Source organism: Nyctibius grandis, chromosome 20 (assembly GCF_013368605.1).
Source record: "Nyctibius grandis isolate bNycGra1 chromosome 20, bNycGra1.pri, whole genome shotgun sequence".
Classification (NCBI taxonomy): Eukaryota; Metazoa; Chordata; class Aves; order Nyctibiiformes; family Nyctibiidae; genus Nyctibius; species Nyctibius grandis.
The window spans coordinates 302,158-424,053 of record NC_090677.1 but is presented as its reverse complement, the minus strand read 5'-3'; the positions used below and the strand labels follow the sequence as shown (position 1 = coordinate 424,053).

Below are 121,896 nucleotides of genomic sequence, written 5' to 3'. Positions count from 1 at the left end.
GGCTTTGAGCATTTACAGCCCCATCTTTCCTTGTGATGAGGAAGACAATAACATTGTTGTCTGAGACCTGAAATGCTTTAATTCAACTTTGGGCGTTAGCTGTGTCTTGTGACACATAGGAGATCAGACACAGCCACCACCCTTGTCTGGAAACAAGGAGATATGAGTTGTAATTGATGGATCTGCCAGTTGGTTAATCGAAAATTACGTTCATCCAGAGAAAAGCCCGGGAAATCAACCAGACAAGTCCCTTCTGTTGCCATCCTTTTAGATACAGTGGCCCCTTTGAAATATCACCACTCGTTACCCGCCTTGTGTGGGAAAGTTAATGTCGTCGTCTCCCCGCTCACATCTAGAAAATGAGGTATCGCCCCAGAGACCCTTAAGTGCCCATTGTCTGGAGTGCATCCAGAGGAACAAATCCGTGAACTTTTCTACTCCACCTTAAAAAAAACAAGTAGTTTTTTCTTAGTCTTAATCTGGGAGAAAGCTACAGGAAAGAGGCGTTCTGATAGACTGTCATGATATGGGGAAGGATGGGAGCAATTTGAGACTCACTGTGATTCGTGTCAGAAAACCTCTGAACTGAAAATCTCATTATTCGAAAAAATCTCTGAATGTCTGATTTGATTATTATCCGGTATTTTGAGGTCTCAAAATGACCAAAACCATAAGATTGCTGAAAGGATGGGGTCAGAGACATCTCCACTTATCTGTCACTTGTGGTATTGAAGTCTGCTGCTGATATAAGTCCCCTGTGAGAGCATCGTGACTCTTTGGAGAATGCCCGTTTGTGAGGCAGCGAGAGGAGCAACACAGCGTTAAGTCAAAGATGCCTCATTTTCGGTTTTCTGCATGTCACAGGCTTTCGGGATTGATCTTTATTTGGGTTTTCGGTGGTTTGGCTTGCTTCCATTCAAAACTGAAGGAAGGGGAAGGAAGTGCAAATTTTAGCGTGTTCTAATGCAAAATCCATCTTTGAAGAAAGGAGCAGAAAACAAAGAGTGAAGATGAGGAAAAAAGCACAAGCAAAGAGTCTGGAAAGATACCCTGAAGTTACAGCCTGCTCCTTCACCCCTGCAGGAAAAGGACCCACATCCTTCCCTGTGCACTGAGGCAGAGCTTGGATGAAGGGCAGGCTGGTGGGATGTGTCCCCAGAAATCATCACCACGGGTCCAGCAATGGCTGAACCGCCTGCCACGGTGACATCTTCCAGGGGAACCAATAACCCAGCAGAAAACCCTCTTGTACAGTTCAGCACGTTACTCCCTTGGGGACTGACTCCCCGTCCCCGTTTCTGCACAACACGCAGTGATCAAAACTTGAGGCTTTGGAGATGGTTGGGTCAGACACAGTAACAACACCTAGTTTTTCAGACACAGTAACAACACCTAGTTTTAAACTCCAGGACTTCATGGAAAGAAGAAAAAAAAAATCAATAAAACCACATGGTATCATGAAATATCCTTCAAAGATATTTTTAAAATTAACTTAAGCTTTGAAGTTCTTAGTGTCACTTAAACTACTGCATTAGAAATGGTCAAACACAGCAGTAAATTACAGTGTTCAATTGCTGTGAACACAGGACATCGGATCTTTGTGAAACGAAGGGGTATAATAAGCTGAATTGTACTTCTCTAATGGTTAAAATTCTGTCTGCTGAAAACACCGTTTTGTTATTTTTAGTGCTGTAGTAGAGAGAGGTACTAAACTCGTGACACGTGATCTAAGAGGAAGGGCAAGCTAAAATCAAATTCAGAATAAATAAATGATTTCTTGGCTAATTTCTGAGTAAGTTCAAAATTGACTTCACAGAAACAGTTTAGTAGCTTAGAAATACTGGGACAGGTAGTCTTTTCAACACAATTATACTTGCTGTTTATTTTTTTAGTATTCCAAATCAAATTCCTTGTTCATTCATTCACACGTGTATTTATATCCTTCCCTGGACCTGCCCCTCTATTTCTACACCTGTTCTGCCAAAATAAAGTATAGAGCTGTCTAGAACTCACCTCAGTTTCAGACCAGTTCCTTCCTTTAAATGAGTTTTTATGGTGGTGGTGATGTAACCCTAAACCTGAAATGTCAGCACAGTTTTCTTAACACACTGCCATGGACCACGCTTGGACAAATTCTTTTCCCTCCTTCCTCTTGGCTTTTGCCAGGCAAAGCAAGTAAACCACCTTCCGTATTGGCTACTCCTACCCTGATTCCTCCACAACCTGGAAGGAGGAAAGGGCTGCTCCTTGTTCAGGGGACCCTGGACCAGCCACGACGCACCGGTGATACTGAACCATTTTAAGCGCATCCACTTTTCCTGGACAGTCTGCTTTACTGTGTTAAATTCACGTTACAGCCCAGATGTCCATGTCTATCCTCAAGATGACTTTGGGATAGTAGCCCTATTGCTATGAGAGCTCTAGAAACACGCCCACCTTCTCGTTTACCTTCTCTCCATTCTTTCTTTCATGAGCACAGCTGGGTTGATGCTGCTTAGACTGCACCCAGGTCAGGCACTATGGTTCAGTGGCACATCATTGCCAGTAACATCAACAAGCTCTTAAATGAGCTCTTCCATCAATCTGCAACCAGGGCTCCAGAAAACTGTGGGCAAAGAAAGCTGGCTGGCAGACAACCACTATCCCTCACTTAGAAGTTGTCCATGCCTGGAGACATGGCTAGACCTTGAGTTGATATGGTTAGACCTTGCACAAGTGGTCCAACTTGAGAAGCACAGCAAGCCATCCTGATTCCCTGATCGTTCCATCGCTGGTTCCCCATGACCAATACAATAACCATGACCAGGGCGGATCTGCACCAGAACAAATGACCACATGTACGTATGAAAGCTCTGGGATCAATTGTCCATGTTCCTTCTGTCACTTCCAGGGCTCCGAATGCTCAGAGAAGGAGTAAACTCTGCAGCTCCATGGGTTTTTGTGCTGCTTCAAGTCAGGCTCCTCTCCTCGATATAATTTTCATGGGCTGTAGAAGTATCAGGAGACCTGGCAAGACTGCTGGAGCTCAGTGCCTCCAACTAGAGCCAGAGAAAGCTTTACTTCAAGTAAAGTAACCACAAACTGCACAGATCCTGGAAAATTCAATTCCATCCCATCCCAATAATTACTACAGCACACCAATAGATTTTCCTTTATTTTTGCAAGATAGACACTAAACTAGAATTCCATCCATCATAGTAAAATTAATCATGAATCTTGACTAAGTTTAGCAGCTGACTTTGAAATTGCTATGAGACTTCACAGCCTCTGCAAGGCTCATAGCAGAATCTATGCAGCCATCAAAGTTGGAACCAGTAAATCCATCACCGCCACAAATCAGGAGAGGTTGAGTATGAAGAATCATTTGTCCCAGACAATCGGGCACAGCTTTTGTAACCTGAAAAAGAAAAGCATACAGGAAGATGGAAAAGAAAGTATTTTATTTACCTGAATTTCATGCCAGAAAGGACCATATTCCTGAGAAACATGCCTTCATACAAAGCAGCCCTTCCAGATCATAGGTCCAAGCACTAACCATCAAAGTACTATAGTAAAATATATATCTTCAGGAGTTAAATAATTAGAATAAAGCTTTCCTGTATGTGGAAATTTATAAACTTTACAGCCCCGTCGTGTCTTATTCTCAGTCTGTCTTAGCAGAAATGAATTGCCTGACCCTGGATAGATGAGGCATGGAGATCTCTAAGCCAAAAGGTATGAAGATACATGATCAGCAAAGGTGGGCTTGCAAAAACCCCCAGATATGTAACTGTTCAAAAAAAGGAAAGCGAGCCTGCCGTTTCCACGAGAGCCTGCAACACGATTGGGTTGACCAGGTGACCTTCCTGGATGGGAAGTGGGGTGGACTTCAGAGAAACAACTGTCATGATGACCTGCCCATGCTTCACACTGCTGTGCATACAGCCTTGGGACAACCCACCCTGTCTCCAGCTCTGCTACGCTGGTCTCCTTTTTCATCTGAGTAGCACAACAATTTTTGAACACTGCTAGAGATACGATCAACGCTTTCTCTGTAAGTAGCATGGGACAAGTTCTGAATAAGGTTGCTTTGATAAATATTTAACGTCATTCTCAATGTATGCATTGTATCAATTTTAAATATAATTTTCCTGGCACTGTACCCTCAATTAAACTTGTATCTGTGGAGTGGCAGCCCTTCAGCAGTTCTGTGTAACGCTTCTAAAAGTGAATGGACTTTGCTTTGGCCAGTACCTATTAACCTGAAGCCACCTGGAACTCATGGGGAGCACAAGACCTCTTTTCAGTATGGCACTTTATGACACACACCAATGCATGTCAAACGGCAGAGTAAAAGAACACAGCATTTGTGGTTTTACCACGCTTGTCTGTGTCACGTGTTGTTGTAGCCTGTTTCAAACCTACGTACAAAGGCTGAGTGTCCATGTTGTACTAAATCAGCACATCCCAGAGCAGCACCGGTGAATCTCAGAATGGAGATAAGGCAGCACCAGCAGCTGCTGTCATCTCACATTAAAGGTAAATGTGAGGGCAAGGCAGGCTCAGGCAGAAGGGATACAAAAGATAAGAAGATGCAGGACAGCTTGATGATGAAGTGATCAGAGGAAGAAGGTGGGAAGAAATAGTCCAAGAAAAGGAATGACAAAACACGACCCATAAGGATGAAATGTTGGAAAAGAGGAAAAAATATCTAGAAAGCCAGAGAGAAAGAGGGAATAAAAGAGCAGAAGCACAGCAGTAGACCAGCAACAGAGACCAAACCATAGAGATCATAAAGCATGATACAAAGAGTACAATTTTCTTTTGATCATTTCTTGACTTTCTGCCTTTGGTCCAAAGACATGTTTTGGATTCCTGTGCAGTAAACCATTACTCTATCCCATTGTGCAACAATCAGCTTCAGTGAACAAGACCTAAAGTCCGATGCATCTTGTTCAGTCCAGGCGATTTTTCCACTGATTCACATGTACATTCAGCTAGCCACTGCTGTGCCGTTATCTGCCGTTTCCAAGTACAGATCAGCTGCAAAACACCCACATTTATGTTACTGGCTGCATTTTGTGTTACCAGCATGTTAGTGTCTCTTTAAAGGAGGTAATTATCTGAAATTAATTTGTAGCCAGTTGCAACCCATTCTCCATTATTCAACTCAACAGAAGAGTCTAGCCACATATGGTAAATCCAGCCAGAGATCGTCTTTCTCAGACTAATTTTAGGTCAGTACTTAATTTATTTCTAAATTTCTCTTACAGATCAAGGTCACTGAGCATAAGCAATTAGGAAAGGTTCAGCAGAAAAAGGCTTTTTGAGTGTCCCTCCTTCTTGACTACCCAGTGCTTATTTGATGCTGGCTGTACCAAACAGCTTCTGGTTTGTCATACTGGTCACAGGATCAATATTTTGACATCTCAGCCTCCATATTTTGGCCCGTGTGGCAAGATTGTGGGCTCAATGTAGTAAAGGCCCTCACTCTAGACATAGTGACTGGGGAAAGGAATGATCCTGCTCCTTCTTCAAGTTCTTCTGAAGGTGTTGTCTGGCATAAATTGCAAATTGCCCTTGGCTATATGGCACAGCCTGTTGGATCTCCATCCTCGAAGACTTCAAGACTCAGCTAGACAAAGCCATGGACAAGGTTGCCTAGTGCTGGCAATAGTTCTGCTTTGAGCAACAGGTTGGACTAGAGACCCGAAGAGGTCCCTTCTGAGGTCCCCTCTAAAAAGGTCCAGTTTCTATGATTCTTTGTTCTCCCAGTATCCCTTATACACATAAAGTGACTCTGTCAAAGGGGCATGATGGGTTGGGAAGCTGTTGGCTCTGAATGCTAATAGTGTCTTATCGTAATTAAAGCAGGGGATCCAGAATTGCAGCTGTGCTGCTAAGTAGTGTCAGTAGAAGTTTGGAAGTCCTAATCCCTCATCCGCCATGGATAATTGTAATGTCTGCATTTTAATCCCAGGATTGTGTTTGGCCATGTGAAGGACGTTACAGCTGGATTTAATCCCGTCTAAAAGAGTCAGGGAAAAGACGCACCCATTTTATCAGTTCCCATTGCTTCTGTGGCAGCAGCTTATTATAACTGACAGTAAAGATAGCTTTAAGAGAAAGAGGGAGCTCTGTCCCAGATATTTAATTTAGGTAGTGATTATTTTATAGGGTGGCAATAGAGATCTCTTTATTGAGATAACAGATCTGACCTACACTGACTTATTTGCAGTCTAAGACATATTGACATTCATCCACCGAATTAAAGACTGGTGATAATTTCTTCTGTGACACAGCCATAAAGCACAAGCCGCTGCTGAAGTCGGTGGTTTTCGTTAGTAGCGATACCAGGCAACAGAAGAAAGCGGGAAGATCTGTACATTGTACAGCGGTTTGAGAAAATAATAGAGCATCATCCAGCAGTATGATGTCTGAATGTAATTTTTAAATAGGGGAAACAGGACGCACACCTAGTGATTTAGGAAGACAACAGTTTTGAAGCAATTGTGGAAAATAAGAGTTTGTTCCTACAGTCACTGTTCCAGCTGCCTCTAAAAGATGAAGCAATAGGTACAAGGTTATAATAAACCCTGTGTCGCCATAATTTTGGCAGGATTCAAAAAGCAGAGCTGTTTGGTAGAATGCAATTGAGACTTTTTTTTTTTAATTTGGTACTAAGAAATTAACTGCCATTCTTGTCTTTTCCTTTATCCATATTTTCATCATGAAATAAATCAGAATTGGCCCAGGGGAGGTTTAGGTTGGAGATCAGGAAAAATTTCTTCACCAAAAGGGTTGTCAAGCATTGGAACAGGCTGCCCAGGGCACTGGTGGAGTCCCCATCCCTGGAGGGATTTAAAAGCTGTGTAGATGTGGTGCTGAGGGACATGGATTAGTGGTGGCCTTGGCAGTGCTGGGTTAATGGTTAGACTTGATGATCTTAAAGGTCCTTTCCAACCACAACGATTCTATGATTTTATATATGATGCACATGGTTATATGTCACCTTTGACAATGTGCTAGAAGTGTGAGTAATGCAAGGAAAGGGCTTAATATGCCTAAAGGTAACAGAAAATGCAGAACAAAAGACCAGAAGTCACAACCAGAAAAGGATCCCTAACAGTGACAACTGTATAGAGATACTAACAAAAAAAACCCTGAACTGATAAAGGGGAACATATAAAACATACCATGATTTTTGTATGAGCCATCTGAAACATGAAAACCTATGTTAAGGTCACTTTTATACGACAACCAAGAACAAATACTATGCACTGGGAAGCGATTTGCAAGCTACCAATACCTTACTCGCAGAAAAATAAACTTTGTGCTAATGAGACCAGGTTCCTAAATTGGATGCAGATCAACGGGTATGAGCAGACTTCACAACAGTCACCTACAGTAACTTTTCCAGACTTCATAAAAGGAAAAAATTTTATGGGACTGCTTTAAGTAAATATTTTGCATCAGCTTCCACATTCAATTTCACCAATGTAATTTAACTTAAGAGGCTTTGGGTAAACATGCAGATACACTCCAATACTTTAGGAAATTGCCAACAATTTCCTTGGATTTTTAAAGGAAGTCCGTAAAATATATACACATTTTGCTATTATTACCCTTAGGTAATTTACTTTAAAATATTTTTTGCATAACATACTGTTAAATCAAACTGGGCCAAATCAAATAATAACAATTAGTATGTCTGAACACAAGGACTTCTGCTACTCTGTGGTAGGGTGGGAATTTTGCTAATAATATCACATACTTTCGGATACAGGAGAGACAGACTGAGTCATACTTTTAAATACCAGTGAAAATCCCACTGAAGTATGTGGGATTTACTTCCTTCCTGTGCACTGCTCCTGTCCCTGCTCACCAGGAGTGCTGCATAACTTAGCGCTGAGCCAGGTCCGCTATGTAAAAAGATGTCTAGAAATGATCTGGCTGCCGTTGGCCAGCCCTGGATGCTGCTCATGGCTATGTGGAGGAATGTATTACGGATATCAAGCAAGTATCCCCTTTCCTCTTGCTCCCCGAGGATGAAAACCACCGGGTTGTACGATGTCCTGTTCCTTGTGATACACCGCCAGTCTGTGCTACAGCATTGCCCCAGCAGCATCCTCCCAGCTGACTGATGCCAACACAGGGTACCTGAGAGTATCTCCACTTCTGACACTTGATGCTGTCTGGTTTAGGTAGGGATGGCATGATCCTCTCCAGGTGACTGAGAATTAACTGCTGCACCTCTTCGGGGTCTGAATCCAGGTGCTTGCTTCCAAACATCACAGTTGTGTGAACTACAACTGAGGGCCCAATTTCAGGAGACTCTGAAATAAAGGAGAGAGATGCTTTTGAAAGATTCCTCATGCCTTCCCTGCATGCTGACAATTGTGCCTCTAGCCTAGGAGTCAATAAGAACGAAAATATCTGTGGCACCATCCTGTTCTTCGAGCTGGAAAAAACATAAGGAGTAACAACACAAGTTGTTCACAAGAAGCACAGTGAAGAAATCCAAGCTTTTTGCAAAATTTGTGATGGTTTTCCCATTGCAATAACCCTAGCCCCACATATCTCTCCTAGAGCAACCTCAAGGCATTCTCACACCCTGTAAGCAGCAGCTGGAAGGAGCAGGGAATATACTGGAAGCAAACTCTTCCCCTTTTTCCTCCCAGACATTTCAACAGGCTCTACAAGGAGGGCAACCACTTGGCGACTGTGGCAAACTGGCAAAAGAGAACAACCAGAAGAAACATGTAAAACTGCTTTGTGGGAATTTTTTCCAGCCAGGTCTACAAATTGTCACCACAGCCAATTTGCTTGCCCACCTATATCAGGCTAATTTATATTTTTCCTCCTGCATTTGAAGTACAGGTCCCTTTAAGAGGACAATCCCTGCAACACAGAAATATGAAAGCCTTGAACATGAAAACATCACGAGATAAAAATTATCTTTAAGGCAAAGGACAAAAAAAGAAGAGTGAGCGTTGCATTGCTGTGAAAAACATCTGCTCCCTCTATAATTGGTTGCATATTGGCCATGCAACAGTATTTATAGAATCACAGAATCGTTTGGGTTGGAAAGGACCTTTAAGATCATCGAGTCCAACCGTTAACCCAGCACTGCCAAGGCCACCACTAACCCATGTCCCTCAGCACCACATCTACACAGTTTTAAATCCCGTCAGGGATGGTGACTCCACCACTGCCCTGGGCAGCCTGTTCCAGTGCTTGACAACCCTTTAGGGGAAGAGCTATTTCCACAGTTGAAAGGCTAGAATAAAACCAATAGTTAACAATTACGGAGGAGAAGAGGGGGAACAGAATCCAGGGCAGGTTAGCTTGAGAAATCAGCACTTCCTTTTGGCCTGCGCAAGTGAACTCAAATTTTGCTCCTTTAGCACCTTCCAGGAAATGGATGTGCGGTTGTCTGCATGCACGTTTTGGGGAGTGTGAGCCTTCAATTCAACTTCTGTCCTTGGGCAAATATGTGCAAGTGAGCAAAACTCAAAAAAAAAATAGTTTATCCTTTAAAAATCACCCAGGCTGCAGTGCCAGGGGAGGAACTGAAGGCAGCTCAAGTGCTGATGTTCATCCCAGCAGACACAGAAATGGATAAGCTTCGTTATAGCTGGGGCTGGTTGTGTGTTCTCTACAGCAAAGGACCCCTGTCCCTGCCAGCATGTTGGCTTGTCACCTTACAGACTTGGTCTGGACAGCCAACAACCAGCAGCCAGAGAATTTGCCTAGAATAAGGGATTTTCAGGCTCAGTGACTTCCCTGTGCCAAGGCACGATGAGGACCCAGCAGATCCTTGTGTGAGTCATTCTTGCTGGGGCTGTTCTGCTTCGAATGAGCACGACGAATTTGCCGGAGCAAGGACATGACCTGGGTTCTGCTATATTTCAGCTGAGAGCTCAAAATCACCAAGCTGGTCGCTAAATTAAGCAATTCCCTCTCGCTCCATCAATGAGAAATTCCCTCTTTTGGGAAGCAGAAAGCCTTTTCTGGCTAAACCTTTGAATTAGCACATTCCTATAAAAATATTTTAGTTTCAGAAAATGAGCATTTTATGTCCAAGGAATCCACAATGAAAGAGGCAATTGAACACTTTCTGACCAGTTCTGGCTGTTGATCAAGCTTGATAGAAATCAGGCTTGATAGAAATCTTTATCTCTACTGTGTTGGTGAAGAGATCTCCATCTCCTCCAGCTGGAGATCCCCTTTGAGAAGGTGACAAATTTCAGGTTTCCAAAGGCAACCAAAATGTCCTTCTCTGATAAGCTTTCTGTCCTGGGCTGATAACTTCAGAATACACTACTGAGGTGCAGCAGTACCAAGTCCTAGCACCCACAGCAAGCATGAAATCAATGGCTTTAACTTCAGTTAGAAGGATCCCTTCACTGAGTCTCTTTCTTGGGTGGGCCAGCTTAGTCAACCCTTGCTCTCGCAAACTAGAAAATGTGGCAAAAAGGGTGGGAAGATGTTTCCTGGTTGTGATCAGGAACGCACCCTGACAGGCCACGCCTGAAGGCACCGAGCCGTGGTGCTGCCTTTTCTTAAAGTTCTCCTTTTCCAAGTAAGGCACTCCTAAGAGCAGAAGATCCCTGGGTTGGGATCGCAAGATCTGTTTTCAGCCAGTCCTAGAGGTCTTTCCTGGGTGATTTCCTGAAGGGTCCAAAAACTTTGTTTCCTTTTCTAATCTGAGGTGCTGATTTTGCACTCTTGTGTCTTGGGCTTGAAAGTAAGCCTTAACCATTGGGGATGGATAGGTCCAAGATATCCACCTGACATGGATTCGGGATAAGGGCAAGGCAGATCTGGGGACTAAGACTGTAGAGTGAAACAAAGACCAGCCACTCTTGTCTAGAAGCAGAGGCTCAGTCAAAGGGGCCATCTTCTTCCCTGAGCTCTGATGAGCAGATTGCCTAACGTCCAGCCTCAGACTCATCTTCCTGAGATCCCTCCAAGCCGGGTTTCACAGGCTAGTACAGGACATATCTCTGTTCACATCAGCTTTTCCAACTGTCTGGAAAAATGTCAGAAATGCTACTCAGTCTCTCCTTCCCATTTTGGGGGAGAAAACAGATATTTTGACGTCTCTACATAGAGACTGTCAGGGACAGAAGACCAAGTGGGGAAACCTATAAGGCATCTTGGGATTTATTATACTGTACATGGTATTTTGGCAAATTCTTCCACGTAAACTCGGCAAAAAGGCTCATTAAAAAGACATCTAAGCATTTCAATAAAATAAATATTCATTGCTTGCTGTGACTTGTTATAGCAAATGATTCTTGGACAGGGCCGCCTTCCTTCAAATCTCTCATCTCTTCCATAGCATGTACAAAACAAGTTTCAGGAGAACAGGCAGTTCGTTGAGCTTTTAATTCCTCCTTTGAGCTACTGATAGCTTGGAGAGCTTCCAGAGGCCACTGAGTCACAGCCTTCCAGTGCTGAAATATGCAGCCTGCAAGGATCAAGTTTAGCCTCAAGCCCTTTTCTTTCTTCTGCAGAAATACTGGCTAAGAGAGGAGTTTAAAATAGATTTTTCCCTGAAAGTAATGGGGGTATCTCAGCCTTGATGCACCCTGTATGAATGACTGACCACAGACGTGGTTTGTGCCAGAAGTTCAGAATCTCCTCTTCCCCATGGCATGGGGAAGATGCAATACTATAACTACAGGTTTCCTTCGCTTCTGTGTTGTCTTCCTCATTTTACTGTTAATTTCTTTTCTGTGCTGCATTGCACCGACACAGGCAGATAGTAGATGCAAAGCAATGAATGTGAGGATAAACATATTCCTTTTCATTTTGCTTCCATGTAAACAGAAAAGAACTGTGCGACCTTTGGCGTATCGCCCCATCCAGCCCAGCATCCCATCTGTGACAGGGAAGGTGTCACAGGAGCTGCTACATTCCCGCCTGGCCCAGCAGCAGCGGCTGGGGCTGTGCGGACCCTGCAGACTGTGGAGCTGTGGGAATGGGAAGAGGGGCAGAGCCAGGCTCTGATGTGGGACCCAGATTTAACAGGGCCACCCTCCTTGGGATGTCTTGGCCACCACCATATCTTGGCCACCATCACTATCTACATGCAGTCATTCTGAGCAGCCTGCAGGGCTGAGCAGAGTAGTAGGGATGAACAAATCCCATTTTTTTTGTCTCAAAGTCAAAGTATGAAGTTCCACCGGTCCCTCACAAACAACTCTAGTCCACAAAGACCTTATGGGAGACACTGAAGCAACTCAGACCAAAGTCCGGCTGCACTGTCAGTCTGATCAGCAGTGTCCCCTCTTAGCGAGTCCAAAACCACATACAAGTAAAATGAATTAACTGAAAAGACAGGAGATTAAATAAACGTGGAATTAAGTAAGTGGGGAATTGAAAAGTAAGGATCTAACTGTATCTTCCACATCCTAAAGGGAAGGAGACAGAGATGACAGAGCCAGACTTTTCTTAGAAGTTCAAAGCAACAGGACAAGAGCCAATGGGCACAACTGCAACAAGAGAAAATCCCAATTGGACATGAGGATACAGCCCCTTCCCGTGTGAGCAGGGCATCCCCAGGACAAGGCCCTGAGTGGTTGGGAGTCTCCATCCTTGGGGACTGCCCTGACTCACCTGGACACGTCCCTGAGTGGTGGGGGGTCTCCATCCTTGGGGATTGCCCCAACTCACCTGGACACCTCCTGTAGCTCTCATGTTTGCTCTGCTGGGAGCAGGGTCAGGCCAGAGATCCCCATCCCACTGCCTCCAGCTGGAGCCTGGTAGGTTTGTATGAGCCCATGAAAACAGTTGAGGATGACCTCCAACACTGAGTAGTATGAAGTACAAGCTGTCACAGGTAGAGGACACATCAGCTATTTGGAAGAGGTGTCAAGGACAGAAAGCATGAAAGCAATTAGAGCTCACCATACACTGCACTGCAGCCAGTTATAACCGTGAATTAAGCACTAGCAAAGTCTCCCCATGATGGACTCTCTGGGGAAAGTGGATCTTGACCTACCACCTGGGAACGAGGGGAAAGGTGTTTGGATTGCGAGCAGGAGAAGGCAGCCATCAGCTTCTTAGCGTTTTGGGACTGTCTCCAACACTCGTCGTTAATTCCCAGCTGGAGGAATCACACAGGCTGTGTAAAGAAAGAGAAGGACTGACTGCTGACAGTGAGAATTTATGCAGGATTAAGCCTGTTGGGAGTATTATCTTCCAGAAAAAGGATGGGGCTAATACAAGACGCCCTGGAGAAGAGCACAGAGAACAGAACCCAGGGCCACTTCCCCAGCACAGTGGCTTGCAGCCCAAGAGCATCTGGCGTCACAAAGGTGGCTCCTAGCTTTGAATAACACATCTAGAGCAGAACTGTAAGACAGAAGAGCATGGTGTCCTCGGTGAAGCTGCTCAGCAAAGCTGCTCGGGCTAGAAGTGTAGCTGTCACTATTACAGTGGGATAAAAAGACTTGCAGTCTAATTCCTCCACACGCTCTGTACTGCAGGACAGTGATAATATGAACAGCCCATGGTGGCAAGTCCTCCCATGGGGACCTCCTTCTGCCCTGGGAAGTTCTCAGATGATATTACGGGTGTAAAGTCAGCTCCTGTGGTGGCCATGTCCTCCTTACCACCAGTCTCAGGGAAAGAAGGGGACAGAGAGATCACTAAACCTCAATAAAACAAAACATAACTTCTCAGGGAAAGCCCACAGTGGATTATCTGTCCACCAAAATCTCCTCCCTTGCAAAATGCAAAAGCTACTTTTCTCTCATGAATCTATGCCAGGGTCAAGGTTCAGAGTCCCTAAATTCAAAAGACATTTTAGAGATCAACTGCGATCCCTGAGATCTACAGAGGCCCGAAGTTTCTTTAGCAGGGAGAACACTGTCAGAGCCTGAAAGTCATAGAATTCATTTGGCAAATGGTCAGGATGGTATCTATCATGTTCTGGGAGTGTGACGGGTTGAAAAGTAACTGTGGAAGGGGAGGAACTGGTGGGTAACATGGATTTCAAGGCACCAGGAAGGGGACAGAGCACAGTGCTCTTGGGACGATATTAATGGCACAAGGTACCCTAAGAAGGACCCACACGCCCTTCGACGCTGCCCGTGTGGCTAGCAGTGGAGACTTGGTGAAGACAGGGAGAAGCAGCTATAGCTTCTCCTACCACCCCCGAGAAAGCAGAAGCCAACTAGATTTGTTCTAACAATAATATTCAAGGAGAGAAAATCATGTCTGAGGGCCATTGTGTAGCATGTCTCACAGTTCCTCAGCTGAAAGGCTTTGAAGCAAGAAACCCTATACCACAAGGGACACAGTGTCCACCAAGACACCAAGGACAGGATGTTCAGAGAGGCTGATCAGCCTTAGAAGTGGTTGTGTTGGTCTAGGACTGAAGCACATTTGTGGAGAAGCATGAGGTGGCATGGGCTGCAAACTGCACGCCCTGGAAGCGCCCTGTGGCTCACAGGCTCTGCAAAGCCCTTAAACCCACTGACCCTCAGGAGAATGCGATCTACTTTGATAAAGGCATAAAAGGAAGTAGACAAGACCTGCAGATCAGTTTGCAGGCTCCATAGATACATCTACAAAAGGTCCACAAAGAGGATTGAAAATTTTTACTGGTTCAGCTGAACTGACATTAAAACTTGTCGGACAGTGAATGTGGACAAAGCTTGAAGAATTGCCTGTTTTTGCCACGGGGGCTTGGCTGGACTCACTTCCCAGCTGGTTTATTAGTGTGTTCAGTAAATACTCACCAGAACATTGTCTGGCTCAGAGTCACAGGACTTAGACAGCGAGGGACCTCTGGAGGTCTCTAGTCCAACCTCCTGCTCAAAACAGGGGCCACCTTCAAAGGCAGGTTGTACTCCCACTGTTTGAGTGCTCAGTGGAATGGCTGGGAACACCTCCAGCGTGGGTACGGGCACCGTGTCTCTCCTTCCTAGGGGACCGATCCCAGGGTTACAATCTAGTCTCCAGAAGAGACCCTATACGGGTGAGATAGGCACACATCTTCCACGGGAACGTTTTCTTCCTTTCTAGAGGAACAGTGTCAAGTATTTTCCTTGTGTTCATGACCAAAACCTGGAGTCAGAACAGATACTGATAAAAAAACAAGACGTGGCTGCTTCCTGCCCCTCAGGCCTTTTTAATCTTACTGGGGAGATGTGTTTTGCTATCTAAAACATATTCTGGTCCTGGGTAGCATGAGGGGAAGGGAAAGGGCTTCATCAACCCTCGAAGATAGGCTGTAAAGGAAATGCTGCTGGGTCAGGGTGGAGGGCAGCAGAGAAGCTGGACACCTCCAGACAGGCTGGAACTGCTCCCTGGGAGGGATCAGCAGGCTACTGGAAGAGAAGTCAACGCACAGGCCTTATAAAACTATATCCCAAATGAAAAAAACGGAATAGTGATTAACTTTACCACATCTAGCAAACGAGCAAGAGAGACGGAGGTTCGCTTTCAAAACGGCATGCTGCTATTCAGCAAAAGGGTAAGGGAGCTCCTGAGTTATCCTCAGAAGTTCACGTGGTTCGTAAGGTCCCGTATTCTCCCTGGAATAAAACCTGCTCTCTCTCACAAGGCACATTTTGGAAGAGTCTTTGTAAAGAAATATATTCAGAAATTCAGCATTTCATTAGCCTTACAGACAGTTTCTGATTAGCTTTCTAAAAGGCAGGCAGGGCAGGCAGGGGATTACAAAGCAACTGGCCATGTAATGAGGAGAAAACCTAAATAACTCTAACTCCCATCTTCCTAAAAATTCTTATTTTGGTACAGAGAAGATAAAGGAATCTGTATTTTAAAATTATACAGGATACTCAAGAATTACACTGATCCTGAAAACCTGCAAGATGAATCTTCCCTTTAAATTATATAACCTCCCAATCCTGAAGCAAAAGATGGAAACTGCTTCCATTTGTATGTGTCATCTACCTTTAGCCCTCCAGAATGCAGAGAGATGCAAAGACTGCAGTATTAAAGAAACGAGGCTCGAAATAATTTATACTGAAGAATTCCCACTGTCCCCCCTGACCAGTTATAAATATTGATGGGGTGTTTAAGGCAGCCAATCACACAAATATTTAATATTCACACATACCGCGCAGGGAATTCAACGTACACTTCTTGTAGGCTCTTCCTTATGTAATGTTATGAACAGCAGCTGAGATCCTCAGCTGATGCAAAAAGCCTTCCTTCTCGAGGCTCATCATGCGCCAGGTTACATCGGTAACGGCAGTATCAGAGGAGCAGCTTTATTATTGATTTTTCCACATAAATCGTGAAGAAAAGATGTCATGAATAGTCATCGGGAAGGCAGTAGGCTGTGTCACGATGAAGCCAACTCATGGTAGCACGCTGTGCCGCAGAGAAGAGGTGCCAGGGATGCCCTGGGTGCCGGTGCCTTCCCCAGCAGGCTCAGCCGTGCACGGGTCAGGCTCACCACCTCCTCCCCATCGCAGCGAGGGTTAGTCTATTGCTGAAGACTGTATTCCTCTCTAGCAGTGTAAAGAAAAAGACGAAATTCTCAGAAGTCGTGCTGTTCTGTCTCACCCACCTGGACTGCCAGAAAGACAGCGTGGTCACCCGGTTTGTTCTCCACTACAGAAGTCCAGGGGACACACTGATGTTATGTCGAATGCAAACTGATAGAATCATGGAATCATTTTGGTTGGAAAGGACCTTTAAGATCATCAAGTCCAACTGTTAACCCAGCACTGCCGAGCCCACCACTAAACCGTGTCCCTCAGCACCACATCTACATGGCTTTTAAATCCCTCCAGGGATGGGGACTCCACCACTGCCCTGGGCAGCCTGTTCCAGTGCTTGAAAACCCTTTCGGGGAAGAAATTGTTCCTGATCTCCAATCTAAACCTCCCCTGGCACAACTTGAGGCTGTTTCCTCTCATCCTATCGCTTGTTACCTGGGAGAAGAGACCAACCCCCACCTCGCTACACCCTCCTTTCAGGCAGTTGTAGAGAGCGAGAAGGTCTCCCCTCAGCCTCCTTTTCTCCAGGCTAAAAACCTCCAGGTCCCTCAGCTGCTCCTCATCACACTTGTGCTCCAGACCCTTCACCAGCTTCGTTGCCCTTCTCTGGACTCGCTCCAGCACCTCAAGGTCTTTCTAGCAGTGAGGGGCCCAAAACTGAACACAGGATTCGAGTTGTGGCCTCACCAGTGCCGAGTACAGGGGGATGATCCCTGCCCTAGTCCTGCTGGCCACACTATTGCTGATACAAGCCAGGATGCTGTTGGCCTTCTTGGACACCTGGGCACACTGCTGGCTCATGTTCAGGCACCCATTGACCAACACCCCCAGGTTCTTTTCCACCAGGCAGCTTTCCAGCCACTGAAATGATTTAAAGAATAACATTTATCATTTAAATAACAACATTACGCTATAAACGTCTGAAGAACGAGCAACCCTTGAGCAGCCTGCATAAAGGAATTAAGGAGAAAACAAAAAGAGAGGGGATGCTGCCGTACCTCCTAGCAAGAAGAGACTTTATGAGTTTGCAAGCGCTGTGCAACATGCGGCGACTTGGACCACTGCAGCTCACCACAGCGCGGCAAGGCGCGAGTGGTCCTTGGGGAAGGGGGCGGCTCTGAGAGCAAGCACAGGCTGAGACTTCTGGAGAGTTACAGACTGCAACTCGCTGGCTCTGCTAACAACCCCATCCCATCGTATAATTATAATAACAAGGCTGTTTCAGGTATTTCACTGGTAAAATGTGAAAACTTGCGTAAGAAAGAATTTTACATCTCTGCCTTACGAATGAGCCAAAGCAGGGATTGTGTTGTCTTGTACAAACGAAAAGGACAGTTTGCACTTTCATAGCGAGGGCTAGACTTTGCCTTTTGGCCTTTGAGGGCTGGACTATTTGCTTTTGGGTAGACATTATATAGATGTAGTTATTTTTTTGTATAATGACGTGTTTAACAAAGAGTCCCTTAGCAGAAAGCTAGAGTTATTTCCTTTGGATCTCTATAGTTCAATGCTGTTTACTAAAACACTACCATTTGACATGGTAATGAGGGTGAGATAAACTTCCATTAATTGTGGATACATCAAAGTAGGTGTAGAAGCACCAGAAAAATCAAATTTCTGTTTGTGTCTGATCCATTAGTCATTTTTACTTATGCCTAAAGAACTGCAGCTGTGCTTCTCTATCTGTTCAGGATGTACCCTCTGATACGCATTGCAGCCACATCTGATGGGCTGCAAAGCAATTTTCCCTCTTCAGATTAATGCAATGGAAGGAGGGATGCATGCAGGTGCTTGAGATATAAGACACAACTGAATATACAGGGACAGTGTATATGGTATAGAGGAGGAATGGTGGAAGCGGGACCATTCAGGTATCAGCTGGAGAAGGTGATGGCTTTTTGGGAAGGATGACTGTCCTGAAAGATCTCAGCTGCTTCACCCAGGAGACACAACGTAAATCTTAGCCTGAGCATTTCTGCTCACACACAGAATCACACAGAATCACACAGAATCACACAGACTGGTTGGGGTTGGAAGGGACCATCTGGAGATCATCTAGTCCAACCCCTGCCCAAGCAGGGTCACCCAGAGCACGTTGCACAGCGTCGCGTCCAGGTGGGTTTTGAATATCTCCAGAGAAGGAGACTCCCCACCCTCCCTGGGCAGCCTGTGCCAGGGCTCTGGCACCCTCGTAGTAAAGAAGTTCCTCCTCATATTCAGATGGAACTTCCCATGTTTCAGCTTGTGCCCGTTGCCCCTTGTCCTGTCACTGGGCACCACTGAGAAGAGTCTGGCCCCCTCCCCTTGACACCCACCCTAAGGTATTTATAAGTGTTGGTAATATCCCCTCTCAGTCTTCTCTTCTCCAAGCTGAACAGACCCAGCTATCTCAGCATCTCCTCATAAGAGAGATGCTCCAGTCCTCTGCTCTCTCTCTCAACATTTACTTTTGCATTGTCACCATCGTCTCCTTCAGATGAATCACGATCAATCAAGGTTGAAGAATGGAAGAATGGGAAGAATGATAAGTGAGTGGAGCATGATGTTAAAACATTGGTAACGGCATCCCAAAAAAGACAGTGAACAAGTGACAGCAAGGTGCTGCTGTGCCTCCCATTGTAATGTTCTGGAGGTCAGTCAGAAGCACGGAAAGGAAAACACAAACACAAAATACTTGCATACGTGCTAAAACAAACATAAAGGAACTTTATATTCAAGTGTTTTGGCTGCAGTACTCCATATGCGTAAATACATTTCACATTCAACCTCCCTTGCCCATGTTGTCTTAAAATACGTGCGTGTGTGTTTCTATTATCAGCAGAGCTATGCGTGTGTTTGAAGAAAAGTGAATCACTTTTGATTTTTATACTTCCGTACATCAGCATTGCTGAACACGACACAGGCATGCTTTCCAACCCTCCTGCTCCCAGCCTGAGTGCTCGCAGCCAGAAACACTGCTCCAGCTAACACGTACTGCTCTCTCCCTAGTACTACTTTTCCTGGAACAAAGCGCAAACCCACAAAACTCAAGTTCACCAGGAAAGACAGCGAGTCAAGGCGGCTGGTTGACTGTTTACATGTCACAAGGAGGGCTCTACCAGAGAGAAATCATCTCCAGTTGCTGGCCTCCAGCTTGTTCCAGCCCCATGAAGGTACACAATTTGTTCTTCTTGGAAAAATTTGCTCATATAAACAGATCTCTCCCATGATATGAGAGAAATTTCAGTGAGAAAAGTATGTGTCAACACTGATGTTCTGGTAGTTTCTACGTATTTGTTAACAATATGCCCCAAGTAATATGCTTTCTATTTGGTTAAATTGCATTTGGAGACAGCAAAGACGCTGCACTTAGCTATTTGATAATTCCACTATAACTCCATATTCGTTGTTCTCAGTGCTGGTGCTTTGAGACCACACTTGCAAGCATGTGAGGAAAGGATGGGTGAATTTCTCCCTTGGGCTGTGTCCTCTTCTGCACAGCTAGAATCAGACATCTGAGATTGACAATACCAGTAGGTGCTATTAACTATCAAGTACTTACCGTTAAACACAGTGATGGCCATATTATCTTAGACGCAAGAAAATCTACAGCTGCTTATTGTCAGTAGCAAGGAGACAATGCCAGAGGAAAAAAGATCGCTCTGTCTTTGGCTTTCCTTACACTCCTTCTTCACATATTCACTATTGGCCCCGGCTGGAGGAAGCATATCAGGGTGGATGCATCTTTGTTTTGGCCAGTTCAGTCATTCTTTTGTTTTATTTTCCCTCTTTTCAGACCAACAGGCTAAATTCTTAGGAGAAACAACAAAATTGGGCTTCCACCGTGGTGAGTTGATTCGTCTCTCCAACTCCTTTGCTCCCAGGATAAACCGCTGTTCTGGAGGCACTTCAGGAGCCATTGCCTTGCACCTCTGGCTTTGGTGCAAAGAGGGGCATGTTTGGAAGAGTTAGAATCATAGAATCATGGAATTGTTTTGCTTGGAAAGGACCTTTAAGATCATCGAGTCCAACCGTTAACCCAGCACTGCCAAGCCCACCACTAAACCATGTCCCTCAGCACCACATCTACATGGCTTTTAAATCCCTCCAGGGATGGGGACTCCACCACTGCCCTGGGCAGCCGGTTCCAGCGCTTGACAACCCTTTCAGTGAAGACATTGTTCCTAATATCTAATCTAAACCTCCCCTGGCACAACTTGAGGCCGTTTCCTCTTGTCCTATCGCTTGTTACCTGGGAGAAGAGACCAACCCCCCACCTCACTACACCCTCCTTTCAGGCAGTTGTAGAGAGCGAGAAGGTCTCCCCTCAGCCTCCTTTTCTCCAGGCTAAACACCCCCAGGTCCCTCAGCCGCTCCTTATCACACTTGTGCTCCAGACCCTTCACCAGCTTTGTTGCCCTTCTCTGGACTTGCTCCAGCACCTCAAGGTCTTTCTAGTAGTGAGGGGCCCAACACTGAGCTGACTTGAACTGCACTATCGCCACAAGGAGGAATGCAAGGTCCTGCGCCTGCCACAGGACAACCCCATGCATCAGTTTGGCCGAGCAACAGTCCTTTCTGAAAAGATCCCGCTGGTTATGGTGGAACCACCACTGAATACAAGCCAGCAGTGCAAAGGTGGCAAATCGCATCACGAGGAGCACGGCCAGCAAATCTCAGTTACTTATCAAGCCCTTTGACTTGGTGCCCATGAGGCTACAACTGCAGCGCTGTGTCCAGTTTTACCCCTAGCCCCCAGTTCAAGAGGGATGTAGAGAACCGGAAACGATCACATGAAGAGCTGCCAGGGGCTGGAGCACACAACCTAGAAGGAGAGACGGAGGGAGCTGAGCTTGTTGTACCTGGTCCAGTAGATGCTGAGGGAGCAGGGCATCTAAGAGCAGCTTGTCACTAATGGCAGTTATGAAGATGATGAAGCCAATTGCCATGAAGTTCAACAAGGGGAAATGTGAAGTCCTGCAACCGAGAGGGGACTGCCCCATGCCACACTACACACTGAGGCCAACAGGATGGACAAGGACCTGCCATCCATAAGAACCAGAAATCATCAGTGTGCCTTTGCAGGAGTGATGCAGACTCACTACATCTCCATCCTTGGAGATACTCAAAGCGGAGCAGGACAGAGCCTTGAGCAACGTGATCTAACTTCGCAGCTGGGTCTAACTTCAAACATCGCATGGGGGTAGGACCTCCAGAGGTCCCTTCCAACTTGAATGACTGTGACTCTAATTGGCAGAGGCAGACAATGGAACAGGAGGCAACATCCACAGGCTGAGCCTTGGGAAGTTCAGATTGCCGATAAAGAAACGCTTTTTCTCCCGATGGAGGTACAGCTCTGGGAAAGGTCACCAGTAATGTTGGGGACCTCCATCCTGTTTTTTTTCTTTTAAACCTCAGCTAGACAAGGCACGGCTGCCCTGACCTTGCGTTAGCACAGCCTGCTGTGAGTGGGAGCTGGAGCAGAGGTCTTCAGAGGTCCTGGCCACCAGTGCCACTCATACTGTGACACTCATGATAGCTTATTGCATTAAATCCCATGATTACAGTGTAAGAGAGGGAAGGTATGCCCAACCCTATGGCTGTTTCCTAGCACGGTGGTGGCGTGTAGATATAAGGGCAAGGGTTGCAGCGCCCTGCCCAGCAGGTACTAACATCACTGATGTCTGCAGACTGCGGGCAGGAAACAATCCCAACTGAACAAGGAAGACTGGAAACAGAAGTCTCCCAGGTCTAAACCCGGACATGCTTTAGCACAGTGAATGTGGTAATACTTAATAATTATGTATTAGGCAGCAGCTGATTATGAAAATCCTTCCTTATTCTTATCCTGGGCTGCAGCCCCAGCAGCATGGCCAGCAGGACGAGGGAGGGGATTCTGCCCCTCTACTCTGCTCTTGTGAGAACCCACCTGCAGTGCTGCGTCCAGCTCTGGGGCCCCCAACATCAGAAGGACACGAAGCTGTTGGAACGAGTCCAGAGGAGGGCCTCAAAGATGATCCAAGGGATGGAGCACCTCTGCTATGGAGACAGGCTGAGAGAGTTGGGGCCATTCAGCCTGGAGAAGAGAAGGCTCCAGAGAGACCTTCTAGCACCTTCCAGTACCTGAAGGGGCTACAGGAAAGCTGGAGAGGGACTTTTTACAAGGGCATGGAGTGATAGGATGAGGTGGAACAGTTTTAAACTGAAAGAGGGGAGATTGAGATGAGATATGAGGAAGAAATTCTTAGCTGTGAGGGTGGTGAGACACTGGCCCAGGTTGCCCAGAGAAGCTGTGGCTGCCCCCTCCCTGGCAGTGTTCAAGGCCAGGTTGGATGGGGCTTGGAGCAACCTGGTCTAGTGGAAGGTGTCCCTGCCCATGGCAGGGGGTGTGGAACTAGATGGGCTTTAAGGTCCCTTCCAACCCAAACCATTCTGTGATTCTATGATTCTGTGACTCTGACAGTGAGTCACAGTGCTTTGTAGGTCACCACAAAGGTGGGTAGGTTTTTACCCCCACTTCACAGAAGTGGTTAAACCTGGTCATCGTCACAATGTGAGCAAGTAACAGATCGGGAAGCGTTTTCAGCTCCTAACGAACTTGATGATATTCCAACGCTAGCGGTTATTCTTGAGCTATTGTATGCCAACACACTCTTGGTATAAGAAATACATTTAATAAAGAAAACACATACTGCTTTCCCGAGCAGCTGTACTATGCGCAGCCATTTCAAGGCTTTTCCATGATTATAAAAGCACACTGCCTAACTCTGAGTTAGACTGAACAGCCCCAATTATATAACTCACTACCACTTCCAAGCATGCTTACTAGAAAGAACAGGAGTTGTAGAGTAATGGCTGACGGGAGATAAATTGGCACGTGTATGAATCAATGTTTAAACAAAGGAACTCCAGCTCTTTCTTGGAATAGCAAGATTCTGATGCCCTAAATCCCCTGACACTGGTTTCATAAATGCAGTAACGTAAACCATGTGCTGGGTGGTGATTTTCTGAGGACCTTCCCGCTTTCATTGTGTATTTTATTACAGGCCAAATGTGACATTAAATGCTATCCGCAGTGGCTTGGAGTTAAATACTTGCTCTGTTCAGAATAGCAACACTCAATTAAACAGCATTTTTCATGATCTACACCCTCTATTGTCACTGTGTTTAAGGGAAATAATGGGAGCACTGACCTATATTGCGTTTCTTATTATCGATGGAGATGAAGCGTATGCAGGGATTATCGGTGATGTACTTTGCAGCCCAGGGGACATCAATCCGTGTACCGGCTGCATAAAAAAGTCCCAGAGCGTAGCGGGAGGAGTAGCTTGCAGATTCCAGTTGCTGCTTTTGACTTTCATTAATTACTGTGGAAAAAAAAAAATAAAGAAAAAGAAAAATCAGACAATCCCTCTTCTCTCAGAACATTAAATGTGTGAATGCTGTGGTTAAGCTGATTATTCCTTCCTGAAAATGACCAGACTGCTAAAACTGAGAATTTAATATTAAGCCTAGTGCTTTGTAATATTTTTTCTGGGACACCTCTTCATGAAGTTTTAATGGCGCATTATGGAGAGTACATCCTTCACACGCAACCCTCCCCCATCTGTTGGTAGTTTATCTCCCCATTCTCCACTAATTGCCTCTGACTTGAAACTTCGATGTCCAGTGACTTTTTTTCCAAACCTTTTCTCAAAAGGTGAAAAAATGGGAATCAAGGGTTTGGGTGTGCCTCTAGCACATCAAGTAAATGATTGTATGACTCTGCAAAAACCCAAATGGCTTCACGTATCAACGCAACAAAGACAGGGACTCTTGGATCTCTGGGGAAAACAGCCCTGCAACTCCTGTATTGCAATTCAAATGGATGAAGAAAACTCTGCCCTTCAGCACAGAAAGGGTTTGTAGTGAAGTTCAGCTCCTTCAGCTGAAGGTATCTGATGGCAGTTTAGAAAATTTCAGAGCAAATATGAATCCATTCCTCCCTATGATTAACTCTTCTATCTATCTCCTAATCACAGTAAGATCTGCTTTTTGCCTCAATTCTATAATCTGCATATAAAGCTGCACAAAGCAGCATTAGCCCCACTGTGCACTCAAATACTATTTTATTTCATCCCAAAAAGAAATACAACAGTTTGACTACTCGTGGAGTTAGGTACCACGTTTCTCTTCCTACTATCGAATGGACGGCCAACGCTTCTGCGTGCTGGAGCAGGACGTGGAAGGACAAAATCACAGCAGTCTCCTGCTTGTATGTGAAACTGTATTCTCTGTTGGGCTTGTTTGGAGATGTGATCTTGAGAGGCAAAAGAACGACAACCGAGGTGCTTCATTTTATGCAAAATTCAGCCAACATCATGAACATCTTGTATGAAGAAAGGAGCAGCTGATGGCTACCTCCACCACAGCACTGACTGCAGGCAGCAGGCCAGGTGTTGAGTGGTATCTTCAGAAGGACTTCAGAAGTCCTGATCCAAGAGAGACCAGCCCTGCATGTGGGGCAGGCGGGGATGGGCTGGAGGGGGCAAGTCCAGAGGAGGGCAACAAAGCTGGTGAAGGGTCTAGAGGGTATGTCCTATGAGGAGCAGCTGACGGAGCTGGGGTTGTTTAGCCTGGAGAAAAGGAGGCTCAGGAGGGACCTTATCGCTCTCTAAAACTGCCTGAAGGGAGGTTGTAGCGAGGTGGGGGTCAGCCTCTTCTCACAGGCAACAAGCGATAGGACTAGAGGACACAGCCTCAAGCTGCACAAGGGGAGGTTCAGGTTAGACACTAGTAAAACTTTCTTCACAGAAAGGGTCATTAGGCATTGGAATGGGCTGCCCAAGGAGGTGGTGGAGTCACCACCTCTGGAGGTGTTTAAGAAAAGACTGGATGTGGCACTTAGTGCCATGGTCTAGTTGACGCAGTGGTGTCAGGTCGAAGGTTGGACTCGATGATCCCAGAGGGCTCTTCCAACCTGATTGATTCTGTGATTCTGTGATTCTGTCTCCATGCAAGGCTCCGCAGGCGAGAGGCGTCTGCAGACTTGTGCACACCAAGCTGGCCAGGAGTCACGGCAATGGAGGCCAACCAGCCTGCCATGACAGCATCCAGCAGGTCAAGTATTATTCCCCTCATGTGAGGCCACATCGGGACACTTCGTACAGTTTGTCAAGCCCCCCCAGTACAAAAGAGAAAACAATAAATGGGATAAAGTCCTGTTGCAGGGTCAATAACATGGTCCACTACAGGAGGTCTCCATTCTCAGGGACTGCCCTGACTGACCCAGACATGGCCTCAAACAACTTGCTGCAGCTGCGGTGTTGGACTTGCTGGGAGCAGCATTAGGCTGGAGACCCCCACGCTGGTGCCTCCAGCCGGAGCGGTGGGAACGTGTGATTCTGCATACCTCACCCACGCCACAGCCACCTGCGTGCGACTGCAATTAACTTGCTTCAAGGAAGAACGCTGGCATGATGGACCTTGCTGTCATGACTAATGCTGCTCCTCAGTGCTTGCAACCAGGATGGCTTCGTCCCACACTCACTCCACGTGAGTTCGTGGAGAACGTGTGTTCTCTCCCCGGGAATCACTATCTCCTGCTGTGCCAAGGCGAGACTCCAGGAACCAGGGCTATAAACCAAACCTCCACGCGCAGCGCCGTGATGCAGGGGCTCCCGAGTCACGCAGAGCCGGCCAGGGGCAGGGGTCCAGCAGCGCTGGCAGAGCAGTTTCCAGCAGGAAGCATGTTTGAGAGCACATTCAGTTGTGCTAAGAAGTCCTTGCAACAACTGCCATGAAACCTGTAAAGTCTACATACCACCGGCCTGCATCAAGGTCCATTCCCACCACCGCTACGGGCGTACTCCCTTCTCAAACAGCATCAAGGCTGCCTGTGTTTGCAGTCTATTTACACGCAGAGGACAGCAAGCAGGGGAGAGCACCATTCCTGAGCCATCCTGGTGGACAGGAGGGCCAGTGTCACCCCAGCTCTTACCAACCTGTGGGTGACCATTTCAGCTGTGTAAGTCTACAGGTGCCAAGTCCAAACTCCTTGTTGTGATTGGTCCATTCTGGCAACATTTCCATGTGGTCTCCTAAAATGTGCTGGGACACGATTCATGTCCCTATCCAGTGTCCTCTGTGAGGCTCAAGTAAGCCATGAAGCCTACTATGTCTCACAAGCTTTGGTGAACAACCAGAGAAGGTTCACCAAGGATATCGAGTCCACCCTTCACAGACAGATGCCTTCTATAGGAGGATGCATGGTCTGTGGTCACAACCTCTCACCTAAAAACCCACCAGGCTACTCATAGGTATCTGCCCCATCCCATTGTTTCTCCAGTTGGTATTTTTTCCACGATGTCTCTCCACTCTATTCCTCTGCACATCACGGAGAAGACTGATTTCAGAGACTGCTCTCTGTCCCCTCCCCTGAAATACTGACCTCATGTACAAAGCGCTCTCCTAACTCAGGTTACTGGCTGGTCTCCCCCACCCCACCGCGACCTCCACACCCACACCAGCCTTTATTTAATCACCAGCAAACCAGAGGATCACCCAGAGTCAGATGCCATCTCAAATCCCATCAGAAATAAACCTTGAAATGCCCCCAAGAAAAACCCTCACAAATTTTAACACAAATATTCTGGGGAACAGAGAAATGTGGGGGGCAGAACGAAACATCGATTGACCCATGAAAACTGGGGAGAGGAAAGGAGGAGAAATAAGGCATCTGGCACTGGGGGGGGGTGGTGGAGCTGCCTGACAGAGGAAGACAGAGGACAGGCCTGCCCCAGGAGGGTAGGAGTGGCTGAGCATGATGGGGTTTGAAGAAAGCTTCCTTCCCCTCTCCAGTCCAATGCCCCCTCTGAGAAGGTGTTGAGGGGGCCCAGCTGCCCCTCACCTCATCCCTGAACCTAGATCTTTCCACGGAGGATCCACTCCTCTCCACAGACCTCAGGAACTCCTCTAAGTGTTGGGTCAAAGACCCCTTGACCTCTGCTGTCACCTTCCCCTGGTAAAGCTGCCTCCATGTAAGTTTTGGGCACGGTAGGATTCCTGCTGGTTACACCACTGGTTTGTGATCAAGACCCAGTAACAGTCTGGCGTGGAGAAAGCTGTCGGTATGCTACTGCCTTGAACGGGCTTCTGCAGCACACATACACGCTCTCTACAGACTAACAACACCATACAACATGCTCCAGAGAAAACCAGAGAGCGATGGCTGCAAGAGATGCTCTTCAATGTCATTTCTTCTCGCTTCACCCTGAGCACGTCCCAGCTGAGGAACTAGTGGCTCCCATCTCGCCCCAGGACTCCAGACATGGTGCAGACCCCCTGTCTGTGTGTGCAGCTCAGCCAGCTGGCTCCGAAAGCCACGGTGTGCAAAGGACCCTGCCCAGGCTCGCTCTGCCTTCCTCCGGGCCAGGCTGCTCCTCCGGGGCCCAGGGCTCCCGGGTGCACGGGGCTCCAGCCAAACCTCCAGAGCAGCCTGGCAGGGTGGCCATCCCGGGCTGTGGCGGGGCACAGAATCACAGAATCAACCAGGTTGGAAGAGCCCTCTGGGATCATCGAGTCCAACCATTGCCCTGACACCACCACGTCAACTAGACCATGGCACTAAGTGCCATGTCCAGTCTTAAACACCTCCAGAGATGGTGACTCCACCACCTCCCTGGGCAGCCACTTGCAATGGCTAATAACCCCTTCTGAGAATAAATGCTTCCTAATGTCTAACCTGAACCTCCCCTGGCGAAGCTTGAGGCTGTGTCCTCTTGTCCTATCGCTAGTTGCCCGGGAGAAGAGGCCGACTCCCGCTCTGCTACAACCTCCCTTCAGGTAGTTGTAGACTGCGATAAGGTCACCTCTGAGCCTCCTTTTCTCCAGGCTAAACACCCCCAGCTCCCTCAGCCGTTCCTCGGAGGTCATACCCTCCAGACCCTTCACCAGATTGGTCGCCCTCCTCTGGACACGCTGGCTTTCATCCCAGCTTTTCATGTCGTTCGAAGTTTTTGTGCTGACCTGAGCGCTGGCAGGACTCCCCCAGCTCCGTGAGTCTCCTGCAGGCTTTCATCTCTGTCCTCCTCCATCCTTCCCCTCTTCCACAGCTTCTCTCCAGCTTCTGCAGCCCCCAGGACCGGGAGATTTCGTGGCGTGGAACCGCTGCTTGGCAAAGCCTGCGACGAGAAGGGGATTAAGGAGGGGCGCGGGGCGTGCTGGAGGGCTGCCCCGCAGGGAAGGATGCCAGTGCAACAGGACCTCGCGCATCCCGCCCTGCTGGAAACGTTCCCTGGCCTGCGCTAACTCCCCGCTCGAGCCGTGAGTTTAACAGTGCAGGCACATGGTGCCAGCATCCAGGATCCATCCCAGGGGCTTTTTGCTGCCAAGTGCAAGCAGCACCGTTAGCGATTTCAACAGGGCTCGTCCCAGTTCCTCCCGGCAGACAGAGAACAGAGCTGCTGCTAAACACACGCCACATGGCAGAGGCGACAGATCTTGTCCAGAAATCCCCCTTTCAGGTAACGGCTCCGCACAGCCGCGTTCTGAGACGTCCATCACCACCAGGCCCTCTTCTTACAGCCATGATAAATAATCACAACGTATTACACGTTCTTGCTGTGCTTCGAAAGAGTATAAAAGTCCTATAAACAAGCAAATAACTACAAGGCTGTAATACCCCATCTAAAACACTCCTCTTTGTCCAGGTTACTTTGGCAACTCATTTCCCCTTGGGGAAAAAAAAATAAACAAAACCTCCCCCAGCCTGCGAAGCAAATTCCCCTGGCAAAGCTCAGCATGCAGAAACCTCTGTGCTGTGGGAATGCAGCTGAGATCGAGACGAACAGCCTGGTCCCCGAGCTGCCCAAGCCTGTACCTTGCCTCTGCTCTGCAGCACGCGTGGGCTGCTGCAGGGGAAGGGACCAGTGGGTTTAAATTTGCTCGGGCAAACGGTTTAGTACACGTAGGTACGACTTTTACAGTGCTAAGTGTTGCCAAAGCCAAGCCGGCCAGTTGGATCTGAAGCACCTCTTTTAAGACTTAACGTCGCTTTATGGACCTGTCTGCACAAGCTATAAAGGTTCAGAAGGTGTTAAGGGTCGTTGGGGACAGCTGCTGAACAGCAGTGCGGTTATCAAAGATAAGATACGATTTTATCAGCTTTAAGTATGCATGTACACATGGAGCTTGGCCGGGGGATGCTGGGGAAAGAGGGTGAAGGAAGGCAACGAGCCCAGCTCAGGCATGGGTAGAAGAGGGAGGGCAGGCAGCTGCGAGGGTGTGGGCACCCGCCAGCAGTGACAGAGCTGTGACTTAACAGATCAAAGGGCTGTGAACAGCCAGGGCGGCTCGTTCACAGCAGCGAGGGAAGGAACGGCTTCAGGAAGAAGTCAGTTTTCAAAGCCTTGGGGAGATGGAACAACGCACAGGCTAAGGACACCCCGTTATCCTGCCCAGCTTCTGCGGGTGTTTTGGGGCGGTGGCAGGCTGCTCACCAGCAAGAAGTGAACCCCTGAAATGCTGAGGAGTTTCTCCAGACTCAGTCCTGCTCTGTCCTGGGGTAAAGCAGAGCTGGAAGGGAACCTGCGGGGTGGCAGCAGAGGGGCAGCACTGCGACACCAGCCACCACGCAGACGGCCAGGCTCGGGCTTGAGGCAGCTGCAGCAGGTCGCTGGAGGCCATATCTGGGCGAGTCGGGGCATGCCTGGGGATGGGGATCCCCCATCGCTCTGGGCCCCGTCCCAGGGACGCCCCGCTCGCACGGGGACAGGCTGTTTCCTTGGGGCTGGCTGGGGTTTCCCGTGGTGCAGCTTGTGCCGGTGCCTCTGGGGCTCTTTCTGACCAGAAATGACTGACGCCCATCGTCCCAAACAGTCAGGTTTATATCTCAAAATTTCAAAGTGTATTAATTCAATTACTGATGTACTTTTGCTTAATTATTGCTTAGTTTTTTTAAAAACAACGTCTGCAGTTCACTGGATTTTAAACTGCTGCAAATTCGCAAAAACGGGGAAGTCTTTATAGCTCGAGAAGACAGGCAATAAAGTGACGTCAGGTTTGAAACCCAGCAACAAAAAAAGCTGAACTGTACGCGAAAACAATGCCACGGGTTGTAAGACTGAGGTTTTTCCCCTGCTTCATCCATTATGCGTTTTAGCAAGGCCAACAAGTTGATCTAAGGACATGAAGAGAGCCTTCATTTTGAATTTCCATACTTTTATTGGTTTAAATGAAAACCAGACTGTTGTTTTAATGTTGTGCATGAAACCACAAAATAACTATTAATTTTTCCCCTTCCAACAAAAACGGTTAAGATGATTTTAGTAACATTTTGGAAGAAAAAAAAAAAACAGCTTTCAGACTATGGATTTGTCCAAGCGTACAAGAATCAGCCATAGCGGTATTTTTAAAGCAATGCATAAAGACATGAAAATCTTATATTTTCCACTGAGAAACTCAGCTACAGCTGCAGTGCGAATGCCACTGAAGTAACTGTCCTCTGGAGATTTCATCACATCAAAGCAAGGGGCATGTATACTTTATTTGCTGTTTCTCTAGACACTGACAGCAGAGTGGATTACTTATCTGTAACACTCAATAAATATAATAAGGGCCTTTTATCTGCTGTTCCAGTACTTTAATGTCACCTCGCTGCCTCACTCATGTTGTGGGAAGGAGAGGACCCAGAGATCCCATTAGGGCCAGCAAGAGAGAGGACAGCCAAGGCTTCAGCTGGCAGGCTGGAAGAACAGGCACCACGCCATTCAGGAGTCCAGGACCGAGCCCAGCCTTACCATCACATAGGCCAGGGAAGCAAAAATAAACCCAACTGCTCCTGTGGCCAAGAACAGACTACAGTGATCAAGGTTTAATCCTGGATGTTTAGTCTGCCAGCAACTAAGGGAGGGGATTGCAATATTCACCTTTATCTGCAAAAGGGCACTGCAGGAGCTACGTAGCACCTGGATCGTTCACCACCAGCTCGCGGCAGTTGTCAGAGGCTCCAGCAAGGACTGGACTTGCAACCACAACTTTAAGCAACCAGAGATGGGGAAGAGACATGAAGGGTTGGTAAAGGATTGGGGTCAGGCTGGTAACTTCACACCAAGTCCCATGTTTTGGGCCCCTCACTACAAGAAAGACCTTGAGGTGCTGGAGCGAGTCCAGAGAAGGGCAACAGGGCTGGTGAAGGGTCTGGAGCACAAGTATGATGAGGAGCGGCTGAGGGACCTGGGGGGGTTTAGCCTGGATAACAGGAAGCTGAGGGGAGACCTTCTCGCTCTCTACAACTACCTGAAAGGAGGGTGTAGCGAGGGGGAGTCGGTCTCTTCTCCCAGGTAATGAGTAATAGGATGAGAGGAAACGGCCTCAAGTTGCATCAGGGGAGGATTAGATTGGAGATCAGGGACAATTTCTCCACTGACAGGGTTGTCAAGCACTGGAACAGGCTGCCCAGGGCAGTGGTGGAGTCCCCATCCCTGGAGGGATTTAAAAGCCATGTAGATGTGGTGCTGAGGGACATGGTTTAGTGGTGGGCTTGGCAGTGCTGGGTTAACGGTTGGACTTGATGCTCTTAAAGGTCCTTTCCAACCAAAACGATTCCATGATTCTATGTACCTGTCGCCGCAGGTCACAGCTGCTGGGGACAGGGAGAAACCACGTTCAGAACTGCAAGGAAAAGCAGATGCTGCAATATGAGATGCATTTCAAATAGTACTTGTTTTGGAAAGTTTTGCTGTTCCTAGTTCAGTCCTTCTAAAAGCTTGTGGATACTTATCTCCCTATCAAGTCACCACATGATTTCAGAGCTCAGCTGGGACGCTTGTATCCAGCTCTTACAGGCACACAAGGATGTTTGGGCAAACTTGGGTAAACAAATTGAGATCCTGGTTTGAAAGACTTCCAGGGACGAGGGGGAAAACACTCTTTATTTTGTTTCAACGCCCAGTCTTGCTGGGTGGCACAGAGGCCGGTGGATCCTGACAACTACCAGCTCCAAAGAAGAGAACAAAGAGCCAGACACAGCTTGCGTTATCGCACGCAGCTATCACCGGGTACGTTCAAAATCGCTTACTAGGTATGGCCAAGGAAACTGTAAATCTAGAGACATCTAGACATTACCAGCCACCAATGCACTAATTAAAAAACCTACAGCAGTGCTTTTAAGGAATGACAGTACTATTAAAGTGGCAAAATAGGAGGATGCTGCACTTTTAGTTTCTTCTTTTAGGAAAAGATCACTCTTCTTAGTCTTAACTTCTTTTACTGGAAACTCATTCTTCTAATAATCCGACAGCTTTAGCTTTTGTGGGAATAGTATTAGAGCCTGGCTTGAGCTTTGTGACTTTTCCAGAGTATCCTCCCAATTCGGTGGCACTCCTGCTCTGCGTGGGCCTGCTGTCAGCACTTTCTTAAGCCATTCCTAGCAAGCAGGTCTGACACAGGGCTGTCTGATGGGACAAGCAGTTTCTGCTCAGCACAACAGTCCTGCTGAGGCTGTAAGAAATCAGGAAAATTATTTTCCTGATCAGAATTATTTCCTCCAATCAGAAAATCAGAGAATGGATTGAGAGCAGCCCTGAGGAGAAGGACTTGGGGGTGACGGCTGACGAGAAGCTCACCATGAGCCAGCAATATGCGCTTGCAGCCCAGAAGGCCAACCGTGTCCTGGGCTGCATCCCCAGCAGCGTGGCCAGCAGGGCGAGGGAGGGGATTCTGCCCCTCTGCTCTGCTCTCGTGAGACCCCCCTGCAGTGCTGCATCTGGCTCTGGGGCCCCCAATATAAGAAGGACACGGAGCTGTTGGAGAGAGTCCAGAGGAGGCCACGAAGATGCTCAGAGGGCTGGAGCACCTCTGCACTGGAGACAGGATGAGAGAGCTGGGGCTGTTCAGCCTGGAGAAGAGAAGGCTCTGGGGAGAACTTCTAGCACCTTCCAGTACCTGAAGGGGCTACAGGAAAGCTGGAGAAGGACTTTTTACAAGGGCATGGAGTGATAGGATGAGGGGGAACAGTTTTAAACTGAAGGAGGGGAGATGTAGATGAGATATGAGGAAGAAATTCTTAGCTGTGAGGGTGGTGAGACACTGGCCCAGGTTGCCCAGAGAAGCTGTGGCTGCCCCCTCCCTGGCAGTGTTCAAGGCCAGGTTGGATGGGGCTTGGAGCAACCTGGTCTGGTAGACGGTGTCCCTGCCTGTGGCAGGGGGGTTGGAACTAGATGATCTTTAAGGTCCCTTCCAACCCAAACCATTCTATGATTCTATGAAAAATGAAAATACTCTAAAGTGTATTGTTATTTGTATCAAGGGATGAAACAGCCCCCTGTATGTATCCACAAGGACTACAGGAGGGTAAAGGTGCTTCTACAGTTACGCTCTATTCCTCCCTGCTTGAGTTTTAGCAAGCAAAAACTTTAGCTGAAGCTTTTGCCAGTGACCGTGGCTTACGCAGCACCTCAGTACCAGCTTCTGCTTTGATGTATTTGGAAAGAAAATATCCTCTTTATCTCTCAAAAGGCTCAGCATCAAGGTTGGGCAGCGAGATGCCCCTGCATCCCAGGAGGAAACCAGCTATCTTTTGTCACTGCCCAGGCAGTTTTCAGGACCTTAGCTTCCTCTTCTGGAAACAAACCCAGTCCTGCCCAACTCCCAGTCCCCACCTGCCACGGGATGGCACAAAGAGAAATAAAACGTCCTGAACCCTCTTTCCTCTTCTCTCTGCCACCTTCCAGAAAATTTTGTCAGACATATGGATTTAAGAAAACTTGATGAATTTATGAAGGATCGCGGTAGCTGCTTATTTTCCAGCAGATGGATAAGCTGGTGCACAAGCCCCCTGTAAATCCCTAGTACTCAACTCGGCCTTTGACTAGGAAGGTTTCTCTCCACCTTCTTCATTTTTTCCATACTTTAGTTCTGTGACCATACGCTTCTCTCACAGCTATGCCCTCAATAACCCTGCCACTGATGCCGTCCCCCAAAAGGCTTCGTTATTTCTTTAGACTGCTTTGCTTAAGATTATACTTGCAGCATCTGACTTACTGATAGGCTGAGGGCAAACCTAAATGCGTCATCAATCAGATGTTGTTGGTGACACGGTATTTGTAAGTGGCTAGTGATCACTATTTTAAAAGTTAAAAAGGAAACTCTGTGGTTAAACGGCAACAACGATATTTTTAGCCTAGGTATCAGGTTAAGAGATTTTAATAAGACGCTCGTCCAGAAGAACAGGCAGCTAGCTAAGTACCTGGAGATAGAGTTTATTGTCACAGCTGACAGAGTGCCACCATAGCTCCCATAATTCAGGAGGTGAATTATTCACAATGGCACATTATCATAACCTTCACACAACAAAGCCTCCTTGGATGGCTTCTTCCTCGTCAGGCTTGCGGAGACCCTTCCTACTGCTCTCTGGAGCAAGAAGCCACTGCCCCAAGCTCTCTAGCTGCGTGGTGACTAAGGACAGGCTTTTCAGGCGATCCCCCGCTGCACGGCCATCAACGCTGACACTGTGCCGTGACACTGGCCCTCTGCCACGGCGCTGACCGTTTCAAGATGCAGGCTGTTCCTGCTTCTGCCCTTGCGTAGGAGGGAGCAGAGGTTATGAGAAAGGCTTCGGTTTTAAGTTCAGCTTCCTTACCAAACAGCTCAAGATTTTTAAAAGAAGGCGGCATAACAGCTAAACGCAACCATGCCTACATGGCATGGAAATACTCACTAAACAGTTACGTGTTGCGATACATTTTTCATTTTCTTATTATGCACAGCTTTTGTTGGAATAATAGCCTCAAGCTTAGCCTCAAGCTTCGCCAGGGGAGGGTCAGGTTGGACATTAGGAAGCATTTCTTCTCAGCAAGGGTCATTAGACATTGGAAGGGGCTGCCCAGGGAGGTGGTGGAGTCACCATCTCTGGAGGGGTTTAAGAAAAGACTGGACATGGCACTTAGTGCCATGGTCTAGTTACCATGGTGGTGTCAGGGCAATGGTTGGACTCGATGATCCCAGAGGTCTCTTCCAACCTGGTTGATTCTGTGATTCTGTAATCCCGTTTGGATCCAAGGCAATGCTCACTCCTGTGTGCATGCAACGTCCGTAACAACTTCAATAATTATTTCAAATCACTGCGGTCCTGGCTGACTTGGCAGAAAGGTTCTTTATCTAAAGTTTGTGGCATGTGAAGGAGAGGCATATTTAGAAATGTAGATGATTAAGTGGAAAAGAAAGATGCTGCAGGAAAAAAAAAACAGTACAAGTTTTTATAAAGCTTCTAATGATTTTGAGAACCAAGCTTGAATACCTGTCCACCCGCTGCTCTTGACAAGATGATTAGCAACTCACTCACTATTAAACTAAAACCTCCATCAATTTTCACAAGAAACATTTACATTAATCTCCTACAGCACCACACGCTGCGTTCGAGTCACCTTTTGCTATCAACAGAGAAATGAAACTGCACCGTTTCTGGGGACAAAGCTGGCACGAGGGCAGCTCCAGTTCCTGTCTCCTGGAGGAAGGGCAGGCGAGAAAAGAGGAGGGATGAGGAGCCAGGCGAGATGCTCCATGGGACCTCTGCCCAGCCCCAGACCATGCTGCAGCTCCTGTGCTAACATTCATTCAGCAGGATGGAAAAAGCTGTCCTGCTCTGAGAGCTGATGCGTTCAGGTGCGCGCACCCTGGCACCGCCCCGAAGGCCAAGATATTGCGCTTTTTTTGTAGGAGGCTGGTACAGGAGCATGCTGCAAAACTATCTTTGCCTTCTCTCCCTTTAAATTGATCCCTGTTATACCTACTTATACACTCAGGTCATATTTTTTACCAAAAAAATCCCTGACCCTAAGCAATCATCTTTTTTGTTAGTTTTAATGTATAATTTGATTTTTGAATTTAACAACCTCTATCCTCCTTCCCCAATTCTGTAGCTTATTCTCAACCCATATGCTGTATTGCACACAGCTGAGAAGCTCCATGCTGTTCTCTTCAGCTCAGTGTCCAGTCTGCAGGCGGATTTAATGCATATGTTGACATTAGAATCACCATTTTTTGATTGGTATTAATGGGGAAAAAAACCTTTTCAGACTCATTATTTGGATGACTGGGTTGTGAATGTAGAAGCCGACTCTTAACCAAAAATCTAGTCATTTCCTCAGTGATGCCATCAGAAGCAACGCAGCCCCTGAAGATGTGTACAACAATGGCACACGGCATTTTAGTCTCATGAACCCGCAGCATATGCGATGCCCACGCACGACACACCACGGAAATACCGCTCACTGCAGTTCATTATATCTATGGTTTTGATTCAAAATTAATAACAGCTTAGTTTAAAATACGAACCTCTGCTAAGCTTACACCCTGGGAAGAACAGGATATGACATTTATAAGCAATCCAAACTAAAGGAGAAGACAAAAACTGATTTTTCACAATCCAAACTCTTCTTACGGTTACATCACCACCTGCCCGGGGAGAGAAAACCAGTCTTGTAACGGTACAAAATGCCAATATTTTAGCTGGGAAATTTCTTCCAGTTTTGCCTGGGAAGGAGCAGAAATAAATGCCTCTGTGGAGCCATCAGGACAGACTGACTCCTTCCAGCAAGGAACAAAGATACCCAGGATCTTCCAGGAGATTTTAGACATGTTTGGAAATTAGAGTCACTTACAAAGAATACCAAGAAATTAGTCAAAAAAGTCCAAATAAAAAAAATATAATATACATGTACACTCCAGTTCTGCTTTGTAATCATTTATAGGTAATGACATAGAATACATATATATGGCATGCCATCATATAACTCTCATTAGCACGACTGCAAAGACAGTTTCCACACTATAGGCAGAACATTTATTACGTGTTGTTCTCACAAAGCCTGCTAGTATCTGTGACTGGCATTGAAGCTGACAGAAGCAGAAGACACCTTTGAGAGAATCTGATTTTATTCTGAGACTTCTTTATTGATTTAAGATCTTACTTTTGAGCCAATAGACTTGGAAAAGTTTAGCTAAAGAATAAATAAAGCTCATTGTCACATCTCCTCTGGATTAATTTGCAAATTAATCCAGATTCATCTTGCTGTTGTGCCATGTCATTACAGAAGACTTAGAAGAGCTTCCTTCCTACACCAAGTTACAAAGTACTACACGCAGTTCTGTTACTCTCTGGTGCCAAAATGTAAAAGCTCATTACTTACATAATCTTCATCATAAAACATTTAGCAAATAACTTACGCACCTACTGCACACAGTATTGGGCTGAATAATAAAGTTGAGAGGATTTATTTTCTTAAAGTATGACACTAGTTGCCAAAATAGCATTAAGAGCTTTTCAAGGCAACAAAGAAAGATGTTGGCTTACTGCTCTGTGTTTTGACTTGGACAGAATAAACACATAAATAAATTGAATTAGATCTATCTGATGTTTCTGGCTTCTGGGCTGCAGCTCCCCACTGACTCTGGTGGAAGACCCTAATGGCATGGCAAAGCTGAAGCGCGGCAATTGGGAGGCTCATCCGCAAGGTCTCAGTACAGACCGACTCCTTGCAACGCTTCCCTGTTACTAAACTCAAGTCGATACCTGTAATGCAATACCAGACAGTGGTAATGCACACTCAGAGAATCAAAATGCAGCTTTACAATAACAGGCAATAAAGTTGTTTCAATTTAAGTAAGTACTAGAGAAAATGCTTTCAGACATTAATTATTGAGGAAGGATTCAGCTGGCCCTGGAAATGTCCACTTTAAACAAAAAAATCAACATATTTTCCTCTCGTTTTAAAGCAGATGCACATGTCCAGTTCATTACTAGGAGGACAAAGAAGTAAAGAATACAGGGTAGAGCTGTGGACATCAAAACCACACAAGAATTATACTCAACTTTTACAAGAATCCCCTTGTGATTTTTAGGAGATTTTTTCCCCCATTCAGGCCAGACTTGTTAGTAAGTATCAGTATTACCTCTATGTGGACCTCTCCTATTTTCATTTTCTGAATCAGTCCAAACAGCTTTATTGGGCTTTCCAGTTCTTGTGCTGGAAGAGAGGTTTATACTTCCTGAGACCGCTAATACAATGCAGCTGCCTCTTCCAGGCTGAAGAATCCCAGGCTATTTAGTCACCCCTTGCTGAGAAGCCACTCCATGCCTCTGGCCATCCATCCCTGTGGGCATCTCTGAAGCTTTCTGAATGATGAAAACACAACTGCACGCAATACTGAAGTTGCAGGCACACCACGGATGTATCTAGCAGCATCATGATATCCCCCTCTTCTGTTCTCTATTTATTTGATTAATTTTTAACACTGAGTTTTCTTTCACAGTTGTAAGGAGGGATGAGCTTATATTTTCATCAGACCTCAAGCTCTCACTGAAGTTGGACAGATCAGGTCTCTACGTCTGATATATGAAGTTAGGATTGTTTTTTTCAATGACTTTACATATTTACACTTCTGATCACAAAATGAAAGGGAGACAGACGAACCTTTTGCGAAGAGAAATGGAACACATTACAAGGACTGGCGTCTGTATTCACTTAGAACAGTATCTGAAAGAATCTGGTGGATCATGGTGAGAGGCAGCAGTGTTGGAAACATCGTGCTGACACGAATTTTGGAAATGAATGGCAGAATACACAGAGGAGACGCTCCAATCAACTTGCATCTTACTTGAGTAGGCCAACTACACAACCACACAATCATGAGGATAATACTAGAGAAAGAGAAGCTTCTCCCTCCCCATCCCCTCTGCTAACGCTTACCTGGCTTTCCGTCACAAGGAAGGCCCAATGTCAGCTCTGAGCGCGTCCCAGCCCACTTCAGCACTTGTGCCAGCTATTACTTTGGTACTGCAAGTTTAGTAATACCTTGTATTTCCACGTGTTTTCCAGGTATGGAGCTTGGCCTAATGAAATCTGAACAGAAGGCTGAGCGGTCAGTTCTGGTCTACCTCCTCGCCTTTGTCACTGACCTGCAACATGGCCTTGGGCAAGTCATGTAACTCTCCTATACACAGGTTTTCTGTGCTAAAACAAAAGTAATTATAATGATTTTTCTCATAATGTTGTGGGAATTAATCAATCAAATTCCTTCCTAAACAGTAGATGCAGCAGAACTGAAGTAGAAGACGCAGCCAAGAAGTGGTTTGCTGCCATCCTCTCCTCCTGTTATAGTACAGCTATAGTTTCCATATGTTTTTTACGGGTAAGGAAGGATTGTGTTAAATACTGGAGGATCTGTCTGCTGCTTTAACTATTTAAGAAAAATGGTTACTGGGGAACTAAATGACCTTACACATCTGTAGGGAATTTCTGGACATCTATCCTACCATTAATTCTCAATATTAAGTTTTGTTTTCTCAATTCATCATAAACAGTTTCCCTTCTTTAACATTATTAATTACCATGAATTTCTACCTGCCACATAATCTATCTTAAATGTTTCCAAGCTGCTTCTCTTCAGTTCATTAGTTTGGCCTGAAGTTGCCTATACATTTTATCATCCTTAGATGTGTCATCTAACAGCTCTGCTAATTTCTACTCCCTTCTACTGCAGCAAACCCAGACCTGTTGATGAAGACCTCACTGAATACTGATACATCTCTTGGAAAGGAGAGGGTTGGACATAACGAGAATGATGTTCTCCCAAAATTACTCTCCTGATGCACGGCTAGGCACATCCCCAATCACACTGACCTTGTGTGGTCACCTCACTGAAGAAATGTGAACTGCAATACCTTGAAGTAAGTTGGATACCTGACTTCTCTAAGAGACGTAACCCATGATAGTACAGTCAAACACATACATGGATATGAATATTATTTAGCATTTTTTTTTAATCTGCAAAGAATGATTCCCTTACAGAGGGGAAAAGAATCGGCTGCCTAATCTATTCTGCTTCCACTATAGCAAAGCTGGGACCAGTATTAAAGCAAAGAAGCAAACAAAAAGCAGCGCAGAACAAATCCCGAGTGAAAAGGGATTCTGTGTATGATGAGTCCTGAAACCACTCAGGAGAGGTAGAGTTGCTGCAAGGAGATGGTTTTCCCCATTTGATAAAGTTCTGTCCTCTCCCTTGGATTGGTAAGCTGAAAACCCAAGAAACATCGAATCCTACTGTCCATGTCACCACATGCTGCTGAAGTGTCTACTAACTAAAAGGCAAAAGGATCATGTTCAGAAAGCTACCAGTGAGAAGTGGAAGAATGGCACTGACACAGAGACATGCCAGTATTGAGGTGCTAGAAAATTGATGCCAAATCACACACAAATATTTGCAGAAAAGGAGGACTAAATTGTGTTTGGAGGAAGTCTCTGATTTTCTACTGTTGGAAGAAATCTTCTCATCATGAGCTTAAACACTGAATACATTTAAATGTAATTTAAACTCCCAGTGAGGCTTTTAAGTCGATGTTTTCAAAGGCATACTAATTATTTCAGAGGACGGGCTCGTATTTCAGTAAGACTGAGAGAACTGTGCTTGGTTTGTCAATACACTTACCTATAAGACAAGCAGTAGGAAGATGCAATAGGTTTCAAGGGAAGAGAGAAACACAGAAGGTAGAAAGTGTGAGACATTCAGAGAGATGACACAAGGCAAAGACACTTGTTTCTCACCTCATTAACAGGCAAAACAAATACTTGCTAAATGCAATCCACCTGCCTGCCTTATTGATATTTTAGGGGGTTGTGGGGAAGGAAATAAAACCATAAACTTTTTTCTTTCAAGCAGAAAATACAACCTTTCTGAAGAGCAAATTTATTATAAAACATAATATCTAACATGAAAGTTTATTTTTAGAAGCTGTCTGCACTGTAATAATTAGTTCAGCAGAATTTGGGACAAGCAGTTTCAGGAATCCATAAAGCTACATAATACTGGAGCATCACAAGGCTTATGATCTTTATAATCATGTCATGAACATCCACAGATCCAAATTTGGATAGAATTTAAAGCTTAATATTCACAAGATTGTGTACAAAGTGTTAGAAAAATCCATTTATTTTCATTTGAGAACTATCTAAGCAGTCTTGGAAAGATAAAGCAAATCCACTTGCTGGGGAAGAAGAGTCTATTGGACAATGGGAAATGCCAAGACTTCACAACCACCTGCCTGGACAGACATTTCCTGAACGAAGAAATTCTCATCCAGCACATCTTTCAGAATTTACATAACTCATATTCTTCTCTAGAAATGCTCCAGATAAACTGTTTTCTTTTAATCTCACACCAAGTTACGTTAGCTTTAATATCAACCACCAGAACTGTGAAATACACAATAATCCCTCTCACATAAGCAAAAAGGCCCAGGATATAAAATGCCACTTAGAACTACACATGCCATACTGACACTGTCCATGCGTAGAGCACACATGAGATTTGCTTTTTTTTTTTTTAATCAAATAGGTTGTGGTTATATTTCTTTCTAGTTTTTTATTTTGCTTTTATTTTTTTCCCTGCAGCTGAACTAGTTATAGACTTTATGGGGCTTTCCTCCCAGAAGTTCTAACAAAGCGAAGACTGAAAAGCTGAAGCAAATAGTTTTATCCTTTTACTATTTTTAGAAGCGCATTTGAATTCTTATGTGCATATTTCAGTAACTAAAAGGGCAGGGGAGTGGGGAAAACATCATTTCCGATGTATTCCAGCACTGCAAACGGAAGAATCTGATGCAGTGGATAGAAGGGGACAGGAAGGAGAGAAAAGGGAAGAAACCAGGACAGAATAAAGAAATGTAAGGAGATAAGCAGAAGGGCAGATGAGAACCAAGGTACCAGGCAGTACGTACAGAGGAAAGACAACATGAAATCCAAGGCAGCAGGGCAGGAGGAAAAGACAATGGAAAACACCCTAGAGGTAACAGATTTACAAACAAAAAAAAGGTAAGGAAAATCACTTTTCAAAAAGAAAGTGAAGGATGAATCAAGAGAAATGTGAACGAGGAAAGCATAGAACTGAAGGTGAGAGAGAGGCAGACCAGAATGAAGGCTCCCAACGGAGATTAACAAACACTTTTGTGCATTTCCATGGCAGATGTTCTGTCTCCCTAAATTTAGAAGAGACAATGGGATGAATCCTTTTACTGAATTGGCAGGGCACTTTATTTTCGATCATGTGGTTTAAGAACTAAAGTTGCCTTGGCTGGTGCTAAATGTCTGAAAGCCTCAACCATATTCTGGTACCTTCATTATGGGTAATGGGGGTTTTGGAGATATTGCTTATGCTGAAGTAATTTTTCCATTTTCTCCTTCAACCGTCCAGTGTTTTGCAGCACATGCCAGTTTGAGGGTCTGTCCACTTTCTTCAGGTCCAGATGTTAGCCACAGAAATAGGCAGGCTCTTTAGTTACTGGTGTTGTCACACTAAAATTTAAACAAATATTTAATGTTGAAATAAGAGACACAAAAGATGTGCTGGTGGAATATATCCAGTTTATTGGACACTGCTGAGATTGTTACCAACAGGAGTCCATCCAAATGGAGACATCTAAGTGAGGTTCACAGATGTCACCTGTTCCTTAAGAAAAAAGATGACTGGAATTTATTTTGCTTCGGCAGTTAACTTAGTCTAAAAACTAAATCTTTGCTTTTGAAGTGTCTCACATAACTCAGACAAGTTCAGCTGACCACAGTGGACTCAACATTTAAAGCAGGGTTGCCTGCAACTGCAGAAAACTATAGGCATCATGCTCTCAGGGGATCACAGCAGCCCATGCTGCTACTGCTGACACCACCGTGTCCGTCGAGGACTGCGTCCCCAGGTATGTTCTACAGACAGCTTTTGCGTGTGCTGCTCCACATTTTAGAGCTCAAATGGGAAATAAGTTTATAGGGCTTTATACTGGACATCTCCTAGCAACCAGAGGTTAGAGGAGCAGCTGTCGTTGTCATCTTTACAGTGCAGGGTTAAAAGTGGTGACTGCCTTAACAAATTACATGTCTCTGCTTACTGATGTAAACTTCATAGGAAACCTGCAGTCTGCAGTTACCAACACTTTACTGAAGCTAAGACAGTCACCAGTTCAAGTTTGTTTAAAAGATTTAAAATTTTGTAAAGATTACTCTCTGTAACTTAGCATTTGGTTACCAAATAGAAATTAAAATTTTCACCCACCCACCCCCCAACAGGGAATACCTCAGGCTCTAAGAGACATTGTCAGAACTTAAAAAACTCTTTTAAGATTTCCATTGTAACTGCTGAAAGGAATAATCTAGGAAGCTGCTTTTCTTCTCCCAAATATCCTATGTGACTTACTCTTCTGAACTGCAGAACCATGCCAGAACAGATATCTCCATCAAAAGTACCTTCAAAAAATTATTATATTCTATAATTGAATATATAGCACCACTACCAGTCCCAAAAAAGTCTTGAGTTCATTCTACATTTTCCGAAAACAGACCGAAAGGCTAAGACAATAAACAAAAAACCTGAATAATGATTCAGGCCAGCCAGTAGATGTAATGGTAAAATACACTAAAAATACAATGAATGCAGAGATGTTCATTTGTATTATTGTCCAACTGTAGAACAAAAGGAAGAGGACTTGTATCACATAAGGATGGATGAGAAAGCATCTTCAAATACAGCAATACAGTACTGAGAAAGCTGTTACTATTTATAAAGACTTGGCTAGCAACAAATAATAATTAGTTTCCACTCAAAAGTACTAAAACAGCTGGCTGATCTCCCTGTGGCCCCTTTGATGTAGATTTCTAACATATCCTGGAATTCTAGGGAAATCACAGCGATGTGGAAGGGTTGAATATTGTGCCAAAAGGACAAACAGAAGTGACTCAGGTAGGGGAAAAAAGCTGACATCAGTCCCCAAGCACAGCGAGTGAAATCTGATGGAGAGCTCACTTAATAAAAATGACAGAATTAATGGCAACATGACCCCAAAATAGGTCTTCCTGAACAAATCTCATCTTTCGTCAGAGGGACTGCCCATTTGGTTGATTAAAGTACATACATGCAATACATGAATCTTTGTAAGGTATACAATTTAGCCCTGTATGGCATAATGCTCAGAAGAGAACATCATACTATAATGATAAAGCACATGTTAAACGGGTTAGGAACTGGTGGCCTGAGAGTTCTCGAGGAGCAGCTGTCAGTGGGTATTTCTAGTGGGTCTCTGCAGAGACTGGTAAGAAGCTTAAAAGTATACCAACAATTTAATTGCTGAAAAATTAATGGCAATGAAATTTGCTAATGGCACAAAGTCTGAGTGGGCAGTCATGCATGATCTGTATCACCATGCAGGAAGCTGGAACAGCAAGTAAAAGGAGAGCTTGAATTTGTGTACAACACTTATCAGATGCATACTGAAATGCTGTGTCCAATTTTGATCTTAAAAAGGATCTGGGAGAAAAAGATGTCTCAGAGGTGGGATAATTAAAGAAGCTCAGCACTTCTCTAGACAAAGAACTCCCGCCACTAGCCGGCCTCAGAAAAACACTTCAAGAGCCAACAACTAGAAAGAAAAGTTTTCAAAAGCACAGTTGGTTAACTAACAGGTGCTTCATCTTTGATGGTTTCTGCAAACCCAGAATGAATTTCTCTACTGAAGTGCCAGAGGGAAACCTAAGTGTGCTTTATTGTCATCTAGGTTACTGGGTTTAATACAGAAGGTAGCTGGATGAAAGGTGATGGCCTGTGAGATACCACTGAATAGACACTCATCGAATGATCTGCTTGATCCTTTCAAACTTTAAGCATTTGTGAGACCTGTGCAAACCCTACCCCCTGACATCAACCCACAGATTTCAATGAGTTTGAAACAATTTCATGATTACTCACCTAGGCATAACCTGCTCCTCATCAAAGCAGGGAATGAATGATGGGAAGGCAAGCATTCAGTTTGGCGTTCCTTCCAAAGGCTTGGTTGATTTATGCACTGGGAGCATATAGATGGTGCTCTCGTAAGGAAAGGGAACTCGGATGAAGAGCACGGGGGAGTTTGCTGCACTGGCCTTTACAACTGCACCTTTAGAGAGGAGCTCTGAAGGAACAGGTGATACTCCCTCTCGCCCTACTGCATCAGCCCGTATGACTCATATAAGTCAAGATCAAAACCTGACTTCCCCACATATAACAAGTGACCTCATATCTCAGATAGAAAAGTGATACTCTATTACATGCCTCTCAGTGATTCTGGTTCTTCATACTGTATGCAGTCTGACAGAGGAAACACAGTACTCAACTACTGACTAGACACAAGGCCATACAGATAAAATGGCTGCTATTATTTAACAAAACAGCTGTCCAGAACAGCTATCAAACAGCCTCTCATTCCAAGACAGTAACTGTCTGGCGTTAGTGAATAATTCTTAAGGAACGGGCAGGCCAAGGAAACTTCCCATTTTGACAGTGGAGCCTTAGTTAAAAAGAAATCTTAAGTTTTGTACAAACTTCATAAGAAGGAGGGGAAAAAAGAGGGGAGAAAATACCTTTAGTTTAAAAAAAAACCCAAAAACATCCAAGTGCATCCCAGGTTGCCTGGTTGGTAAGAAAATGTGCCAGGAACAAGCCTCAGGCTGTGAAGAGAGGAGGTGAACAGCAATTGGCCTCAACCTGTTGTGGCACCGTCACTTACTTCAACGTGGCCCTCTGGCATTCCTGCAACCCCACGCAGCCCGTTTCTCTCCTCCTCCCCAGGACTGATTCACACAGCCCTCCTGCCTTACCACTTGCGACTTGGATGAGCGGCTAAGGGGAAGATGGGAGCCCACAAGCAGCCAGGCACTGAAGCTCAGAAAGGAGGAGGCAGGATCTGTCCCTCGGCCGGCATACAGCTGAGCGCACAAAGCACTGGTAGCACTGCCATCTGCTGCAAAACAGCTGAATGCCAGCCCAAGGCATCGCTGAAACACAAAGCGGTACAAGTCACCTTCAATTCTTAGGCATGGGTGATCACACACAAAGGTATTAAAGGCAACTTTGCCGTGTGAAGCATTATGTTGCTATATAAGCACCACCAAACTTCAGCATCTCCAGCTCTCGGGTCAGGCTTTGAAAGTAAGTGCATGGCTCTGTCCGTTTGCATTCTCAGTTATCTATTTTTTTTCATATTTAAAACTTCTCTCACTAGTTATACAAAGAATAAAATGAATTTTTTCAGACATGGTCAAAGAAGCTGAGGATTTAAGGTGACTAACTCTGGATTTAAAAAACAAATCCAAAACCAAACCCACCATATGTTGCAGAATAAAACTGATACCGCTGTAACCACATGAAAAATACTATCATGATTGTCGCGAAAACAGTATTTCTATTTCTGAATGGCTGTATTACACAATCAAAGCTCTCTGCCAAAAACTGCCAGTGAAAAAACTCTTGCAGCCCCTCCACCCCAATCATAGAATCACAGAAGGGTTTGGGTTGGAAGGGACCTTCAAGATCATCTAGTTCCAACCCCCTGCCACGGGCAGGGACACCTTCCACCAGACCAAGTTGCTCCAAATCCCATCCAAGCTGGCCTTAAACACTGCCAGGGAGGGGGCAGCCACAGCTTCTCTGGGCAACCTGGTCCAGGGTCTCACCACCCTCACAGCAAAGAATTTCTTCCTCATATCTAATCTAAATCTCCCCTCTTTCAGTTTAAAACTGTTCCCCCTCGTCCTGTTACTCCTTGCCCTTGTAAAACGCCCCTCTCCCGCTATCCTGTAACATAAGCTCATGACAGGAAAAAAAAAATGTAAAGAATAATAGTAGAATTACATCGTCAGATTAAAAAAAAATCTTCTGTGGAGTAGAACTACATTTAACAACAAGACCGAGTTCTTGATCAAGCACTACGAACTTGGGACCAAATATCTTGATTCAGAGCAAAAATCCCATTGATGCCCGTGGGAAGTCTATCTGGGCCCAAGTGTTTACTGAAAAAACATCTAGGTTGCAAAGTAACTGTGGCAATAAGCACCACTTCATTGGAAAAGATGATACTGAATCATTTCCTAGATTATTCATATCTAGTAAAGAACAAAGACTCAAAAGGTCTTCAATTAACACCCTTAAAGCTGAATAAAATGGCCACTACATCTTCAGGCTACTGTTCAGAAGGTTCACTCTTAATCACTAGGATTGGAAATGACTTATTTTTGACAAATCCCTTCATTCTGTGGAACTTGGACTTGCCGCAAAGGCAACAGAAACCCACTGAGTGAGCGGTCCAGGCTTCTCAGAGTATTATGTCTCTTCCCTGGATCAACTCATGTATGTTTAAATATAGTCCAGCATAAGCAGCTAAATGTTATCACATTAATAGTAAATAACAGCAGTGCTTTTCAACTTAAACAGACGACCCAAAACAGGAAACTTCTTTTGGAGGAATAAAAACCTCAGGAAAACCTTGTTGTGCTTCAGAGCATTCTGCTGAAAACCGACTGGCACAGGTTCTTGTCCTACAAGAATCTCTGAACAACCAGTTATTGAAGGGAAAAATCAATTACAGCTCAGTCCCTTTGGCACAAAACTGATTTGATATTTTCTCACCTGACTAGCCAGAAGCCATAAAAAAATAAAAACAAAACCCAAACAACACAACAAAACAAAGAAAACCTGTCCAGTTATCTGTAAGCAATTCTTTCCAACAATCATGTCCTGGACCTTAACAGATGGTCTGCTCTGTTAGTTCATACGTAACGCACCTGCCTCATTAAAACACGTTACTCTAAGTTTCCTACTTATGCCTCTGGCTAAAAACAAAGCAAAGCAAGTGTGTAAGTCCTAAACATGTGTAAAAGTTGCAATTTACCTCCATGCTCATTTGCTTGGCGTTACCACATGCCCCTTACGACCCTTGTTCTGTTGTGATTTACGGGAAGGGTACTGAAGTGCAGGAACTCTCTCTGCTTGTGTTTGAAATCCATCTAGCACAGAAGGTTCCAGTCCTAAATGAGGCTTTTTATACCGTCACACAAACAATAGAAGATACTGCAGTATTCAAATGACATCAAATTACAGAATGACCATAATGGAGAATTCATGGTTAAAAATATCCTAAGCATCACAGTCAATACCAGCCACTTAAGTACGCATTGTCTATAAGACGGAAAACTCTTCTTTTTATAAAGATTTCACCTATACCATTGCAGAGAGATCTCTTTGCAGCCATACTTTAAAAAAAAAAATAGCTTTTAAACTTAAGAAAACACTTTAAGATTGAGGCTTTCCCAGTCCAAGTCTCAGCCTGTAGCAGATTTTGCAGTTGAGTAATAAACCCTTTTAAAATATGGTTTATTATGGAAATACTGTCAGAGCCTTAATTAAAGTAGGCGCCACAACAGTAGAGCTGCTTACACAACAAATGGGTTCTGCAAAGAACATCAGGCACTCGCTGACCTCTGCATCAAGTGCTTTTATTCCAGCCCACCGTTTCGAACGGCACTGTCGATAAAGTCATCTGAGTGAGATCACTCGTACGTCCCGCTGCACAGCCCACGGAGCGCCTGACAGAAACGAGAGAGATGAAACAACAGCTAATGCCACCAGCAGCGGTTTGAAACCACGGATGTGCGCTCGTCTCCTACAACAGACCGAGGAATGGCTGTTGTCTGGGAAATTAAAAAGGACCTTTAAACCAGACTTTCAGGTCTGAGATTTAATTCGACTTTGGCTCAAATCTCCTGCGTAGATCACTAAGAATTATGCTCCCAGGTCAACAATGTTTTTGTCATCTTAAATTTTCATAAAAGGGGAAATCCTGGCCCCACTGAAGCCACAGGAAATTTTGCCAATGGCTTCACAGCCCAAGTTTTACACAAAGTGAATCAGAGAATCACCTGCTCATTAGAAAAATCGAGGCTTGTAGAAAAATGATCCTTTGTAAAAGGAATTTGCGATACACTGATGAAATGGATCAAGATGTCGAGTCTGAAAAATGCAAAAATAACCTTAGTATCCTTCTAACAAAGAAAGTTAGAGCCTGCATGTAAAATGCATTCAGTGTGCCTATCCCAAGCAGGGATGTTCCCAGAGCACAGTGGACCCCATCTTACTACAGCCTTCATTTCGGCATGTGCATCATGTGTCCAGGTTTAATCCCGCAGTTCCTTATCCTCAGGCAAACAAGATTCTTTCCCAGTCAATTATATTAATTGCAAAAGAACTTGTCTGTCCCTAGGGAAACTGTGGGAAGAAGGCTGCATCACCACGCCAGTGACTCCGGCCACATCCTCAGCACCGCTGCAAAACTGCAGGGGAGGACGGAGAAAAAGGGGCTTTTGCCCCCAGGTTTAACTAACGCTGTCAGCTGTGCAAGCAGACTGCTGTGAGGATGCTGAAGGTTGTCTGAATAGATAGTGTCCCTTGACACAGGCAGTTTTTAAGTGTTTTTTTTGTGTTGGTTTTTTTTTCAGGGCACAATGCAGGCACGGTCTCCCCTCAATTTTTGCGAACACCATCTGGGCATCAGCAAATGCCCCCACTGCCAACTTCCTTTTGTATTTGGTCTTCCCCAAAAAAATATTAGGACACCAGATATTTTGCGACAAGAAATGCAGTCATACAAGGTATGCCTTGATATTCAGGTTTATTCAGTGAAAGAAATGCAGTGCTAGCACATGCAAGGAGCCCTGATTAGGAATATACGAAGACACAGGATTGAAAACCATGTCTGCTAATGAAAAGCTCGCAGACTGTGACCTGTCCAGCCCACAAAGAGAAGGCCAAGGAATAACTTAATCCCACTGTGATTGCATAAGTATGGGAAACAAACATTTGATAGAGGACTTTTCATTTTGGCAGGCACAAGCCTAATAAGGTCTAATGGCTAGTTAAATCTAGACTCACTTCAAGGCATGACATATATAACAGCAGGAGAAATAAATCATTCAAAGGAAAGGGAATGGAAGACCTTCTGTTCCTCCCAAAAGCTGAAAAAAAAAACACAAACCAGAGCAAACCCCACTAAAACATACCAAGCATCATTTGGATAATCCATCACAGAAAGTGTTTATGCCAAGATAGGATGCTTCTTTCTAGATCAGCCCCAATTAAAACAGTCTTATGGCCTGGCAGGGGACTGTTTTATCTGGTCATAGTGGTCCCTCTGGGCTTTCTAATCTGTAATCTAATTTTCAATCATGGAACGGGACTGCTATGTACTCTCCTTGGTTCCGTCCTTGGAAGTGTCATGCGGTGCAGGATGTGGTAAATAAAAGCACATAACACTTATTTTTAAAGCTGGCTGGGACGAGATAGGGAGGAAAGACATTTTGTGGGTGGCTTAAATGAATGGACTATATTTAATTCACAGATTTCATCAGATGACACAGCAAGAGGTGCATAACAAGGATCAAACAATTAAGATTTACTGAGAAAAAGCAGTAATTCTACTTGTTTGGAATGAGTAAAGACGGCCTGCTCCTCAGTCAGTCACTAGATTTTCCTTTTCCATTCATCGCTTTGCCCCAAAAGCCTGGGAATGAAATACATATCTATTTGTGCTGGGTTTAGTGACATCATATTTAAGAATATACCAGGTCTCTCTGTCCTGCTGGCAAATTCTAGCGCATAAAATGGGGACAGAACTGAAAAATAAACATGTCTGAGCATGGTCTCTCCGTTCAGCATTTAACCAGCTCCAGCTTGCTTCTGATCACTTTTAATTCTTTGTGCATTTGCCAGAGTGGAGGTGGCCAAGCGGCTCTTCCACCTGCCTGACACTGCTGTGCTGCTTGCTATTTCAACACGCTTCACACTTGGCAGACCGGGCACCAGGTCTGCCACAAGCTTGGGTAGATTTTTATAATGAATAATAATAAATCTACCTGGCCCAAGAATGCATTTTTTCAGGAGTGCCCTAGTCTCTCTCCAGTTCTCCATGTGATCAACCAGACAAACGATGCTTTTATCTTGCATGTTTCTTTGAAAAGGATGTCTGTAATCAGAAAGAAATTTAACTGATACAAAGTTAGCTCAGTGGAAAACTGCAGGATCAGTGAAATTATCAAATCCATTTGTAAAATCAGACAAGACTAAACATTTGCTCACGCGTATCCAATGGGGCTCCAGAAAAGAAATATTAAAGAACATTTTAGTAGTACATTTCACAGCCTAGACAAAAACTGTACGAAAAAAATCTAATTCCAAATCTTGGGCAACTCATCTTTTGAGTATCAATGAAAACACTCAGTACTGCTCTGAATCAGCAGTCTCCTACTTTTTATATGATAAGCAGATCTCTGCTTATTAAATATCAAGTGGCCAATTTTCATTCCACAAGAGCTGTATGTATAATTATTTTAAGTTTTTCTGGAAGGCGGCACTGCAGCGTTCTGGACAGACAGTCATTCTTTTAATCCGCTGATGTCTGTACTTCATGAGCTCCCACACGAGTGGGAGCTCCTTTAAAATTAACATGAAAGAACTATACACACATAAAGAGCATATTCACAGTCAGACAAACAAGGAATAGCTCATTGAGGTCAGATTGTGATATTACAGCAAAGACTTGTCTCGCATGTGTGCGTGTTATTTAAAAGTTCAAAAAGTCACATACATTTTTAACAAACCTAAAACACACATGAGGAGTTTATTACTGTCGAGTCTTCAGAGCAATAGCTTGGCAGACTGGAATAATAACCCAAGTTGAAGTTTATGGTGTCCCATGCCTTTTTCTGCATGGCAGATTTAAGCCCCACGCAGCTCTGTAACCAGACAACAATTCCCACCCTTTACTCACTCAGCCTCAGATTCCCATAAACTACAAACTTCCTTCACCACAACGAAGAGAAACTAAAAACAAAAATTATGCAAATCACTCCCCAAAGCACGTATCTGTCTGTCTCAGAAAAGGAAAATGAAAATAATTAGTCTGCTGTAGTTTAAATTCTACATAATTATTTTCTCTCACTTCAGTTAGCATGAGAGAAACAGAAACAGCCTGACTGCTTTGTGGTTAAGTCGCAACACATTTAGCAAATTTCCACGGTCCCTGCAGTAGATTTAAGGCTCATGAGCTCTGTTCACATTAAATTAGAAATTAATTTTTTTCAAAACTGTGGAATAACTCCTCAAAACAGAGAAGTGCAAATGTAGCTGTTTAACCACCCTAAAACCCTGTTTAAAATAAATCCAGTTCGTTAAGTAAGGAAAGGAAGTAAAAATGTCAGCATCACCCCTACCACATTTCCTCCAGAGTGCTGTATGTGGGGAGCATGTCAACATGAAAACCCTGCAGTGTCGTCAGCCCATGGAGAGAACCGGGGTTATCTGCACCTCCGGAATCCAGGACTTGGCTCAGCCGCCCCGTGCACAATGCAGGGGGGGTCCTGCTGTCCCCAGCTTCCTGAAAGCCTGACTGGAAAGGGAATTCTTTTTGTTGTCAGAATGTAGGATTTGGGAAAGGCCCTGGAGGGGGAGATTCCACCATCAGGCCACGCTAAAATGTTGAACAACCTCCCAGGGGAAACTGAGCTGGTCACTGGGTCAGGGCTCATTTTGTCCCTCCGTCTCACAGACTTCACATTTCTGGGATATTTGAGAAAACCCCCCATAGCACGATCTTGCTGGTGGCCTCATCCCACCTTGTGCATCTCTTGTGTAGCCCCTAGAAGCTGGCCCACTAAATCCCTCCCTATAGGTAGGCGGATGAATTTTTCAGTAGAGGAGGAAGCTTAACAAAACTCTTTCCCCTATATTTGCAAAGGAAAAGGACCACCAAAAGACAGTACATCACTTTATCTGGGCCTCCACGATAGAAGCAAGTGGGCAAAAGTGGGAGCTAATTTCGGTTTCCCCCTGTGCACACCTTTGTGACATCTCTGGGAGCACACTCACAGCTCTATAGACTTGGGCGCACACCCAGCTACAGCAGTTTCTTCTCTAGATGATCACAGTCACCGAGATGGAAAAGGTCCAAAAAGTCCTCAGTACCAACCCCACAACAGGGGGAACATGTTCTTCATTGAACTAAGTACCTCTCATGAACAAGGTTTCAAAGACAGCTCACTAATTCTAAACTGATATCGTTACCAGCATCCAAATCAAAGTTATTAAATCCCCCCAAAAAACACAAGAACAGCTGAATTTTATAAAACCATTCAGAGAATACCCTCTGATGCCTCTGTAAGATACACAGTTACCTGTGGCAGCAGAGGAACCTCTTAAAACTCTGTGTTGCATCCTTCATTTCACCAGTCGAAATCACTAGGATTATCGTTTCCAAGGGACCTAATCTGTGCCTGAACCTAAACGCACATTCTCTGTCTGCTTTATCGTTTAACTTTTAGCTGGTGACACCTCTCAGAGCAGGACAGAGACAGCCATAAAACCAGTGTGTCTGCTTACTCTGGCAAGTCCCTGCCACCTCTAGCCTCCGGCGCAGATGCTCGAGGACGTCTCAGTCCCCTCCGACAGCCCGACATGTCTGCAAAGGTCTGTCTGAACAAGCCCCAGCCTCCAGTAGCTCCAGGATGTTCGCCAGACAGAGAGAAGCTGTCTGTCAAGTCAAACTGCCAGCCTTGCTGTCGTCTGGAGGCCACGACTTCACTGCTCACTTAAAACGTGGTGGATGTACACGTTTTCTGGTTAGTTGGTTTGAATGGTCCCAGCAATCAAGTATTTTCACGTGCCCCCTTATTTTCACGCTATATAGAATACCTGCTTGGAGTTTTAATTCAACAAGTCTCCAAACTAAAGCAGGTTACCTTCTCCTACTTGTTATGAAATACAAAAGGTATCTCAAAGCATTTAAAGAGCTGTAAATTACATTAAAAACTTGATTTTAAGGTTTTTATAAAAACTTGCACTGGGCTTAAATTTGAGAAATTTAATCTCAGGTCAATCTGCCCCCTGATTTGTAAATTGTACATTCACATGGAGGATATCGGGGGGGAAAAAAGTCTCAAATATTTCATGCATTCATATTAACCAAAATTAACACAAATAGGAACACTTACCAAATTCCTTTTACTTTGAAGGGGAGGAATTTAAGTTACAGTTTTCACACTGACTATGAACAAGACTACAAAAGCACAAAACCTGACAACTAGGAAGGTGATATTCAGGCTACCTGAAACACCACGGGCTTCCCTAAACAGTTCTTGGCATGCAACCCATGGTACTACCATCGACTGAAAATTAAGTTTAAGGCCTGCACTCACAGATAACATTGCTGCACCTCAGCTTTGGCACCATCAGACCAAGTGCACCAGCTGGCAACGTTTCATCTGAGAGATCACGCACATCACAGACCATCTTCAAGTTAATATCAAGTTGTGTACACACGATGGAGGGAACAGGAAGGCAGTTCAAAGTTCTCCTTACTTGCCCAAACAGGTCCGTATTTAAAGGCTGCATGAATAAATCTGATGCTGATCTATGTACTGTGGTTAGCTGCTGCTAAAATGAAACCTCCATCCTGATGGGATCTGATCGCTGTATTGTTTATCCAGTCATACTGGATTCACTCCAAAATTGCATGCAGTCTGTTCAAAATTACCTAAGTTGAAGCTTGCTATAATCACATCTGGTTTAGCCTACAGCTGCGTCTTACCAACTTGATTAAAAGAATGAAAAAAAGACCCAGTGAACACTAAAGCCACAGGTAGACCTCACCTTCAAAATACTGAGCCAGATTGTCCCCTCTCACTGTTCTTGAGCTACCCAGCAAATGTCACTAGCATTGCTCATTGTAATAAGGCTGGATCTTAAAGCAGGACTTCATTTAAACTGGTCTGCAAGTGCTAAGCAATAGCCAATTAGTATCTATCTGATCTGCTGAACAGAAAAACTCAAAACACTGTAGCCAAAACAGCTCATTTCATTTGAGGGCTAAAGACATTCCAAGCTCCAGTTGCAAAACGTAGTATTAGTTCCCACATCAAAACATGAAATAAAAAAAAAAAAAACAAACCACTTCTAGCATGCTTCATGTTTTGGGATTGGCAGAACTCAATTTATCAAGGAACATATAGGATTTCCCCTTGCTATTCCCCATTAATTATGAAAAATAACACCATGAAAATTAAAATAACAGAAAACTTTGCAGAAGAGATTTTGGTTTATTGGGCAGAGTCCTGACTTGCTTTAATTTGGCTGCCATGAACCTGAACTTCTCCTTGTTACCTTCTAGCTTATATCCCGAAAACATGTGCCACTGGCGACCTTAAATCCCTCCTAGACAGAGTTCAATCACTTCTGTTCTCCTTGGAATCTGTGCAAAGAAGAGATTGAAACAAATGAGACATACCTGCTAACAGGAAAGGAAAAAGGAGAAAGGATGCTATGTACCATGAATAGTGAGGAATCCCTCCAGGGACAGTCTTCCTATGAGAAACTATTGACATTCCAGATGTTTCCATTCAGAATTGTAAAATTGTGATAACATGTGATTCTCAAACAACACATAGTTGTAGCGAGGCAGGTGTTGGTCTCTTCTCCCAAGTAACAAGTGATAGGATGAGAGGAAATGGCCTCAAGTTGTGCCAGGGGAGGTTTAGGTTGGAGATCAGGAAAATTTCTTCACTGAAAGGGTTGTCAAGCACTGGAACAGGCTGCCCAGGGCAGTGGTGGAGTCCCCATCCCTGGAGGGATTTAAAAGCCGTGTAGATGCGGTGCTGAGGGACATGGGTTAGTGGTGGCCTTGGCAGTGCTGGGTTAATGGTCGGACTTGATGATCTTAAGGGTCCTCTCCAACCAAAACGGTTCTATGATTCTATGCACACCTGGAGAAACTCACTGAAAACTGGTGAACCTTATGTTTTAAAAAGAGTATCATATACAAAGCATTATGTGCCTTTGTGTATGTGTGTGTATACACACACACAATGTCTGCATATACACACAACGTGTATATACACACCTACAGAGACACACACATTCAATGTATATACTATTTTAAAACTGTGCAAACCTAAAGCATCCCTGAAGCCGGTGCAAACCCACCAGGCTTAACCGCTCTCTCCAAGTCTTTGCACATACAGTCATCAGGGTTTAGGTGCTGTGAGAGAAATGGTTTACAGGAGGAGTCTGCTAAGCTGGATCTGTTCCCTTTGCGCAAAAGTAGACTGATAAGTGAAACTGAGGTTCTCTCTGAAATGGCCAGTATGCTCCATTTTGCAGACGTTATTCCTAATACTCCGTTACTGTGGTTTTCAACAGCCTAAACAGCAAACCTCAGTGGGCAGCTTTCCATCTAGATTGCGGAACTGCACAACTCTTACCAAGGCTCAAGGAATGTCTGAAGAGGTTGAGAGACATCAGAGGTGTCTGTTCTCATGCTCACAAATAAAGACTGCTGGAGCATTTCTCCATTCTTGTGCTGCATGTGAACTGTCACATCAGCCATCTGATCTGGACGTTAAACCCCAATATACTACTGCTTGGACACAAGTACATGCAAATGATCCCTGAAACAAAAATAAGCCAGAAAAATAATGTACCAGAAATTCGGTTTTGCTCTAGCTTCCAGAACGCGTAATCCCCTATTACGCTTGTGCATATGAAGAACATGCAACATTCTCTTCATCATTCTAAAAACACTTAGAGGAAGTTACAAATCATCTAGCGAACATCTTCAAATCTTGCACAAGATTTCTCATCCTAACACAATTGATGACTCACAATTTGTAGCCGCAGTAAGTGAAACTGCTGACATCAAAATCATTGCCAACGGTGAGCTGGCATGGTAATTATGCCCACTTATTATCAGTTAGCCAATTGCCTCCCAAAAATAGAACCAGAGATATGAGGTCTAATTAGAAGTGTCTGAATTGCCAGGGTTCCTATATATATCCTATATAAAAAAAGTTATTGATGAGAATTCAGCAGAAGGTTTCCATTCCACTACAAGCATTCTATTAAAATATTCTCTCTACAGTATTCAGATTTAATGACTGGCCCCATGAAAAACTTCCTACCTGGCAGTTTTGTCCTTTGTTCAGAGTGGAAGATTTACAACTAATTCTTTAGTTTTTATGAGAAGATGTTTTAGGTGCCCTGCAACGAAAGCACATCTCACAAAGGATCACAACTAGCAGACATTTTTAAGAAGAAGATACACACTATAAACTGCATTGAGAGTTTTTGAAGTACAATCCAGTGTAAGCCTCAACTGGTAATGAACTACTAATTAGCGTGCATTTGTGAAAACATTTGGAATTTAGGGCTGGTCAGATTACACATAACTATTTATTATGAAAACACGTTCACCACGCCTGTGCAGTGCTGGTTTACTTCATACATTATTAGAAAGCATCCTGAGAAAGTGCAGAACTGTATGTGAAATCAGAGCCTGTATCTAGGTGTATCTTGGGAGGTCAACACAAGTCCAAACTAACTCTTTCAGCAAGGACATCATCTTGCGTCTATACTTTGGAGCCTTCTGCATTAAAGATGCTGAACTTAATCTCTCTAGTTTTCTTACATCCCCAGGGCTCCTGTTTCCAGAAGTCCACATCCCTTCTGCTATTGCCTTTCTGACTCGGGCAATCATTAACACAGGCTCACAATGGCTGGGTATCAGCTGTTGTTTTCACCGTTTTTTGTAGCATCTCAGGATGCTCCAGGATGAGCCACAGGCTGGGAAACATCATCAAGGAGACCAGATTCAACTTTGTGCTCTAGATGAGATATCGCTGTCTAAGCAGGACAAAGGCCTTCTAACTCAGAGCTTTGGTCCCTCTCTTCGTGGTCTCCTCCCATGGTCTCCTTGTTCTACATCCATGTTCCCACACTGCTGATGCTACCATACTCCATATCCCGTATTCCCATCATGCTTATTTCTCTCAACTTCTCCCACCTTCCTGTTAATTCTCCCATGAAGCAGCAGTAGGATATAGTGAAAGGACTTCCAGACATCACCCAGAAGCACGGCATGGCACTGAGGATAAGAGAGGCATGAAAGCCTGGCAAGTGCCTGGGATGCAGAACAAAGTCTTGCTTCATACAGAAGAATCAATGCTTCACTTTTCCACATGGGCATGACTTCTTTCTCTGCCACTCAGACACACCAGAAAACAAACTACCAACAGCATAGCAACCCGGAGAGCTGAAACATACAGTCCTTTTGTGCAAGAGGATCCAACCCACTTTTCTGTAGTTTTCTGTTATGTACCATAGACTCTTAAAAATGAGACAGCAGCCAGCTTGGGTTAAAATGTAGGGAGCACACTTCCAGGAAGACTTTATGACAGTTGGATGTGCTGCATTACTGATGTTCTCCAAGAGCCTTGGCTATTAATGGTCATGTTTTGCCCCACCCCCAGGAGTCTCTCAGCACCAGCAGCACAGCCTGCTTCTACTATAGGAGTGGGGCTTCCATAGTCATGAACGTGGGATTCTTTCCAACCATTAAACATCTCTTACAAAGGCTACTGGAGTTGTCAGGCCCTCTAGATCAACATAGGTTTACATTTACTGGAGGTTCTCCCTCCTCTCAACTCCTGCCGTACATCACTACGAGAAATAAACTGAGGTGATGGAGGGAGTCCAAAGAAGGGCAATGAAGGTGGTGGAGGGTCTGGAGCACAAGTGTGATGAGGAGCGGCTGGGGGAACTGGGGGTGTTTAGTCTGGAGAAAAGGAGGCTGAGGGGAGACCTTATCACTCTCTACAACTACCTGAAAGGAGGGTGTAGCAAGGCAGGTGTTGGTCTCTTCTCCCAGGTAACAAGTGATAGGACAAGAGGAAACGGCCTCAAGTTGTGCCAGGGGAGGGTTAGATTGGAGATCAGGAAAAATTTCTTCACCGAAAGGGTTGTCAAGCACTGGAACAGGCTGCCCAGGGCAGTGGTGGAGTCCCCATCCCTGAAGGGATTTAAAAGCCATGTAGATGTGGTGCTGAGGGACATGGGTTAGTGGTGACCTTGGCAGTGCTGGGTTAATGGTCGGACTTGATGATCTTAAAGGTGCTTTCCAACCAAAACAATTCTATGATTTACATGCGAAAGGTGACAGATGAGTGTAAATCACATTGGAAAACATTTAATCTCAGATTTCTCTTTAAGAGTAACACCATAGTCACACCTCTTCATTTTACTGCAGCATTGATGAAACTGATGTAACAAAGCCAAAGTACATTCCGTGTGCCCTGCTCACCAACCTACCTGCATCTTCCTTCCCTAAATTCTGCTAATGCTGATGTCCATACACAAATCCATCACTGACTCATGTGATGCTTAGATTTTGTTTCACATGTTGATGGAAACAGAATGTCCTTGTACAACAGTGACTGATGGTCCAAGGAAGCGGTCTGGGCGCTACGCAGTCCATTTCCCTGACAAACTATGAAAATTATGAAGCTGAGTGCAGCAAAAGCTGTTAGTCAGCACGACAGCCTTCGCGAGCACTGCCCCTTTCAGAAATGCAGCTCCTATTTAAGCAGAAACATCTGCTAAACCATTCGGGACTCATCCTGCAGACACCTGTATGCACAGCTTCATTTCATATGCAGCCAGTAGACATAATAAGGGAAGAGCAAAACCTTTCATTTCCTAAAGGTACTTGTTACAGTCGCCGCTGTGCAAAATTCAGCAAAGTTTTCAGGCGCTCCAAACCTCAGTGAGCCATTTGATTTAATGCTTCCTTAGAGGTCACTGTTCTCTACAGCATAAAATATCACCACTTTTGAAAAAATTCTCATAAAGTGCTAAAACTTAGTCAAGCCACAAAAAACAGTATTTGCACCACCCTGAAATGAACATTTTTACATACCAAAATGAAGCATTTTTGGTACCAACTGTTCCCACAGAAAGGGAACACTCACTCTGATTTCCCCAAATGGAAAAAATTAGCAAGGAAAGACATTTTTAGATCGTACAAAAATACAAAGAACAGATATAACCAACAAGGAAGTGTGGCTTGTGTGCAACACTATTAATCTATCTTGACTGCACAATATATATTTTTTTTATTTCACTCTTCCGCCTCCACTTTTTGTTTGCTGTTGAGGACAGATAAGTGCTACCGGCAGTATCTTGGCACAGGCATTTCACTAAACAGTAGGTATTGTAATAGCAAAAAATCTTAGTCCCTCCAGTTTTTGCAGAGTTTTACTTCAGGCCTATTTGACTGAAAGATCTTGGTTCCAGTCATGTTGGAGAAACAACTATTTACAGAACAACAACAAACGTTTCATCTGTAAAAAGCGCCAACCCAGTCAAATGAGGTATTTTAAAATTCTGTTTAAATCCTGTAAGCTGCTGCCAATCATGTACTATGAAGGCAAATGGTAACTGAGACAAAGAATACCACTTCTGGAAATCACGGGGTATGTACAATCAGAAGTATGGCTGGTGGAGTGAAGCACAAAGGGTCCTAGCACAGAGACAAAATCACCATGGTCAAGTTGAAAAACTGGTGCTAGAGACTGCTTAATAACTGGAAACAGAAAGTAGTTTTGCTACAAGCTGGCATTTAGGAGAAGCACATTCAGCACAGAGACAGACACATGAACCGTAATTTTGACACTGAGCAACAAACTGTTAGTAGCAAAAGTTGATTAAACTCTTTAGCCATGGAATTATTCTTTGTCTTCCTCTGGTGGTGGTCTAAAAGCTACAAGAGGACACAAAAAGCTTTACTGAAAGTAAGGTGAAGGGGGTTCTGCATGGAGAGAAAAAACTGTGACTGAAAATGCCAAAGCCAGGCTGAAGAAAGAACAGCATCATCTCTCTTGATCTTGATGGAAACCTAAGTGAAGAAGATGCATCTTCTCATTACTGTGCTTTGCAAGAGACAACTCAGAGCACATGGGAACCCCATCTCTTGGTGCCAAGGCGACGGTGGCAGAGATGAAGATCGGCACAATAAGTGTCATGCCATGATGGCAAGACCTGTCAAGTGCCATACTCTGTGCTTCCAACATTGCCAGGAGCGGACAGAAGAGCAGGTGAAAATCCCAGACCATTTTGCAAACATCAAGTCATTGTTGCTCAGCACTGACAGCATCAAAATAACCCTGGAAAGGAGGGTGCTTTAACAACCGCAATCACCCAGCAGTAGACTGCTCCTGGAAGAAATGTAGATGGCTCAATCTCACAGGGCTCTACTTTAGACCTGGCCAGAGCAGTGCCCAAGAAAGCCAGACTGACATCTGGATGAGTCCCCAGGGTAGCTTCACAAGCCTCAGAAGTCTCAGTCAATCATAGCACTCCATAAAGGCAAGAAGATGGACATGCTGCTGGAGATGGTTTAGTCAGTCTTCTCTGGGGTAAAGGCTGCACTGGAAATCTAGGAAGGATTGAGGACAGAGGTTGAGATTAAGCAGATGGGGAGTTCTTCCCTCACTGATGTGAAAAATGAAAAAGCCAATCAGCAGCAGCTGACACATTAGGAATTTTCAGATGGAAAAAGATAGAAGCGACTTGCTCGTTCTAGTAAATATGCAGAATTACAGTATGTACATTTTCTTTTTTAAAGGATTTTTCAAAATCAGTTCACAGCTGTGTCATCTTTTGTACCAGTTTTGTCAGGGCTACTAAAATAGCTTTTGTATTTACTCTGAAGTGTCTTTTTAGGGAAGACTTAAAACTCTGCCAAGAAATAAAAGTGCTATATCTTCTTAGACATGCAGGTATCTTGAATACCTGTGCCACTGTGCTTTTGATCATTTAAGGGTGTAAGTTTGGCACACACTGTTGAGAGAAGTCATACCCTCTATTATTTCAGCAGATACAGCATAGAAAAAACAGACATACTTTCAGGCTCACCTTGCCTGCCTTTATCAAGCCTGAAATAGAAGATGTAATTGGCAAACTAAGTACTAATTGAGAGCAATTGCTCTGACTGTAACTTTATTATGTTAATCTAGTAACAGTTTGGGAAAAAAAAAAAAAGATGATGGTTGATATTCTCTTCTGCAAGACTAATGCATCTTCCTCTTTGCTAACATCCTTTTACTACATGGGCATCCACTACCTTTTCTTTCAAACTCTATTTTCTTCCCAGAAAGGGTTATTAGGCATTGGAATGGGCTATGCAGGGAAGTGGTGGAGTCACCATCCCTGGAGGTGTTTAAGAAAGAGACTGGATGTGGCATTTAGTGCCATGGTCTAGTTGACACAGTGGTGTTAGGTCAAAGGTTGTACTCGATGATCCCAGAGGTCTCTTCCAACCTGATTGATTCTGTTTGTCTGAAATACAGCTGTGCCTCCATAGGCAGGATGTTACACACACAACATTCAGGCTGGGTTTTAATTTTGCTAGTGTTCTGCCTGTAACAAACACAACCAAGTTCGTCAAGGCAGCCTGGGGATTTCAGACATACTTGCCATAGTGAGAGGGGTATGAATCCTGTAAACGGCACCAAGAGCCTCAATCACATCTGAATATGAATGGGAAGACACAGCCTCTGGACTGTAATTTAGCCACTTGTTTCCTAGGAAAGATCAACGTCTTCTTCCATCCCCACCTTCAGGTGGATTTATTTATTCCCTTAATATTCTCAGTAGCTCTGCAAAACTCATTTCCTTCACTTTTTGGCCTTCTTGGATAAAGAGGCAATTGTGTCCTCCAATACACAATATAGTTGAAGAATGCAACCGAGGCAAAATCTAGTCACGATAAAAGAGTCAATAGAAATTCTGCTATCAACTTTGAGCGGGATGAGTTGAACAAACTGTTGGGTCCAGTATCTATGCTGGTGATTAATTTGTGACAGTACTATTTTAAAAGTAAGTTTAGTTTGTCTACACACTTTTCCAGGATTCTCTTACCCCTGCTTTATCATGGTTCTGAAAAGGCATGCATTTCCGCATGTTCATGTAAATATCCAGCACATACTGGTAAATCCTTCTGGGTTTTTTCAGATGCTCAAATTTTCCATCTCTTTTAATAACCAGCATTTCTTCTGCTGACTGCTTCTCACTTCTTCCTTCTATTCCCGAGTTCAGGGATTCTGCATTTTATTTCCTCTTTTTCTTTCTGTTGGGACTTTTTTGTCGGGTGGACAGTTCCTGAATTTTGCTTTTTTTTTCATTTACCAAAGTTCTCCCAAGATAATTACCTAAACCCAGGAATTCAGAGTTACTCAGTCAGTGTTGTCTCCTACAAACTTGATCTCAAACGTTCCCTGTACAATTAAGACAACTCAATTTAAAATTAATTTTTGAGTAAAACAAATACATACACCTAAATCACAGCTAACCATGTACCAAACCTTGCAGGGCACTTCCTCAGTGAAGGACACGCTATGAAGCGCAAAGAAGTGATAAAAAGATAAGGAAGAGGCTCAAAATACCTTCCCACAGGAACACACATCTCAATTCTTTATTGCAGTTCAAAATACCCCCTGTCTTTTGATTCACAGTTTCAATCAGCTTAGCCCATCAGTATTGTGGAAAGCTAGCAATAATTCTTATTAATACCCACTAATAATGTTAATGGGGGAAAAAACTCTCAAAGTATAGATTTTCCTAGAGCTAAACATATAAATATTATAAAGCTGCAAGCAGCGATTTTAACAAAAGGTGAGGTGCCAGAAGTTTCAAAAATAAATTGATAAAGCCTTCAAGACCCCATTAAAATCTCCCCAGGGTATAATCTGCAACCCGCTCTACTTCATGCAGACACTGGATTAAGCACCTGAGTGTAAAACTCAATCTAGGGTTTTATTTCACTACGGGTTTCCTCCCCCTCCCTCCCCTCATTTCAAGCGATTCAGCAGGCGTGCTTTCTCCACACTACCAGCAGCTCCGTTTCTCTGTAAGGGAGAAGGATTTAACTGATCACAGCATCGCACAAATTTCACATAAGCCTGTGATCCTGTTGCTAGCATCAGTCAGCACTATGCTCTCGAAAACCAAAGTTTGGACTCTGCAGCTTTTAACAGATGGCAGGTCCTCCCATCCCACTGTTACTTGGTGCAACAGTGAGATGACACCCACAGGGCCCTTTCTTTTCCCTTTCTTTCATTTCCACCCCTTTTCACAATACTACATTTACACACTTTTCTAATCTACTGTCATTTTCACTGGCTTTAATGCTAGGCAATATCACAATTAATTTTTAGCAGTATTGCAAAAGATTCAAATGGTATTTGCTCACGATGGCTCCAGGCATATTATAACATCTATGTTATACAGCCTTTTTAATGGACCATATCCTGTTATTACCATAACACCCCACTGGCTGTAAACCTGCATCCCTCAAATATGTTTCAACGAGTTGTCAGCTGCATTTCAAAGCAATCAAACTGCGAATTAGGCACCTCAAAAATAACAATTTCTTATTACTCATCACCTTGGGAGATGATATGCTTTGGACTCATGAAAGCTGATCGTTGTCTTCCACTTCCCTCTTTCATAAAGCAGCTTTATATGAAGCAGACAAAACCTGCAGACTGGTGACAGTCAATAGCATTGCTGCAACCGAAAGGGAGAACTATAATAACAGAACTCGGAGAAAATATGTGCAGGAGTGTGCATGCTAAATCATATTGCAACTCTAGCATTTAAAAAAAAAAAGGCAAAAAAGAGAAGCAACTACAGGGGAGAACTTCAAAGTCAAAACTGGCAAAACTGGAAGTAGAAACAAAGTGCACCAACTTTTCTGTAGCTGTCTATTGTTCTGGAGTGTGACTCAGCAGAACAAAGGCTTTTGTCTTCATTTAGAAATAAAGTCCATATTGCACAGGAAGTGGCAAAAATCCGCTGTCTGGAATGTGACCGTAGTTCCATTTGTTTTCATGGGGACGTACCACAGAAAGTCCCCAGCTTTATAGGGACAGTAAATCATGACCCTGTTCCACATGAACTGATGAGACCAGGATAACACTCTAGTTTTCCTGTAAGCATGGAGAAGAAGTCAACAGCAAAACAGAAATTTGTAGAAAAAAAGATGAGATGGTTATAGCTGACAGCATTCTATTTTTTACTTGCATTTAATTAATCTGCAAATACCTGTATTTATAAATTAAAATAGAATGAACGCTTTGAGAAGCACGAGGGTATAAGACAAAGTCTGTGCCACCACTACACTGCGTAAGTCACCGTAAAAAAAACGCCAGCATGTTTAAGACTAACATCCATATTTGCAATATTTGTACTTCCCTTTTTATATCATATCTGTCACAGACATAAATGTTAGAGAAGGCTAAAAGGGGAACATGAACATCAAATAGCTTTTAAATCAGCAGTTTTTAAAAACAACTTGTTTTAACAGTACCAAGAGATGCCATTAATCACTTGGATGTGATCAGACCAAGAGGCTGTAGTTTATTAGCATTTGCAAGTTAAACATCATGTAGTAGGAAAAACAAACAAGCAATATGTTCATTTAAGGACAGATTTTTCTGTTCATGCACACACCACAGTATCTGTGTTTGGAGTAGTTTCTGTCACTCTCCCTTATCATCAATCCCTTCCCATATCATCAATCATCAGTGAATCTTCTGATGGAAATAGAGCATTATTGTACACACAGAAATGAGCTGCTATCATGCAAAGCAGTACACTTTCAGTTAAGAAGTGTATGGTTTTTCTACTATATATGTTAATTATCTTAGTGAAGCAATGTTTATCCTCAGTTTGATAAAATAAAGCTCCACCTACCTCCACACGCTTTTTATTTTCTTAAAAATGTGAGTGCACGTATCAGAAGTTTTTGCTTGCTTGCACAGCAAAGGAGCAGGAGTGTAGTACACAAGTGAGCCCTGTCTATGTGTGTCACAGTTGTGAAACTTGTTATAAATAAAGCCATATGCTCTTAGAAGAAATTTTCACCTCTCCTTTTGCTGCATGCTGAAGGAAGCGCTGGGGTAGACTTCAATGCAGGAGTGAGAGCCTGCAAACACACGTACATTAAGGTTTGCAGAGAAACTGATAAATAACAGAATAATTTCTCTAGTTGTTCTGCAGGGTGAATGCATAAGACACTTCGTTTTAACAAGAACTATATGATTTGGTTTCCTCTCATTTTTTCACTTGAAACAGTTATGAATTGGTGTCAACTGGTACCTGTGATAGTCTGATGTTTTAGTGTCCGTCTTCATATGGTTTTCAGAGCACATACCTCATGATGATGGGGAAAAAAAAGCATCAATCCACTGTGCTAGTAAAAATAATGGAATTAATAACAGATTTAATCTACAGTTGGTTAGAAAGTTCTGTAGTATGACCTAACAGTTAAAAACTTTAATGATGCACCGTGTAGCACTCCTCAGGAAAGCTATGAAACCAAACAAGCCATTTTGTTAATTCATTGTAACATTTTGTATAATACACCTCTGACATGCCACGGTAAGTTTCTTTTACTGAAACCATGTTCTCCTTTTTCCTTCCTTATTTTCTTTTAAAATACGTGCTATCGTGACAAAGGAAGACTAACAGAGAACGTGGTGAACGAAGATAAACTACCTCATTTCTCTCCTGTATCATGACTTCTTTTAGTGATCTAAAACATACCAAAGGGGAAGCGCCATAGCTCCTCTCAGTGTAACATGATCTATTTAATTTCCAGTTCTGAGTTACGCAATGATCTCTCCCGCAAGCAGTTTTCTTTCCTTTGCTAATATTAGGTAATGTGCAGACATATAAAGCCAGCTATGTGTTACCATCATGGTATTTTTCTCCTGTCCTTTTGTATCTCACCTGCTATTAAGGTTGCCCTTAATAAAAGGGGCAACAACGAAAGCAACACTAAACGCTGCAGTTCTGTAACGATGGGACAAATATTGGGAAAGTGAATCAGCAAGCCTAAAAAGTCAGGTTATTCAAGCGTGTGAGAAGGATAGCAGAAAACACCCCAGAGAGTCTGACAACAAACAGTCACAGCATTACATAGGGGAAAGTGCTTCTGTAGATTAATACAAATACATTTAGCAAATGTTGTATATTTCACTAAACGTTATACTACATCTCTGTGTTCTTTACCATCTATAACTGAGCTTGTTTGCAGAGCTAGAGAGCGGAAAAGCACCAGACAGGCTTTCTTGTCTCAAAATCAAGTCCTAATCGAACCTTCCTACCCTACCCTCAGTGTTTATTTGTGTGGTAAGCATTAACCTCCATTTGCACAGGTTGAGATACCGATAAAGAGAAGTTCAGCTTTCCTCAAAGCTGAAAACGGCACTGCCATACAAACCACAGTCACACTACGGGGTTCACAGGTCCATGTTCTGACAACGCTTGCTGTGAGACTACTGTTCCATTAATAACACGTTTTTTTTGCTTGTTTTTTAGGCGCCTTCCTTGTCTAGTATTCAGGTACGTCTTGCCTGGTATTCAGATACACCTAAAATATAATCACTAACAGAAAAGAGCATGAAATGGGTAAAAAAAAAAAATGTAAAGCTGCGTACATTTATAACACTTCACCCACAATCAGTACGTTGTTTCATGTGGCTTCAACTACATCACATGTTCTGGATGTCTTATCTGTTTTCTTTCTTTTGTTTTATCACACATTCTTTCATTTTGCATCCTGTCTCTCATCTCAGACTTTCCAAAGGATTTAGACATGCAACCAAGTATGCATAGCACGTGTTCTGAAAGCACAGATAAATTAAGAAAGCTGCACCTGATTGCAAACAGCCTCTCTCTGCCATAATTTATCCAATTTTCATCAATTAGAGCATGCATATCATGCACACAATTTTAGACATACCAACAATATACAACTTAAAAACCTGGTTCCCCCATCTCTTTTTTTAGGTAAAGTAAGCCGCTGCTATAAAATACTAATGCTCAAAATGTGACACAGTGGGGAAAAAAAAATGGTGCCTTGAAAGTTATTGACAGATCAGCTGCAATCTACCAGAGGATGAAAAGGAAAATACCATATGGAATAGGGGAAAAAAAAAAAATTCCTTGCCATTAGTACATCATACCAAATGCTGTATTCCAAAGCCAAACTCTCCCCTTCTCCTGCCACAACAAGCCATTTCTTGGAAAACTGTTTATGCCTTTTTCAACCATCGATGGCGACTGCTGACTCTAATAGATATAATCTGACCAAGACAAAAAAAAAGAAGAAATACTGATCTCATAACATGCTGCCCAGACTTACCTGCCTTGCAAATCCCATTAAAAAAGAAAATGCAGGTACCTACTGAGAATCGAACCTTAAACCCCACTAACTGTTATAATACCTAGTATCTTGACATTTGACTTTACAGCAAAATACAAGCGCTGCCAGGGTGACATAAAAAACAACCAGCTTGGGAGATAACATTTATGGCTAAAGGCAACACAACAGAAAAGAACACACACTAATTTAAAAGAAACCAAGTATGTATCTCATTGCCTATAAACACACACACAGCAGCAGCACAGCTTCACTGCCAGAAGATTTATGAGGGCTTAAAAAAATACAAAGCCAAACCCCTTAAAACTGGTATTGATATAAACCACAGCTGAGGCCAGCAAGCCACCCGAAAAACCCGCTTAGATTGGTTCCAAAACCCCAGGCTACCACAACGTTTTTGAGCACCTACAAGACATGAAAGCGAACCATTTTCCCTAACGAACCTCAGACTGAAGCTGTTCACAAGGAACTGTCAGACTTCTTCACCATGGGATTACTACAGCATTTTACCACCTCCTAAGGGTTTAAAAAAAACCCAAACTGATGTGTTACATTTATTTTCCAAATAGCTGATGGTGTTTCTACTTCTTCCACAGTATTTGAAGCAGAAAACATTGTGACTGTTCTCATCAAAGCGAGCTAGAAAAAACACACATACTTCTAAAGAATGAAGGGGCAAAAACTTTGAGGAGTTGAAGTTTAAAAAGTGCAACCTCTTTTGCTTGCCAAAATTATGACCTTTCACAGTATTTTAAGTAGTACACAAATTGAGAGTAGAATGCCTTCCTGGAAGCATTTTGACAGCAGCACAGATAACGTAATTTGTTAGTGTACCTTTTTCCAACCTTGCCAGGGTCCTGCAGCACAAGCATGACGCAAGCAGACTTACACCAACATCTAAAGGTATCTATTATGCGATGCCTTATGAAAATGTCTGGGAATTGCTAGCAACCTATGAAGTGCTAACAATACAAGAAATGTCAATTTTTATACCCAGAAGGAGACAAATTCTCACTCTCTCTCAAACATGAGATACTTTTTCCACACCATATCACACAACCTCCTGTAAATGCAAAGGAATATTGACACACAAAATACTAAAAGTTACCAGAAATTTGTATTTCTGAAGTTTAAGCAAGGATTTCCTTGGTAAGTTATATGAGCTGAAACGTGAGTATGGGAAAGGACACTGAGGCCCTGGGAACTGCAATCCAGTCAGTATTTAATTCTTTCAATGATCCTTTGCAGATAAATTAAAATGATTCAAAACCCAAATTTGAGGCAACTTTCCTTGTTTCAGTAAGAATTACATGGCATTTTCTTCACAGTAGAAAATCAGACTCTTGCTTAGACAATTCTATCATGGAAATGACCAAACTTTTCAATCAAGTTGGGCATAAATTCTAAAAGCAGTTCAGCTATTCGAAAATAAGTGATCATTTCAAAGTTAATTTTTTGCCTGCTTCAAAGTTGTCTTTGAGCATAATATACATTTTATAATGCACATGTTGGTTTTGAGCTTACTTTTGCAACAAGCATGCCTTAATTCAGAATAGATGAAAGGGGTTTTGATCAATGTTCCAAAATACACTTCCTACTGCGCTGGTGAGAAAAGGATATGCAAACAGCCAGCAAATCTATTTCTTTTATGCTTTAAAAAGTCATATACCACTTTCTTGTTCTGCAGTCACTTAACACTCTGCAAGACACTTAAACCACTTGCTGCCTGCACATAGTTCGTTTAATAAAATTTACTTTCCTAAATTTCCATAGGCAGCTACCCTGTTCTCCTTAAAGTATAAATCCAATGAGAAGAGATCAATAAATCCTTCTTTATGTAGAGGTATACACTTATCCTCTCATACCTGTCTTTACAGAGGAGCACCAATCAGCCACATTTCAGTCCAGTTGTATTTTTAAAGCATTACTTTTGGGAATAGACTTGAAGGCTACTAGGGCAACAGGACTGACTTGGGAAAGCCTTATTTGAATGCCCCTTGTTCTTTTGAATAAATCAAGTGAAAGGACAGCTTTAATCCCATTAAATAAGACAATAAGTTCTTTACATTTTTGATAATTTGTAGCAACTGGGTCTGTTGCTGTAACATAGGGTGCTTCATCAACTGAGTCAATGAAGTCAACCGACCATATCTTCATTTCTCACCTAGCCTATTCCATTTCATAAATTAAATAAGCTTTGGGACCGTGACACTGCCCACTTACCTTGTTGGCCAGCAGTGGAATGGGAAAACAACTACACACACGGTGCTTCCCAAAACATTCAAGCCCACCCTGATCACCCTAACAGCAAATCCTGATCAGTCAGATCCAAACACTTACAATCACCCACCTGACAACTGCTAATAAGCTCCTAACCAGTGTTTTAAATCTTCTTTCCATCAAGTTTTACATATGTGAGGACATCTCATCTGGAGTGAGATAACTCATCACTTCAAAGATTAAAATTTCAGTACCCAGTCAATAAAATAAGGGGCAAAAGTAAAGCCCAAAACACCTTTGGGGCAAACAGGAGATGTTTGAAGTTTACTACATTCAAGTGCTATACTTTTATTAGGTAATCCAGTCATTACAAACGATATGAATTTAAAAGATTTAAAAAAAACCAAAAACCACCAAAAAGTGAAACAGTACTTAAAGTTGTTCTGCGAAACCACATGTGAAAAAGTTCTCAATCCCTCAAAACATCACTAGATGAAGAACTGATGGCAGATACTAGAAGAGCTGCTAAAGTAAACAGAAATTCAGATAAATGAACTCAAGACCCAAAGAGCTTTGGCAAGTCTCACATCTGACTTTTATTATAAGCTCCGGCAATATTTATGGTTTTCAAACAAACTACTAAGGTACACGACAAACGCAAGACCTTACCTCCAGGCACGCTATTTAACACAGCACGCTCATTCGCACAGACTTCAACCTCCACTCTTGGTCATCTGACGGAGGCACAAGCCAGGTGAGCGCCCACCGTCATCTGCCAGCTCTCGGGAAGCTCGTGTGGGTCAGAACAGCGCAGCGGGTCTTATGATTCCAAGTCTTGGAACAGAGTTCATTCACAGTCCAACATACCACCAACATTAACCAACTCTTAAAGACAACTCATGTCACAAAATATTGGAAGTAACAGTAAACCTGAAGAAATCAGTATTATCAGTGACCTCTGAAATACTGGGTTAGAAAGTCAGATTCTGTCTTGAAAAGAGTCGAGAACTACCCCAGTCACTGAACAAAGTTTATCAGGACTGGTTTTTTTAAGGACTATAGTCACAGGAGACCTACACAGCGCTTTGAGTACCTCTGAAAAGGTGGATTTAGTGGGGAATTCAAATCCTAAGGAAGAGCAAGGCAACCAACAGTAAACGCAGGCTTCTAAGGCAATGCAGGTAAACCCAAAACACCATACAGCTAAAAGACTAACAGGAGATTATAATATTCCGGATGGAAATTATAGAAGAAAAAGGCCACTGTTCTCAGCTTCTCTGACAACATAAGCCACTGCCAGCGCTGCCTGGTCTTTTTGGCTACGACACCCCCCCCAACCTAATTTCAGTTGGGTTGACATGGCTGCCTGCTGGCCACGCAGGGAAGAGGATTAAGGAATTGACCCAGGTTTTAATCCAGTAAGGAACAGGCAGAAAGAGAGGGGACAGAGGAAACATGCCTGTATCCTAAGTTTCACAGTCAGCTTCAACTGGCCCGACTGCAAATTTCTAACCAGAGAAGGCGTTCACATCGCTCTCAGGTTTGCTCAGCTCTAGAGCCCGCACAGCCACAGACTAAACCAGACCAACCTGCTGACACAAACACAAACCTTTTTAGTTGTGGCATTTTTTTCCCTCCCAGTGTTAGTTTTCAGCCACATCAGTGAGCTGACCCCTCCGACGCCTTTAAGGCTGACAACGCGCGTTGCAACGCTTCTGCAAAATAAAAATCTCTACCATCTACATCATCTCACCTGATGGCACACGGAACAGCACTTAGCTGCCACAAAAAGTGTCTGAGGGTAAGTTATTCCTGAGGGGTTTTTTTTAATACAAGAGCATACCATACATTCTTGGAAATTATGATGCCGAGTGTGAAAAGCTGACTGCAAGCTCAATGCAAATTTTATGTATGACTCAACGGAGCCAAAAATCTCATTAAGTTCAAAATTAATATTTTTTTTCCTGCTCTAATCCAGATGTGGACTGCAAAAATAACTTAAAAGTTTACAGATGTATCTGTGGGAGGTAAAGATAATCTTTATAAAGAACGGTCTCAATTAGTGGTGTGAGTGGCCAGCAACTATTAAAAAAGCCCCTAGAAATCCACAAAAACCCATGCAGTCTAGAGGCACTGCCTAAGCTATGAGAATATATTAAAATAAACATAGCATTAAAAAAAAGTGTTGCAGTGAAGACTTCTGTCTGCCTATTTGATTACAGCTCTAATTAAAAAAAAAAATCCCAAAGCAAGCAATTAGAAGTTAAGACTGCTTCCAAACCTGCACCAGACTTTTCAAAGGTTTTCAACTCTATAAAAGCAATAGTTTCAAGTCGTAGATTTCACATCAAACTACAGGCTATAAAGTCAAAGTCAGCCTATGGCCACCTTCACACATTTCAGTGTGCTGAGCAGGTGTGGTAATAGGAAAGGAAGGAAAGCTTTTCTAAAGCTTTTTTTTCCTCCCCTACTCCCTCCAAAAAAAAAAAAAAAAACCAAAAGCAAAACTTCACACAAAGAAGTATTTTATTCAAAGGGAGAGACAAGATGTGCATTATCATTGTTTCCCAAAATCAATCATCAAAACCATTTTAGATTCAGGATCTAAAAATTCAAGTCTGATACAAATGCCTTAACTAGACTTACTGAAGAGTAAGCTCTTAGTAGCACATCCAAGCTTCTTACAACACAGAAACCATCAGCTCATTAAACGCGTGTCCCAAGAGACACAAATAAAGATGTTTCAGAATTGCTCAGTTTGGTCACATTTTTTTGGCAGGGAACTTTTTCCCCCCGCCTCTTTAGGCTCATGGCAAAGAGCAGCTTTGGAAAGATTTCTCTGTCTAAACACAATCCCTGGACAGTACCAAAGACTGTCTGCTGTTGGGAAAAACTGAGAGGTATCTGTGTTTATTGTTGAGATAAACAAATTTTAGAGCATTTATTTATTCTGTTCCAAGTATGTCCTGTGTTCAAATACCACCACCTTTATTATTTAGGAAAAAAAAACCTAACGTGTGCATACGGACATGGGCTCATGTTTAGCTGATCTGATATTCCTGGGGTCCCATTCTCTGTTTTGAGATACACTACTGGAATGATACAAAGAGGCTAAACAAGCATTAAAGTCCCTGTGATCGAGTCCCCTGGTATCGAAGCACTCTGCCAACCAGCACAGGCAGTAGGGACAGGAAGAGAAGCATGTCCAGGTTACAGTAATCACAGACAGCCAGATCAGGCTGAATTAAGTGTGTCAACACACAAAAGCAGCACTGCCTTACACGTCAGAAGTAACTTTTTTAAAAACTGGTTTAGCTAAATCAGCGCAATCTGCTGTCAGTTTAATGTGCAGGTGCTCTGAATCTCTCCTGGGACTACACAGGAAACCTAAGCTTAGAATTCAAACCACAGATTCATGAGCATTTCTTTGCTCATACGGTTCAATCACTTGCACAGCCCCTGTGCTGCTCTCCTACCCTGGCTGAAAGTGCATAACGTGCCAGTAAGTCTGCGGGCCACATGGTGAACTGAAGATCACACCACTGATACTGCTAAAAATAACTCCCCCCGCCTTTTGAGGGGGAAGAAGGAGGGGGGACTGCATTATTGTGGTCCCACAGACAGTTGTGCTCATACAGCTGACTTGCTGGAGGTAGAGTAGGACAAGTAATAGGGACGGCTGGAAGAAATGTTTCTGCAACGTCACCAGCCACTAAAAAGGGATGCTGTGACGGAGGGAGAGCCCCTCTGCAGGGTTTCTGTTTAAGAGCTGTCATCCTGGGCTGGTTAGAGGACCTAATGCGGGTTTTCCCCGGAGTAGGAAGCAGCTGCCCCACTCCCTCCAAGACTGAAGACAAACGGCAGCATGCTCTCCTCTTCCAGCACTGTATCTTGCTTTTTTCCTTCTGTTTTACTCTGAAATCTGTCAAATCAAAGTTTCAGCTTTCTACCAGAGGCAGGCAGCCTTGACTGACAAGAATAAAATGCAAAGTAGCCCTTTATCTAATATATATTCTATTTCATTCTCCTTTTCAAACCTCTCCTGCTCACACACATCGGGTTTAATCCTCACACTCCTCAGACGAAGAGGGCCACTGGAAGCAGTGTGGTAGCCTATTTGACTTTGGATAGACTTTCAACGTGTCCAACTAATAACTGCAGAACAAGTCCATTATAAGCACTCTAGATATAAAGAAACACCTGAAAATAGGCTAAGTCAAACACTTAAGAATATGCACAGCCTACTTTGATTTTTCTTTTTTCCCTGATGTGCAATTCCAGCTGCAGTAGCCTTTTTTTGAAAAGTACCCCCTTAGAAGGGAGGCTATACTGAGCTGCAGGAGGCAGAGAACATGTAACAACTTCCCTGCTTTAAAGGCTGACGTAGTGGTTTCAGCGGCAGCTGAACACACAAGTGTGCGCAGCTCCTCCTTAGACCCTCCTCTGCTCCCAGATGCGTAGTCCCAGCCCCTCCTTTCTGCCTGCTTTCTCGTGCTTGTCAGACCATTCCACGAGCTAATCCAACTCCTTGGCCGAGCAAAACCAACCCCACGCTTACATGTCTCTCTCTCTTCCCCCCCGCTCCTTGCTGGATTGGTAAGTCAGATCACAGCAGGGTACCTTGATGGATCCATCCAGAGGGGCCTTGACAGGCTCGAGAGCTGGGCCCGTGTGAACCACATGAAGTTCAACAAGGGCAAGTGCAAGGTCAAGCACGTGGGTCAGGGCAATCCCAAGCACAAACACAGGCTGGGCGGAGAATGGGTTGAGAGCAGCCCTGAGGAGAAGGACTGGGGGTGATGGGTGATGAGAAGCTCACCATGAGCCGGCAATGTGCTCTTGCAGCCCAGAAAGCCAACCGTGTCCTGGGCTGCATCCCCAGCAGCGTGGCCAGCAGGGCGAGGGAGGGGATTCTGTCCCTCTGCTCTGCTCTCATGAGAACCCCGCTGCAGTGCTGCATCCAGGTCTGGGCCCACCAGCATAAGAAGGACATGGAGCTGCTGGAGCGAGTCCAGAGGAGGCCACAAAGATGATCAGAGGGCTGGAGCACCTCTGCTCTGGAGACAGGCTGAGGGAGTTGGGGCTGTTCAGCCTGGAGAAGAGAAGGCTCCGGGGAGACCTTCTAGCAGCCTTCCAGTACCTGAAGGGGCTACAGGAAAGCTGGAGAGGGACTTTTGACAAGGGCATGGAGTGACAGGACAAGGGGGAACGGTTTTAAACTGAAAGAGGGGAGACTGAGATGAGATATGAGGAAGAAATTCTTTCCTGTGAGGGTGGTGAGACACTGGCCCAGGTTGCCCAGAGAAGTTGTGGCTGCCCCCTCCCTGGCAGTGTTCAAGGCCAGGTTGGATGGGGCTTGGAGCAACCTGGTCTGGTGGAAGGTGCCCCTGCCCATGGCAGGGGGGCTGGAACTAGATGGGCTTTAACGTCCCTTCTAACCCAAACCATTCTGTGATTCTATGAAAACTCACAGGAAGATACAAAACACTGCAGTGGAAGGTAAGAGGTGGAGCTGACACGAGCAGTGGGAGGTAGGGACAGGCTGTCATTCACTGAATCACAGGTAAAATTCACAGCCAGAAGCGAAACAGAGAACAGCTCATCCTAACTGTCAGGTTACAGCTAAGGAGAGCTGTGTTCAGTTCAGCTGCATCTCACCAACAGCTCTCCCACGGGCAAGGACAGAGGGTTTCACTACAGAGTAAGACGCCCCGTGTTTCTGCTGCAGCACTGATAATCCAGACAAAGGCCTCTTGCACTTCTATCAGTGTACTGCCCGATTTTACCAACACAGATCCTTCCACCATCACAGCCTCAGTCAGTACTAGGATGCTTCCGTGCCAGATGAGTGACAGGGTTTTAAAAGACCACATGAATACCAACAGCTAGCCTCATGCAAAACTAATAACTACTTGTATTTCCAGAAAGCACAAATATTTGCACGGTGTGACCTCAGCTCCTAAGGTCTGATAAGTAACCAACAAATCAGTGTACATGTTTACACTAGACATTTTAGATATGTTGGGTAATGAGAGCAAACTCAAAGCCTGGATAAGCCCTGCTAAAATTGCTTGGAACTGGAAGTACAAAATTCAGAATTTATCGTCGTGCTCTCCAAAAATAAACCCATTCACTCAGCAAGAACTTGGGACTCATGAAAAATTATCAAGAGTTGTGCTTTCCTAATTCACATTATAAAGCCTCCCTACGTAAATACAGTCCTATTTTACTTGTATCTTCTCATCAGCTTGTATTATTTAAAACATGTGGGACACTCACACAGATGGAAAAAAAATAGGTCAGGCTTGAAACAAAAGCCAAGCCATTCCGTTTCATTAGCAGATTAAACATGCGGAACTGTAATTTTACATTCCAAGTAAAGCAACTTAATGAAAACATTCTGAACACACAGATAAAAACTACTGCAAATTGTTGCAATCTTTAATTGCCATGTTGCCAAACGTCTTACTAAAAACAGAACCGACAAAAAAGTTTGTCAATCTGATCTGGAAATGCACCGAAAATGACTATATTGCTCAGTAATCACGTGGAATCTGGTATATAAATCTAGGATTTTTCTACCATCAGCAGCCAATATAACAGTCCAGCATGTCTCAAATACTATTAGGTGATGAACATTTGCAAAATCTAGTCCTTTCATCTGCAGAGATCCTGCTTTTAAGCAAATTTATTCCTTTTCTGACACTGAATTTACATTACAGAACTCAGAAACATTTATTCATTTTCCTTTTACCTTCTGCATAACTACAATATTTACTCCCAAAATATGTAAAGCTCAAATACAAGTAAATGCACTAAACCTAATTTGGTTATTCAAGCTCAATGTCCCAAACATCATTTGATTGCTGCCACCTATTGTTGTTCCAAACATGTTGCAAGGAGCTAACCCTTCTGCCTCAACCCCATGCTAGTAACTCGGCTGTTTTAAATGCTTAGAAAGTTACTAACTCTTCACGTGTTACATAAAGAAAGGAAAGCAGGGGAAAAATAAAGACATTGCAAAAGGATTTTTCTTCTTTTGATTAATTTTGTTTGGTAATTCTGCTGTAACTTCAAGTAAACACAGGACACACACAATTTGTGAATGGAAACCAACCAAATCAAATCAGTGAGGAGTAATTTCACCAGATACCAGTATCAAAGAGCCCTAAGAATGCCTGTTTCACAGACTACCAATTCAACAACTTTACTAGCTTAAGAGATTTCAAAGCTTATGACTTCTAGCAGCATTATTACTACTTCTCTCTCTGCTATTGCTCAATATGCAACTGATAAGCCTATTTGGTAGAAGGAATCAATAAAGGTTGAAAATGAAGATGAATAAAGATGAATAAATCTAAAAAGATTGGCCACAGGCAAGTCATTTCCTTCCCTGCCCCCTTTCAGTTAAGAATTGATAAATGCTGGCAAAATTCAAAGAATACAAACAAACCAAAAAAAAGAATACAAGTAAACAGAACAAAATGCTTTATATATGTAAATATACACACATATATATATGTGTGTATATATATACATATATATTTTTATATCTATATAAATAAAGCAAGCTCTGTATACACACTAACTTCTCCATTAATCTAAGTTTTGGCTTTACATTCATAATAGAAATAATTCTGGAAGTCGTTTCTGACACAGTCCATTTAAAATGATAATTCTAGGCTGCCAAAGGCCACTTAATTCTGTCTCCTCCTAAATGTATACAGCTTCACAATGACATAACGTTCAGGCTCATCTAAAAGGTTAAAGAACAGGCAGAAGGCACCAACTAATAAATCAACGTAACAAAAGCTTTAGTCTGCAAAGCTTTAAGTATTAAAATGGAAACTTTGCCACTGAACATAAAATTTGGGAGGGTCATCATTTCAAAATCTTAATTCTCTGAATGTGATGTAAATAAACTAAAATGATTTTCAAAGAATTTGGGAGGTGAGAGAAGACCTCCCTCAAGTAGGCTGTGAATTCCCCTGTCAGTAGCCTTCATTCTTAAAGGCAGAACACAAACCCGAGACCTAGTAAGTCATGTCACTGAAGGTTAAATTTTGGGTTCAAATTGTAAGCCTCATCTCATTTGTTTTCTGCAACAGGATATTAAAGGCGTCTAAATAAAGAAGTCCTCAAGACATCAAAATAAAGACACAAGTTACCATTTGCAAATCAAAGAGCAGATCGGCCGCTGGACCCAAAGGCACCTACGTTAAGGTAACTCGATTGCCAGGTGCTGGCCGCTCACGCAGTCCAGTGTGGGCACACACACCAGATCTGCGATGAAGAGGAACTCACAACACACACATGCGCAGGACGCTTTTGTTGAAGCACCTAACTGCAAATATAGGAGCCTAAATTTCAGGAGACATCTCTGAACACGTGGGCGTAGGTGTCCAAACTGGTTTGTTATTAAAGAAACACACTGCACGTTTACGGCAATCATCTGTGGGACCACTGCTTAAAAACACAATATTCAGACAGTTAAATATTCTCAAGGAAGGGGAAAGTACCGATGTGACAGTCAGTCTTGAGGCTCAAACAGGAAGATGGTGAATCCCTGCGAGGGGTGAATTACCACTTCTGGCTAGTCAACTGAACCCTCCAACTCAGGTTCTTTTATGCACAAATATCAAATGTTAATTGCTTACTAATGGATCACCTACTCCACACAGCTGTTCCTTTGCACCTTCACTTATTTCACAGCCTTTATCTGAACATTAATGCTAACAATCCCTCATCAAAATCCATTTAAAACTTAATTTGGCTTTGAACGGATAGATCCAATTATACCTCAGTGGCTAAAAGGGAACCTGGAAGATCTTTAAACTAGCTGCCTCTAATTAAGAAGATGCCAAAGCAGGGATGATTTGAAGCTGAAGCAAAAGAGGGCGTGCAGTAAAGGCTAGTTACAGTCAAAAACAGGGCTGTTGGGGAAATAGCCAAAGCTCGCTCCATTGACACTGCTCATCACAAATCACAACAGTGTCCGAGATTAATATTACCACAAGACGCCAAGCCACGTTCTTCATTTAGCTTCAGTGTCTGTCTTCTGCATAATAAAGGCCTTCAAGATCAGCAATTAAGGTAGCTGTACTCCTAAATCCTGCCCCCCTTCACTTTAAGCCCCTTGCCTGCAGTCTCAGAGTAGTTACACGTGACCTCTGAGCTGGCCACACAGGCTGCTGTTGCTAGGAGAAAGCCCTCCCCTTCCTCCAACTCTGCCCATCCCTCATGTCAGCTGCAGCGTGAGCACAGCAGCAAAAGGATTCCTCCCCTTCCAGGAGCAGCTGGAAGTGCTAGCTTGTACACCAGGAATGCACAAATATGTTTTCCATTAGAATCACCAAATTCTGTCTTTGGATTTGGAAGACCAGAGCATAAAGATGACTGAACTGCTTTACAGGTTCACTGATGCTGAGCAGAAGCCAGGAAGCCCAGCCAGGCCTGTGCTGACCCTGGCAGAGCCATTTGAAGTGTGCTGGGCTGTGGATTTATCACCTCAGCTGTGGTGCTGTACCACACACGTGCTGCGTCTGGCTAATAACCTCTCTTTGAACTCAGCGTGCTGGCAGCAGCGCAGGGGCATCCATGTGGCTCGAGTCAGTTCTGGGCCGGTTGCCTCTCTGCTGCCAGCTCCTGAAGGAGACACTTTAAAATTTGTGGGTTTTTTGCTTTCTGGTTTGTAGAAAAACCGCGAGTGCTTGAAAGATGAAGACGACTTTAACGCTTGTCTCCTTGTGCTCTGCTGTATTTTGGATTTTAACGTGTTTAAATACCTGAGCGTGATTTGGAAACTGTCTGTTAAAAGATACCAAGGCAATAGGTGGAGGTGGTTAGTGAGCTGCAAGCATCTGTCTGAAGTTGCTTCATAGTAACCAGGACCTGTGTGAGGCAAAAGAAGAGGACACGGAGGAAGAAAAAAAGAGAAGGATAGATGGCAGCGGGATGTTGAACTGCAGCACAGTGTTTTACAGTAGCAAAGGGAAAATTGATCACAGTAAAGAAGAGAAGTATTTTCATTACAACCTCTTATTTTAAGCTTGGTGCCTAAAGAGATGACAAATACCCTGTAAGAACAGGACTTCTCTGCTATTTGTTGTTCTATATGCTCTCGTTTCCCCTGTCCCTTTACTGTGGAAAGTAATGGTATCCCCACTGAATTTTCTTGGTTAGTGAGTGTGCTCTTTCACTTCATACTCTGAATCATATGAACAGGGTAAATGTATAGACGTCCTTTTCATAATTACATATTTTCCTTTTGATAGCCACATATTAAAAACATTGACTGGACCCTAACTGAAGCACGGCTCTGCAAGCAGTAGGAAGTAAGAGGAGAGTGATGTATAACAACTATGGCCAGTCCTGTCCAGTGTCCTTTCTAATGGTGGTCGATAGTGAATGTCCTGGGAACAGAAGAAAAGCAGAGGCAGTGCTTAGTGCTGTTTTCTCAGAGTCTTCCTGAGGTTCCTCTAGTCTGCATCTCAAGGCCTTCTCAATCAGAGCTGATGTCTTTGCAAATTGTTTTTCCTGGAGTAACTGGATCCTTTCATGTCCAAAAAGTGGGCAGGTCCCCTTCAGAAGATGTAGTTAAGGTATTCATTTCACTTGCACGTGGAATGCTGGAACTCTCAGTTTCCACAACTTTTATCTGAGGAAACCCAGCAAGTTTTGTCTTTTCCTCCCTTTCTCCCCATTTCTCTTCCTCTCTTTCCCTGTACCCTGTGTGAGACTGGCTTTCAGATTTCCAACCAATTGCTAATCCTTCATCTCGGACAACAGGGCTGACTCCCCATACCCTGCAGTTCCTTAGCGTTGGAGCTGTTGGCTTCTTTACTACTGTTTCTTTAGGCTAAGAGGTGAGGGGAAAATAAGTGAGGAGAATGTAAGGAAGGTGTTTCATAGCCTGAACAGGGTGTAGATTTCAGATCCTTTTTGACTTACAGAGGGTCAGGATACATCACTGTATCTCTAAATCTCAGCCTTCTATTGATTGCATGTCAAAGAGCTGAGCTTTGCTGCCAGAGAATGGGGTTTTCCTCGACCCACTGCTCTTGGGATTGGAGATGCAATTTCACGTTAAGCCTAAGGTATTTAACTGTGGACAGCTGCTGAAAGGAATAGTCCTCCTCTCTCCTCCACACTGACACTGTCCTGCTTTTGCCTCCTCTGTCAGCACCAGTGAGCGGGTACCACGCTCGGAGTCAGATCTGCTCCTTGTTTTGACCCAAAACTGACTCTGGTGGTGCAAATGAATATGTTGGTTTTCACTTGGCTGTGCAAGCTGATCTGACTTGTCTGAGCCTGGTCAATAGTGTTAGCCTGCACATACGCTGAGGCTGCTTCCTTACCTGGAAAAATAAAAATAAGTCTCTAGATATTTTTGCTGGCAAGGTGTTACTGCTCATGCGCCACACATACAGCCTCAAAATTACCCACCTCCTACCATTTCCAGATTCAGAAATTAACAGGCAGCTCAGACTGTTGAGTGTTTCTTAGCTACACAAGATGCTCAATTGCCATTTTACGCTAGACACCCGCGGTTTTGAGGTATGAACTTACTGTTTACAATGTCACCTTGCAGCTGAAGAATTTGTGGAACAGGCATTGTGAGAATAACTATATCAAACAGTTCCGGCGGTCCCGTTTTCCTGGAGACTTCCCATTTTCCATCTCGGAGAGAGATGTGAGTTACATGCCGTTCATAGAAGACATCTGCACCTGCTTGGAAAAAGAAGAAGTTAAATACATGTAACAGTGAATTCCACAGAGAAAACGCAGAGCAGTTTCCCTTAGTAACCACATGACTCGCAAACAGCAAAGCACACAGATGGTCTTAGGGCAAAGTTTCACACATTAGGTGGCATCAATTTAAGAGCTAGCATACGACATTAGAAGAGGGGATCCTCATCAGCTGAAAAGATCCCTTCACTCCCCTGTGCTATGGCTGGTATTCACCTGACTGCTCTCTGACATGATTCAGCTCAGTAAACAGATGGAAAACTACCAGCTGCTCTCTTTTGTCAGGTTAGTTTACAGTGGCTTTGGTGAGCTGAACCAATTCAAGAGCGAAATCCGATGAGCACAGGAGGTGGCACAGGGTAAGCAATCAAAGCACACCCCCAGGAGCTGAAAAAGAGAGCGCTGTCCCTGTTAGCATCTCTCATACATCAGAAGACAGGAACGTAGTTAATTACTTGCAAGATTAGGGTCTAAAAAAGCCAGCTAATTAAAAAGACAAAACCAATCACATGAAAGAAGCAAAGCTTGACTGCTGATAAAGCTAACATTTTTTCAAACCAGAGTTAAATCAGTCACCAAACTGTACAAGTGGTTCTGCCACATTACACCCAATAGAGTAGTTACACAGTTTAAACTAGCAGATGATCTTCTCCTTCCATCTTTTCTAAAAGACTTTCAACACAGTAGGTTCACAGACCGCATAAGCGCTCCTTTCTATGAAACACCGGATAGAGCTCACCACAATGTTCCCAGTTGCTCAGTTAAACAGCACAGTTAACTTAAGTACACACTTGTGAAAAAACACCCAAACACTCACTTCACTCAAGTTGCAACTCAAATCTCTTCTCAACCGTGATCTCACTCCCACGAAATTATCTCTGTCCTAATTGTGTAAGGTCCAACTTACACATGCTAAAGTCAACGGAGTAAATATAAGCTTGGCGCCTGATCCTCCAGACGTCATTTTTGTATAGAGGTTTTTATATGCCAGCAGTGCAGCTGAAGTCAGTGAAGCGCCTGCAGGACTTGAAAATTTATAGAGCTCGCAGACATGTTTATCCATCTAAGCAACTTCAAGACATACATAAACAAATAAAGAACTTGAACATTCTCCTTGGAGATTTAATTTTGAAAGACAGTTCAAGAATGCCATCAAAAACACAATCATTAAAACCTTTCATTTCATACAAAGGCATCAAAAAAATTACCTGACTGTTCTAAATAATACTTGACAACAGAGGAGATGCCCTGGGGTGCCATGTAATTGCACGAGCCTTCCTTCACTACCAGTCCTTCAATGGGTGCAGTCAGCAGTTTCAAGATGCCATGAGACAGAAGTTCCTCGTAGAAGCTTAAAGGGAGCAAACGACACAGATGAAAATACACTGCATGAAAATCAACGGCAGCTGTCATTATTTTTCATAATTAATGTTAAGACTGGCCTAACTTTTGAATTTAGAGAACAGCTTTTAACGACCTCGTACAACCCGTGTTTCAAGCCAGGCTATGCACAGACAGGAACCATAGCTATAAAACAACAAACTACCTTGCTGTTTTACGGGGGCTGGCCTTTTACATGAGACCAAGGCTACCTACATGAGACCAAGGCTACCTACCGTGCCTGTAACAGAAACTGCCAGTGGTTTGACATGAAGGTTTCAGGACTGACTGTGGCAGGGGCATATACAACAGCAACTTAAAGCTCTGAATATCAGTACAAACTGCATCACCACCATGGAGCACGGGAACATTCCAGCAGCTGGATGCAGCTGCCTGAAATACACCTGCCTTTTCTTTGACTTCCACACAACTTTTGCATTTTTACACCAGCATTACATCACCATCCCCTTCCCCAGCCTGCGGCGTGAACCCTGCAAGCCCAACCAGGCCCCACCAACGTGATCCTCCCCCGTCCTGCCACTCAGCCACTGCTGCTCTTCAGCGCAGAGGCGTCACATCCCCACGAAGACAAGACACCTCACGCTTCTTTCACACCTCGCTTCCCTGTCACCTGCATAGCGTTTATGCAACTCTGAGGCGTGTCAGCTCTTGAAAGCAAAGATCTCTGAGTATTTTTTTTTTACAAGGGCATGGAGTGATAGGACAAGGGGGAATGGTTTTAAACTGAAAGAAGGGAGATATAGATATTAGGAAGAACTTCTTTGCTGTGAGGGTGGTGAGACCCTGACCCAGGTTGCCCAGAGCAGCTGTGGCTGCCCCCTCCCTGGCAGTGTTCAAGGTCAGGTTGGATGGGGCTTGGAGCAACCTGGTCTAGTGGAAGGTGTTCCTGTACGTGGCAGGGGGTTGGAACTGGATAGGCTTTAAGGTCCCTTCCAACCCAAACCAGTCTGTGATTCTGTGATTCAAGCAGCGGGGCTACACACGCCTACGTTTCCTACGGCGGGCTGATAAACACCACGGGTTTTCGGTGAAAACCGTCGAGCCGTGACACCCGAAGGGAGGGCAGGGTAGACCAGGCCGCCCACCAAACCCGCCCGACCCCGCGTACCGCCGCCTGCTTCGCCCCCCCCAACACTTCCCACCGGAGGCGGCAGAGGAGGGCGGGAAGGGCCGACAGCGGGGGGCGGCTGCCCAGGGGGGGCTGTGGCCGAGGCCCGGCCGCCCCTCGCCCCCCCCCGCCCACGGCGGCGCCTCCCCTCAGGCCGCGCGCGGGGCGGGGCGGGGCGGGGCTCACCTGCGGCGCGGCCCCGCGCGCTCCGTCTCGAGGGTGACGTACTGCGCGCCCAGGTCGGCGGTGCAGGCGGCGTCCCGCGCGCTGCGGCTCGTGCTCATGCGGCCCCCTGCGCGACAGCCAATCAGGGACCGCCGCGCCGCGCCGCGCGCCGCCACCACCTCCCGCCCCGCCCCGCCGCGCCGCGCGCCGTGCCCACCTGCTCCCCGCGCCTTGTCCCACACGGCGACGCGGCCCAGCGCCGCCCCCCGCCGCAGCAGCGCCGCGCACGCACCGCCCGTCAGCCCCGCGCCCACCACCAGCACCCGCGCCATGGCCCGCCCCGCCCCCGCGCCGCCACCTCCCCTCGGAGGGGACGCGCCTCGCCCCGCCCCGCCGCGCCCCGCCCAGGGGCGGAGCGGACACGCGGGGGAGGTGTGCGGGCACCCCTACGCCCACGCGCGGGTGGACGCACACGCAGCTCGCCTGCACACACGCCCCTGCACACGCACCCGCGCGCACCCCCCTTTGGCTCCCATAATTAATGACGAAAGGAGTCCCTAAACTGACCCACGAGGAACGGCTGAGGGAGCTGGGGGTGTTTAGCCTGGAGAAGAGGAGGCTCAGAGGTGACCTTAGTGCAGTCTACAACTACCTGAAGGGAGGTTGTAGCGCAGTGGGAGTCGGCCTCTTCTCCCAGGCAACCAGCGATAGGACAAGAGGACACAGCCTCAAGTTTGGCCATGGGAGGGTCAGGTTGGACATTAGGAAGCATTTCTTCTCAGCAAGGGTCATTAGCCATTGGAAGGGGCTGCCCAGGGAGGTGGTGGAGTCACCATCTCTGGAGGTGTTTAAGAAAAGCCTGGACATGGCACTTAGTGCCCTGGTCTAGTTGCCATGGTGGTGTCAGGGCAATGGTTGGACTCGATGATCCCAGAGGGCTCTTCCAACCTCATTGATTCTGTGATTCTGTGTCCCTGCCGCGGGGTGCAGGGACCTGCCAAGGCCACAGCCAGCTCAGTGAGACCCTGGGGTCAGAGACCGTGCACAGGGCTGGGTGGGTGGGGTCTCCTGCAGCAGCCGGGGGGGAGCCGGGAGGGATGTACCCCAGCAGGGAGAACCCCCGGCCCCCTCCCTGGCGTAGGGTGCCGCCCGGGGTGCCGCATGGGGTGCCAGGCGCTGACCCCCCCGTGCCCCATCCCACAGGGAGCAGGCGGCCGAGCGCGGCTCCCCCAGCGTGCCGCAGCAGTGCGGGGGCCGGCACACCCTCACCCCCGTGCTGAAGCACCCCCTGCGCCTCCAGCCCCGGCCGCCCGGCGCCCCGCGGCTGCTCCAGCCCCTCACCGTGCTCCCCAGCAGGGTAGGGATGGGGGGGGACGACACGGGGGGGAGGAGCGGGGCTGGGAGGGGGATGCTGAGCGTGCGGAGGGTCGGTGCCTCAGTTTCCCCAGGGAGGGCCGGGTGCGGGGGGTTGCTGGGGCCGCGGGATCGGGCCCCGTGTCCCAGCCAACCGCTCTCCCCTTCCCAGCACGACCAGACGCAGCTCCTGGGCCGGGACGGCCGCGTCTACCGGGGCCGGCGGGACGAGCAGCTGCCTCCGCCCGCGGGCCGCGAGGGTACGGCCGGGGCGGGCTGACGGGGGGACCCCCGGGGCGCGAAGGGGACGGCGGGGGGCAGAGGGCACCCCGCTGTGTGCCGGGGGTGGGGGGGCGAGCGCGGGGCTGTGCCCGCAGGCGGGCAGGGGGGCTCTGGGGTGCGGGGCGGGACGGGGCGGGGGCAGGATGGAGCGGGGGCGCTGGCGGAGGGCGCGAGCGGTGCCCGCGGTGCTGACCCTGCCCCTCGCCCCCAGGCCCCGCCGCCCCCCCGCAGCACCGGCCGGGCTCCTGCCATGGACCCGGCACCCCGGCAGCCGGGCGGGACTGAGGGTCCCCGGACAAAGCCCCCCCGGCCCGGCCGCCGAGCAGGAGAGACAGCGGCTCTGGGCAGCGCTGAAGGGCTTGGCCTGGCCCCGGGGCCCTGCGGGGACATCGGTCCTGCGGGCACGGGGACACCAATTAATAAAAAAATAATAAAAAACCTTCGACCTTTTTTTCTTGGCGGTTGTTTTTTCTTTTTGGTTTTTGTTTGGTTTCAAGCAGATTGATTTGAAATTAACCCCACCACCACCTCCCCCCTCCGCGGTGAAGGGCCACGAACGGGGACGGGGGGGCATCACCTTGATAAATCACGGCCCCCAGTTCTCCTTCCCCCAGGCCCTGGAGGGGCGCAGAGGGAGGGAGGACGGGGGCCCGACGGGCTGTCTGACCCCACAAGGGCTGCCGCTTGTTCCATGCCGCAATGCCTCCAGCAAAGGTCTGGGCAAGCAGCGCTCTGCTGCCCCGTTAATCCCGTGTCACGTCCCCCGGCCGTGCCTGGGTTGTCCTCCGGGCATCTCCTCGGGCAGCAGGAGCACCACCACCTCTTGCTGTCCTTCTCCTCCCAGGAGCCACCAGCTCCAACCTGGGACACACGCAGGGGGTTAAGACAGGCTGTGAAATCTTACACAAACCAGTTGATCTTGCTCAAGCGCCGGCGGGTTCACCAGCCAGCACACTCTTCCTTAAACCGTTTCCGTGATGACTGGCACGTGGGCCAGCGTGTGCGGTGCCTCCGAGGGCGCAGCCATGGGCTGCAGGGCAAGATGTGCTGTCGCTGGGACAAGGACACCGTGACTGATGGAGAAGGAGCCCCAGGGCCCGGGCGCGCAGAGGGTCATTCCGTGGTTTCACACGAAAGGCGACAGGAGGCACGTGTTTTCATCAGCAAAAATCCTCCTGCTGAACACACGTTTTAGCCAAAGGTCACGGCACACCCAAACCAGAAATCAAAGAGGAACAAAGATGCTCTTGTGCCCACTCCAGCTTTTATGCATTGAACTTATATTGGTATCGGGAATGAAACAGCCAGAAGGCAAAAGGCAGGGCTGAAGTCTGAAGACTGCCAGGGAGAGAGAAAATCCCGTGTGTTATAAGAGTTCAAACCTCAGCCCTTTGGGTTTCTCTCTACCCCCGGAGAACGACGGGGTATCACAGTTCAGACAAGGGGATCACGCCAGGCGCGACACAAACGTCACAGCTAATTCCTATTGCTTCTCCTCTACTCACATCTTCCCTTATGCCTTCCCTCCAGTCCCCAGCTTTCTGCTCCTTCACCAGGGGTTGTTCCCGTCTCTACGATTTCGTTTCTGGCTTTTTTTAGCAGCTGTGAACACAAGTGGTAGCTGGCGATTTCTTCATTTATTGATTTTTTACCGTAGACAGAACATGCACTTGAGAAAGCAGATATCTGCAGGCGTTCAATACATTTGTATTTCCACTTTCTTATTCAGAAACACCAAAGACGTTGGGGAAAAGAAAATGTGTCTGGACAATGATGTCCCACTATTGATAAGATACGCTGAGAAGAACCAGACAACAGCCGGAGGAAGGAGAGAAATGAGGACGGAAACTGATAATCCAGCCCGTTGCTGATGCGATTTCTGTATCCCCCCAGATTTCTCATGGCCTGGAAAACTGGTCTTTTTGGGGTGGCCGGGAAATCTCTGACTTTATGGACAATGTTTTTTCCTTACTTCCCTTAACAGCAAATACTTTAGAGATATGGGTGCACAGGCAAATCGCCTCGTCTCGGATGTAGCCACCGGGGAAGGTCCTGGTTGCCAGTTAATTTAAACCATATTGATTGAGGCAGCATTTCCTTGCTGTATTTTGTTACATGCAGATGGAATAACCTTTCCCTGGAAACGTTTTGGGCAAGAAAAAGAAATGACCTGTGCTTTGGGGCGTTCGCACAAGGAGCCCTTAGAGGCTTCAGGATTTGTAATTGGTCAAAGTAGAGTGGTGGAGAAACTCATAGAATCACAGAACGGTTTGGGTTGGAAGGGACCTTAAAGATCATCTAGTTCCAACCCCCTGCCATGGGCAGGGACACCTTCCACCAGACCAGGTTGCTCCAAGCCCCATCCAGCCTGGCCTTGAACACTGCCAGGGAGGGGGCAGCCACAGCGTTTCTGGGCAACCTGGGCCAGTGTCTCACCACCCTCACAGCAAAGAATTTCTTCCTGCTATCTCATCTAAATCTCCCCTCTTTCAGTTTAAAACCATTCCCCCTCATCCTATCACTGCTTGCCCTTGTAAAAAGTCCCTCTCCCACTTTCCTGTAGCCCCTTCAGGTACTGGAAGGTGCTAGAAGGTCTCCCCAGAGCCTTCTCTTCTCCAGGCTGAACAGCCCCAACTCTCTTAGCCTGTCTCCAGAGCAGAGGTGCTCCAGCCCTCTGAGCATCTTCATGGCCTCCTCTGGACTCGCTCCAACAGCTCCATGTCCTTCTTATGTTGGTGCCCCCAGAGCTGGATGCAGCACTGCAGGGAGGGGTCTCAGGAGAGCGGAGCAGACGGGCAGAATCCCCTCCCTCGCCCTGCTGGCCACGCTGCTGGGGATGCAGCCCAGGACACGGTTGGCTTTCTGGGCTGCAAGCGCACGTTGCCGGCTCATGGTGAGCTTCTCGTCACCCATCACCCCCAAGTCCTTCTCCTCAGGGCTGCTCTCAATCCATTCTCTGCCCAGCCTGTGTTTGTGCTTGGGATTGCCCTGACCCACATGCAGGACCTTGCACTTGGCCTTGTTGAACTTCATGCGGTTTGCACAGGCTCAGCTGTCAAGCCTGTCAAGGTCCCTCTGGATGGCATCCCTTCCCTCCAGTGTGTTGACCACACCTCACAGCTCGGTGTCGTCGGCAAACTTGCTGAGGGCGTACTCAATCCCACCATCCATGTCACCGACAAAGATGTTAAATGGGACCAGTCCCTTTGGGGAACTGAGGAAGATCTTGCTCTTCTCATAAGCATTCAGCGCTCTGAAATAATCAGATGTGTCTCATGCCACAGAACCGTTCTCCCACAAAAGAAGAGCTGGGCCTGCGCGAAACTGGGTGAAATGGGTGGTGGTCTGAAGACAGGGCCACCTGAAGACAAGAGCCTGAATGTAAATCCCTTTAAAATCACGCCAGTTAAAAGGTGAGTGAAATCTTTGTTCAGGCAAATGAGACGTCCTTCACAATGCATGTCAAGCAATGGTGCCGAGCCTCCTCTTGAGATGGAGGTAGCTTCAGTAGCACCCGAGGGATATATACTCTCCGTGCATCCCACAAAACCACGACTGCTGTGGAGATATTTTCCCAAAGCAAAAATGTTTGTGTCGTGAGGCAGGGTGAGGACTGGAGGGAAATTGCAATCAATACGGTTTGTAGATAATTTTGTCTCCTCTGTGTTAATGATGGATTGGGTTTTGCTCATTTCAGCAGTGAATTAATCAGCCTGGAGGGTCTGTTGAGCAGGTCTGCTAGTGCACAGGTTAAGAACTCCTTGGTTCCCTCAACCTGCCTCCTAATAACTCACAACATGAATCTATAGTGATCTGTTGTAAGGCCAATATATTGCCCAGTATTTCTACGTCTTCGTCTGGATCACAAGCTGCACGCTGTTTTGACAGCTGTCCATACCTGCAGTGATTAGGACCCATGTGGTCTAAAATACACACTCGCCCTATTTTTTGAATTCTAAATAATTAAAGAGGTCAAACCACAATGCGGGCGAAAGCCCAAAATGGGCCCATGAGCACGTGAGTAGAAATTGGTCGTTTTCAGGTTTGGGCTGGAAATCCCAGCTCCTGTCTCGAAAGGCAGGTCCCACTGCAGGCTCTGTAGGAGCAGGGAGGCAAAAAATCTCCAGGCTGTTTTTTTGGGTGGAGGTCATCAAGTTTACAGCTGGTTTTGACACGGTGCTGGTGACAGCTGGTCCTGCTGGTCCTTGTCTCCTGAGCTTTTCTAGTTTGGTGCAGCAATTTCGTCATACGAAATGGTCGTTAGAGTTTTCTCAGAGTTCTCATCATTTTGTGCATGAAATAACACGGGCCTGACTTTGTTTCACTTGGAAGAGGAACCTGCAGTGTGTTATCTGAAGGTACAGTCTTACGTATGTAAGTGGTTCGTCCTTGTTAGCCTCAGCATTATATAATGCAAGAGCCTCCAATCCTGCATACCAATTTCTTGCTCTTATCAACCTTTTGTTAGGCAATCTATTGACAGATTGACTGCCTGATGCTCCCTGAAGTGAATTTTACCTGCTGGCGAGCTCATGTAATAAATAGTTGGGGCTAGCATGCTGTTAGACTAAGCACAAATATGCTGCCATCACACCTGATGCAGGCACTGATGAGTGGCTGTGCTGGCTGGGCAATTTTCAGTGAGGTGGGGAGATGCTGTGTCTGTCCCTTGGAAATCTTTGATCTCCCTGAGTTGCTGTTTCTGATTGTCCACCTCTTTGGTCAGGTTTTCACGCTGAGGTTTTTCTCCGAAGTCCTGGAGCTGCTGACAAGACAGAAATAGCTCAGTTCTGGTCACTGGGCAACACCGAGACGGACTCCCTGTTGACCCAGGTCATCTTGGTGTCAGCTTCATCTATTCTAATCGCAATACTCTGCCATTTCCACCCCTGACACAAAATATGGAGCTCTCAACCCTTTGCTTGCACCACTCGGCAAGGTGCAAGGCACATATGGAGGACTCATCCATACCTGGTGCTGGGCTTCTCTGCTGCTACAAGCCAACAGATTAATGGCTTTGGCAATTGCAGGTCTTATCTCCGAACAGTGCCGTTGGTAAGGTAGAATCAAGAAAACGAGATGCTCTTCCACCACTTTTGCAAGCGTGTCTCAGCACTGCTTCTGGCTGGTGACATTGTTCAAGGTCCCCTGTTCCCACCTAATTATTAAATGTCATTTAGCTGGTTCTTCTGGTTTTGAAGCTTCTTTCTGCATTTTTTATTACTGAATTGGTGGCAAATGGGCACATGCTCTTGGACCTATTCCTGTGCACGTGCCCACACACATACTCAAAGGAGAAACACCTTCTGCAGGTACCCCTCTGCAGATGCTGAGAGGCTCAGCAGTCAGGGAGCTCTGGTCCGTGTTAGCCACACTGGGTGTCTACAGGCTGCTTTCAGGCAACCAGCCTTGTCAGCTCTCCCCAGATTCTGAAACTAAGTTGTGACGCTATGGATTCCTGCCCTGTTTGATGCTGCACAAATATAGGCAAAAGAAAGATGGTATCGTTGGTTCAAGGAGCCATTAACGAGTTAAACCCTCCAGGGTCAACAGAATTGCTGGAGTTTACTCTTCTTGCCTTAATATTTTTTTTTAATTTCGACACCAAGAAGCTAAACAGGATAAGCAAGAAAAGCCTGGCAAGAAATTATGTGATTGGAGAGGGACAGCTGGGTGTGATTGTGAGGCAAGGAAGGGCTCAACCCCTCCAAGCTCCTCTTGCACATTTTATCAGTAGAAAACCACCAGGTGTTGAACTCTACTCAGCGCAGCAAGGAGGCTCTGGTGAGTATCGTCTCCTACTACCTTGACCTTTGCCAGCTGTGCCCGGCTCAGAGACCCCTTTCCGTTTCATTCTCTGCCTCCTGCCCTTGTTCATCCCCTGCATCCCCTGGGGAGCCCCAGCTCTCGCCACTCACGTGCCGCCGGGTGCTTCTGCTCGTCGGGAGCTGCAGGATGCTGCCGGGCACCCGGTGCAGGATAGACGGTCCTGCATGGGGCCACAGCTGATTCGGTTTGGCACGGAAACACCCATGCCACATTGCAGCATCAGGCATTGGCGGTGCTGCCAGTGGTGCTGGAGCTGCACGGTATTTGCTCGTGCCTCCAGCACACAGACCATCCTGCTCACACCAACCCCCTTATCCCCCAGGTGCTGCGGAGAGGCAAGATGTGGCTGCTGCTGGTGGCCCTGTGCCTGGCCCAGGGGCTGGGCGACGCCGTCCCGTGCATAGGAACCAGCTATGACAACCCCGAGCAGTTCATGAACATCGTAAGTGCCGGGGGTCACCCCGCAGGACCTGGGCTTCCCCAGGTGGTGCGCCCAAAGTCCTCCTGAGGGACCAGCCGGGCTCTCCCCATCCCTTACCCTGACATCTGCACCCGAGGGGCTCAGGGCATGGCCCACAGGCTGCGCTGGGCTGTTGGCCGGCTGGTCACTGCATTGCTCCTTTGTCACTCGTGTCACCCCCTCACCCCCACCCACAAGGGGGACAGTTTGGCCTCTGGGGTGTCCCCAGGGCTCCAGGCACCCTCCGTGACTGTCAGAGTGGCTCTTACACAAGGAGAACCTCTTCAGCTCTCCTGAAAATGGTCAGATGGCATGTCCCATGTCTTGCCACCCCACAGGTGGAAGGCACTTTTGAGGGGGCAGGGAAAGAGTCTGAGCATCTTCCTTGCATGCAGCATCTCCACTCATCGCTTGCTCCTCGCTGTCCCTCCAAACCCCAGCAGCACCTTCCCCAGAAGGCTGTGTCTTTCTCACCCTGGCTTTCCCTCGCTGCTTCAAGCAAAGGGGCAGCACCCCACACTGGGGAACTTCCTACCCAGCTGAGCTCTGTTAATATATTGCATTTTAGAGGATTGTCTCATTCAGCACAGCCAAGAAACACAACAGTGCCAGGTGAGCTCTGCCACCTCCAGGGCCAGTTTACCCTCTGATGTGCGTCATGCTTGGGAGAAGGTCTGCCAGTAGCCAAGTCAAACCCACCCACCTTTTTCCCCACTGGTTTCTCTCCTTGCAGAGCCAGATAATCCGCTTCCATGGATATCGCAGCGAGGAGCACCAAGTCCTGACAGACGATGGCTACTTCCTTACCATGAACCGGATTCCTGGTGGCAGAGAGGAGGCTGGAAGCAGAGGTGGGCACTCATCTCCCCACAGCCAGGCTCGGCAGGTCCCCTTCTCCTGAGCAGAGAAGTCAAAACAAGGATCTAGGCAAAATGAGGGTCATCTAGGCAAAGAGGATTGTCTTTTCAGAAAGAGGGATGTGACTGGAGTTTGCACTGCGAGGAGAGGGGACAGGAAGAGATGTGGGTCCTCCTGGGAGATAAACACGCTTTTCTCTGGGCACTGGTGGGGACAGAGCAGCCTTGAGCTGGCCCTGGGGATGCAGGAGCTCCACACTGTGTTTTACTGTGTCTGGGATGGGACAGCATGACCCAGCAAGTCCCAGCACCTGGAGAAGGAGGGCCATGATGGCTCTTCGCCAGGGCAAACCCCCTGCCCTGGGTCAAGGTTTCCTGACAGCTCAGGGCTAGGGGTGGCAAAAATAAGTCAAATTGGAGGAGAAAAAGCACCAGAAAAGAGAAGAAACTGCACGGGAAGCTACTTTCTACCCTGCAGAAGACTTTCCATTCATGTTATGAAAATATCACACTCCCATGGCTGGAGGTGAAGGCAGCTCCTTTCCCATTCCCAAGTACTCCCATCAAACAAACAACTTCTTTGGGTTTTTTTCTCATTTACAGGACCCAGGTTACCTGTGTTGCTCCAGCATGCCTTGGTTTTAGATGGTAGCAATTGGGTTTCCAACCTCCCCAGCGGCAGCCTGGGTTTCATCCTCGCGGACGCGGGGTACGACGTCTGGATTGGAAACAGCCGCGGCAACAGCTGGTCCCGCCGGCACCTGAACCTTTCTGTCGACCAAGAGGAGTTTTGGGATTTCAGGTGAGGACGTGCTCGAGGACAGGGATGCTAGGATGCCAGCGCTGACCACCTGATGTCCATGGGAGGCTGGGAGATGGGCATCTCCTACAGCTTCTCCCCTTGCTCCCCAGCTTCCACGAGATGGCTGTGTACGACCTCCCCGCCATGGTGGGCTTCATCCTAAAGCAAACTGGGCAGGAGAAACTGTTCTATGTTGGGCACGCTCAGGGAAGCACTGTGGGTGAGTGAGGAGGTGGAGCGGGCGGTGGACGGGAGCAGGGCACTGGGATGCCACAGGAGGGGCATCAACATCTATCCCAAACTGGAGACTCCTGGGGACAGGGCTGCATTGGCCCATGTGGGTGCTGTTCCCACCTGACTTCATGGTCCTTCTGCATGGGAGAGGGTTGCTGCATCTTGCTCAGCCATCCTGGGCTGTGCTCACATCCAGGAGTGCTGCAGCTTTGTTTTGTTCAGACTCTTGAACAGGAGATCTAGGATGCAAGGGGGGAATTCATGCACTTGGGTCCACATGGCAGTTGCTTGTAGGACTTCTATGGTCTCTTGTGGTGTTTGGTTTTTTTTTTTCAGGTTTCATAGCATTTTCAAGCATGCCACAGCTGGCTGAGAAAATCAAAATGTTCTTTGTGCTGGGTCCTGCCTACACTTTTCGTACGGGTAAAGGTCCGGTGTTAAGTCTTCTCTATCTTCCTGATGCAATAATTAAGGTAAGAGTTGTGTTATGATTTTCTTGTCCTAATTAGTTATGCAGTTAATAATTGATAGCTGAAATCAGGAAGTGGAGTGTCTTGTGCCACTGTGGCAAACCTCACCCTGAGCTCCCACCCCACCACTGTGTCGATGCCGCTGGGATCCGTGGGGAGATGGGGAGGCATCCAGTGAGGGAGGGTTTAGTATGCCAGGCTCTCCCCACTGCAGGGGACAGGAAAACCCACCGATCCTCCTGAGACGCCAGGCTGGCTACCCCAGTGGCATCAGTGCCAGGCACTGACCAACCCGCTGTGTCTGTGCCCTGTGGCAGGTGATTTTCGGGACGAAAGAAGGAGCTCTGCTGGGACGGAAGCAGAGAGCGGCGCTGGCCAGGGCGTGCAGCTGCCGGCCGCTCAGCAGGCTCTGCGCATACGGGCTTTTCCTCGTTGGTGGATTTGACAAGAAGAACTTGAATGCGGTAGGCACGTTTCCCTGGGATTGTGGCTGACCAAATAAGAAATATGATAATGTCATCGTAGGTGCCACGTCGCGTTAGGGGCTGGGTTGCTTAACAAAGGTACTGTCATGGGACAGGGGCACCAAGGATGAAAATGATGAGTCAAGAGATTTAAAATGGTGGGTTTTTTGGGTCCCCATTGTTTCTGTTGGTAGCTCAAACAAATGATGAGTAAGAAATCCAATATAAAAGCTCATACAAATTCATTATGAAGAGTTGTCTTGCTCTCAGGTCTTAACATCAAAAATGAAAGACTCCTTTTGAGATGCTGTTGACTCCAGCGTGGTGTTTTAGCTTTGTACAACCTGCCTGGATGTACAGCGCAGGTTTGTAAAGGCATGAGCACATGTTGGGTTGTTCACTTGCATTGCCTTGAAGTGGACATTAGTGGAAGGCCAGGCTAGATGCCAACACCAACCTCTGATGTGGCAGGGTCCTTGTATTGCTGTTGACATCAATTTGACCTAAAGATGAAAGTGGGATTTCTGCTGCCAATTATACTGAGGTGCCCTGCAGTACTAGTGTCTCTAACTGAGAAAGCAGGAGGCCAGGTGGGCACTCAAGGCACAGTGATCACGTGGAAGCTGTTCCTCAGTGGTTTCCCCAGGGTAAGGTTCACTGCATCCTGCTTTGGGGCAGCCTAGGCAAAGCAAACAAATAGCAGGCTGGATGACAGTCAAGTGTTGTTGACTTTAGCCTCAAATGAGTATTAAATCCTGCCTGAGTATTGTTTGCAGTAGGACTTTCTTTTGCTGGCAGAGCCGAACAGACGTGTACCTATCGCATTTCCCGGACTACACATCCGTTAAGAACTTCCTCCACTGGGGCCAGGTAGGGATTGTCCTGTTCGTCGCACCTGATAACCCAGTGGTCATTCCTGGGCTGGCTGGGTTAATGGTCTGCCACATTGCTCCATTCACCATGTGGATAGACATGGTGGCAGGATTGGTGAAGTGTCCCCTCTCCCTGTGTTTCCTTGGAGGCCACATCGGTCCTGCCATCAGCCTCATCTTCCACCCCACACATGGGCTTGCTCGACCAGTTGACACCTCTGCCTGTTGTAAACAACCTGCCCTTGAAAGGGACTCCCTGAGCACCAAAACCCCAGTCCTGGGGGATGCGTGAGCCATGCTGGTTCCCTGGTGCAACCCCTGCCCTGCTAAGCCAACCCCCAGATCTGTAGACACCTACATATCATCCCCAGTAACGGCCTAAGGAAGCGGACATGGAAAAAGCTGAGATCACTGCTGCAAGAGCACATGACAGTCCATTGCCAATCACAAAGTGAACTAAGAGTGATGGAAAAAGCTAGTATTTTCAGCTGAATTTGTCCAACATCCACATGCTTCTTCCTCCAACATTAAGACATTTCAGCACAAACAGTTGGAGAAAGAGCAAGCCAGCAAGACTCTTAATTTGGAAGTACAGGGATGACGGAAAAGCTGCACAGTGCTGGCAGCTCTCAGAAGACCCAAACAATGCCCAAGAGAAACTCCCCACCCAACCAGGTGACTTGCACTCTGTCAGTCCATTGTAAGCACCTGAGGTTGTCCACAGAGTACTGCAGGACAGTGGATGAGTCCTGCTCCCTCCTGCCAGCGTAGAAACAAGATATGCTCAAAGACAGCCCAAGTGACTACACCCCGAGCACCCTCCATCTGCTTTGCCCGAACCCCCAACTGGGCTGGCTGCCCCACTGCTTTGCTGCCCCACTGTGGGTCCTGAGGGATGGGCAAACACCAGCCCAGACATCAGGGTTGTGCTGGGGCAGAGATGCTGCAGCTGCACTTTCCCCATGGTGGGACTGATCTAAGGGATTACCTGTACAGGGTTAACCCTTTGCCTCTGCCTTTCAGACTGCCAAAACTGGGGAGTTCAAGCAGTTTGACTATGGGGAGAAGAACAAGGAGAAGTACAACCAGGTAAGCAAGGGGTGCTCCTTGCTTGTGAGGATGAAGGCATGACTCGGTTCTGCTAAGAGGAGAAGAGGATGAGGTTGGCCGAGACTGGGATGAAGGTAGCCTGTGCATCATGTAACCATGTGTCTTGTAATTCCTTCCGTGGCTGGGACCTCCATGAACACTCAACCATTTGGTCCCATTTTGGCCAGCTGGTGCCAATCCAACCTTTCGGGTTTTTGTCTGCCCCTAGTGGGACAAGTCCCATGAGGATCTTGCAGGACACATTTGCCCCACATCACATTTGTTCGCGTTTCCTAAATGTATATTCCAGGAGATGAATAACTGGGACTCTCAGCAGCTCTGATGGCTAAAATCCAGCTGATACCTTTCTATTTCCCCTTCATTTGAATAACCTGATGATTTTCCCTCCCAGACTTCGCCGCCCTTTTACAACATAGAAGCCATGACGGTGCCGACCGCCCTGTGGAGTGGTGGGGAGGACTGGGTTACCGCTACCTCAGAAACCGAGCGCTTGCTCCCCCGCATCACCAACCTTGTTTATCATGAGCACTTCCCTGACTGGAACCACTGGGATCACATCTGGGGCCTGGACGCCCCTCAGCGCATGTACAGGCAGATGGTCGCTCTGATGGAGCAAAATCCATGAACGGTCTGTGTGCTGCCCCGGGATGGAGGAGCTGCCTGTTCCCACATCCTGTGGATGACTGGCTTTTGTACCAGGATTGTCACGCTGCTCTCTCCTCCCTAGAAACATCTCCTGTCACCCTATTTCACACTGGTTTAGTGAGCTAACAGTGTCTTGTGATTTCTCTCTGCCTTCTGTGACTACAGAGTGCCCTGGTGTTTTACCTTCCAAGCTTCTTCCTGGTGTGCAGTACTATTTCTTTCCCTTGTTTTTCGAAACTATTTAAGTAATAAACTCCCATGCTGAAGCCAAATCTGACTCTTCCCTTGGTGGGCATCACCGAGGTTGTGCTGCAGGGCAGTCATGCAGGACTTAGGGGACTCCAGCTCTGGACATTACGAGCCCCTTCCCATGCACCCCTCTCACATCCAGCCCTCTGGGACATTGCAAGGGGCAGGCAGGGCTCTTCCAACCTGCATCATGCCAGCACAGGCAGCTTTGCTCTTCCCTCCCTGGTGACGACCACATCCTTGCAGTGGCATGGTCACACATGATGAAGCTCTGCAGAGCACCCTGTCCAGGGCCAGTAACTCCTTGGCTGGTTGTGGTCACGTGCAATTTGGTTTCCCTCACAGTGAATCCATCCATCACCGTTGGCAGGGGAAGAAGGAGAGGGAAGAAAGGGGGAGCAGAGTATGGTGCTTGTAAAATGAACCTTTACTTTCACAGGAGCAGCCCATGAAAGCAACATCCCATAAGACACAGGGGCAGCTCAGCTCACAGATCCTGCAAGATTGAAATTTCATCCTGTACCTTTGCTTTTCAATCAGATGGAGACCAGACAGACCACATGGGAATGTACCTGGGGCAAACACTTCTTCCCTGGGAAACACCTCGAATGGGGAGTATACCTCCATCTTTTCACCACCACCACCAGCTTGGCTGCTGTGGCCTTCACACAGGAGGCTCAAGCAGAGGGTCCGAACTGATGGACCCTTGCTCTGACCCCACACCTGTCCCTCCCACAGCGCACCCTGTTCCTGGGGCTGAAGGGTCCCAAGGAGATGGGACAGTGGAGCAAGATGGCAGGGCGAGGCTGGCAACACCCCTACCATCCATCCCCCACGAAACCCAGTGCCTCTGTGCTGCTTGCTACATCAGCAAAGCCATTTTTGTCCCCGTGCTTACATGGGACACGGGTCACACAGGACATTTCTGGGCTATTTACCTACAGCATGAGCTCAGACCATATCTTCCCACCTCTTGTCCCATCTCTGCATGGGCAGCCGGTGTGCAGTCTGGGAGGAATGGGCAGGCAGTTTGGGAAGTTCTCACCAAAATCATCAGTGCTTTGCGGAGGGGTCTCTTGACCTGAGCCCCATGAAATTCTGTTTTCAAACCCTGCCTGTTGTTCATAGTGTTCTTCCCATGCATCTTAAACTTAGACTTCACAGGTGAGCATCACACATGTCTTGGAGGTATTGAAGGATGGATGAATGGGTGAATAGGTAGACAGACAGACAGACAAATAGATAGATGGATAGACAGAATAGATAAGTAGGTAAAGGGAGGGAGGGATGGATGGATGATAGAAAGAATAAATAGGTAGGTAGAGGGATAGGTAGATGGATAAATAGATGCATAGAAAGAATAGATAGGTAGGTAGGTAGATAGATAGATGTGTAGATATTTTTCATAGAATCATAGAATCACAGAATGGTTTGGGTTGGAAGGGACCTTAAAGATCATCCAGTTCCAACAACAATTCCACAGGTAGGGACACCTTCCACTAGACCAGGTTGCTCCAAGCCCCATCCAGCCTGGCCTTGAACACTGCCAGGGAGGGGGCAGCCACATCTTCTCTGGGCAACCTGGGCCAGTGTCTCACCACCCTCACAGCAAAGAATTTCTTCCTCATATCTCATCTAAATCTCCCCTCTGTCAGTTTATAACCATTCCCCCTTACTAGACCATTACTAGAACCATTACTAGAAAGTTCAATAATTCCTTGTTTTGATGACAAACTAAAAATTGTCCACAAAGCGGAAGGGTCTTCACAATTATGATGATTCTGCCAATGGTTACAAAGATCCTTTTTTCTTTCAAATAACTCTTTACATAAGATGCAGTTATAGCCTGCTTTGGTTACCAGCTTTTCGGGCCACCCCAAGACCAATTCCTCCAGCCTGTCTGTGGGTAACCCGTCCATGAGGTCTCTAGGGACACCTTTCTGCCACCCCAGAGACCATGAGGTGTTTCGCCTATTTGGTATGTTTCTCCCACCAGGAGATCTAGGGGGAGGGAACCTTGTGCTGCTGCCAGGGGATTTTATCTCAGTACGCCGCAAGCCCTTTGATTCCGATCTCGCCGACAAGGTATTAACTCAGACATATTTCCACCCACAGTTAATTAATTCCTGGGCGACCTCCCCCCATGTCCACACTTTTTGTCCCATGGTATAGCAATCTGGGGTTACAGCTCCGGTTAAAGCAGCTGTCACCCGTGCACTCTGAGGGGTATTTCTGATAGTGCCTTGTAATTGAATTCCTAAGGGTTTCAATGAATCAGGCAAACCTCTAATCAGGGGAGTCATCCTCTCAGGATCTACTGGTATCATCATTGGGGATTCCTGCCTAAATTTCAATTCCTGATCACACATCATCTGCAAACAAGCCACCTTTTGCACATTCTCCACAAGCTCATCCACCGAGCCTGTAAGCGCAAGAGGATCTCCCATTTCCAAGGGATTTAAACCTCCAGCCCAATAGGCTGGGTGAGAGACCAAGGGGCTCTACAATCACGAGTAGTCAAAAACACTCCAGGTCCCCAATATCCCTCAGCTTCTCTTTCACTCAACATAATCTGGTCTCCGCCAGTTAACGACACTCTCCACACATACTCTGTTTCAGACTCCTTCGGACTGCGCGAATATTCTTTTTTCAACTTAGCCAAGAAGGAAGTTACCATCAACATATTCCAGGAACCTCCTGGATTGTTTATGCCCTGCTGTGTTGTCCCTCCAACAGATATCGTGGTGGTTGAAGTCCCCCATGAGGACCAGGGCTTGTGAACATGAAGCTACTCCTATCTGCCTGTAGAGGGCCTCAACCGCTCGGTCTTCCTGGCCGGGTGGCTTGTAGCAGATACCATAATGTCTGCTGTCCCTGCCCTCCCTTTAATACCGACCCATAAGCTCTCGGTTCGCTCCTCGTCCATGCCCAGGCAGAGCTCCATGCACTCCAGTTGGTCATTGACATAGAGGTCATGACATTGGACTCCAGTTGGTCATTGACATTGACAACCCCTTAGCATGTATATTTTCAAATACACATGCTGAGAACAGAGCGTTATTCTTAGGTAACACTGCAGGCCATGTTAAATTCAACTTCTTAGAAAACACAGTTGGATTTTTGCCATAAGGTGCACCCCAGGAGGTGATGTGGGGCACTCTTCTGGGTGGGTTATCTCCCAGGAAAGACCTAGCCTAACCCCAAGGCCTGGATGTTTCCCTTTCACCACCTCTCAGGTATGTGGTGTGCATCAATGTCTCTGGTTTCATTCTACTGGGAGGAATGTTTCTCTCCTGCAGTTAGTGCTCACCCTCTCCAGCCTTTCCAGGGCCACAGACAAGGCCACTTTCCACCCCTCCTTCACCTAAACCCACAACCCAAGACACATGCGCAATTTCTGGAGTAAAATTTTGTGCTTGAAATGCCCTGGGCCAGCAAAAGCTAAAAAAACCCCAGCGTCTCCTGCACACCTTGCCCTGGCAATGAGGTACAAACACAACCATGGTGAGGCCCACCAAGCGAAGGGTTGGAGTTCGGCTGTGATGCAAGAGTTTATTGCAATCTCTAGTCACAGAGGGCAGGCAGAGATCACACCGTTACATTTAAGACATTAAAGCAGCGTGGAATTGGGTGACAGGAAACATTTTTAAGAAGGGATGAGCAGAGTGGCAGCCTTCACAAAACCTGTGCTCCCAGGCACGTGGGAACGGGTGGCTCCTCCATCCTGGGGCAGCACATGGACCTTTCATGGATTTTGCTCCATCAGTGCGATCATCTGCCTGTAGATGCGCTGAGGGGCATCCTGGCCCCAGTGGTGGTCGAAGTGGTTCCAGTCGGGGAAGTGCTCGTGACGAACGAGGTTGGTGATGCGGGGGAGCAAGCGCTGGGTCTCTGGAGGGGGATTCACCCAGTCCTCCCCACCACTCCACAGGGCAGTTGGCACCATCATGTCTTCTATCCTGTACAAGGGAGGGGTGGCCTGGGAGGGGGGGAAACATTCCGGTTATTCGCAGGCTCCAACACGAATAGCACTAATGGATGGGGTCTGCTGCCCCTAGCATCCCAGAGGACTCAGGCCACGCTGGCCACTGGAGGAGGCTACCCCCATCCTGGTCCCAGCCAGCCTCATCCTCTGCTCCTCCTTCCACGAGTGCCCATTTACCTGGTTGTACTTCTCCTGGTTTTTCTCCCCATAGTCAAACTGCTTGAACTCCCCAGTTTTGGCAGTCTGGAAGGCAGAGGCAAAGGGTTAACCCTGTCCTGGATCAGCCCCACATCAAGCAAAGGGCAGCAGCAGGGTCCAGGTGAGCGCTCACTGCCCAGCGCAGCCCTGGTGTCTGAGCTGGTGCCTGCTGGTGCCCATCTTGTGGGCCAGACCAAATGGGGAGTCCAAAAACCACCTCCACGGTGTCCTTACCTGGGGTGGAAGCAGGCATCTGGGTGGCTCTGCCTTGGCCAGCCAGAAGCAGAAGCTAACAGCTGTGACTTTTGAGACACCTTGGTGCAGCAACTTAAAAATCACTTTTATTGGCTTTGTCTGATTCTACCTCCTTACCTGTTTCCGGGGCGAATGAAGCAGCATTGTAAAACACCGTATTCACAGGTTAAAAGAAAAAGCATTGGTCACAGTTGTTATAAAATCAGTCTCTACCTGTCCCCAGTGGAGAAGAGTTTTTACTGATGTATAGTCTGGAAAATGAGCTAGGTATACATCCAGTCGGCTCTGCGGGAAAAAGAAAGTATTTTTCTAAGTGAGTTGGGAATGATGAAAATCTGTCTAGGCAAAAAAAATCATTGTCTTATCACTCCAATATAAACGTTATCTGCTCCAGCAGCTTTACTCTGTTCAGAGCTAGGAGCAGCTTTTAAAGGTAAAGAAGTTAACCACCACTTTAAAATGGAAATACAACTGGTCCAGTCAATTTTTTGTTATTATTTTCTGCAAACTTGTTGCAGGTCAGCAGAAAATGAGCCAGGAATTACCTTTCCATTGCAGGCAAGACCACAAGTGATTCTCTCCTATCAAAGCCTCCATTAGGTTTAACACTCCAACACCACTGAAAGAAATCTCCAAACAACTGCTGCCTCGAACGGTGTTTTTAAGACAAGAGGACACAGCCTCAAGCTTCGCCAGGGGAGGTTCAGGTTGAACATTAGGAAGCATTTCTTCTCAGAAAGGTCATTAGACATTGGAAGGGGCTGCCCAGGGAGGTGGTGGAGTCACCATCTCTGGAGATGTTTAAGAAAAGACTGGACTGTAGACCACTTAGTGCCATGGTCTAGTTGACATGGTGGTGTCAGGGCAATGGTTGGACTCGATGATCCCAGAGGGCTCTTCCAGCCTGATTGATTCTGTGATTCTGTGTTTTTGTATCTCATTAGCTATCTCCGGGTGTCTAGGAAAACTGGAGATGGCTGTGACCTGGAGAGCCTGATGCACCCACCACGTTCAGGTTCTTCGTGTTGTACCCGCCAATGAGGAAGATCTCATTTTCACAGACTTCAGCTGTTAGCAGATTGCTGCACTTCTTGGCCAGGGTGGCTCTCTCCTTCCTCCCCACCAGAGTCAGCTGTTTCGTTCCAAATATTGTCTGCAAGAGCGCAAGGAAACAGTTCACAGCAGGTCTTGTAACATGTGTCCCCTCTCCATGGGAGCTGCTTGTCCCCAGCTGACAGGCAGCTCCTCAATATGGTTGTTGACACATTTGGGCTAGCCAGCTTCTCAAGGAGGTTGACCTATGGTCACACCTGACTCTCAGAGCAGCTTGAAACCCTCACTATCCTTTCCATGACATGCCATCATCCCCATCGTCCTGGTGCATCGTCTCTAAGGTATCAGCTTCCAAAGCTCAGCCCAGGATGGCCAGACTCATACCATTCATCTGCCACCTCCGTTGACAGATGCTCCTCAGGTGGAGCACATCCAGGGAGAGTGCCAGCTCCCCCTCCAGCCCTTCTCCAGGTGCTGGAGCAAAGGGTGGAAGGGAGGTGGTGTGGGGCTGCTCTGAGCACCTCCTGGGCTATGGGACTGGGGTGTGGTGAGGTCAATAAGCAAAAACATAAACAGTAATGATAGAGAGGTACGGATATTTTAAACAGTGAAAACTGGCTGTGCTCAGCTGGGTGGAGAGGGACATCCCTGCTGTTTGGGATCTTGGGATTGCTCATCTCCCCACGCGTGTCTCCAACGCCTGCCACAGGCATGGACTCAGTGCACAGCAGCAATGAGGAGGACATGAGCTGCCAAAAGCTCCTGGGTTTTGGTAGTAACAACACACAAACACCCCACGTACCTTCAGCACCGCGTCTGGTAAAAACGCTATCTTTAACACGGGGCCTTTGACGTGTTGAAAGGTGTAGAGCGGAGCCAGCGCGAAGAAGAGTTTGATTTTCTCAGCCAGCTGCGGCATGCTCGAAAACGCTATGAAACCTGAAAAGCAGCAAGAGATCACAACGATAATCCCAACAGCGACAGCACTCATCCCAGATCTCCTGTTCGAGATGCAGAGTCTGAACAAAATGAAGCTGCAGCACTCCTGGATGTGAGCACAGCCCAGGACGGCTGGGCAAGATGCAGCAACCCTCTCCCATGCAGAAGGACCATGAAGTCAGGTGGGGAAAGCGCCCACATGGGCCAATGCAGCCCTGTCCCCAGGAGTCTCCAGTTTGGGATAGATGTTGATGCCCCTCCTGTGGCATCCCAGTGCCCCGCTCCCGTCCACCGCCCGCTCCACCTCCTCACTCACCCACAGTGCTGCCCTGAGCGTGTCCAACATAGAACAGTTTCTCCTGCCCAGTTTGCTTTAGGATGAAGCCCACCATGGCGGGGAGGTCGTACACAGCCATCTCGTGGAAGCTGGGGAGCAAGGGGAGAAGCTGTAGGAGATGCCCATCTCCCAGCCTCCCATGGACATCAGGTGGTCAGCGCTGGCATCCTAGCATCCTGGCCCTGTCCTCGGGCACCTCCTCACCTGAAATCCCAAAACTCCTCTTGGTCGACAGAAAGGTTCAGGTGCCGGCGGGACCAGCTGTTGCCGCGGCTGTTTCCGATCCAGACGTCGTACCCCGCGTCCGCGAGGATGAAACCCAGGCTGCCGTTGGGGAGGTTGTCCACCCAGTCGCCACCATCTAAACTGAACCCGTGCACTATCAACACGGGTAACCTGAATCCTGAAAGAGAAGAAGTCGGGTACTTCATGCAAGAAAACCTCTTCCCATATGGAAATAAAACAGCCCTGTGCATCTCGGTATTATTTTCTGCAGGCTGCACATTAAATATTCCCTTCTCCCATTATTTCCCTGTCTCTGCTGGTACTTTTTTTGTTTGAAGGACTTTTGCCACCCCTAGGCCTGAGCTATCAGGGAACCTTGGACCAGGGCAAGGGCTTTGGTCCAAGGAAGGAGCTGCTGGGGCTCAGTGGGTTGTGCTTCCCTGTCCTGGATGCAGTGAAACATGATGCTGAGCTCCTGCATCCCCAGGAACAGCTCAAGGCAGCTGGGCAAAAACTTCCAGCTGCCAAAACCGTGTCTGAAGGCACGGGCATTCACACTGGCTTCCTCTTGCATGCTGTCTCACCTCTGAGCAGGGTCATGGCTGCTTCACCCTCAGCAAAAGCGAGCCCACCTGAGTGCCCAGTGTCCCCCTTGCTGCCGGGAATCCGGTTGAGGCTGAGGATGTAGCCGTCCTCCGTCAGCACGTTGTACTCCTCACTGGGATACCCGTGGAAATGGATCTTCTGGCTCTGCAGGGACAATGGTCCGAGGGGAGAGTGTGACCCATCGGTGTCCATCATCCTATGCCTGACCCAATGACACCCACTCCTGCCACCCACACTCTCTGGTGTCACCTCCACCTGCACATTCAAGACCTGAAGGTCCATCTATGTTAAAGGAAGACCAAGGAGAGGCCAACCTCAAGCTGAGGGCATGAGGTGAGTGACACCCATGCAAATATAGGAAACTCTTGATGCCCCAAGCCCCCCCTCTGACCATGGGTGCAGATGCCAGGGTAAGGGAAGGGCAGAGCCCAGCTCGTCCCTCAGGAGGACTTTGGGCACACCACCAGGAAGCCTAGGGGAAGCCTAGGTCCTGTGGGGGTGTGTTTGACCCAATGGCACTTACGATGTTCATGAACTGCTCCGGGTTGTCGTAGCTGGCTCCCATGAATGGGATGGCGTCGCCCAGCCCCTGGGCCAGGCACAGGGCCACCAGCAGCAGCCACATCTTGCCTCTCAGCAGCACCTTGGGGATAAGGGGGTTGGCGTGAGCAGGATGGTGGGTGTGCCAGAGGCACGAGGAAAAGCCGTGCAGCTCTGGCACTGCTGGCAGCGCTGCCAAAGCCTGATGCTGCAACATGGAGCAGGAGCTTCCAGCCCAAACCATGTCAGCTGCAGCACCATACGGGACCCTCTGCCCAATACTGGGTGCTCAGCAGCATCCTACATCTCTGGCCGAAGCCAGCTGAGCAAGAGCACCTAGTGGCACATGGGTGGCGAGGGCTGGCGTTCCCCAGGGGATGTGGGGGGATGAAATGGGAAGAGGCCACATATGGGCTGGAGGGCCCTGAGCTGGACACAGCTGGGACTGGCAGGCGCTCAGGGAAAGCCACATGGACTTCTCCTCCAGACAGTATCAGAGGCTACCCAGTTCTCTGGTTTGACCCCACAGAGCTGCTTTTATGGTCCCCGCCTTGAGTGTTAAAGCCCACTGGTGCTGCCACTCATCACATGGCACAAGCGAGTCCCCTCTCCAGGTGAGGGTGATTGATCTGCGAAGATGTGACCAGCTTTTGAGAGCCCACTGTCCGCCTGAGAGCCACATGCACACTGTGCAGGTAGAGGGCCACAGGCTTAAGCTTTGTATTTGTAGAGGTCTCTTAACGTGTTGGTATTATCTCCCTCCCAAATCCACTTCCTAATGCTTCCCAACCCCCTGTGCAGTTAGGAACCCACCCCAAGCATCTCTTGCTGACCCCTCTGGCCCTGGTCCAGCTGCAACTCCAGTGTCGGACAAGCAACCTCCAGCCACCCTCTCGCTGGGAAAAACATCATGATGCTTTCCCTGATGCTTTCCCCACCCCAGGTAGGAGAGGTTGTGTCAGAGCTCCGTTCTGCAGGAGCTCCCCTGCTCCATCCCTGCCTTGGATGGTTTATAGCTTGTCGCCATGTGCTCCTGGTGTGCCCTGCCATACCCAGCTCCCCAGCCCAAGGGGATCCAGACTTCAGGACAGGTCCAGCACCACAACCACTCATGCTAAGAAAAAAAGAAGGGTAGTTGTCATAGGTCACTCGCTTCTGAGGGGAACAGAGGGCCCCATACACCAACCAGACCCAACCCACAGGGAAGTCTGCTGCCTCCCTGGGACCCGGGTAAGAGATGTCACTAGAAAACTCCCTAGTCTGGTGAAGTCCTCGGGCTATTACCTGCTATTGGTTCTCCATGTTGGCAGTGAGGAGGTAACAAAGAGAAGTCCTAAGGCAATCAAAAGAGACTTCAGAGCTTTGGGGAGGGTGATTGAAGGATCGGGTGCTCAGGTAGTGCTTTCCTCGATCCTTCCAGTAGGAGGGAAGACTATTGAACGGTTTAGGCAGGCCCAGATGATCAACATATGGCTCCGAGGTTGGTGTCATTGGCGGAACTTTGGGTTTTTCGATCATGGGATGGTCTATTTGTCACCAGCTCTACAGACTTCCGATGGGATGCACCTTTTCCAGAAAGGGAAACGGGTTTTTGCTCAGGAGCTAGCAGGGCTGATTGACAGGGCTTTAAACTAGATTGGAAGGGGGAATGGGGCAACACCAGGCCAGTCAGTGAGAAGACACGGGATGGCACGACACAGTTCGAAGAGCTGAGTGCTAGTGAAATTCTTCAAACTGCTCCAAGAGGTGATGGGCACAACGAACTGCATTTGAAGTGTTTCTACACAAATGGGTGCAGTATGAGGAACAAGCAAGAGGAGCTCGAAGGACTGGCCCAGTCCCAGGGATACGATATTATTGGCATAAGCGAAACCTGGTGGGATGAGTCCTGTGACTGGTGTGCCATTATGGATGGTTACAGACTCTTCAGGAGGGACAGGCAGGGTAGGCGAGGCGGGTGGGTGGCACTGTATGTAGTGGAGGGGCTGGAAAGTATGGAGCTTACTGTCGGTGATGGCACAGTTGAGAACCTCTGGGTAAGGATTAAAGGACAGACAAATAAAGTGGATGTTGTTGTGGAAGTCTACTATAGGCCACCCAGCCAGGATGATGATGCAGATGAGTTATTCTTTAAGGAACTAAGGGAGGCATCTAGGTCATCTGCCCTTGTCCTTATGGGGGACTTCAATTTGCCAGATATTAATTGGGAATACCACACAGCTGGTACAAACAGGTCCAGAAGATTTCGAAACCATCTGGACGATAACTTCTTGGTTCAGGTGCTGAGGAAACCGACCAGGAAAGGGGCCTTCCTCGATCTGTTGCTTGTTAACAGAGAGGGTCTTGTGGGTGAAGTGGCGATTGGTGGCTGCCTTGGCCATAGTGACCACGAAGCCATCAAGTTTAAAATTTATGGAAACAGGAGGAAGACTAACAGCAAGACCTCTACTCTGGATATGAGGAGAGCAGACTTCAGGCTGCTCAGGGAACTACTTAATAAGGTTCTGTGGGAAAAATCTTTTGAAGGGGCTGGGTTCCATCAGTGCTGGTCACTTTTTAAGTACCACCTCCTAAGAGCACAGGATCAAGCAATTCCAAAATGTCAAAAGACAAGCAGACGAGGCAGAAGGCCAGCCTGGCTGAGCAGGGATCTTCTGCTTGAACTACGGAAAAAAAAAGAAAGTGTACAACTGCTGGAAGCAGGGTCAGGAGACATGGGAGGATTACAGAGATGCTGTTCACCACTGTAGGGAGGAAATTCGTGCAGCTAAAGCTCATTTAGAGCTGAAGCTGGCCAGTACTGTGAAGGACAATAAAAAAGGCTTTTTTAAAATATATTGGTAGCAAAAGGCCGGCTAGAAATAACATTGGCCCATTACTCGACGAGCATAGTCACCTCACATACAGGGACATAGATAAAGCGGAGACTTTTAATGCTTTCTTTGCCTCGGTTTTCAACACCAATGATGGGTGCTGGGATCCCCAGAGCCCCGTGCCTGAGATCCATGACTGTGAGAATGGTGCACTCCCAATCAACCCCGAATTTGTGTGGGATTTGCTGCTTCAGCTGGATCCCTACAAGTCAATGGGGCCCAACGGGATTCATCCAAGGATACTTCAAGAACTGTCTGACATCATAGCAAGACCTCTCTCAATGATTTTTCAATGCTCTTGGGAATATGGAGAGGTCCCAGTTGACTGGAAGTTGGCAAACGTTGTCCCAATCTTCAAGAAGGGCAACAGGGATGACCCTGGTAACTACAGGCCTGTTAGTCTCACCTCGGTGCCTGGGAAAATTATGGAGAAAATTATTCTGGGAGTTATTGAAACACATCTCAAAGACAATGCAGTCATTAGTCCCAGCCAGCACGGGTTCATGAGGGGAAAGTCCTGTTTGGCAAACTTGATTTCTTTCTATGACAAGGTTACCCACCTAGTTGACCAAGGGAAGCCAGTCGATGTAATCTGTTTGGATTTCTGTAAAGCTTTCGATATTGTCTCTCACAGTATCCTCCTGGGCAAAATGTCCAGCATACAGCTGGATAAACACATAATGCAATGGGTGAACAGTTGGCTGGTGGGTAGGGCTCAAAGGGTTATAGTAAATGGGGCTACATCAGGCTGGCGACCAGTCACTAGTGGGCTTCCTCAGGGATCCATCTTGGGGCCAGTGCTCTTCAATATCTTCATTAATGATTTGGATGCAGGACTTGAAGGACTACTATCCAAATTCGCCGATGACACAAAATTGGGAGGAGCTGTTGACACTCCCAAGGGCAGAGAGGCCCTGCAGAGAGACCTAGATAAATCAGAAAGGTGGGCGATCACCAACTGCATGAAGATTAACAAGGGAAAGTACCGGATTTTGCACCTGGGACATGGCAACACTGGATGTACATAGAGACTGGGGAACGAGAGGCTGGAGAGCAGCCCCACAGAAAGGGATCTGGGGGTTCTGGTCAACAGCAAGTTGAACATGAGCCAACAGTGTGCCCTGGCAGCCAAGAGGGCCAACCATGCCTTGGGGTGCATCAAGCATAGTATTGCTAGCCGGTCAAGGGAGGTGATTGTCCCGCTCTACTCTGCACTGGTGCGGCCTCACCTTGAGTACTGTGTGCAGTTTTGGGTGCCACAGTATAAAAAGGATATGAAGATACTAGAGAGTATCCAGAAGAGAGCCACAAAGATGGTGAAGCGTTTAGAGGGGAAGTCATACGAGGAGCAGCTGAAGTCACTGGGTCTGTTCAGCTTGGAGGAGAGAAGACTGAGGGGAGACCTCATTGTGGTCTACAACTTCCTCACAAGGGGAAGTGGAGGAGCAGGCACTGACCTCTTCACCCTGGTGACCAGTGACAGAACTCGAGGGAATGGCAGGAAGATATGCCAGGGGAGGTTTAGGTTGGATATTAGGAAAAGGTTTTTCACCCAGAGGGTGGTGGAGCACTGGAACAGGCTCCCCAGGGAAGCAGTCATGGCGCCAAGCCTGACAGCATTCAAGAAGAATTTGGACAATGCCCTCAGACACATGATGTGAATTCTGGGGCTGTCCTATGATGGGACAGGAGTTGGATTTGATGATCCTTGTGGGTCCCTTCCAACTCAGGACATTCTATGATTCTATGATTTCCCTGGTGACCCTGTTGCAGGAGCTAGAAAAGACCCTCCACCTCCCAGAGGAGGTGTTGGGTACATTTTCCCAGCATCCTTCCAGCATGGAAAGGTCTTCCTGGGCTGCTCAGGAAAATGGGAACACCTACCCACTGCACAGCACCATGTGGGCAACAAAAAAACCTCACTATCACACACTAAAACAAAGTGTCAACTCAAGTCTTGCTCTGTGCCCAGCTCCACCACAAACATCTTGGTGCCTATGTCTCCTTGTGCAGGTGAGGATGTCCTGGGATTAAACTGCTGTGATGGTCGGAGGAAGGAGAGGTCGGATTGCCCCATGATCCTGTGGACAAACAGCATTGCTAAACCTGATCTCCCCTACTGGCACTTGTCCTGTCCAGCTGCCAAACACAGGTGGCCACAACTGCAGGCTGGATCGATTGGTGTAAATCACCATTTTAAGGTGTTTTTAGTCTGTAGCCCCTCCAAACTGCACGTGGAAGGAAGGTAGGAGGGAGAGCAGGAAGGAAGGAATTACAGTGGCCACCTTCTCACGAGGCTCAGTTGCACACAGATGCAGGCAAGATGTTGCAGGCCATGCCTGGGGACATCAGAGACAGACCAAATTACTGAAATAGCCATTTCAGCAAGCAGTGTGGATTACAAGGGACCAAGAGGCCAAGTCTTCATAGGAATTAGGAGATGCCAGAGGGGCCCTCCCCACGCCAGCTATAACAATATGCTTCCCAGTGCTGTTTTCCTTTTCCAAAACTCACCCTGAGTTTTCATACTAATCGCATTGTCTTGATGAACATGTCACTCAGGAAACAGCTTCTTTCCCTTGGGTCTACACCTTGGCTTTCAAGGGTTGGCTGGGCAAAACCAGGGCTGGCCTGAGCTAGCATTGGGGCTGGTAGGAAGCTGGACTACAGGTCCATCTCCCCTACATCTGCAGCCAGCCCTGCATTTCACCGTATGCAAGAGGACCTTCCACTGCCCCATGATCAGCAAACAGCCCACAGGCCTGTGGTTTCTGTGGCTTGTGCATGTCTCACAACCCTGCACATTTTGTGATGAAGATTTCCTCCACCCAATGTCCCCTTGCCCAGCTCCTGAGCAGCGGCACTAAGATTTCCCATCTGTCTTGGATGCCACCACCATAGCGGAAGGCTCTGCTGCCCACTCCAGCATCATCCAGATACTACGGTGGCACACCATGGTAGCCATGACCTGTGACAAGCTGTGCCACAAAGCCCACAGATGTCACAGAGAGAACTAACAAGCATTCAGCCACTTACAGAAGCAACTCCTTCTGGTACCCCAAGACATTAAAGCCTTCGTGGCAAAGGAGGAAGGATTAGTCACTGCGCATACCTGTGGCATTCACCAAGCTCAAACACAGTAGGAACACATAAAGACCAGTCAAAATGACAGTCTCCACCTCCTGCACCCAAGCCTTAGGGTCATGCAAGTCATCAGAGTTGTGTCCATCCCCAGGTACCTGGTTCAGTCCTGCGGTGGAGCATCCCCTCCTCCTGCCCCCAGCAGAGGAGGACTCTCAGCTTACTGCCTTGCAGGAGATCTGCCGACACTGCCCAGCAAGCCTTGCCTCTGCAGATCTCAGCCACAGCAGGGCCATCTCCTCCAGCCTCCGACTGCCCATCTCTGGCTGGCGCAGCCACATGCTGTTACACTTTGGAGATTCAGCACCGCCTGATGGCACCCCTGGGCTCAGACCCTGGGTGTTTTGACCACTCAACTCATCTATGGGTCCTCCCACCACTTGCCTCCAGCACCAAGCCAAAGTATGTACCAGAGCACATCAACAAACTTAAGAGCCCAACAGTTCCTTCCTCAGAGGAGAGACTGCAAAGCGTCCCACCGTCCAAGCTCAGAGCCACTATCTCTGGTGGCACTGCTGCTCAGCTGTGAGTCCCTGGGCACAGGCAAGCAGGATGGAGGAGAGCAGAGATGGTCTCTGCTCCTTTTCAGAGGTGCCACTCCCCACGCATTAGCCCTGGGCAATCCAACCAAGCCAAAGCTGGGGGTGCAGGGACATCCCATCCCCTCCACACAGTCAAAATGGATGGAGACCCAGGGAAATGTCTAACCAAAGCCAGAAGAACTTGCAGTGCTCCCTCAGCTCACCAGCAAGCACCAGAGCTCAGACTTCAAAAACTGAGTCTGGGACTTGTCCATCAAACATCTGAAAGCCCAGACTCTCTCCAATCATGCCGCTCTCTCTTCCCGATGATTCAGATGTGGTGTCCTGAACCCCAGGGAGCTCAGCAGCAAAGCACCACATCTTGAAGGTCGATAACAAGCTGTTGGGCAACGTCTTCCCCATCACACGCAGGCCTTGTGGCACCCTGCAATTGGGAGGTGCATTTTTGGCATACCTCTGCAGAGGGATTCCAGCTGCCTCATCTGTAATACGATGGGTGACGTGTTCTGGGGTTGCCAGACAGGTCACCAGTTTCTCACACTTGCCTTTCCTGGTGTAGGTGCCCGTTGGCAATGCATGTCAGCTCTGCATGTCAGCAGCAAGCACAGGGACAACCACACTGACTAGTGGATGTGACGCAACCATGCCTGGGCTGAAAGGGAAGAGGCAGAGCTCACCCAGGAAAGGAGCAAGAAATACCAGGTTCACACGATGCTGACGGTCTGACTCTTATCAGTGTGGAAATCCCAAGAGTGAAAGGGTGCAAAGCAAATCTCATGTGGGCACGCAAGACAATCAGCCCTCCACGATGGCTCTGCATCCACAAGCCCCTTCAACTTCACGTCCTCCAGCCCTGTCACCTCTCCTCCTGCCAGGAGAGCAGTGCTGGTGGGAAGGGACCTCCAGGGTCTGCATCCCAGCCTCCCACTTATAGCGGGACTGTCACCAGCAGCCATGGCTCTGTCTAGCCTAGGTGGACCCATGTGACTGCAGAGCAGCATCCAGGAAAAAGCCAGGTGGAGGAAAACAAGCATAACCAGCCTGGTACATGGGACAATCATCCCTGAGCCAGCAGTTAATGCATTAACGGTTTCTGGTCTACGCTGTGTTTCCCAGCTCCTGTGCAGCTCTCACTGAGAACAAGAGACTGGGGTCCCACCTGGGAGTACTTCTCCCATATCTCTCATGGTTGAGATGTTGGACCTCTCCACTTTCTGCTAGCTGGGGAAAACAGGACAGTCAACATGGAAGCTGCACAAGGTCACAGCCCAGATCCTCCCTTCCTTGCACCACCCCATGGACCCTCAAGAGCTTGCTGAGAACCTGAGACCTCCTCTTCTCCTGGTGGGATGTGCATATTGATGCACAGACCAAAGCACAGTGGCACCTGCTGCCAAGCCAGGGTCGGTGGAGCCCCGGGACAGCAGGCTCACTGTTCACACCCCCCGATGTATTGCCTTTGACTATGGTCCCTGCATGTAAGATAAATAATAAGATTTCAAGTATTGGCCATAAACATTGTTTTGAAAGTCCTTTCCCCATGCCACAGCCCTGCTCATACCCTCCCTGGGCATTTACTGCCAGCCACCGCTGGAGAGGTGTCTGCCCTGACCACGCTGATGTGCCCTTGGTTTTGAACTGCTTTTGGACATGACTTTCACAGCAGCAAAGACATTAAGTGAGAAGAGTTCCTCCTGCCTGTGGGTTATGCAAGTCCCAGGAACCACAAGTCTGACAGGGGACTCCAAGTCAATGCCTTGATCAGAACAAGCCACAAATGTTTTGCCAGCATCAGGTCTCCACAGGACAACCAGCAAGATGCAGGCAGCTTCAAGTCCAAAGTCTGTGATGCAACAGGTTAGAAGAAAGCCCAGACCAGGACCAAATTGGAACCCACTCATTTCACAGCACGACCATTCGATACTCAAGTCAGGCTGCAGCATTTCCAGGGCCAAACCAGCCCAGCTTGAGAAGACCCTTTTCACTCCAGCTCCAGCTCTCTTCACAGAATCACAGAATCACAGAATGTTAGGGATTGGAAGGGACCTCGAAAGATCATCTAGTCCAATCCCCCTGCCGGGGCAGGATTGCCTAGACCATATCACACAGGAACGCGTCCAGGCGGGTTTTGAATGTCTCCAGAGAAGGAGACTCCACAACCTCTCTGGGCAGCCTGTTCCAGTGTTCAGTCACCCTCACCGTAAAGAAGTTTTTCCTCAAATTTAAGTGGAACCTCCTGTGTTCCAGCTTGCACCCATTGCCCCTTGTCCTGTCAAGGGATGTCACTGAGAAGAGCCTGGCTCCATCCTCTTGACACTTGCCCTTTACATATTTGTAAACATTGATGAGGTCACCCCTCAGTCTCTTCTTCTCCAAGCTAAAGAGACCCAGCTCCCTCAGCCTCTCCTCATAAGGGAGATGTTCCACTCCCTTAATCATCTTCATGGCTCTGCGCTGGACTCTCTCTAGCAGTTCCCTGTCCTTCTTGAACTGAGGGGCCCAGAACTGGACACAATACTCCAGATGCGGCCTCACCAGGGCAGAGTAGAGGGGGAGGAGAACCTCTCTCGACCTACTAACCACACCCCTTCTAATACACCCCAGGATGCCATTGGCCTTCTTGGCCACAAGGGCACATTGCTGGCTCATGGTCATCCTGCTGTCCACTAGGACCCCCAGGTCCCTTTCCCCTACGCTGGTCTCCAACAGGTCTGCCCCCAACTTGTACTGGTACATGGGGTTGTTCTTGCCCAGATGCAGGACTCTACACTTGCCCTTGTTATATTTCATTAAATTTCTCCCCGCCCAACTCTCCAGCCTGTCCAGGTCCCTCTGAATGGCTGCGCAGCCTTCCATTGTGTCAGCCACTCCTCCCAGTTTTGTGTCATCAGCGAACTTGCTGACAGTGCACTCTAATCCCTCATCCAAGTCATTAATGAATATATTGAATAGAACTGGTCCCAGAACTGACCCTTGAGGGACTCCGCTAGACACAGACCTCCAACTGGACTCTGTCCCGCTGACCACTACTCTCTGGCTTCTTTCCTTCAGCCAGTTCACAATCCACCTCACTACCCGATCATCCAGACCACACTTCCCCAGTTTAGCTGCGAGGAGACCGTGTCAAACGCTTTACTGAAATCGAGATAGACCACATCCACAGCTTTACCATCATCTATCCACCGGGTAACATCCTCATAAAAGGCTATCAAGTTGGTTGAGCATGACTTCCCGTTGGTGAAGCCATGCTGAGTGCCCCTAATGATCCCCCTATCCTTGATGTGCCTAGAGACAGCACCAAGAACAAGTTGCTCCATCACCTTTCCGGGGATGGAGGTGAGGCTGACCGGTCTATAGTTACCCGGGTCCTCCTTCTTGCCCTTTTTGAAGACTGGAGTGACATTCGCTTTCCTCCAGTCCTCAGGCACCTCTCCCGTTGCCCACGACTTAGCAAAGATGACGGAGAGTGGCCTAGCAATGACTTCCGCCAGCTCCCTCAGCACCCGCGGGTGCATCCCATCAGGGCCCATGGATTTATGGACGTCCAGGTTGCTTAATTGGTCCCTGACCCAGCCCTCATCTACCAAGACAGATTCCTCCTCTATCCTGACTTCTTCTGAGGCCTCAGGGGTCCAGGGCTCCTCAGGACAGCCTCCAACAGTATAGACAGAGGCAAAGAAGGCATTCAGTAACTCCGCCTTCTTTTTATCCTCTGTCTCCAGGACCCCCACCTCATTCATCAGTGGGCCTACATTGCCTCTAGTGTTGGCTTTACCTGCAATGTATTTGAAGAAGCCCTTTCTGTTGTCCATGACCTCTCTTGCAAGGTTTAATTCCAAGGAGGCCTTAGCTTTCCTAGTTGCCTCCCTACATCCTCTGACAACAGACTTACATTCCTCCCAAGTGGCCAGCCCCTCCTTCCACGATCTGTACACCCTCTTCTTCCACTTGAGTTTGCCCAGCAGTTCCCTGTTCAACCATGCAGGTCTCCTGGTACCCTTCCTTGACTTCCTACCTGTTGGGATGCTCTGATCTTAGGCTCGGAAGAAGCAGTCCTTGAATGCTAACCAACTATCTTGGGCCCCCTTACCTTCTAGTACCCTGTCCCATGGGATTTCCCCTAGCAATTGCTTGAAAAGGCCAAAGTTGGCCCTCCTGAAGTTCAGGGTTGTGATTCTGCTAGCTATTCTGTTCCTGCCACATGAGATCCTGAACTCTACCATCTCATGGTCACTACAACCAAGGCTGCCCTCAACTTTCACCTCTTCAACCAGACCCTCCTTGTTAGTGAGGATAAGATCCAGCAACGCTCCTCTCCTAGTTGGCTCATCCACCATTTGCATCAGAAAGTTATCATCAACGCACTGGAGGAACCTCCTGGACTGGGGATGGCTGGCTGAGTAGGCCTCCCAGCAAATATCAGGGTAGTTGAAATCCCCCACAACAACCAGGCCCTGTAATTGAGAGACTGCTCTCAGCTGCCTGTAGAAGGCCTCATCACCCTCCTCATCCTGATCCGGTGGCCTGTAATAGACACCCACAACAGTATCACCCCTGCCAGCCTGCCCCTTAATTCGCACCCACAAACTCTCAGCTCGCTCCTGATCCGCCCCTGGACAGAACTCAATACATTCTAGCTGCTCACTCACATAAAGAGCAACTCCACCACCTCTCCTTAGCGGCCTGTCTTTCCTGAACAGGACATAGCCATCCATGACCACATTCCAGTCATGCGAGGCATCCCACCAAGTCTCTGTAATTGCCACTAGATCATAGCCCCCCGACCGAACACGGATTTCTAACTCCTCCTGCTTATTCCCCATGCTGCGTGCATTGGTGTACAGGCATTTCAGGGAGCGAGCTGGGCACACCGGTTTCATCCCAGATTCACCCCCTGAATTCACCCCAGGGGGATGGGAGGCCTCCTGGTCTACCTCAACACTAGAGCGTTGCCCCAGTGGTGCAAGCCCAGCTACTGCTCCATCCCCCTTCGAATCTAGTTTAAAGCTCTCCGAATGAGCCCTGCTAATTCCTGTCCCAGAACCCTTTTGCCCCTACGACATAAACCTTTCCCATGTATCACTGTCACACCTGTTGTCCTATAAAACCAGCCATTATCAAAGAACCCAAAGCCCTGCCTGTAGCACCAGTCTCGTAGCCAGGCATTAATAGAGAGAATCCTACTGTTCCATCCCACGTCATCACCTGAAAATGGAAGGAGGGAGGAGAAAACAACTTGTGCTCCAGACTCTTTCACCAACCGTCCTAGGGCCTTGTAGTCTTTCTTCATCCCCCTCAGACTACGGGATGCAGCTTCTTCCCCACCTGTCTGGAAGATCAGCAGGGGGTAGTAGACCTCTTCTTAGGTCCTGAATCATTAGCTTTAATGGCAGAGTTTGTACCAGGAGGTTATTCAAGGACATCACTTTGGAGAGCAAATTGGACTCGTTCAGCAAGACATGAGGTAATAAGTCTATTGCCAAAGGCTGCCTGTACATTGGTCTAAGGCAGGTTTGCCTGAGCAGCTTGCTCTTCCCTGCAGCCATGTGCACCAGAGGCGAGAAGCTGCCCTGGCTGATGAGGATGTAGGTGTCTCACACACACACAGTAGCAGCCTGGTCAAAGGCCAGAGTTTCTACTCCATGGATGCTTATTTCTTCTTGAATTCGAATGCCAGCAGACACACCACCATCCTCACTGAGAAACAGAGCAGCTCGTTCCCATGCAGTGGGAGGATCTCCATCTTACTGACTGTATGTTTGTTCAGTGCTACCAAAACAAGTATGTTTTGCTCTTGCACTAGATTGCTTTGAGGTGGTGACTGCAGGCCATAGGGATGTCCTGCCCTGTCTTCCGTGGACCAAGCTTAGCCACAGCCCTGGACGGACAGTGTCACCTCGGCTGACGGAGCTCAAGGAATGAGCGTCCAGGTGGAGAATCAGCCCAGCAGAAGACAGAATCGGTTGCAAAGTGCTCATGACTGGTATCACTGGTGAGCAGAATATTTCCTCTGTCAGTGAAACACCTCTGGCTTGGATGGACCCACGTTTATTGTGGTTTTCACCAACACAATTACTGTTTGTTTTCCTAAATTTAAATGCTCAAATGAAAGAGCAGGATGTGGCACTTTGCAAGAGCTTCATTTAATTACAGGGCCTTTGGATGCCATTCCCCACACCCAGCTGAGGTCCTGGAGGAATCAGGCTGGTTCGGTAATGCAGTGCAAGGCTGTAACTGCTCACACGGCATTTCTTTGAGCACAAAGGTCAGTACTCAAATTCAGGGCTCACGGTGCTGATAGCACAGTCCAAGCAATCCAAAAGGCACATTTATTTACCTGCAAACTTGCCCTGTAGGCTTTTTCCAAATTCTTTTACAGTGGCTTCTGCAAACCAGAGTGTGTATCTCTAGTGCTTCTGGTAGATAGAGCATGTTCAGCAGAGTGTTTTGAGGAAAGTGGAGATGACACAGTGGAAAACCAGTTTAGGGTTTTTTTGAGCCACCTGGGGTATTGAAAAAAATGCAATGAAACCCGAAGGAAGCATAAGAAGTACAGAAGACTTGCAGGAACACTTCCACTGACTCAAGCACCTACAAACATCTCTGCCAATGACCTTGCTGCTCACTGCACTCCTGCTTGGTCTGGATGGCCATGTTTGCAGCCTCCCCTGCCTTGAAAACAGCTACACAGGGATGGCAAAATACCAGGCTAGGAATGCCCTGCCACAAGTGCATCAGGCATGGACCTGACAAGGCAAAGGTGGGCATTCCTACAAGAAAAGAGAGTGAAAACCATGCTGAGAAGTGCCATGGAACTAAGCAGGCATTTAATCATCATCTTGACCAAGAAAAAGATCCAAGGCTCCTTTTATGCAAGGTGTTGTACCTTGCACTGGAAGCCTCAACCACAGATACCCATGAAGAATGTAAACACAAGTAAGAGGTTACGAAGTGGCAGGGAAAGCCACCAGCATGCGATTGCTAGAGCAGCAGACATGCAAGATATTACTGGATGGCAAGAAGGGAAAGATTTTGCAACAGCTTCACATTTGGGGCAAGATGATTTCGTACTCTAATGACCTCTACCCGGCCCTACAGCATTACAGGAATGGTATTTCCTGTATCAACACTCCTGAAGTGTTGTCCCAAGAAAGGCCAACATAATAAATTATCTCTTGTCCAGTGCACTGCAGAACAAGATCAACAGTTGGTGAAAGGTCCAGCAATACAGCCAGATTTTAGGGCAAAATAATTCTCAGCAGATGTAATTAAGCACTGGAACAGGTGCCCAGAGTGTTGGTGGGATGTCCATCCCTGGAGATGCTCAAAACTGAACAGGACAAAGCCTTAAGCAGCTTGATCTGGTTGGAAAATCACCCTGCTTTGAGACTTGTTAGAGACTAGAGACCTCCAAGGGTCTGCCCAACCTAAACTACATGTCTGTCTGAGAAAGACTAAAGGGCAGAATCTCAGCAGGAGAGATGCTCCAGCTGTTGATCAACACATACACACACTGTTGGACCAGAGGACTGTTAGACAGATGAGGAAGTCTCCTGAGCAGAGGCTTCAGTGGGACTAACCCCCACAGAGGAGCTGATCAGGAGCTTTGCAAGGTGGGGACAGACAGGACTGCTCTGCTGAGCCTCCCAGCTCCGCGAAGCAGGGTCCTGTGGCAGCTCAAGTACAAAAGAGGCTGTTGAAGCTACGAAGGAAAGCACGTGAGTGTACATGTCTGAAGGCACCCATCACAGGAGTTAAGCAAGTGTCAGTGTGCCTGAGCTCCCCAAGCTCCTCCTGCTCAGCAGAAATGTCAAGCTGTCCTCTAGACCAGCCGTTCCCTATCCAGACATCATCCTCACACGTGGGAGCCTCTTCTTTGGAGACCTTCTGCGATTACAAGGCCTCCTGTAAGCCCCTTATTGTGCTTTTGTAGTGTAAAGTACTTGGTGCAGAGAAAACATTGTTTTGTCTCTTCCTTGCTCCATAAGTTGCAGGCATTGCTCCTATTAAATATGCAACATGACTAGTGCTGGGTGTGTCTGTGTGGGGCTCTGCAAACCCTCCGATGAAGGGTAGGTGCCCGGTGGTGTTTTAGGTGGTTCAAGAGTGGTGACTGTTCCTTACAGCTCCCAAAAACCTACAGGGCAGCCACATATGCCCAGTAGTTGCATTCAGGTGTCTGTGACTCACTTTTGGCATCACTGATGGCATCACTCCTGAATCCCATGCCTTCTGCCCATGGCCCAGCTCCCATTCTGACTCATAAGGAAGCTTTGCAAGAGCTTGTCTCTCAACACAGAGTCGCAGCAGCAGTGCTGAGACCTCTGGGACATGATCCCCTCCAGGACATCACCCACACCACACCCTTCCTACAGCTAAAGCTGGCAATGCTGGCCATGCTTCGGTCCAAAACTCAATCTTCAGGTAACTCCAGGAGCCTGTGCAGGGCAGAGACACCCCTTTCAGTAACCCACTGTTCCAGCAAGAGACCGTTACAAGCCATCTATCCCAGTAAGATGCTGACCACCAGGTCTAAAGGCTGCTCCTTCTTTTG

The 121,896-nt window shown here is 46.7% G+C and overlaps 3 protein-coding genes across 4 annotated transcripts; 1 reads left to right on the top strand and 2 right to left on the bottom strand.

The window, feature by feature from the left end:
• Positions 1–3,136: 3,136 nt before the first annotated feature.
• Positions 3,137–85,353, bottom strand: RNLS (renalase, FAD dependent amine oxidase). Of its 2 annotated transcripts, none has more exons than XM_068416684.1 (7): positions 85,239–85,353; positions 85,043–85,148; positions 83,556–83,698; positions 82,168–82,329; positions 23,642–23,815; positions 8,140–8,315; positions 3,137–3,397 (listed from the first exon to the last, which is right to left on the bottom strand). In XM_068416684.1, the coding sequence occupies exons 1-7, from the start codon at positions 85,351–85,353 to the stop codon at positions 3,227–3,229; spliced, it is 1,047 nt and encodes a 348-aa protein (XP_068272785.1). In that variant the 3' UTR covers positions 3,137–3,226. The 2 variants fall into 2 exon arrangements, with proteins under 2 accessions (XP_068272785.1, XP_068272786.1); XM_068416685.1 differs by having other exon boundaries at positions 82,168–82,326.
• A 7,472-nt stretch (positions 85,354–92,825) lies between these two features.
• Positions 92,826–98,379, top strand: LOC137672395 (lipase member M-like). Its single transcript, XM_068416594.1, has 9 exons — positions 92,826–92,927; positions 93,679–93,796; positions 94,406–94,604; positions 94,715–94,824; positions 95,175–95,311; positions 95,626–95,772; positions 96,571–96,642; positions 97,668–97,733; positions 98,146–98,379. Exons 1-9 carry the CDS (start codon positions 92,826–92,828, stop codon positions 98,377–98,379), a joined length of 1,185 nt encoding a protein of 394 aa, XP_068272695.1.
• A 4,014-nt stretch (positions 98,380–102,393) lies between these two features.
• LOC137672387 (lipase member M-like) lies at positions 102,394–106,871 on the bottom strand. The gene is made up of 9 exons (XM_068416575.1): positions 106,770–106,871; positions 106,273–106,390; positions 105,620–105,818; positions 105,395–105,504; positions 104,942–105,078; positions 104,093–104,239; positions 103,300–103,371; positions 102,811–102,876; positions 102,394–102,627 (listed from the first exon to the last, which is right to left on the bottom strand). The coding sequence occupies exons 1-9, from the start codon at positions 106,869–106,871 to the stop codon at positions 102,394–102,396; spliced, it is 1,185 nt and encodes a 394-aa protein (XP_068272676.1).
• Between the last annotated feature and the right edge of the window lie 15,025 nt (positions 106,872–121,896).

What these genes read in the sequence shown, in the direction of transcription:
- RNLS (XM_068416684.1), bottom strand. Translation starts at nt 85,353, where the DNA reads ATGGCGCGGGTGCTGGTGGTGGGCGCGGGGCTGACGGGCGGTGCGTGC. An exon ending in GGACAAGGCGCGGGGAGCAG is followed by an intron (nt 85,149 to 85,238) that starts GTGGGCACGGCG and finishes GCTGTCGCGCAG; the next exon opens with GGGGCCGCATGAGCACGAGC. An exon ending in GTATTATTTAGAACAGTCAG is followed by an intron (nt 82,330 to 83,555) that starts GTAATTTTTTTG and finishes TCTTTTTCCAAG; the next exon opens with CAGGTGCAGATGTCTTCTAT.
- LOC137672395 (XM_068416594.1), top strand. Translation starts at nt 92,826, where the DNA reads ATGTGGCTGCTGCTGGTGGCCCTGTGCCTGGCCCAGGGGCTGGGCGAC. An exon ending in CCGAGCAGTTCATGAACATC is followed by an intron (nt 92,928 to 93,678) that starts GTAAGTGCCGGG and finishes CTCTCCTTGCAG; the next exon opens with AGCCAGATAATCCGCTTCCA. An exon ending in ACTTCCTCCACTGGGGCCAG is followed by an intron (nt 96,643 to 97,667) that starts GTAGGGATTGTC and finishes TCTGCCTTTCAG; the next exon opens with ACTGCCAAAACTGGGGAGTT.
- LOC137672387 (XM_068416575.1), bottom strand. Translation starts at nt 106,871, where the DNA reads ATGTGGCTGCTGCTGGTGGCCCTGTGCCTGGCCCAGGGGCTGGGCGAC. An exon ending in TACCAGACGCGGTGCTGAAG is followed by an intron (nt 104,240 to 104,941) that starts GTACGTGGGGTG and finishes GCGCTCTTGCAG; the next exon opens with ACAATATTTGGAACGAAACA. An exon ending in CTCTTCTCCACTGGGGACAG is followed by an intron (nt 102,877 to 103,299) that starts GTAGAGACTGAT and finishes TCTGCCTTCCAG; the next exon opens with ACTGCCAAAACTGGGGAGTT.